The 130,300-nt window shown below is 41.1% G+C and overlaps 3 protein-coding genes across 6 annotated transcripts; 1 reads left to right on the top strand and 2 right to left on the bottom strand.

Annotated features, from left to right (window-relative positions):
* Positions 1-23,484: 23,484 nt before the first annotated feature.
* On the bottom strand, positions 23,485-106,287 carry mast4 (microtubule associated serine/threonine kinase family member 4). The gene is made up of 29 exons (XM_070851056.1): positions 106,048-106,287; positions 89,630-89,783; positions 83,673-83,806; positions 65,824-65,855; positions 47,954-48,042; positions 45,045-45,114; positions 44,244-44,322; positions 42,762-42,916; positions 42,594-42,669; positions 42,292-42,501; positions 41,143-41,244; positions 40,236-40,368; positions 39,140-39,201; positions 38,927-39,018; positions 38,456-38,664; positions 38,207-38,345; positions 37,741-37,873; positions 37,486-37,651; positions 35,541-35,642; positions 34,748-34,870; positions 34,357-34,466; positions 33,492-33,613; positions 32,926-33,140; positions 32,242-32,442; positions 31,544-31,770; positions 31,287-31,409; positions 30,749-30,885; positions 29,844-30,028; positions 23,485-29,747 (listed from the first exon to the last, which is right to left on the bottom strand). The coding sequence occupies exons 1-29, from the start codon at positions 106,198-106,200 to the stop codon at positions 26,026-26,028; spliced, it is 7,455 nt and encodes a 2,484-aa protein (XP_070707157.1). The 5' UTR covers positions 106,201-106,287; the 3' UTR covers positions 23,485-26,025.
* A 160-nt stretch (positions 106,288-106,447) lies between these two features.
* LOC139219249 (interleukin-31 receptor subunit alpha) lies at positions 106,448-119,945 on the top strand. The gene is made up of 17 exons (XM_070851060.1): positions 106,448-106,506; positions 107,569-107,803; positions 114,025-114,085; positions 114,830-114,886; positions 114,978-115,095; positions 115,207-115,361; positions 115,461-115,606; positions 116,182-116,305; positions 116,433-116,521; positions 116,630-116,837; positions 116,958-117,134; positions 117,614-117,745; positions 118,124-118,285; positions 118,450-118,593; positions 118,712-118,793; positions 118,897-118,969; positions 119,153-119,945. Exons 1-17 carry the CDS (start codon positions 106,448-106,450, stop codon positions 119,606-119,608), a joined length of 2,478 nt encoding a protein of 825 aa, XP_070707161.1. The 3' UTR covers positions 119,609-119,945.
* A 770-nt stretch (positions 119,946-120,715) lies between these two features.
* Positions 120,716-130,054, bottom strand: srek1 (splicing regulatory glutamine/lysine-rich protein 1). Of its 4 annotated transcripts, none has more exons than XR_011585681.1 (12): positions 129,804-130,054; positions 129,523-129,656; positions 127,350-127,465; positions 127,098-127,244; positions 126,287-126,465; positions 126,041-126,171; positions 125,829-125,943; positions 125,615-125,725; positions 125,211-125,282; positions 124,950-125,064; positions 122,169-123,787; positions 120,716-122,129 (listed from the first exon to the last, which is right to left on the bottom strand). XR_011585681.1 is itself a non-coding variant. In XM_070850233.1 (12 exons), exons 3-12 carry the CDS (start codon positions 127,848-127,850, stop codon positions 123,620-123,622), a joined length of 1,185 nt encoding a protein of 394 aa, XP_070706334.1. In that variant the 5' UTR covers positions 127,851-128,569; positions 128,730-128,908; positions 129,523-129,656; the 3' UTR covers positions 120,716-123,619. The 4 variants fall into 4 exon arrangements, 3 of the variants coding, with proteins under 3 accessions (XP_070706334.1, XP_070706332.1, XP_070706333.1); XM_070850233.1 differs by lacking the exon at positions 129,804-130,054 and adding exons at positions 127,820-128,569; positions 128,730-128,908 and having other exon boundaries at positions 120,716-123,787; XM_070850231.1 differs by having other exon boundaries at positions 120,716-123,787.
* Between the last annotated feature and the right edge of the window lie 246 nt (positions 130,055-130,300).

Here is a 130,300-nt window from a genome sequence, read left to right as displayed (position 1 = left end):
TGTGGTGCATTGGGAAACGTACACAAGATAATCGTTTGATATCTTAATTTGAGTCACGTAATTGATTTTCCAACCCCCCAAAAAATGCAGAAATGATGGAATTTTCGTCTACCTCATTATCTGCTGACTGCATTTCTTTCTATCTTTACTCCAGTTATGTGCTTGTATCGACAAACACATAACTAGACCCAACTGTATCTAGCAGATAGCCGCTGAATTTTATTGTCAGGGTTTATATTTCTGCTGAACATGATGAAAATTAATATTTAAACCACCAGACCATATAATCCCCGACTCTGCCAGCACCACACCTCACCCCCCTGATTACATAGCCAGGCTCTGGTGACCCATCTGCTGCGCTGCAGATACCCAAACTACACCCCTGGCCTCCCTGTACCACACAACATTTACTGGACTGGACTTTGTTTGTAGTTTCTAACAGACATTTCAGGGTGACACATAAAACAGAAGTATACCATACTTCCCAAAAACTCTGTTTGGCTCCATGAGAAGCAAGTTGGTGAGGTTAAACAAAAGGTTGTTCTGCAATCAGAAAGTTACTCATTAAGTGCTTTCTTCCATAACAGACAAGTGCATGACTAAATTTAGCACCGGTGCTTTCATAAAGTCCTGAACCTAACTTGGAAGCAACTTATTGAACTTTATTTCATTTTCATACGACATGCAGGCGTAAGAATTTTTTAGACTCTGACATTTCCATTTATTCTCAATTATGCTGTTGGTTGTTATCGTGAATTATTTGTCTTTGTACTGCACATGTAGTACATAGAGCTATTATTTATATTCTATTATTAATCAGAAGTTGTTTGCATGTTTTGTGCAGGGCTAAGAAGCTTTCAATGCAAACTAAACCAGCGTCCATCTGTGACATGCTGCACATTCTCCCATACATTCCACGTACTGGGAAGCTGAGCACTGGATTTGTTTATGCTGAGAATATTTTGTGGTCATGCTTCCTTTTGTATTCTTTAGCATAAATTGTGAGAGGAAATGTGCACTTAAGCTAGCAGTATACTATAACTGCATAAGCAAGGACTCTGAAGGCAGTTTCAGCTCTCAGTAAACCTCCAATATACAACTGTCAACTGATGTGCAGCATCATTAAAGGTCCAATCAGAACATTTTTTCACAATTTAAAGTAAAGTTATATTCACAAATTCTATTTATGCTTGAATCGGAGATAAAAGTTTAGTCCTGATCCTGTTCAAAAAAGCAGTTTAGCTGATTTCACTGAATAAAAATGGACCTTAAAGGAAAAGTTTGACACTTTTTGGCTTATTCGCTTTCTTCTGCAACACATGGCTTTTATACAGAACTATTTTGTTTTTAATGTAAGATAAGATAAGATGCACCTTTATTTATCCCCCAAGGGGGAAATTCTCATTACACAACAGCTACATCAGAATCGAAGAAAAAGGAGATAAAAAAAATTGAGAATTAAAAAATAAAAATACAAATATAGAAATGTACAAAATAAAATATAGTGCAATATACAATCTGAAAGAAATATACAAAGTGTCCACAGGTAGTGCAAAGCACTGCACCATGTACTGCAACCTAGAGTGTTTTTCCTTGTAGAAATCTTAATAAATGACTATAAATTACCATAATTTAGTAGGTTACTTGAATAACTCACTAGATAAGCACTTTTAGTTGACATACATGTCATTGAACAGCACTTGAGGTCCACCATACTGCGAGACCACTCCAGCTTTTATCATGGTAATTCTCAAAGTGTGAAGTGTGAAGTGCTCCCAGACCACCTATGATACAGCATTCCAAAACAGAAGTAGGTCAACCTCATGATGCAGAATAACACTGTGGATGTATTTCAAATCTAGCTGGATGATACACTGCATATGTACAGATGTAAATGTCACAGAAATGTAATGTGCTCGTGCTTCATATGGACTAACATGCAGACAGTCTCAAGATTATCTCAGTATATATTCATCTCTCCACTTCTCACCAAGTGTGTGCATGTTCTTTGAAGTATAAGGATTTGTCACATGGTAATAAAAAAAAAAAGATTTCCTCTCATCCAGATTCTGTCAAAATGGTTTTGCTTTGCGGCGTAGAGCGGTGTACAGGCTCTCACAAGCTGAGTTAAAGCTGCAGGTACATGCCAGAAGGTTCCTTTCATGTTGTAGTAGTGGGACCTACTTTAGAAAGAATTAATTCTGTGTGGATTGGGCCCCTTAAACCATTAATCTATGCAGTGTTTTCAGGGTTTTAATAATGGCTAACTTTAGTGTGTAGAGCTCTCAGGCTTCCAGCTTTTTATTCTCCCCCCACCTCTATTCACTGATTCTTTTACTTTTGTGAGCACGCTGAGAAGCCTCACATGGGTACCTCCATAATGCTCACTAACATAAGATGAACTTGTGAAATGCTTCACCCATCAACACCTATTTAAACAAAACCAAAGAAAAAAAGAGGAAAAAAAGATGCTTCCTCCTTATGCTCTGGTTCCCCATCGCCACAGGAATACTCTCTCTCAGACAATAAACACTCCACTATTGGCACATTTGCATGTTCAGTGTTTCATTATATTTTATATTAAAAGGTCCAATTATCCAATGAGAGGATCCCACCTTGAAATTAAAATAAAAAAAAGACTGAAGCATCTCATCTTAACCCAGTGGGCTGAAACACGTATAATAATAAATTACTTATGTATGATGGCATATTTAACCATTCAGACATCAATGAAAGTTGTTCTTACAGCTATTATTAGTATTATTAGTAGTAGTACTGTAGTAGTGGTAAGGGTTGAGATGTGATTTGACTTCATTAACACAGCTAGGTATTAAAATACTTAATTAAGAAAGAACGTAATTGAGAAAAATGTAATCTCATAGTAGTGAATGTAATCTCTCAATCTCATTGTCATTCCATTCCTTCATTCCTGTCCATACCTGTACATTTCTGAACCAAAGTGTAAATATCCCATAGTGTAAATATTTATTTCATCACAGCCATATATTTATATTTATATTTATTTTGCTATTGCTATTTTTTCTTCTACTATTGCTTCTTTTCTCTCTCCCTGTTCTATTGTTGCTGCTGTAACATGAGAATTTCCCCCTATGGGGGATCAAATAAAGAAAAGTCTAAGTCTAAGTCTATAGCTGTGGATATGATGTCCTGGAGTGATTCTAATTGAAAAACATCTTTCTGGCTCTCTGGGTTCAAACCTTATTGTCTGATTTTAAACTTTTCCCTCTACTTGATGACTTTCTGTCACTAATTCCACATCCTGATTTTCAGTCCTCTGCTAACTGTTTTACACAAGGCACAGGCGTGCTCGTGTGCCTGTCAGTTACAGCATTCCTCTGGCATGAAAGAAGACTTCTCTCTACTCAACCATCAATTCATCAAGGCAGCCGTTGACCTTCCTCACTGGACTAGTCCATAAATCATTCACTTTCAGTGTTAACCACAGTTGAAGTGATTTTTAGCATAACAATTCCTCGATGGTTTAAAGGGCATATTAAAGACATGTAGGAATTTGGCTACAACAGAGGTGCCATGTGCCTGTGAAACAGGAAGCATCTCATTCAAATGATCTGACTGCATCTGAGGTTAGCACAAACATGGCACGCCCTAAATATATTAAGGAAGTATGTAATTCTCATCTGTCATTCTCAATCATTATCACTGACATAAAAAAAAATTATTTCCTCATTTTCAAACTTAAACTTGTCACTTTGGCGAAGCAGAAGTTAATACGGGCGAATGTGTTAGAAAACAGTAACAGCAACACTAGCATTCATTGGGATCATGAGAGTGAACCAAAACAATAAGCTGAAAGAAGCTAAAATGCTCTGTTGAGCTGAGGGAACGGAGGCTTCACGTTTTCCACAATATAGTCAGAAAGTACAAGCCATGAAAATAATATTGATTGGAGCAGCCTTAACTTCTCCATATTGGATGAACATAAGCGTCGGAGCGAACTAAAGAGCAAACCCTTTGTCCTGCCCAGTGAATGAGCACATGGTGCTTTTCATAGATGTTCCAGCAAAGCCCCAACATGTATGTTCCAATAGATATCCAGTACAATGTGAGATCAGACAGTGTGGAGAACATAGAGTTAACCATAGTACTAAACAGTGAGCCACATGTGGACACAGGATATTAATATAGAGCTGAGTCTATGTGAGTTTCATTTCAAAACACTCACTTTGGAAGCACAGAGCTGTTGTTTCCTGCGTGTGTGTCTGTAGATGTGAGCAGGTTTGCGTGAGGCTACATGTGCACCTTTTGACCCTGTCACATTATTTTTATGCTGTGAAAGGTCTAACTAATGGAGCACTCGGGATTCAGCGCATGTGATAATATCACACTTTATGTACTGTGACAGTTGTTAAGTGAAGTACTGCATGACAACCTCAGCACACACAGTAAAGTGCTATAATTATTCCAAAGGTTGACACACTGCAGTGATGTCTTATTGTGTAGAGCATTTTCTCATTGTTGCCCTGCTCAAATGAATAGTGCATCAATGGGAAATGTGCTTATTTTTTGTTTTTGCATTTAACAGAAATGTAAATAATAATAATAATATAGTCTTGGAAAAATAAACATTATTCCCAAAAGATTGAACTATTTCTTTAAAACATACAGCACTTAATATTAACGTGAACAATTCACAAAAAAGCTGCTGCAAACCAAAAAGGAGTTCAGAAGTAAACAGAAGGCTCATATGTGGCCACATGTCAGATGAACACTGCTCCAAAAATCCAGTAACTTCTGTCTTGCATTACGAAGACGTCTTGGCACAAAACGCTGCAAGGTGATTAATGAATAATGTTGGCAAGCTCTAGTGGAGACTTCTGGGAAATCAGTGACACAGATAGAAGTGGAGATAGTTTCGACAGCTTTTTCTCTCTTGTTCTATCGTGCATGCCTCTGTCTCTTTTATTAAAGCAGGTTCAGCCTTCTGTTTAAAACTGTTGCTTTTTAACCAGCAGAACAGTTTATTAGTCCACAATTTAGAAAGTGCTGCCGACATTTCATATAGAGACACGTTTAAAACTTCAAGACTTCCTATTTCAGTTCCCCTCTTTTTATTCTTTCCATCTCCTCACACATGTATACACTCACTTCCTCTCTTTCTCTTTTACTCTCTGTTTCTGCCGCTCCCCCTCCCGTGTTAACTCTTCCCTGTCTGGAACACTTGTTAGTTCATGCGCCCCCCCCCGTCTCTACTTCGCTGCATGCTGAGGGAGCAAAGAGGCAGTGACATGTCACATAAACAAAAGGGGGGAAAAATGGGCCACATCATGGAGGTACAGCACAGAAAGTAGCGTTTGATGTGCGTGGAGAACAGAGAACAGTGACCTAGTTTGGCACGGACATGTTTATGGCTGATGAGCACAGGCCAGTGATTTCGCTAGCAGAGATTGCACCCTTGCTCCAGGGCCCTCTCATTTGGAGCACTTGGGCTTGAAATCATTCCAACAGACGAGACATGATTCTTGTTGGGTGGAACCTTGATACTCCTCCTACACGCCGGCCCCTGAGTCTTCTCTCGCTTTCTCTGCCTTTATGTCTCTATCTTTACCTCTCTGCTGTTTTTAGCCACAGCGCGTTAAGATAGTGAAGGCAATGCTGGTCTGCCTGTCTGTCTGTCTGTCTGTCTGTCTGTCAGAAACTAAATACATACATTACATACATTCATGGTCTCCAGAGGATGAACGCTGCTAACTGAAAATTGGGCACAGATTATCCACGTTGCTAAGAGGTTAAATCCTAATGACACCTTTTCCTCAGTGTCCATAATATTATTGACATAAATTCTACTTTTGATTATGAAATTAACCTTCAGATTATTGTCTCTAAGTGAGGCTCATTCCTTGGTGACCACTATATGCAGTTTTTTCACAGTGCTTTGTGGTGAGTGCTCGTACAGGCAAGGCCTCTCCTGGCTTAAATTATTAATCCCCCCTACCCATGTGCAAATGCATTGGGCTGCTTCTCCACATACAATACTTGACCAGTAAACCCTTCGGTTGCTCATATTCTTTTTCCTGTCATAATGTGTTTTCTTTTTGTATTACACAACTGGAAATAATGACATCAATTGCCCCGTTTCTCATTATGTAAAAATTATACTTAATGCTCATTTCACAAGTTCATGGGTTCAAGAGCAATAATGTGTCCCTATTGTTATGGCTGCTATTTCATGGTGTCCAAGGCCATGTATGAGTTGCCACAGGGCCTGTTTGACAGCCTGAGTGTATTCATTCTTCAGATTAAAGCCTCTGATGAAGAGGCCTGTTCTATAATTACAGGCAACTCCACAGCAAGTCTGTGTGAGATTCATGTTACCAGGGCAACAGGCAAATTAAATGTGTCTCTGAGGGGCGTAAATATACCCTTGCTCTATAAGTGTAATCTTGTTTGATGTGTTCGCCACGACGCTCTCCCTGAGAGGGAGGAAATAATTCACACAGATTGGATGGGTAAAGGGCAGAGGAGTGCGAGCCCACTGTGTTACCCTGTCATACCATCAGTCAGAGACTGGGAAAGACATTTTGTCCCAGTATGAGCTTTTCCTTTTGACATTAATAACACAGTAACAAAACCACAACGGATGATAATTTCATATGGTTTACTTGGCCTGAAGATCAATTTCCACTGATATTCTCTCGATTCAGTAGCTTATTTGGCCAACAATGGCAGGGCTGTAATCTGTTCACTGTCATAAAAAAATAGCCAACACAATGAACCCTTCATGGTCAAGACTATTTGATATCAACTGCTATTTTTAGCCACACCAGTGACTCTTGGGATGGAAATATCAGTCACTTGGCCGGGCCACCATTTTGGTTTGGATTGAAATCTCTCATAGACTATTGGATGAAAGTTTGTACAGACATTGATGATCAGAATTACTTTGATATTTACCTAATGTTTTCTGCAGCACCAATATGAAGCAACTAAGATGACGAACAAGGTGTATCAAAGGTGTTAGCATGCTAACATTACCAGTCAGCTCAAAGTCCCACTGTGTCTATGCACAGCCTCACAGCGCCACCAGCACGGCTGTAGACTTGTCTTATTTTCTCAGCTCGACTATAAATATCTTTTACAATAGCTTTACCAGTTTCTGCAATTGCTTGTTAGCCTTGGGACAAAGTGTTAAAAGCATGACAATGCTAGAAACATGTTGTGGGAATTTGACCCTTGCAGTTAAGAAGAATATGACACAGCAAAACCACCAGGTTAAAATGTGGGTGATATGTGCTGCATTTAACATTTCATAGGTAAGAACATCAGTCCTAATAAACTTTGCAATGGATAGTCCCAGGGTGTCCTCACCGCTCAGCACAGAACACACACTGCTCTGTTCTTCCCACTACACTGACACCAACGATCAGTCCAGCTATTTCTCACCTGCATTTCAAATTCGTCATCGACACGCAGCGAGCGTTTCAAAGCGTCAATTTGAATTACATAAGGGGGCTATAAGATCTGGCTGCAAATTGAATTTCCTGGTAGATAGTCATCTATCCCCGTCACTGGCGCTGCAGGTCCGCTGTTACACTTTCAGTCATATTGTATCAAGCCTGGTTGGAAAGACTCTGTGCTTCTGTCTTATTGAGTTATTCTGCAGCTCTCCTCAGGGAATAAATACGTTAAATGTGTTAAGTTCTGTAAATATTCAACTTAGAAATTCTTACGTACCATGAAATCAATATATGCCAGAATAATATCTTCTGCAAAATAGGACTCCTGGTAACAAAAGACAGACCTATATGCAAAAGACAAGCAAATTCAAAGACTAATATTGGCATGGTATTATCTCTAATTTGTACCATCTGTTGACATCTTTATTTAAAAGAGACTAGGATTATTCACTTGTGCTTATTTGTAGTTCATTTCAAAGGTGATCCAAAGGGGATATTTAATAAGCCAGTAGAATCTAATGTTATTAGCTGTAAACCAAATCACACACAACATCTAATTACTATCAAAGTGAAGAAAACTCAGTGACATGATGACAAGAGGAATTAAGGACGGACAAATCTCTCCAGAGCCCAGTAAGCCTTAGCAAAACACTCCTTTATGCACTCCTCCTGCTAAATACTAATTTTACATTTACTGTCAGAGTTTAATCAGAACAAGCTGTGTGACGCAATCAAATTAAAGCACATGTTTGCATGTAATAATTAAAAGATTTAGCATGGAAATAGTTGATAATGATGACATCCATTCAACACGTTAGGTAGGATTTCATGTTCCTGCTTGAGCTTCAGGAAATAAAAAAAACAAAAAACAAAAAACACACACACACACACACACACACACACACACACACACACACACACACACACACACACAATACACTGTGTGCAGACATGCTGTTAGATTCCTGCATGTGGAAACAAGCACAGTGTTGGTTTGAGTCTAAGGTCACAGATAACCTCAGTATCTAACAACTGTACCCATCACATCCTCTGTTTTTAATTTGATAAAAGGAATATAACCTCTTTCACTATTCAGCCCGAGATTTTATGACATGAGGAGGTAAAGTGGGACCTCACCGTGCCTGCTAATATACATTTGTTTGTGACAGCAGATGGCAAGCGGATCAAAACACCTCGAGAAGATGGCAGAAGGAACAGCGACTGAAAAGAGAAGCGAGGCATTGAACGCAGCGCTGAATGAGAGGGTCTGGGCTCTAGAGACCAGTTAAAGCAACAATCTGAGCAATGACCTGCTACTTTCATCTGGGACGTGTAGACATCCAGTTCCCACCAAAAGCTTAGGTATCAGTGTGCAGGACGTGATGGAGAGGGCCCTGCATTGTGTATAAGGCCGACCATCTGGCATCATAATAAAAAGCAGGGAACAGTGAGGCCCCACAGAGTGTCCATCACACCAGACAAACACAAGCTACACTGAATGGTAGTTGTCAAGATTGACTAGTGGATTTGTTTCAACAGCAATTTCTGTGTGAAGAAGTATAAATGCTTGAAATATTTTAGCATTTTATTTCCAGACGTTACCATTTCAAGGACTTATTGGTATGAACAGGGGCATATCTGAAGCAGAACTACTATTTGCATCCTCACTATCCAGCAAAACTTTTATCTGTCCATTAAATAGGAAGCCAGCCAGCATAAAGAGTGGAAACAGAGAGAAACAGCTTGCTTGGTTGTGTCCAAAGATAATAAAATACCTACCAGCCCCTCTGAACATATATTATTATACAACACCTTTGGTTTTATTTGTACGAACAGTGTAAAAATGACAAGTTGCAGGGGATTATGGGCCAGACTATTTCTTGGCCGCGGTGACTTCCTGGAGTCTTATCAAGAGGTGGGACGGCACCCAGACCTACAAACCTACATACCTACCCATTAAGCTTGTTAACAAGTACTGAAACAAGCACTCGATTGTTCGATTGATTGATTGATTGACAGAAAATTATTCACCCTCAAGTTTAATAATCAATTAATCATTCACGCCGTTTATCAAGAGAAATGTTCCAGTTGTCTTGTTCCAGTTCCTGTAACCTGAATATCTTTTTGTTGCATGTTTGTGCAACATGTGAAGACTTCCCCTTCGTATCTGACAAATTGCCATTTTGCCGTGTCGGGGTTAGTTGGAGCCCCAAATGTGATTATCATCAATAATCGTATTATGCCATAATTTCCAATGAGATTAAAACATGACCCACAAAAGTTTAGAAATTCCCTACATTAATGACATTACCATATTTGCAAAGAAGATGGTTTGTTACAGCAAATTATTTCTTTTATTGACCTGTTAAAGAAGTTCATGACCAAAATGATTATTAGAAAAATCTAAGTTTGTGACTTCTGAACTTAAAAACTGAACCAAAATAAATGGACTAGAATCTAATACTAGACAGATCACTTAGTGTGCAGTTTGGCTTCAGCACGCAGGCCGGGACAAGTCTACACGACTGGAGGCTCAGACAGCGTGTGCCCACGGAGCAGACCCATAAAACTGGAGCATTGTTTGACAATATGAATTCCGCAGCGCGGTCCTCTGCCAGGACACGACTGACATTTATGAGCATCGCTCCGGGGCATTTTATCACTCTCGGAAGTGACAAAAATATATTGCAGCTCTTTCTACCTGTCTGATCTTGACACAAATCTCACACCTCCCCAAGAAGAGCGTGGGCCTCTGAGACTGCTGCAGGGCAAGAAATATGAGAATCCCTTGTATGTTTTTGTCCCTACCAAATAATTACAAAGATGTCCATCATTGTCCAGTTGGGAATCTACACTTAGGGGCCACCTCATTAGACACACATGTAAAATCTAATGTAATCCAATATAACAGCAAAGATTAGAATTTTGACTGCCACTGTCAGAAAGGTATTTATTTAACTATATGTGCATTATTGAGGTTTCAGTTTTCAGTGGTGTTGAAATGGACTTCTAGATACTGAGAGGCGTTTCTAATGTTTGGCTTACCCCATTTACAAACACGACAGGGAGCAATACTAATGTATAGAAATGCATTTTCACATAGGTCTGATACACCACATATTTTGCACTGGACATATTCTACCTTTGCAAAAGCAGAATATGTGGCAGAGCTGCTGTATTGGAATGCATCAGATTGTATAGATGTGTGCAACACTGGGCCACTCTTGATAGACCAGGCTACATCAGAGATCTCTTTTCTGCTTGCACCTAATCAAAGATGAACATTCAAATCTGCCTGCACTGCTGGGAATGGTTTTGATACAACTGAAACAAACTAAAATGAAATATACTTTCTCAATATTCTGTGTCAGCCATTCTTTGATGATTAATCCCTGGCCTTCATTTGCCTGAATTTAATTACTTATATTAAAAAAAGATTGAAATTGCAAAGCTTGGGAATTATTTTGTGGGTTTTTTTTGCCTTAAAAGACTCATGACAATGGTGCTGCCTTTGATTTGGTCCTCTTGTGGGACGGCACCATCTGATTTAGTGTGGCGAGTGTATGTTGGAGGGTTCCAGTCCCTGTTTAGAATCAGACATCCTGTCTGTTCAGCCCTCTCCCTGCCAAAGTCATTTAGAAACTCCTTTCTAATATTAGGACCTCCACAACTCAAAATGATTATAACTTCTCTCTCCGCTGGAACTCTTCTCCCTGTCATTTGACCTTAGCACGATATTCAGTACAATATATGATATACTTTTGAACTGCACGGCTTTCGGATGACATGACATACAAACTTGTTATTTTGGAGAGTTACGTGGCCATCAGAGGTATGTATACTCTAAGATATATCTTTAAAGGGTGAACTCACTGAGACTTCACTCTACAGCTCATTGTTTTGCTTTTACGGCCCACAACTTGCAAGTTTTCATTCACTCTTACAGTTCTCAGAAGAGTGATTTCCAAATGTAGTAGTTTTCAGCAAAATACCTCTAAAAAACAATGACATGATAATGTTGCTCTATGTATTAACATGTAACTTAAAAGGTGATATTTTAGATGCACATTTTTCCGTTTGATTATTTAGCTCTTGCATGAAAAGATCTGTAAAAGAAACAGAGGTGACACTGAAACTCACATTCATCTTTGGGGCAGTCCAGGCACTGAAACATCTTGTCTCAATACTAGTTATAACCTAATTTGAACGTGTGGGTAGTTTAGGAGACATTTCCCATGGTATCTGAGAACTCACTATGAGCAACATAAATGAATAATCGTGACCCTGGATGGAGCTGAACTTCAAAAGCGATACCATAAAATCACAGACAGACGCCCTTTGTTGTTAGACACTGAAACAAACTGCTGATACTTTTTTAAAATTTTTTTTTAAAGCCACTGGGTAATCGTAACGCAGCTCAATATAATCAGATAATTGTTACTGACTTCATGCATTCTACAATGTAAAATGATTAAGTATTCTGTCTTTACAGTCTTGCATTTTTCACAGCCGCGTTCCTTACAAGGACTGCCAGTACACCACAGGAAATGTTATTAGCGATAAAATCAGTGCAACACTGAGTGATGTCTCCATGTAAAATCTGATTACCGTAGTTCTGAATGACTTTGGTCTAAAGCCCAAATCAATCTTTATATATTTTTACTGTGCTGCTTCTCAGACAACACAAGGCTGCACACTGTTGCTTTGTCAAATATCTATGTATTGGAAACATAACAAAGAAGATATGTGCCCTGGAAGTTTGGCATTTACCTCATTTGATTACTTGGTCCTTGATTGAACCCTAAAAGGGATAATGTGAGTGGGAGGCTTTTCAGTACAACTCCTCTGGGAACATTGGGCCATGTTCTTGTCAACAAGTAGCAGCATGAGTCATCCATTAAAGAGGAGTGCTTCCTGCGATCTGAGGGAGAGTCTACAATAGACTGTGCCATGACAATCGTTCACTCTGCTATTCATTGAAAGCTTTTAATGCAAGCTTTTCAAATAAATGCTTCAATGCAAGTTCAGATTGTAGATCATAAACATATTTATCTTCTATACATTACTCTTCTCTTTCTAAAGGACTAATGCCTACTGTGCCCCCTCTTGCAAGTTGTGTATTTTGAGGGTGTCTCATTGTCCAGATGCTACACACATCACACTTATGATGAAAGGACTGAAAAATGTCCTGCAGTCTTACCATCCCACATAAAGCCAGCAATTTTCTGCTTTTTCCTGCGCTCCTATGATAGCTCAGGAAGGTGACCCTGCATTAAATATTTAGATATGCTTCCAGCAAGTTTGGGTTATGCAGTCCTCTGTAGCATGACCTCCAACTGTTCTGTGGATGTATTCCAGCGTCACATGCTAATCTTATAATGCTCAGCTGGAACAACCTCACTTTTAGGGGTCAGGTGCTAAAACAGAAACTTTTGTTGGAATCTGCATCGAATAATGTGTCAGAGGAGGTCAGTGTTTATGTGTGTTATGGTTGTCTTCAGTGGTGTCGCACTAGATTGCATTCAGGCTGTGCCCGGCTGAATTACTGAGCTATTGACTTCCATCAAGCCCCAGATATTTCCTGGGAGAGATACTCCAGTACGTGGTACCACAGATGGCCTTTAGTGTCCACAGAATTACCATTTGTCCATTTGGCGCTTGTGACAAGCCTCTGGTGATTCTACAAGACTGGTGTAAGTGATCTATTTGGAAATGGGTGTTTGCTTTTAGCAGCGTTTGCAGAACTGCTCTGGTGCAACACATATTCCTCTAAATTTGTTTCCTTTTTCGCATGAATTTAAAGGACTTGTACAGTTTCCAAAGAATAAGCACAAAGACCTTTGCACCTTTGTCTGTCACACTGGGTCACTTGAAATGAGAGAGTGAACACGTCTCCACCAAGCTGATTATTGCACAAGCCTATAATCTGTGAACATCTGCAGCTTGACTAGTCTGTCGCCACTGGTCTCCACAGTGTGAGAAATCTGCCAGTAGCAGATTTGTCTACTTTCACTTAAGAGAGAATTACCTCAGTTTGAGCTCAAACAGATTCTTGCTCAATTCTCCGTGCAGAGACGCTGTCAGATAGAAAGCTGTATTGGTCAGCTTTAATTCAGAATAATCCCTGACACACTAGTGTGCTAGAATGACTTGGATGTAAAAATATAGTATTTGTACTTATACATACTAAGTGTTCCAACAATCCAGTATTAATGAACATATTGTTCTAAGGGGCCATATTTCTGCATAATTAGAACTTTTGCAGTGGATACTTTAAGTTCATTTTGTGGGAAATACTTTTATTTGAATAAAACACTGGATTTTTCCCCTTAATGGCGTATGTTTATAATGTGATATGGCCACTTCTATTCACATAAAAGATCTGAATACTCTGAATCCGCAGTCAAGCCAACCAAACCTCCACCGGGCTGGTTTGAAAACCTGACATCTGATTGTGCAATTACACCACAGTACGTGACCAATGCAAACACGTGGTGAACACAGTAAAGGTGCTTCATCTGCTGTATTTTTCTGCAGGTTTCTATTCAACAGAAGGTCATTGTTGTGTTGATTCTACATCCTGATTTGATGAAATGAGCAGCTGTAAGCTATGTGCTTCTGTAACTGTTAAGACTGTGCCATGCTGGCAGAGCAAGTGAGGCAAATCCAGTCTATCCCAATTATACAGTGGGGCGCTTTACTCCACTTACTGAAGTAAGTGCATTACTTACTAATCAGTGCCTGGCTGTACTTGTTAGTGCACGACCTTCCCTCATATTCATGCCAAGGTAAGTGCTTCTGGTAAATTAGCACTAATCACAGACAGTTCTCTTATTCATATGCAAAGCAGTATTTACTTATGAAATTGGGAAAATGCTCTCTGGTTTCCTTCTCCAGCAACCAGCACACATTAACATGCTGCAGTAAAACAAACATGCATGAAGAAGCACCCTGGAGTGCTTTTACTCTCTCTCACTGAACAGATTTTTATGTCCACTTTGATTCAAGTATAGATTCAAACCATTCTCTGTGGGTTCATCACTACAGAACTGCAGTGTTTTTATGATCTAACAAACTCGGCAAATGCTTTTTCTGGCCAGAGCCAACAGACGGTTAGCTTAGCTTAGCATAAGGACTGTAAACTCTGTTCTAACTTCTCTATCTGCACCTCTAAAGATCACTCCTATGATCAATTCATTCAAAAACTGAAACGCTAGCAGAAACGTGCATCATGTACACCACAGTGCTCGTACATGTGTTGGTACACCACATGCAAACATGGTGACTCAACAATGCCAGAGGTTTAAAAACCCACAACTACACAACACACCTTATCTTTGATGTTTCTTATAATTGTTCTGTCTGTTTTGACTATAAAAGTATCATTACCCACACTGGCAAATGGAGTAACGCATCATTTCACATACAGTACAGTAGCTCTAATGTACAGTTTTAAATCAAAGACTCTAATAATTAATTTTGCTCTCATTTTTCCGCTCAGAGCCCGAAGACATCAAGGGGAATTCAGCAAAGTTTTAACAGGAAAAAGTTGGCTTAATGTGGATCATATTACAATCCAGTAACCTTTAGGCAACCCCTGAAAAGTTTCATGAATGCTTTTGGAAATCACTCGGGGGAGGAAATTTTCCTTTGATTCTCTAGTTATCTGGGACAACCTCAATCCTGCTCTTATGTTAATCCATCCGTTGCAGTGCCATGCCGCTGGTGCCTGTGACACAGGACTGAACCAAAGCAGATTTCCAGTGATCTACAAACCCGGATGGCATACACAGAGCCGCAGCCAGGGCCTCTTACGCAAGTTCAGCCAGCTGTGGCTGTTTGGGCTGTGCATGCAGGGAATGTGTTTACACAACGCTCATTTGGGCTTTTATCACTTCTCAGAGCAGGTCTTATAGAAAGTCGAAAGCATGCCGTTTCTTTTGATTCTTTTTATTCATGCACGTTTTTACTTATTATTTTAAAATACAAGTCTGATTTTCTCTTTACTGCCCACTATAGAGCAAATCATTTAGTGTCTGTTTCATAGAAACTGGTAAAAGAGTGGTTTCAGACATCGCCTTAGTCCGTTAGCAGCAGTAGTAGAAGTATTCACATCCTTTTATTAAGTAAAAGCACCAATGAAAATACTAAATAAGTCCTGAATTTAAGTGTTATCTGCAAAATGTAATTCAAATCTAAAGTCAAAAGTGAACGTGCTCATTAGAGAGGATGGTCTTCTTTAGAGACATATAGAGATATTTATATATATTAGACAACTGAGGCATTAAAGGGAAACTTTGCTGATTTTCAGTGTGACTCCAACCGTCCTAATGTGGTATGAGGACATGTGTATGAATGACATGGAACTTCCCTCTGGGCTCCCTGTAATCAAACGTCCCTCAGCCTCCAGCTTCGAATCCCACCAGATGACGCAAAACAAAACACAGGAGACCGCTGTTCGCTTCCCGTTTCCAGCTGACAGTCAGCGTTGTTTTTTTTAAAACCAAAGACCATGACCGTTCCCTAAACATAACCTCATATTTATTATCGTAACCATGGTGACGGAGCTCATCTGACCACTAAAAGCTTCTATGTGTCGCTCTACAGAGCGTGGACAAACAGCACATTTTGTCATGTCATTTCAAGGACTTGAGCAGAGCATTCAACTCAATCAAATAATATAATAAAAAGAACTATTTTTAAGAAACTGTCCCTTTTCCAGCTGTAAAATGACTCTTTAATGAATCAGTTGAGGGAGCAGCTAATTTCAAAAACTTCATACTGTTGGGCGGTTCAAACTACATACATCGTATTTTAAAAGTTGAGTTTCTCTCTTAATTGGTGGCCACTAATTACAGCTTTCACAAAGATGTAGAGCAGTAAAAAGTTCAACATTTTACTAGGAGCATAAAATAGAAACACAAGTACCTCAGAATTGTACGTAAGCGCAGCACTAGAGTTAATGTACTTGTCAGATGGGAGGTTGTGGCGTGTAAGAGGCCAGCACAGGTTCACTGAGGCCCAGCCTCTGCTGTGTGGTAGATAATATCCAGCATGCTCGTCTCTCATTGTTTCAGGTGCTGCTTTCGTTCGAGACAACCTTAATGCGAGCCTCCCAGCATGTGCCACTGCCTCCATAATGGCGGCCCAGAGTCCAGTCCCGTTTTCCTAAGGCAGAGAATCAGCGCCTGATCTGTGCTAAGCCCTGGGGCTTAAATCCCTCTCAGACGCTCATTAATTCGCTCGGTGTGGGACCACACCGGGACTGTGACACTCTCCTGAGCCCAGAACCTCGGCCCTGTGTCTGACCGGGGGATCTTCTCCTCCCCCCATCCTCCTCCTCTTCATCCTCTTTCATTTCTGCCTGAACCACTGTCTCTCAGCCTCTTTGACCTCTCACCCCCTCCACAGGTGCGTCTAAATATGACAGCAAGAGGGAGGAATCAAGAGAAGAAGAGGGATAATCATTGAGCTGTTTGTTGAGTGGCCTTCTTTACTCTTAACACAGCTCCTGACAGACTCCTCAGTCTGAACCACAGCAATAATACTTTGGTATTTTTAATCAGCTTCTATTTCTATTTTGTCTTTATCCTTTGTTTTCAACTCAGTTTAATCCCAGAGCCAGTTTGCTCATTTCAGTTCAATTCTTAGTGTTTAAAAATGTTCCGTTTTTTGTTACAGCATTAATTTTAGTTTTTTACAATAACATGGGACTTTTATTCAGCTATAAATAGCGTCCATTAGCTATACATGTGTATCCTTGAGGGTCGCAGGGTGACGGGAGCCAATCCCAGCTGACATTGAGCGGGGTACACCCCGAAGAGGTCGCCAGTCAATCACAGGTCTGACAGACAACCATTCAACGCTCACATTCACACCTACGAGCAGTCAACCTAACCTGTGTGCCTTTTGACTGAGAGAGGAAGAGGAAGAGAGGAAATCCCTGCTGACACACAGAGAACATGCAAACTCCAGACAAAAAAGCCCCAGCAGGTCTGCAGGGTTGAACCCAGAAGCTGTCTTGCTGCGTGGTGACACTGCTAACCACTGCACGTATGTAAAAAGATATTTCACTTTCAACTCGTCACAGTAGTTTGATGTCACAGAAACCTTGACGGTTCAAACTCTACAAAACAGAACCAGCGCATTTCTACCGCGGGCTGTGTGCGCCTCTCTTCTTGCCATTTCAAACAATGATACTGTGACAATGTGTTGTGCAAGAGGCAAAGTTCACATGTTATGATGAATGACTAACACAAATATAGCAGCAAGTGAAGATTGACAGAGTCCAAGCACGATGGGACCTGTGAGCCATATGTCAGTCAAGTCTTAGTGTATTTCTACATGTGACTGCTTATCAAGTCTGATGAACTGTACAGTCAAGTGCCAAGTTCAATTCCCTCAGATCTGATTTTCCAGGGTGGGATATGAAAGTTCATTCTCATATGAGAGAGAATTGTAGTTTGGAAAAATAATCTTAAAGCTGCACTAATCAATATTCTTATATCAACTACAGAGTGTCATGTACAAGGTGTCACTTGTTGCAACGAATCCACAAAGAATCATCAGCAGCTCGGTAGGTCATCACTCATCACTCATTAACTCTATTGAGCTTGTTACTGTCTCTCAGGTCATTGTTTCGGTTTCAGCTTGGACTGCAGCTTGTTTTGATTCTCCCTCAACAATCTCTTCAAACTTTTAATATGCATAAAAGCTGTAAAAGCCCACTGCACACTACCTGCGCAGCACCACACAGGAGTCAGACACAGTTAGCATCTAACAGGTGAACACTGTGGAGCATTTAGCAGCTACATTTGGAGGCAAACATTACCCTGAGGAACTGATGGTCTGCAAAAACAGAGCTAAAATGAGAGTAAATATTGGACTTCAATTCATTCTGGACAGAAACACGACTCCAAATAATTGCTAATGATCCTTGTCTGTAAACAGACAACTGTTTGCTAACACTTGACACAGTTATGTTTACAGTACAGTCACTCATCAAAATGCATTGTATGTTTACGTGAGGCCTGACAGTCATGTGTCTTCGTCCTCGCCTTGATTGGTATTGCTACGTGTATTTGCACGTTATCCACTGACTGTTGATCAGTTGAATAGTTTGAAACGTACAGTGGGAATGTGCATCACCTTCCCCAGCGTGTGCACGATACAAACAGGGAGACACTCATGAAAACCTTGTTTCATGGTGTTGCTAGTGGTTAAAAACTGCACAAGGTACCTTAAATCCTGGCATAACTTAAGGTGCAACTTCTAACAGCATCTCACAGTCTACACCAGCAAATGTAGGTTGGCTGACATTTGAGCCAAATCCAAGACAACTGAACCAACCACAATTCATCAATAACGAGACTTGGCTGAAAGATTTTGAAGTAATCAGACATTAACTCAATGGGCGCTCCACCGATTCTACACAAGGCTGTTCCTGCACCCGCATGTGTGGAAATACTTGTTTACTAGTTGTTGTTCAAGTCTAAAAGGGTGAAGTTAGGGTGAAGTTAAAAAGCCGAGATCTCAGACCTCAGGCCTCTGCTTGAGGTTAGTGGCTCGAGACAACGTGAGCTGCCGCTAGCAAAACACACAAGAATCTCCACCTAAACTGTTGGCAGTCGAGTTGCATTGTAGGTAATGTAGGTGCCTTTTCTTGACAAGGACAAGGATCTCTGGTTCTGCTGCATCAATCAACAGTCCACATTGTGACCATCAGTGTTACAGGAGTGTGATGCTGAATCAGTGAAGAACCCTTTGAAGACTGAGTTGTAAGAGATCAGCAACAATATTATATTAAATATAACATTAAATATTAAAGTTATCTCAGCGTGTTTGACAGGATTGACAGGTTTCTCAGAGGTCTGGCACTGACTGGAAGTATCATCCAAAGAATCCATAAATGAGCAAATCATTTGGATTCATGTGCTTCGCAGTTTCCTCAACCAACTTCAGTTCACACCTGAAAAACAATATCACATGATATGAGGATACAGCTAAGCTAAATAGACTAATACACTGACAAAGCATCAAAGTGTACAGACTATGTGTAGTAACTTTGAAAAGGAGCGTTTGTTGAAGCAGTACTTTTGTGTTTCTGAGCTCACAGTATACACAGCTAGTTAGTGCACCCAACATTTAGCAGCCCCACACAAACACCACAACACCATCCAGTCATACATCAACCTCTTATTTAACTCTAACTATGCAGGCCTCGAGGGTTTTAATCCACGTGTTCTTTGTGCTTTGCCACACATGGAGACTCTGAAGAGGCTTTTCAAGTCCCAGAGTCTATTTCAAACTGAGGATTTCACCACCGCCGCACAAGATTCAGTTATAATTGCGTGTTTATTTATTTTATTGTTGCAACACAAGCCTTTCCATGAATTCTGAAAATAATATTCGTATATTGGTCTTCCAGGCTTGTTCACAATCTCCATATTGTGTACTTCAGCATTCGCTTGCCCACACTCTGCCAGCCGCCACCCACCCACACACAGAAACACACACTCTTCCTTGTGTCTACATTGCATCATTCGTATGACTTTGCAGAAAGGACTTTATCAGCACGGTGAAATATGTCACTGCAGTGAATGCGCGACATGATCGACTGGTTGGCCATGGGGTATGCTTGACTGTTTGAACAGTTACATAATCATCAATGATGTTTTCACTGCTGAACAAAGCAGAAAAGTGGAATTCAGGTTGGGGTAATAGTAGCAGATAGTAAAAGTGACTTGTGGAAAACACAAACGTAACAATACAGACAGTAAAAAACAGAAACCATAAGAAAATGTCCCTACATAGAGGAAGTACTTTTTAATATTTCTGGCACGAGAGTGAACCTTCTCCTACACAATAAGCTTGCTGATCCCCTTGTGCGTGATGGGCTAGTAGCTGAAGACTAAAGCTCGGCCAGATGCCATTAGTTGCAACATGAGATATGAGAGCTGGGCTGGAGTTTTGGCTTCCTCCCAAGTCACAGAATGTACTTGAACAAATTCCAGCAGCAAAAGTTAATACAGGCCAGAGTGGATTTATCTATCTGTGTCTCAGATTGCATGTGTCTGCAGGAACAAGCAATCTTCCCACCACTGTTCACTGTTCTCAACATCTCTACTTCTTTATTTATGACTTTATAAGATTCACTTTTCTCTTCTTGTCGTCAAAAGGAACACAATCTTTTTAAAGACATGCACAAAAGAGAAAATCAGCTAAAGTACATATTGTTAACAAACTGTAGGATCATTTGTTTGAGAATGTTAGTTTTATTTTTAGCCGTGCAACAGCGTGACTGAGTGGATGGTGATGTTGGTTTGTCAGCTGGTTGGTTCACCACTTGGAATGAAACACAATATCTCAACAACTATTTCCTGGATTGCCAAGAAATTTGGTACAGACTCTCACGGTCTCCAGAGCAAAAGTCTGGTCCCACCAAGTGGTCGGCACTGTTCGCTGTACATTCGTACATTCGCTGTACCCAGAAGAGGAGTCTAAAGGGTGATTTCACACCTTTTCGGCCCAGCAGAGGGGCAGTTCGTTTGTGCCACAGGTTTGTGCTACAGAGTGCAGCAGAGCATGCTAACTGTTTCTAGTAGTGGCAGCGAGCCAGAGATACAGATATTTGCACTTGTTCCAGAACACAACCTTCCTTCTGTATTTACTCTCCTGCTCACACCCAAGACACATCCGACCAAAAAGCAGACAGAACATTTTCTTGTGGTTTGTAGTGATGTAGTCATTTCTCTCAATGAACCAAGAGGAAAATGTTCCTTGTTCTCAAACTCATCCAGTGATTCAGACCAGCGTAAATCAACTATGGGTTTGAAAACACCCTTAATTACCTCAGTCATCCCTTTAGTGCCACCAGCTGAACATCTCTTCATCTACAACATGGACTGGCACACATTTTGAAGGACAATCACGGTCCCTGGAGGACGATCCCTCAGCCACAATCTTCATTTCTCCAATGACCAAATTCCTGCAAAATCAATAACATTTGCGTCAGAAACTAAGATGGTGAACATGAACCTCAGCGTTGTGAGCACATTAGCATGAGGTTAGCTCAAATCACTGCTGTGCCTGATACAAACAGCCTGATGGTGCCACTAGTGCTGCTGCAGACCCCTTTTTTAGTCTCTCTCCACAGTGGACATGTGTGTCTGTGTGCACACATACATGCTTTACCCCCCTTTTAACTCCACAGCCTATTGATAACAATGCACCCAGCTGGTCATGCCATTAGTATTGATCAGCCTTTCTAAAATGGATTACAGACCAGCCAGCCTCCACTCTCTGGAAGCAGTCAGATGGACAATGAAGGTACATTTTATTATCTTCCCAATCCATTGAGTAACACACTGTGTGTTTTATTTTTAAGGGAAATTATAGAGGGGGAACGTTCTAGTGGTGGACAAGCTCGGTGCCAGAACTTCCACATGAGACCACGATCCACAGCGGTGTTTGCAGCCCCGTACTAATGGAAGGTGACAACAAAGGGAACAGGGATGGGGGGTGGTTTGTACTGAGGGGAGTTTTGTTTTACTTCTTTGTAACACACAGCAAAATATGTTGACACGCTTTAAAAGCACATGAAAGTGATATGATCTGTATTTTCCAAATGGTATTTCGACACACGGAACAACAATTAGAGAAATGTAGTTAACATTTTGTACATTGCAGCTCTGATCTGGGGATACAGCTGCGATGTAACATGAGACAGACTTTATGTTTTTTTTGTGGGGAGGAAATCGCTCCCTGATGGAAAACAACTCTAAGATAAAGCACATGGCCAATTAATGATAATAAATTAGTTCCCACAGTGCTCTTTCTTTGCCCTGTATGAGCTCGATGCTGCTGCAACACCCACCCCCCCCCACCCCCCCCACCCCCCCCACCTCGAACGGTTAACCCCATTCGCAAGCCCTAAGAGGATTTCCCCCCCCCATTCCTATTTAATATTTTTGCTTAGTAATCAGTCTGTGTGGACACTGATCCATCTGTATCATTATCTGTAAGCACATATGAAAAGACAGTTACTGGGGATCAGCAGGGATTTATTTTCTCTGCGAGGAAGAAGAACTTAATGTGTATTCTCTAAGGCTCATACGATCAACCGAAGATTCTGAAAATACTCAAAAAGTTTCAGTTCTTAGAATTTTACTTTGAAATACATCACACAAATTAAGATTACTGTCCTGCGTTACTGTTTGGAGATAGTAACTAGTAAACTATATAAAAGACAGTTTCAGAATCATTCTACTCTCCATCTCTGCTGAATGGATGTTGTGTAACAGAGGACCTATTTGAGGAGTAACCGGCCCGGCACACACACAGGGAGATACTGCCCCCTGTTGGCACTACACTGCACACAATGCTTTGGTTTGCTCTTTGTGCACCATAACATGCAAACTGACATTTTGAAGACAGAGCAGAAGGCAGCTCCTTTTGCAACTCAGTTCCCAAGATGTAAAATTAATTGAGCATTGAGCTCGCATCTATCGGCCCTGTGGAGCCTTTAGGAAGCTCATTCTGGCTCAGACATCAATGGAAATCCTCCGACTCGTACCTTATACATCTAAAGCTCACGGTGACACTGAAGCTTGAGGACAACAGGATTGTTATTAAGTCTTTAAGTCATGCTTTGTTTTACATGATCATTCTCCAGGATGTTTCCAGAGAAGAAATCAGTATTTTGATACTTATTATAGGAAAAACTATAAAATTTTTTCATATAAACTAAAAATATTGTATTTAATTGTCTATTCATTTGGTGTTGGAAACTTAATTCTTCTCGTATGCTGATTGGTATGTTTGCTGGTAGACAGCTGACTCGCTGTGCACTTACTAAAAAAACTATTGGTGACACCAGTAATTCATTGAACACCAATAGTTCTAATTTTCCATATAATTAGCACCAGATTTTATCATTTTCAGAACCTTTCTTAGGGAATCATTTTGTTATCATTCAGTGTTATCATCGATCTCTGCTATTCAACAGTTAAATGTGTATCTAAAATATATCAAAGGAGGAAAGAAAAGATTAATTTATAATTCCATTTTATTTTCAGTATTACGCAACATTAGAAGTATAAATATCTGTTTAATATACAACATCTATGACATCCATAGAGCTTTCCTTGGGCAAAATACAAAACTCAAAACACTTTTATTGCACATATTCTAAAAGACAAACCATTGTAAGCAAGTTCATCTAATACTAGTTTTGCACAGAGGAAGAAAGAAAAGGAACCCGAAAAGACAAGCAGACAAGGAAGAACCTGACATGTGAAAAGACATTGATTACTGCACGAACAAATGTTCTTTTTAAACATCCTGGTGGCGATGGAGCAAAGTCTCACACTACTATAAACATCATCTGTGACACAGAACATAGATTTGGCAAATCAACAATATACAAAATATACATCCATGATGCTTTGTAAACAAACATTGAATGTGCTTTGAGGATTTAAATGTCAAGAAAGAGCGTGTGTGTGCGTGTGTGTGTGTGGGGGGGGGACACATGTTCATTTGTTCAAATAAAATTGGGTGATTTAATAAATCTCAAGTCAGGACGAGTGGGGAATTCATAAACCATGTTCAGTTCCATCTTTTTCTCTTCTTCTCCACCTCTGAACTGAACACTGGCAAACATTAAGGTGCATTTAATCTCTCATAATACATTAGCGATACATTTACAATATCTAATGCGAGTAAACATCCCATTCTGTTCACATTAAAATCTCTGCGATCACTCTCGTGTTTCAGTTTCAGTCTTGGATACAGTATGTCCTTTAGATAAACTATATTCTGTCTTTTCTGTTCGACTCGTCAACATGGAGTATATGTAGTAGTTTTTAGATTATTGTTTTGACAAAGCCAGCACAACAGAGCAGATACCGCATTACATATTTAGTGTCCTAGAGCTACTTTCTGGTTGTCCTTTAGGGTTTGTGATTAAAAGGCATCTACAGTATAGAAACATGTTTGTTCGTGTGTGTGAGTGAGTGTTTGTGTGAGTAAACTGCAGAAAGTGGATGCAGATATATGACAGCCTATATGTATAGTACCACGTATTTGCACATTAACATCAAATGTATGGCGTGGACACAGACTATGTTCTGCAAATAATCAGGATTCCTCATATAAAATCTTTCCCCAGGTGAAGCTTTAGGTCGGCTGCTGCTCAATATGAAAAGTCCTTTGAGACCCAAACACTTGGACGACCAAAACGAACCCTGACATCAAACCCTGACTGCGTGCTTCACTTCCAGACCTCATCTTACCCATGTGATGGATCTTATATCACTCAGCATGGACGTGGACATGATGCCCAGAGCCTTCAGAAACCTATTGCAGTAGTTATTGGCAAACATACTGTATGCAGAACTGCTGATTCATCTTATTAATCAAGCACAATATTTGATATTCACACACATCTTCACTCTTCAGCCAGCAAATACACCATCGGAAATGAAGACATTCTTGGGAAACGCCGGCAGCCCTCACAGTTTTGTTATATAATGCTACATTTTTACAAATAGCCCAGTTGCCCCCTCAAGCCTTTTCCCCCTCTCTCTTCAAGTTAATTTAGGAACATGTGAAAACATGTGAAAGGTCACAAAGAAGAGGATGCCTCTGACGGGATACATCACAGTAGCTTACTTTAGACCACAGGGATATCAAGCAGGAACGTGGTACTCTTATATTGAGCGTACAAACAAATGACACTGCAAAATCTATACATATAATACAAACGACAATCATGTAAGCCCATGTATCCCAGTTTTACAGTGTTATATTTACACCCTATTGCATAAAAATCAAAAACATATGTACAGATGTCAGAGGAATGTGAATTAACACCACACCTTGCTAAGAACAGCAAGTTTTATTTCCCATAATTCTAAGGCCCCTTCTCTAATTAATGATTTCTAGAACTGTGAGATGATTCTGCATTTTTTCTGCATGTTTTAGATGGAAAGCACAGGACATAGTGCATTCCCTCTGTGTACCACTGCACAAAACCCAACAGAAAAAGAGTCCGATTACAGTGAACAGAAACCATCGTTATACAGCTGCTAAATTGCTGAGCAAAATTGTGTAGTCTACTGCATTAAAAGACTCTGACTACAGGTCCTCCGAGTCCGCAAGTAAGAGTGCAATTCAAAATCATTTATGGCACTGACTCTACAGTACATCTCAACCGTTGTAAGGCTACTCCCTGTCGCCCCGACAACCTGATTGCACAAAAGCATTCTGCGATAAACGGAAACAAAACTTCCAAACATTCACTTGACGTACGAGTAAAACACAAACCTCAGAAAATACCACAAATTATCAGCAAATGATTGCCTACATTCAGACCTAGAAACATGTGCGTGTGTTGTCATGTGTCATCTTATTAAACACACACACACACACACACGCACGCCTACCTGTCTATCAGCATGTAACAGCTTGCCCGGTCCTCAAACAAAAGAAAGAAGGCATGATGATGTTTGCAGAAAACATTTCTAACATTTTATTACATCTGGGTTCTCTGAAGCGATCATGTCGGCTGCTATTTTCATTCCCTCTTTTATTTTTTGTGACTAGAACCACGTGGTGACTCCTTCTGCTGCTTGCACCTGCCAGTGTCTTTGTCTGAGCTGTCTTTCTGTGCGGAGGGAGATGCTCTGGATGCGTCTCTTTTCGGGTTTTTCTGTGCAGCTGCGGCCTCTTGAGCAGCCTCTTTTTTCTTCCTGTCCGGCTCCTTCTTGCCAGAGGACGCCTGCTTGTCAGGGGTGGAGATTCTGATGTCTGGGCTCCTGTGACCGTCTGGTTTGAGCATTTCAGACTTGGGGCCTTCCTTGGATACCTTGATTCCGGTCTCCTGGGGTGTGCAGCTGGAGGTCCTGCCTGAGACTGCCCCGCTGCTCTGCGAATGCGTTTCCTTTTTCGCTGCGGGTTTTGGCAGCACTGGAGGCGGATCAGGCTGCAAGGGATCTGCCGCAAGAGGGGAAGCAGCGCGTTTTGGTTTGGAGTCATGGTGGTTTTTAATAAGTGGGGCTTGGTTTTTGGGCGAGGTGTCTTTATGTTTGGCATCAGGACTTTGCTTAATAACTGGTGGTGCAGCTACAGAAGTTTTTAGGGCTGACGACGAGGGGACAGTTTTAGGAGGGAGACATTTTGGCTTCGAGTCTGTGTTTTCTTTTACTGTATGAGCTGCGGTTGCTACAGAGCTTTTGGGCTGGGCTTCTCTTGGCTTCACGTCAGTGAGAGTGGGAGAATGTGAGAGCTGCACCAATTCCTCCCGCTTTATGTCAACTCCAGCGGATGGCAAAGAGGATTCTTTCCGTTTAGAGTCGTGGGTTACATGAACGTTTGAAGTTGGGAGCGCAGGCTCTTTAGACAGATCTCTCTGCTTTGAATTTGGACTGCCCTTGACTGGGACAGACGGAGCTGTACTGAGAGTTTTCACCTCAAGTGTTTTTGCTTCCTCTGTCTTCACAGCAGCGTGTGCTACGGGTTGCGGGTCAGGCCTCAACCTACTCTTGGGACTCAAAGCATTTTCATTTGCAGTTGCTGTAGCTAAACATTTCTGTCGGCCTGAAGGGATCACAGTGTTTCCTTTCACACTGACGACAGGTTCTTTTGTTTTAGAGGTGCAATATTCTGAATCAGATGATTTGTTTTGTGCTTTTTCAGCTGGACTGTTCTTTGATAGCTGCTCTAAGTCTTTGACATTGCCCTTATTCTTAATCTTTGGTGAGAGGGGATCCTCCTTCTCCTGCAACAATATGCTGCTACTCTCTATTGCACCAGTAGAAACAGTTTTCTCCTTGTTATTTACGCTCAGTGTGGCTTCTTTAACATTATTTAATGAGGTGACCATGTTTACTGTAGAAACTTCTCTCTTCGGCTCCATTTTTGCAGCTGTGACATATGTGTTGGCTTCCTTCGTAGAGCCTGAGCTGCCTGTATCACTGACCACCTGTGTAGCTGCTCTGTTAAACTGTCCACCGTCCTTACTAACAGATCCATCTGAGCAGTCCTGACCCTCAGCTTTTAAGCTGCAGGTTTTCTCCTCATGTGCAGAACCAGATGCTGATGTTGTGACAGAACTTTTCGGCTCTGTACTTGAAGAGCAGATGTTCAACGGCTGCTGTTTTGAGAGCATATTCTCAGGAAGGCGTGCAGATGCAGAGTTGTTCTGTACAGTCGCCGTAGAAACAGCGGTCACGTTTGAGCTCTGTGCAGGAGCTGCTTTTTTCTCCCAGCTCTGACGCTGACCTGTATCCAAACCACTGTCCATACTCTGCTTCAGCAGCACAGGTGATCGTTCACTGGTCTCCACAGTTTTTAGTTCTACCTCCAGCTTTGCCGCAGTCAAAGCCACTGCTGTCTTGGAGCTGTCAGTATTTTGTGACGCAGTGTGTGCTGTGACTTCCTGCTGCTCCACTTCATCCTCCTGATCCTCGTTGCTGACTTCCCGTATGGAAGGTGTTTTTCCACAGGAGGAGAAGTGGGAGCTGTGACGAGGGCCCCTGTGTTCATGAGCCAGTGCTGAACTGGCCTTCATACACGTCCTGCTGTCTTGTTTCACAGTAAAGGTCGACGACTCCACTTTGCTGTTTTGTGCCTTTAATGATTCACTATGTCTGTTCTGTGTTTTATCATTACTTGCACTTTTCATCTCCGTGGCTGCAGTATTTGAGTGATCTTTAGAGCTAACTATGTTATTTAGAGAGGAAACGGCTTCAGGGTTAGGAGAGCAAGTCAGGGGGCTCTTCAGCTTGTCTGTATTTTTCAGCTGAGGGATGGTTATCTGTCTCTCAGTGGGGGACTGCAGCCAAATTGGAGGGCTCACAGAAACAGTGTCGCTTGTGTTCTCTGCCATTTTAGACAAACAGGTTTCTGTTTTGGAGACTCTGGGCCCTGAGAGCAGACCAATATCCAGAGTGCCTTCCAGGGGTCTGAGAGAGGAGACGTGACGCCCTTCAAGTTTATATTCAGATGATGTCTTTCTAAGTGGAGACTCTGCGGAGGAAATGAGCTGGAGTTTTTCCACAGCGCTCTCCCCTCTGCCAGAGAAAAGCTTGGGGGTGAGACCTTCGGGGCTGGAGTGAACACTTCCCAGTCCTGCCTTCATGTGGTCATGACACATGGCCGTGTCCAGCTGGAGGCTCTTAGACCTGGTGGAGCCAAAGTGCAGGGTGTCATGGATGCCGGAAGACAACCGACACATGCAGTCTTCTCGTTCTTCAAACGACAGCCTCTTCCTGGTGAACTCGATGTTGGGAGCTTTGAAGTCCAATCTGTCTGGCTTCATGTTATCTTTACCCTGTCTGGAGTGCTGCCACTCTGAGTGAATAGAGCACAGAGTTGATTTGAGCCCCACGTCACTGTCACCGCTGCCACTGGATGTTTCAGCGATGCCCTCAGAGACACGCGTGGTGAGTTTCTTATACAGCACATCCTTCAGGGTTGTGCTAGCAGCTTTGGCCTCCAGAGGGCCAGAGTCTGGGCTGCTTTTGTTTTGGCCTCTGGCCAGAAAACCTTCCTCCCTGTCGTCACCACACAAGGAGGATGAGTCAGATTCACGCAGGGCATCTTGTTTCTGTAGAGACTCCCTCCTCTCTGACCACTCCTGTCTCTTCACCACCATCTTGGACTTCAGCTTTTCCTTGTCGAGTTCCTCAACAGACTCCTGCCGGCCCATCTTGCGACTGACGGGCCTCTTTAAGCAGCCCTGCTCCACTGGTCGTACACGGGTGATTGCTGGCGGCTCGCAGGCCGTTTCTTCCACACTCTGCAAGACGGTATAATCCCGCTCCCCAGTTCTCGGGTCCTCATCCTGCACCTCCTCTTGCGTCACTTCCAGGCTGTGTTTTCTGGGACACAAGTGCTTCTTGTCTCCTGTGTAAGAGGGGGACAGCTTCTCCTCAGACTGGACACGTTTTAGGAGGGGGGAACGAGGTGGCTCAGCACTTTTGGGGCGCACAATATGGCGTACAATTGTGGGTGGGGAATGTATCTTGGCTGGGAAGGCTTGGGTTGTCTTGGAAATGGCGACAGAATGCCCACTAAGGAGGGGAGAGGGTGAGCGCTGAGGAGATGTTGGCTGGGGGGTAGGTGAAGGTGTGCGAGCCAGAGGAGAAAGGGGGATGCTACTAGCAGACTTGCGGCGCCCCTGACGAAGCCTTTGACCCGGCAGCTTGGGGCCGAGGCCGTGGAGAGTGCTGGGACGAATGTGGCCGGAGCCTGCAGGGGAGTTTGGAGCGCTGGAGCTGGGAGAGCTGCTCTGGGACGAGTTGCCACCTGGAAGTTAAGGGACAAAAAAATGGATATGAGTAATTTATGAAATTAAAATCATCCGTTCTGCTATTAAAGCTATCATCAAATGACAATCTGCACCTGACTGGGTGAAATCTGGTGTGGGGCGGAAGGCGGCGGTAGGGGAACGAGGAGAGAGACTGTGGGTAGGGGAGCCGGGGAGACTCTCACCAGATGACAGTGAGTGGTTGAGAGAGGAGAAACTGCGGCTTGTATGCAGGAGAGGAGAGGGCTGCATGGCAAAACGCCTGAAAAGGGAGCGTCGCCTGGAAAAGTGAGATAAAGAAAAAAGTCCTGATAAAGCAGCACAACAACAACACAGCTATAGATGATAACACTGACTAAAAAAGGTTATTAGGTAGCACTACAGTATAATATAAAATAATAATAATAATAATGTGTTAATGCAAACTGATATAATAGATCTCTATAGCAGCTAAATGTTCCTTAAATCTTCTTTTTATTTTATTGCTTACAGCAGTTTGCAAACATGAACCTTCAATTGTTGACATGCAAAACACATTGTACAGATTTAAACATCATCTCGGACATTTCCACAACATCCTTATATAGTTTTTCAGACACCAAACAACCCTGTGATGCTATAAGCTTATCACTCACGTTCAAATGTTTCCACAGTGTTATCCATCTGCCCTCTAGAGGCCAATAGGAATCATAGTAATGTCTACACAGATTTATCATCTCTTACTACTGACGGTCAGTTTCACAGCAGTGACACAAAGTATGCACTAGTGCTTACAGACAGAAGTAGGAGCACAGGAACTCATATCTGGTCCTCATTAACTTTTAGGTGGGAGCTGCTTTAGTATGAAGCCTGGCTTTAAACCGTCTAGACTGACTGAACTGGTCATTTACCACATTTGTCATTTTCTAACAATTTCCACAATCTATGAAAAAAAAAAATCATTGTGGAAGAGGAAAGAAAGCATTTATATCTGAAGTGAATAAAATGATAGTTTCTGAACCTTTCTGGAGTTTTCTCCTTCTTGGGCTTTTTGGCACATCTGACCATCTTGCTCCTGTAGCTGTTCCTCCTGGCTGGACCAGTTTTTATTGAAGTATTTTCAAACGGAGTTGTGGAGATGGCCACTTTGCTACCACTCTGAAATGGAAATCCAAATCACATTCATTCCTGTGGTTTAAATTCATTGTCAAAGGATAAAAACTAATATTGTACTATTTTATAATACCTTAAAATACTAATATCAATACTATCACTGTAAATGGATGTAAATAGAGTTGAGCTGTAGGTTAAATCTTAGTTGTATAGTAAGTATACATGTTCTTTTCTTCAGAGTTTCTGCTCCAATGGAAACTTCAACTCAGCAGGTTTACCCCACATAACCTTAATTAGCTGCTATTTTTTTGCCAATTTCATCAGCATTGGTTAAACGCTGTGTAGAATGTCATTATCAGCCTGCGCTGCAGTAAATCTGGAAACATAATCATTAAAAACAGAGTAGCTGCAGTTTTATGACAAACATACTGAACATTGTCATTTACCTTGAGCAGGAGCTCCACCACTTCAGTGTGGACAAGACCGTGAACTGCTTCTCCGTTCACATGAGTGATGAGGTCTCCAGCTCGGAGTCCTGCTTTGTGTGCAGGGCCGGCATCCTCTACGTTCTGATTAACAGACACAAGAGGCATTTATTAACATCACCTATGTTTCCTGCACCAGACAGTGTGAAGGGACCCCAACAGTTGACTGACTGAAAGCTGATCACTATTTGCCCACTGCAGGCTGATGGAGACCTTACCCAGACCATATGGTAGACAGTGTAGATGTCACTGTCACAAGCGTACACCCGGATTGCCCTCAGCGTGAAGCCAAACTTCTTCCCTGAGCTGTGGATGACGACAGGCTGCCGAGGGTTGGTGGTACAGAGGGAGGAGTCTCGGCTTGGGGAGGAGTCCCTTGAAGAAGGGTCTGAGGAGAGGGAGTAAGGAGACAGGGGGCTGGCCAGCGGAGACACGCCGAAGATATCTGAAAAAATAAGAGATAATCACCACCTGAGCAGACTCTTATTCAATCAGCCAGACGTTGACTGGTGCCCGGCTCAGTATTGAGGTGTTGCTCTAAAGCTCATGAGCCTGCTTCATTCTGCTCCCGCTGTGGGTGAAACTAATGGGATTTTCTCACTCCCAGCAGTGAAGCCCTCTCCTGCCCTGTCTGCTTACTTTCCTTGTTAGCGGCTTGTACTCGACTACTTGGCCGCAGCCACTCTGTAAAATGGAACTCACAGCAGGTGTCATGCTGGGCCAATTTCGCACAGATCTATAGGGTGCTTTCATCTCTTTCACATTATTTGTTCAAAGTCTGTTGCTCCCATTGTGATTCTTGACACGTTATTGCTCGGACATACTTCGGCCTTGAACAAACTGGTTGCGATCCTATTTTTGTGCCAACGTACGCATATTTTTCTGCATGTCTGCACGTGTGTGTTCTTTGACTTACCCCCAGGGATCATGAGGGACAGGGCACCAGTTGAGACAGACTTTGGGACCTTTGACACAGCTCCGGTCTTCTCTGCTGCACTCTCAGGCCGCAGAGAGTTGGTCTGAGGCCCCTGATCTGTGGAGGTATGACTTGTGCTGTCGGGGCTCTCCACTCCCTCACCTCTGGGTGTCAGCTGGTCCAGATGTTCTGAGAAACTTCCTAATTATCACAAAAGATAAGCGTGGAGTAAGGCACACAACTCCAAATGTACTATCATCTGTCTGTTGAGGATGAAGCCACATCCGGCAGCCTGTTAGCTCAGCTTGGCTATTTCTAAAGTCAGCAAATTTCTCCTACCAACATCTCTAAAGTGCACTAATTAACACGTTATATCTTGAATGTTTTTCTGTACAAAAAAAGTGTACAACTAACAAATAGTGGTTTTACAGGAGACTTTCTAAGTCACTGAACAATTTTAAGGACAATCAGTTTTCACCCTTCTTGACTTATGAATGTGGAACTTGACTGGAAGACTGGAGGTGAACTGCCGACGGGGTCAGTGTGAAGTGTTTTGTTTAGTGAATGTTGGATACGGTAGGTCCATTGTTTCAGGGACCTTACAACTTATTGATTTTTGAAAATGAAAACCAAGTGCACGTATTAGTTGCATAGTGTGAAATTCTAGGCACTCTGATTTCGCACCAGAGAGCGTGGCTCCGCTGTGGGTGCTGCCAGGAGTGGTGGCGTCAGGCTCGTCCTGTGGGAGCTCTCCGATGGAGAAGGAGGCTTTGCTGGGGTCACAGATGCCTGAGGTCTCGTCTCCTTCACTCTCTGCTGAGATGGCAAACTTTGGTAACAAGCTGGGCCGAGGGCCCTGATTCACACTGTCTGTGTCTGTCGAGTGGGACAGCGAGGGCCTGGTTGAAGGACAGAACAGAGTCTTATGAGATTAAAAGATACTCACTCTCTGTTTGACTGAATATCTCAATGTCCTGAATTAAGCTACATGACAGTCATTGACATCAATTGAGTATTTCTACAATAACATATTGGTACTGTAGTACAATGCATATGTCTAGTCACACTCACACTATTTCTGTCTGTTCGTAAGAAGGTCTTTTTATCTGGTGTTTAACACGATCTCTGAATTCAAGCATTATGCACTGAGCTGCATATTTAATCAGTGCTACATACTGTAGCTGTGTTTATGTGCAGCTGTTTAATGAACCCCAGCTATAATCTTGATCTAAAGATGGAGGCGAGCATACATTTCAGCAAAGTCTGGCGTCCAGCTGAGTGAGTCAACAGTCAGTGGGCTCTCGCTCTTCTTCCCCTCCGTCTCTCCCTTCTCCTCCAGGTGCCCACGGGACAAATCCAGGCTGCTGTAAACCTGACAACCACACAGAAACAGGGGGATTCACTTCAGCACATGCAGACTATAAACACAAAAGCCTGTTTTGTAAGCAAATGATTAAAAACACACAGTGTCCTGTTCAGAGTAAGCTACAAATATTGACTAATAAATGCATCTTATTCTGCATAGACAGAAAGTAAAGGTAAATAATCAGTATCTTCAGATCTTACATTATGGCACCAGTGTTTTTAACATTTACAGTTAAGAAGAGACCAGAAACGCTATGCTGTCTGTCTTAATGCAGACTTCATCGTGCCTTACAAGTGCGGAGCTTAGGTGCAGCAGAGGAAAAGGTTCGGTGTAGCTCAACACTTCCTCTGAGACGCCCCGCTGCTTTTGGAGATGCTGTAATGCTTTGTTTTGATGTGAGAGGGGAGCGTACTGCAATGCAGCACAACAATGACTCCAAGCTTGTATGACCGTATTGTGTATTGTGTTCCACATTGCCGAAAAAAAAAACAAACAGATCTGATTTGCAAGCGGAAAATATATGCAAAGCCGAAACCTACGTTTAATACTGTAGGGGTAAAGGGAGAGCGGGGGGCACGCATTTCCATATGAAATACCAATTGCTCATGTTTTCTTTCCCACGAGAAAAGGAGCAGGACTGATGAGGGCATCAACTCATTTACATCACTAACATCTCTGGCAGTAATGATGATGACGCATGTGTGTTAGTGTGAAACTAGAGAAATTTGAGGAAGGAGATTAAGACACACCTTAGAGAATCTGTGAGAACACGAGGAGAACTGCCGCAGCTCCACATTGAAGTCTTCATCATTTGTATCATCTTCCTCCGTCTCCAGGTGATGGTATCTCTCAGAGCGAGCTGGGAAAGATGAAAGGGTTCCATTTCAGATGTTTTTTTTTTATTCTATTCAGTTATTACAGGTTATTGTGAGTGCCTCAAGGTGACTTTATTGTGAGAAAATGGATGGTTGTGTAATGATTTTACAGGTTTATGTTATGGCCACCATTATCTCAACTTTATTTCTGAGAAATAATGTTTTATCATGTGGATCTACGGCCGTTTATGTGGACACATGTAAAAACATGAGTTAAATATTTGTCTCTCTTGGTTTGGGGTTTTCACTGTGTTAGATAACTCACTGTCAAAATAGCTGGTGTCGTCCTCAGACTCCAGCTGAGGAATAAACTCAGCCTTCTGCCTCAGCAGGCTGTTCCAGTCCAGGTTGTGGAAAAACTGATGTTGCTTCACTTCAGCAGCTCCACCTGCAGATGGAATAAATACCAATGAATAACTAGTTTGAATACAATTTCCAGGATAAAATGTGGGACTTATGAGTGAGGAAACCCACAGATAAAACGCTGGACAGTGACAATCAACAATTCAGTTTGACACAGGAGGTAAAGAAACGCTTACACTATGTTTTCCTTTTCCATTGTGGCTGCATGCCCAAGTGATATCGTGACCATAAATTATGCAGTTCAATTTCCAGCCTGTGACCTTTTGTGGAATAGCGGGAACTTTTGTGCCTGGCAGCCTGGCCAGTGAAGATCTAACTGAACAAGGAGGTCCAGCTGTCCTCAGACTGAACCGGGAACCGTGCATCCCTCTCATTAAAAGCCGGCGTCCCAGGTCATGGCCACTGTCATAGTCCAGGGATCTGCACACTCTTAGTGCCTGATCATGCACGGAACTGGATTCATACATCGGCAAGGAAATAATTGCAACTGATCAAAGCGAAGAAGTGAGGAGGCCACAGGATAAATTGCCCTGCTGTTGGATGACCTCAATTTCTTCCCCGGTGACTTGGAATAATGAGCGGTGCTGAGGTGGCACTGATGGTCACATGAGAATTTATGGTGGCCCACCGCGCCTGTCTAGTTCTAACCGGGTTACTGGCTGTGCCACATTGTCTTTGCTCTTTTGTGTTCGTACCTGCGCCCATCCTTTCCAGAGGATTCTGTCTCAGCAGCAAGGTGATGAGCTCCTGAGAGTCAGAAGGTGGAGCATCTTCTCCCTCGGGCCAGTTGATCTCATCTAGAAACACACAATGCAGGCAATCAGTTATATAAGTAAGTTGTGGTTTTGGGGCTCAACTCTGATAAAATATAGTTTCTGAGCATCATAACACAAGGAGTACAAAAACACACCAAAACCAGTTTATGAGGAACTCGACATGAAAAGCTGCAAAAAGTGCAAACTGAATGATCAAGATCCTGCGAAGGAAACATCCCTGTTAGTTCAGAGAACATAATAAACGCTCATCTGGTGAGTTCTCTTTTGAATGATTTGTCATTTCTGCCAGCTACAACGGACCAACGATGATATCAAAACGTGTCATATAGTTATAGTAGTATAGTAGGATGAGTTTAATTTTACTGGTTTAACTCTTGTATGGTGTTCGGGTTTGTGGGACCAGATTTCATCCATTTTCATGTTCTTTATCAAGAGAAGAATGATACGATTAATCATTTTTTCAAACTTAGAGTTTGAAAAAAATAATTAATCGTCTCATTCTTCTCTTGATAAAAAAATGAAAACGGGTCCCACAGACCCGAACACCATACAAGGGTTAAAGCAGGTTGTTCATTTCTAAATACTCAAAGTGTCCATGACACTGTGGCAATGAGCTCTCTACCCCCATTGACAGAAACCTGCCAATAAGAACAATAAGATTATCATAAGGATAAATGTAAACAGTTTTTTTATTCTTCCTCTGAATTTGACATTTTGTTGTGACCCACTAAGGGAGACATTCACAACACTCGTCTCTGAAGTGCTCTTTTCAAAATAGCTTCACCAGCAAAGTCAGACAAAACAAAGTAAGTTTTAAGGTGCAAGCACAACGTTGAACGAGACAATTTACATGTGCTCTTGCTTCCAGTGAAAAGCCTCATGGATAAGCAATGAAAAGAGGAGCAAAGCCTGTCTGCGCCATGCTGATTGTCAGCTCTGTGCACAGTTTGTCCCCCATTTTAATCAAATTTGGGAGGGGAGCTATGAATATGTATGTGCGGCCTGAGGCCACGGTGGCATGCATTCAGCGTGCTCAGGCCCCTTTAATTAACAGTCACTCTCAGAGGCTTGGTACAGTTTGATTGAGAGCATACCAAATCAGTCATGGCATGCCATTCATTTCCATGCCACAGATAGAGGCTGTTATCCAACAACTCCAAATAACACAATTCATCTGAGCCACACCGCTGACAAGATAAAAGGTCTTGTTTTCAAGATTAAGATTTTCTCTGTGCTGCTGTCACCAGGAGACTACAGGAGAATGAAGAAAGAAGCACCAGCATCATCAGAATATCAAAACTTCACTTGTGGTCTAAAGTCAAACAGGCTCCACTTACTGCCATCTGTTTTGCTTCTGGCCCTCAGGGAAATCTCACTCTTCAATAAACTGAGAATTATGCACAGCAACTAATTCCATGTGGTCACTATTTAAATGTTTAATTCATATCTGAATGAGGTTTGGGAATTTCTCCTGATGTGCTCACCAGAATATACCTACCAGATGCTGTGAGACTTTGCTTACATCACCTCTAGCAGCAGAAAATGTGGCTAGTAAAATTTCATATTCGATAAACTGACATAAATAAACAAATGAGTGTAGTCTATTTTCGTCGGAACATCGGAAAAGATTGGAAATGAGGCAGTTAAGGGGTTTTGCAAATGATACATTCATTAAAAAACAATTGATTCCTCAGCGACATTTAATGTTATGCACTCTACTTCAAATACTACATGCATGTACTTAAAATCTACTTGTTTAAATTGGCGAGGAAATCCGTGTTGCTGATAGCATATCCATCAGCAAAAAGAGAGACGTCTTTTTGTTTTTAATTATCATCTGACAAGACAGGGAGGCAGTACTGACCACTGATGACCTGTCCGAACAGCTCCTCTGGTGTGTCTCCAAAAAAAGGCACACAGCCCACGAGGAACTCGTACAGGATGATGCCCATAGCCCACCAGTCCACCGGCTTCCCATAGCCTTGTCTCAGGATCACCTCTGGTGCTATATACTCTGGGGTTCCACATACCTGCACAGAAAAAAAACAAAACAATCTTCTAAACACAATGTGGAAAATGTATTGTCAAAATGGTGCAACTGTAGTTAAATTAGATTTACCTGCTTGTCAAGGAACTCTCTGGCATCTTTCTCTATGTGCCCCTCATACAGGTTTGTGGTCATGTTCATCAGCCCAACTTTGGACAACCCAAAATCTGTCAGCTTAATGTGTCCCATCGACGTAACCAACAAACTACAAGGAAGACGGATGTGGGGAAGGAAAGGAGGACAAAAGCAAGAGAACAGAAAAATTACAGTAAGTAAATGCTTCATTCTATTCACCAGCTAAGTCTGTCTGTGGGCTGTTTGGTGCTGAGCAGGTAGAGTACAGTCGGTTTTTAGAGCTCTTTCTGCTGAACACAGGTGCCTGCTGTGTCTGTGCACTGCAGGAAACCAAAACAACAGGATAAAAAGACTCTGTACAGCTGTAGGGAACTGCAGAATCAGGCGATCTCTGAGGGTTCCTCGCTATAAGCTAGTATTGTTAACAGCGATTATAGCTGATATACAATTTGTGAGGTCTCACTTGTCTGGTTTTAGATCTCGGTGGACGATGCCGTAGTTGTGGAGATACTCCAGAGCCAGTACTGTCTCCGCAAAGTACATCCTGGCCATGTCCACTGGCAGGGGACCCATGTTCTTCAAAAGGGTGGCACAGTCTCCACCTGTAAACATCAATGGAGCGTCGTTACTGATGTGCTTGAGATAACACACAGGAGACATTGTTCACAGTACACTACAGCAATATGCACTAAAAAAAAACCTAGCTGCTGACCTTCAACATATTCCATGACCATGCACAGGTGCCGCCGTGTCTCAAAGGAGCAGTACATGGACACCACAAAAGGGTTCTCAGCAAAGGTAAGGATGTCTCTCTCCACAAAGGCCTGTTGTATCTGATTCCTCAAAATCAGGTTCTGTTTGTTGATCTTTTTCATGGCAAACCGTTGCTTCGTTTCCTTGTGACGAACCAGGTAAACAGCTCTGTGGAATAAATAGTTCAGTCAGCTGAGGAAACGACTGGAAAGTTGTCAAATTTGGGGTTGATCATCAAAACTGTTTTATTGCCAACTGTTCTGAGCACCTAGTGGAAACGGAGGGCAAAAGACAACAGACCAGGGAGGTAACTGAAAACAAGAAAAAAAAAACTGTTCCAATTGGATTTTTTGATGGCTTTCTCGTTGCGGCTGTAACAAACCATCTATAATCAGAGATTAGAGAATCCTTATCCTTAAGATATCCTTACCCATAGGCACCATTGCTGATAAGTTTTGTCATCTCGAAGTCCAGTTCACAGGGTTTACGCCGGGACCGCAAGGCTGTGCTGAGGCTGTGAGACTGAGGGCAAGAAGAGAGATAAATACTAAAACAAATCAAAAAGATAAGATCTGTACTTCGCTGGTGCACCTGCAGTAAAGATGGAGTAGATCAATACAATAATCAATTTCTGAGTGCTTACAGAGTCATCTGTTTCAGGGGTTTCTGCAATCCCGCTGTCGCAGCTGGTCAGCTGAGCAATTTCTACAGAGAAAACAGATAACATAAAGAAGAAAAAAGTAGAGATGCAGAAGTTAAAACATAAAAAAACAATAGCTGAAAGTGAATTAGAAAACTGTAACTCCATGTGAAGCCTGTGGACATGCTCTGCAGTGCAGCTGAAACAAAGGTAACCTAAATGCAGAGAAATCAGGACGTAGAAACTAAACGAAAAACAGCAGATTTCAGCCTTCAGGTTTGAGGTGCTGACTCTGAGATAATCTGAATTGAGAATAAATGGGGTGGAAATCAGATGTGGCAAACAAACACAAAACACATGTCTAACACTCATTTTGAAAATCACTACTCCAGAACAAGAGCTCATTATAAACCACCTTGCATCTCTTATGTTTTTTCTGTGTGTGTGTGTGTGTGCGAGCATGCTTAGGTCCATGTGTGTAATGTCACAGGAGGGTGTTTGTATTGTCCCTAGAGGGCCTGTAAACACATTTCCACTGCTATTTAACATCTGTCCTTCCTTGTAGGTTTGCTTCAGGCACACAAGGCAGTGGGCAAACGAAACACAGGAGACACTCAGGGGAAATGAATGGAGAGATTGGCTGATGAGCCAGCCTGTGTGGATCTGTATAAGGTCTGTGGGGAGGCCATTCCTTTCTAATTAGTCATAATGAATGTTGTTTGTTACTGAATCTGGAGAGACAGAGGGTCATTAGAAAGACAGTCTGTTCAGTACAGGACATTAGTCAAGAGTATCTTTGCCTTTTAGTTCCCTCCACAGCTTAATTCTTTCATTCCTTTACAGCTCGAGCACAACAGCTACCCTGTGTTCAATTTAGTCAGATTTACCGCATCACCGACATATTGAAGAAGCAGAAACTCAGCACTCGAGTTATACAAGATACTTAGCACTTCTTCAAAAATAAACTAGATAACCATGATTTGAAAACTGAAACACATCAATAACTGTCATAATGAATTGATAGAGTCTTATTGGAGAGTACTAGCAGCTGTTTGTACTGTATCACTGATGACGGCCATAAGCTGAGTCCTTCCTGTACCTTCCAGAGGATCTCTTGTGAGTCCCAGCTGGCTGATGATATAACGAGGGATGTCCGTTTTAATGCCCTGGCCCTCTTTCGCGTGTCCTTCAGCCGCCTCCAAAAGGTGGTAAAATTCCTCTGGGTCAAACTCCTGGAGACACAGCAGGAGACAGACTTAAGTACACGCTGGCTTGAGCAATGCTTAAGAGGATCATGCACATTTTAAATGGAGGTTAACAGCAAATCTGTGGTCTCACCTGTCTATTTTCCTCTGGCTCAAACACACTCACAGATTCCTTTTACGTGTCAGTTTGATGAATGGTGGGATTATCGTAGTTTATGTGAATTACAGGATGTGTTTGGGATCAAGTGGAAGCTCTGCTTAAGGCAGGGATATACACATTTACACTGCTCTAACATTGGCTGGCTTCACTACTAGCTTTCCAAGTTACATATCACTGTTAAGGCATCCACAAAAGCGACTACAGGGACATTTTATTCTTCATTAAAACCTGCAATAATTGTTTTTTTGGCCACTTGGGGACAGCAGAAACAAGTTGTGAACACTCGTGCTGAAACCTGCAGGTCTGTTGGTGGATTGGTTAGTCAGACCATCGATTGGTTGAATTCTAGTCTAACAAAATGTCTTCTAATCTAAGCTGATATTGCGAACCTGTTATTTAACAGCTGCCACTTTACAGATCTAGCGGTTATGAAGCGACATCAGCATTCATTTAGAGTCATGTTTCTGGTCACCTGGCAAATCCAGGTCCAATATTCACTGTCTTTTAAATATCAGGCTCTTTAGCTGCTTAATGCTCCACTGCTCTATCATGACTCACAGAGATAGGAATTATATTCTAATATCAAACACAGAAAAATTGCAGGTTTATACATACAGTCTGTTTAGTGATATGAAACGTACCAGACATTCCAGCAGTCGAGCAGGTCGAGCTATGATGATGAGGATCTTCTTCACTAGCTCTCTAATGAAGTTTACCTCCTCACTCTCTGATCTTTCTGTGGACTAAACAGCAGCCAAAAAGAACAGATACAAGATCTCAGTTTTCCACAGGTCAATGTCAGGTAAAGTACAAATGCAGCATGGTTCTCCTTTACACCAGTTTGTGCCTCTCATATATAACCACCACTTTACCAAACATCTGATTTTGATCTTGACAAAACCCAGATGGTGATTTAACAACTATTAAATTAGCGTCACAGAGCTGAGCATCTGATTTTCTGAAAAAATAATTACCCAGAAGGTCGTTTAAAACACACTTCTATCATGAAGGTATCTCCACAATCCTTCTTACCATCTGGATGAAATCATCTTTAGTCTGTTGCACAAGGACAAGAATTTCATTTCTCACAAAAGCTTCACTGTAATTATTGCGCATGTGACAAAAGGGAACTTGAAACTTGAAATTAAAGACATTTTTAAAGACAGTTTCCCAAATTGAGCCTCTTTTTTTCCTAATCCATCAAAGATAGTAGCCAGAAATGACAAGTGTTCAATTTGTACAACATAAACCAAAATTCAACATTTCATTATTAGCTTTAGTGGCATATATTCATTTTTCTTTCACAAAATACAAAATGTTACAATACAACACATTATTATTTGGCTTGTGTATTACAAAAAGAGCACCGACATGTCATTTCTGGCTTCCTGGATTTAAAAAAAATACAGCTACTGCCAGAGAAACACGTTCAAAACCTTTTCATCGTGACACAGACAAAATATGTTTGCATCCAGAAGATTGAAAAACTTGAAGAGTCCTGGAAATACCCTCTAAACAGCAGTGAATGCGGTGTTATACAACTATTTGGGTTTTTCAAAGATCGGCAGGTAAGTTATTTATTTGTTTTCTTTAAATCCGAGGCTTAGCTGTGTCACTCAAATGAAATATAATACATGAAAAGCACAAACTTGAGTGAAGTCCACCTGCTGTAAAGGCCTAAATCACTCATGCTGCACTTATTCCGTGACATTTTCATTAAAGTTAAAAAAAAGGTATTTATTTATGTATTAGTGTCTACGTAAACATCTGATTTCAGGAGCCGCGCTCACTTCCTGAACAAGCCTCTCCAGCTTGTCGGTGAGCTCGCAGAAGTAGCTGGAGGTGATGAGTCCTAGCCGGCTCTTCTCCAGACAGTCGCGGGCCAGTTCAATTATCTGGTGGTGGGCAAAACCGAGCACGCCATCTGCCAAAGGGAGGACGCTCTCCGGAGAGTTGCTGCGGATGATCTCCTGAATCCTTTCCTCCATCTGAGCTGTGGCCTGCGGTAAGAAGGGAAGGTGACAGTTTAGTAATGCATATAATGCAGTTAATGGCCAGACGTGGCTGTAGCAAGCTTACTGTGAGCTCTTACCTTAGGAAACCGCTCCTTGTACACATGATTCATCATAATAATCTCATGGTCATAACATGATGGAGATCTTCCAGGGCTGAAAAATAAATTTGACTTAAATCAGTGGCTCCAATGGTATGCAACAACACGATAAGATCATGTTCATCGTTTGTAAAGGTGAATCAGTACCTGAGACTGCGTGAGCGGGGTCGCATGGCCGTCGCTCTGCGGCATTCATCCCCGGAGATGCTCTCAGTGCAGAAGTGCTTGGAGAGGAAGTGCAGTTCATCGGGTGTAGGCTGGAAGGGCAGCTGGTGCAGCTTCTCCTGTGATGAACAGGATGACTGGAAATGAAACACATTTATATTCAACATGAAAAGAAAAAAAAAAAAAAGAGGTGGCAATTGTTTTGTGTGGATGAAAAAAATACCATGCTAACAGAAAAATCTGTGCTCCAGCAGATTCCCTCAAGTAGCTGCCAAATTTTAACAACTTCTCACAGTTCTGACACTGTGAGAAGTAAGTTTTTTTTCTGATTTTTTGCATCTAGATTTAGTTAGATGAGATGTGTACCACTCTTAAATCTGTGCTTAACACAAAGATATGAAGCAAACAAACAATATAAAGCCCGTTTTCATTAATGAGCTGTAGAGGTTTTTTTCCCACCTTAAGACAGAGCTAGGCAAGCCGCTCTAATTCAACTGTTAATGCTGTGCTAAGTTAGCCAGCTATGACTGTAGCTTTCTATTCGCCATAGAGACATCAGAGAGATATCAATCTTCTCTTGTAAAACTTGGCAAGAAAGCAAACAGTGGATTTCCCAAATGATCACACTATTCTTTTAAAGCATCCTAAATAAGCATGTGCACTGTTTATAGTAACATATGAGACCGATACAGCTCCGACAAATTACACTGAACAAAACTCCTGATGATAAATAGATGTGTTATTAAACAAATCAAACTACTGTGCTGAATAACGTAAAATATGATCGTGATTCTGACCTCAAACCAAAACCTGTAACAGTTTCTAACATGACTTGACTCGCGCCTCTTGTAATAGATGAATAGCAGGAAATTAACTAGTTGACTCAAGACCACACAAAACAAAAACACACAGACAAATACACATTCATTTGTGTATTTGTGATTTGTGTGTGTGTGCAAAACATGTACGGTGGCTCTGCTTGCTATAAATGATTTTTGAATACATATTTGAATACAATTATGTTTTGTCAGAGTGAAAGAGATAAAATAGATGCAGACAGAGGAACTACACACAATAAGAGAGACGTGTGGGAGTGTGTTTTTGTATATATGCGTGTGTGTGTGTGTGTGTGTGTGTGTGTTGGCATATGCCTACTTCTCCAAGTCATGTTTACTCCAGAACAAATCTTTTCAGATCCTCATACAGAGTGTTTGTTCACAAAGGATTGGAGTCGTGTAGCGTACTGAGAGTCAGACATGAGTAAACAGAGCCACGCTGACAAATACTGAATTCCACATTAAAGTAACTTGTATATATATTTGTAATGTATAGAGGTACCACATCTTGTAAACTACCCTGTTATGCTGATATCCGTCGTTCTGTTTGTGTGAAATGGATGAGGTTGATCTGTTTTACATGTTATGATGCCACTTGTGTCAGACTGGCTGAGTACATGATGCTTACAGAGACGGTGGAGCTGGGCGTGTTGGTTCCATATCCAGAGGAGGGAAGGGAGGCCAACGACCAGCGGCGACCATCGGTCCTGTGATGCAGCAGCACAGACGGACAAAGACAGAATGAAGAAGTCTGACACCAAATTCACAAATGAACTATGGATCAAAACATACATTTGCAGGTAGCTGTTCACAGACAAATGAGCAAAATAAGAAATAATAAGAAAATTGCTCAATGCCCATGTTTGTAATCCAAACATGTAAATGAACACCCTACAATCTCATGTTATAGATGAATGGTGACCTTTCTGTTATTGTTCAAAATGAACCCATTTGTCACACTACACAGGAAAGCAGAAACAACAAAGTAACTGAAAGTAAAATTGAAACTGGATGGCAAAGAAAGCGTACTATGAGACAAACTAATGAAGGGGAGTATGAACTGTCAATTCACTTGGGACAAATGGGGTTATGAATGTTGAGGGAAAAATGGAAGCCTAACATGAAGTTACCTGTCTGCTCTGTGGCAATGACTGTGGATTATAATAAAAATACAATATTACATGACATAATGTTGACAAATGGTATAAAATAAATGTGTCATTGATTCTGTTTTTGAAAGCATAAACACAATTAAGAGGCAGAATATTTCGACTTGTGCTGGCAGCGAAAATATGAATGTTTGGCTACAACTCTAAGCATTGCATACTCTCATTTTTTAAAAGAATCTGTGTCTGACAAGTCTCCCTCTGGTCTTAACTGGCTGATTTGTTCAGCTGCAAGTCAAGTAAATATCCACGGTTGTGTATACCTTCGTGCAAAGGAGAAATGAGCAGAGGCACTAGGAGAGAAATTTCTAGGACTGTCTTGGGGGCTTGTTCCTGCAAGAAAAACACAGAGAAACAGAGATAACCTAAATTTGAAAGGAAAACAACCCGCGAGCAAAACAATTCAATATGACTGGATTCCAATTTCAATTTGTAGCCAAAACAAAGACTGACAAACCGCATTATCATAGATCAGAGTCAACACCACAGTCAGATGTTTGACAGAGTATGTTTTAAAATGCCATGCTGCTGCATAAACAAAACACACAAGTGAATCATGTCTGGTCATTTTTATTTCCTCAAAACACTCTAAACATTTCAGATCCTTGTTCAAGATAACAAGAAAGAAATTAGAAAGAAAACCAACTAGGGTTGCTGATTATTTTTACTATCAATAAATCTGCAGACGATTGTCTTGATTAAGCTTTTGTCATTACAATTTCCTACCAAGTAAAGTTAGAGTTTAGCCACACCAACAACACCAAAATATTCAGTTTCGGATCACATACGACAGAGAAAAGACACAAATTCTAAACTTTTAGATGCTGGAACGAGGGAATACTCGGCTCATTTTTCAAGCAAAAAAGGCAAACTATTAACGGATTATCAAAATAGATGATGGTCAATCTTCTGTTGATTGACTGATCAACTAAAACATTTTCAGTGTATATAGACTTGAAAAGCACCCAGCTGGATTAATGCATCTTATCTGGACCCAAAACTGTCTCTTGAAAACCTAAAGTCAACATTATAAACCATCAGTCTACTGACGCAGGTTTAGAGAACAGTTGTTGTCCCGTCCATACTACAGTGCACTGGTTTTGTAAGAGTTAGAAACAAGGTTGGTAACCAGGCAAACTAAATACACCTGCAGCTCATCCCACAGCATCATGTTCACTGAATGCACAGAGCTGTGGATATTTTCCAGATAACCACACAGCCTGTTTGGTTTAATGTCAAAAGTCCTCTCTACCTATCATATCTTAACTTCCACTTTCCAGGGTTAGGGCTAAATTTGCATGGAGAATTCATCCCTAAGAAGGGGAGCATAAGCTTTACCCCCAAAATATTTTGTTTATTTAGAAACAGCTAAATAATCATTGTGAAGAGAGCATAGAGGAGGTGGTGGAGAATACAGGGTAACAAGACCGGAGAGGTTTTGAAGTCAGTCCTGGCTTTTATTGCATTTTATTGCAAAGACATGAGGACAGGTGTTATACAATCAAACATCTTTAAACCTTTCAAGGACTCTGTCGGCTGTGTTTTGGATCATATAAAGACCTCTTGTTGCTGTCGTGGGTCACGGCCAGAGAAAAGTGCATTGCAGTAGTTGATCTTGGATGTTACAAAAGCCTGCACAAGGATCTTGGTGCCTTGGCTATGTTACATAAATGAAAGACTGCAGATTGTTTTACACACTTGAGAAGTTATCTGTGAATGCACTCATTGTAAGTTGAGGTAAAAGCAAACAAGAAAAATAATGTATTACAGGATTATTTTCAAGCACTTTATGGTTTGAGAGGATCACATGCGCCAAAAGAGACAAGTATCTACACTACGTCCTCCAGAGACCATGCAGGTCTCCCTCTCTTCACCTACTTTAACAGTAACATCTCAATACTGAACTGGTTATTGAAGCTTTGGGCCACTGAACACATTGTACTGGACTTTCACAAAGGCACCAATTAGCTGATGTGTGTGTGTTTCCACACCGAGCTAAACACAAACCAATGGTCCAGCGTTAATCAGACATAATTACACCCCTCACTAAGGGAGGGAACAAACAGTTAATTAACCAGAAGCTACAAAGCCACCAGCTCCTGTGAAGATAAAGAGTTCTTCTCCATACTGGGGAACAATCATAGAGTCACTGAATGGTGTTAGTGATGAATGTCACCCATCTAATTGCACAGTAATCTTAATTGCAACCAATTAAAGATGATAAACTCTTCCTTTGGGAGCTACGCTGCACCTGAAGAGACAGATTATCGACTCACAAGAAAATTGCTTGACGGGAGTAACAGGTAATATGGTTCAAGATTGTGTTATTTATAAAACCTTTAATGTTCAAGAATGGAGGTTTGACCTGCTACAACACACCTACAGAGCTAAGAGCACAATTCAGAGGAAAAGCAAAGCTATGCTGAGCCTTGCTTAGTTAATGTGTGTCACCAGTGTCCTGTATTCGCCGGTGGTATACGAGTGCTGTAAATGGAACAGAAAGCATGTTTTTCTTACCTTTGGTACCGATATTACGGCTGAGCCATAGTGTCAGGTCATCCAAGAGCTGAACACAATCATTAGCAAGAAACCTGTGGCTTTCTGGGTCCATCTTAAAGACTGAGCCCCTTTATTATGGTGAAATACAGACCAACAATTGGAGTTGCAGCTCTGCTTTTGCTGACCAATGCCAGGAAATAAAACGCCCTCTGGTGAATGAGGCCTCCCCTCCCTCTGCTCCTGTGGACTTCCTGTCTGCAGGAAATCACTTCCTCACCCAGCACAATCGCTGCACTTCAACTTGCCACCAAACAATTAAATTTCCCCCCAAACACTACAGAGCCTACATGATAAACATTAGTACTGAAAGGATGATAAAAATTTAATGACTACTTTTTTTAGTGATTTGGTTTCTTTATTGCTTTCTTTGGCAGACAAGGTCAGTCTAAAGTATGTGTACATTAACTACACCTTCACCTATTATTAGATAATATCAATATCCTATGAACCAATATCCTTTTTTTGCATTACACAATGGACTGTGTTCCTGTGAGAGAACATTGTGAATTAATGGCTCCTCCTCTGTGCACCAATGGGTACATTTCTAACACCGGGGCGAGGAAACGGTGCGCACACAGTGATGGACATGCACATGTACTGTACAAACGCTTACCTGTAAGAGATGACAGAGGGGAGTGAGGTCGTGGCAAACCTGAAGACTGACCGCTTCCTATCAGGCTTTTTCTGTTGCTCGTTCTGCAGCTGTAAAACCACAGAGTCAAATATTAGGCAGGACACAGGAAATATGCGACAAGGAATTTATTTGTCCAAACTGGCAAGAGGCAAAATCTCAGCTATACACCCATATTATTTTAATTATTCAATTTTTTGAATATGTTACGCTATGTGCTCCTCATTGTAATTTTAATTTCAAACTTGCATCTGTAGGCTGCCAAAGATAATAAAGCTTGAATGGAGACAATCAGACCAAACTCCTATCAGGCTGTCCAAGACAGAAAAGTTCAGATTCTCCGCTGGAAGCACTTTTGTGTTTTTTTATCTGAATTTGTGAGCTAGAAAACATTACAAAAGTGTTTGAAATGTCAAAACTTAGCAGGACTGTGTAGAAAATTCAGATATATAGTTTTCAGAGTTTTAACATTTTCACACTTGGACTTTCTTTGCTTCCATGAATACATATAACATATTTGTGTCAACATAAACTAAATTACATCTATAACTAGAAGAGTGCAGATCTCCGCCAGGCCATCTCTGCTAAGCCTAACTATAACCTAACCTAAATCTAACCTCAGCTGCACACATCTATGGGAAACTATATCAGATGGGGGGGGGACATCGGTGCCCTTACAGTGAAGTTGGCAGCAAAGAAAAAAAGAACCAGGGATTTATTCAAGTTGTATCATGTGGATCTTTATTGGACCATAACATATTAGATGCGACTGTTCAAAACAAGACCAAACTTTTCTAGGGGTGTCCATTTTTGAGCCATGACAAAGGCCAACATGTGCACTGCAACACACTAGGAAGGACCTGCTTTTTAGCCTCGCCGATTTCCTTCTGATGAGTGATTCCGAACTGAAGCATTTTTTGATGACTTGTGGCCCCTGCTGGCTGGTTTAAAGCACTGAGGAGTCAGACCGAACGCATAATCCCCTCCAAGCTTGAGCCTTCCAGAAATACTATTGACATTATCACTTCAGTTTAGCAAAATATACATACACATATGTATATTACATATATTAATAAAGAAATATTATTGACTGCAAAATCTAGGGGATCGTTATTGCAATGTAATGTCAATCTTGAATGTCACTTGTTATTATGGAAACACATTTTTCTTCTGCTGACAGTCAAGTTGTGGCTCTTTCAATGAAGAGAGCCCCATCTGCTGCCACCACCATGAATTTCTGACTTCATACATATCAACTACTATCTTAGTTCAGTCATAAAAAACTGGTCCTGTATAAAGTATCGAGAATATGTTTGTCAGACATGGTAATACAGAACTGTGACACGAGAGGAGACACTGTGATCAACAACATGTGACTCAAAAATGTAGCCCAGTTTTTAACCTTGAGAGAGAAACGAGCCTCTTCAATGTAAAAGCAGCTTCACTGTTCAATGTCCCGTTTAGTCTTGGGTTTATACTTTCAAATTAGAGGCTGTCAGTGGAAGCACATAATGCCTGAAGAACATGAATTCACTTCAAGGTCAGAGACTCATTGGCATCCTGTTATATAACCTCCTCAGAGAGAACTGAACCATTTCCCATTGACTTTAAGATGTTATTCAATAATAATGATAACAGAAAAATGAAATAATTTAAAGCCTGTGCATAACACAATAATGATAATAATAAAAACAAATCTATTCTTCAGTTTTTCTCATATTGAATACTGAAGCTGGTTGAGCCTGTGATTTTACTGCAGACTGTAGCAGCATACCATAGTGCTCTCACTGCAAAGCTTAAACATTATGGTTTTTCACCTTTAGCTCTCGCTTTGATGAACTGTAGCAGAACACAGCAAGATGATTTTAGGCAGTTTTTCTGACAGCATAAAAAATACAGGAGTTACTTGGGTCCATTTTTACTTACAATGCAGTATGTTGTTTTATGCAGATGTGTCAACTTTGTTCTGTGCTTCCCTGACACCATTACTTAATAGTGAGAAGAGTACAAATTAGTGCTAAACATTGCCAAAAGTAAATGTATTGTATTTCGTAGAGGGAATATTCCTGCCACGAAGATCGAATTATTGGGTGTTGAATTACATCATTTCCTTTCTTAATCTTTATCAGATTAATCATATTGTTTCCATAATGAGAAATGGAAATCAAGGAAATGTTCTACAAATGTTCACTGTTCTTTTATGATTAGTTAGCTAATGGAGGATCCACATTAACAATAAAGACGCTTTTGTGAAGAACAAAAACACAATGCTGCATAGCGACAGGATGGAGGCCTTTACTCCAGTGATGGAGATAAAGAACGACATCCATGTTTGGTAGGAGAGAGAGAGAAAGACAAGGGGAGAAGGAGTGTCAGTCCCAGGTGCAGTCACCTGTCGGTGTGTCGCAGCATTGATCGCACACAATGATAGAACGCACATGATCTTCCGCAATGATGCAGACATGCGTGGCCAGGCAACCTTCAGCTCTTTGTAAACATAGCTGAAGAGGCACAGGTGCCACTGCAGAGCCCTCCGAGCTCCAATGTCACATCCGCAATAGTGACAAGCTCGGCAACTTTTCACAAGAGTTGATAATAATGTGCAGAGAGCTCTCAACACTCCATGCTATATAGTTCTCTGTGCTCCTGTTGCTATTCCACCCAAATTCATCTCCCTAAAGAGGGAGGGGGAAACCCTGTTTTCACTGAAATCCCATTCTTCCTTGTTTACTCAAGTGGTTTCCAGGGCTAACCCCTGCAATCAAGAGTGTGGACACATGCCATGAATCATTTATCATGATGGGGAGGGAGTGAATTATATGTGGTACACAGGTGCTCAGTCAAAGAGGATCAGATTTAACGAGATCTATTTATACCCTCTCACTGTGGATTAGGCCAAGAGAATGCCACACTGCTGCCCAATCAACGCTCTTGTTGCTTCACCCTCTCACTCATCCTCCCGGTGTTTGTACCATTATAACCCCTATTAGAGAGTTGAGTGCCACTCATGGAGACATTAAAATGACTGCCGTTGGATTACTTTGCAAAAAAACTGCCACAGGTTATGATGACACACAGGCCATCTTCCTCACATTTGATGCTAAGCTGAGCTTTGGTAAAGGCACCTCTGCGGCCAGAAAGGCTGAGTGAGGGGAAAAAAACGTGTCGGTATAGTGAAGCTTTAAAGGAGGGATAAAGAAGCCCTGGGCGAAGATGATAGGGAGAAAGTAGGCCAGTGTTGTATGCTGTACTGCAGATGTGTGAGATTCCTGGAACGGATCCATATGAGATTTACCAGTCTCGGTTATATGCAAAACCCTCAACCTCATCAACCATTGTTGTACTACACATGAAATCTCTACCAGCATGGCTACAGATGTCTTATGGCTAAAATAACTCTTTAAAAAAAAAAAGGTGATTGCAATTTTAAATATCATGATTAAAATATTCAACATATTTGAAAAAAGTTTACCTTTATTTCATATTCTAAAGTGACCTACATTACTGTAACTTTTTATAATTACAAAGCAATCTGAATCTGTCAAAAACTATTTCCTAGATTTCAGCTAGCTTACTTATTTTAGGTACAGGAAGAGACAAAAATAGATAAAAGCCTTTGATTTGCAGCACTCCGAATTCAGATAAATGTGAATTGTCTGATCCTGACCCATGTCAACAAAAAAGCAACGATTAATCTTTTTACTTCTGCAAGTTTTGCTCCCTTGTCAGAGCTGTCAGGTGAGCTGACAAAGCGCAATGCCACATAAATTGCTGCTCCTCGCTGACAAACCCAAATTCAAAGTCAGACATATGACACACACTGCTCTATTAATAGCATTTAAAAAACGTGAAGCTTGGGCAAAAGCAATGAAGCTCATTTTTTCCAGTCACTGAAGTCATTTTCTACAACAGCCTGTGTACAGTATTACATACATTTTCAGAGACTTGGCTTTGACAAATCTCTTGTTTTTTCACTTTGCCAGGAGCTTAAGCTTTCACATACAGCACATAGCATATTAAACTTAGTAGCTAAAGGTAATATGGTCATTAGTTGCAGCAAAGTCCTCATATCTTAAAAATCATTGCAAATTATTACAGAATACAGTTTATTACACCCTCTTTTCTATTATGAATTTTATTACATTGTGTCAGCTACCTTGTTACTGAATATGTCTTTAGCACAGAACAGTTGTCTCAAATGTTAATCTAATATCAGAATATTCTGATTACAACTGAAGAAGGTGGTCGACATTCAAAGGACTAAAGGCATCCCAGCTGATTTCATTTCAGTTTAATGAATCACTGGTTATTTGTAATGAAACATTTTAACTGTTAAAGGTCAGTATCTGTGTGTCAGATCATCTTTAGCAGTCAATAATCAACTCATTAACAAACACACAGTAAAAAACATGTGATCTCTGAGACTGTGTGTTTACAATGTGAATCTTCACTTTTCCATATCCACTAAATCTGACAGTGGTTTTCAAATGAAAAAAAAAAATGTATGCACTGATGCAAGATGTCCGAAAACAGCCAGTATTTCATGTTAAGCTGTTCCACACTATGAAATGGGTCAGGACAGGGATTAAAAATAAATATCAGTTATATGGGCTTCACCAAACTATACAAAAAAACTGGGATCAAGTGGCTTAGCTATAAATCAGTGTCTACACACTCTAAATCACATAAACCAATGAAATGTTTTCTTAGCTCTGTTAAGAATGTTGTTATAAAGCAAACAAAACACACAGTGTGGTATAGAACCACAACAGTAGTACATTGTCCACACCAAGTTACATTTCTAACATAACCACCAACAGAAACAGAAACAGAAACATAACAGCATTCCTAATTTTCAACGGCTGATGAATGGGGATGGCATATAGGAAAAATACACATCCTGTGAAAGGAACATGATACAGCCTCAACAACAAAAACCCAATTACCATTTGACTCACAAAGCAAATAATACACAATAGGCAATAAGGGAACACCCAGCTTCTTATTCATGATGGCCTCGTAAGAAAGCTCAGCTGACCTACAGTAAATACAAAGAAAGACATCCTTCCTGCCAATCACAGGCCCAGAAACTATACATGTCAAGTTACCTGCTCGTTTTTTTTTTCAGATTCATTTCTGTTGCTGATTGCCAACTTAAAACAAGCCTGTCTGTAAGGTGACACTGCAGCAGAGAAAATACGTCAATACAAACTGCTTTAAAGGTTACCTTTTGGAACGGCGTAAGCGAGCTCCACTGAAGAAATGTGGCATATTAAAGTTAGACAGTACTGTCCACAGACTAGAGTCAGACATTGTGTCCAAGTCATGCCAGAGAGGGAGATGTAAAGGGGGCTTTTGAAGACCAGCTGAGGAGAAGCAACGGTTCTCAGGGTTCAGGTGAATGCGACCCCCATGGCAGTCCTGACAAGTACTCCTACAGCAGCTCTCCTTAGGTCCAAACTTCCTCTGCACAGGCACATCTGCAGCCAGCTGCGGCATAAACACACTGGCAGAGAGGACACCTTGTCCTCCTCTGTCCTCAAATAAAAAAGTAATCCAGGGAGGATCCTGAAAGGCACACACAGTGTGTGATCCAGGTCAGGCGTTGACAGCCTCCAATGTTGCAGGGATATGACACCTAATACAGTACCAGCTGACTTTTTGTTTCACCGTCTCACTGCGACTGTGTTCTGTATCCCAAACACTCACCCTGCTCCCTTCGCTCAACATGCTTCATATCATGTAACAGGCATCTACCACTTCATATCCTGTGAAGGGGGGGTTGTGAGACAGAGGGGTGCTGCATCATCAGCAGATGCTGCTGTGCACTCTGCTTTCACAAACTGGCACCCCTCCAAAAGTTTGGTGGGTCAGTGTATTAAGCTGGACCTATTTGAAATGGAAATGCTGTGCTTTTGCATGGATTTCTTCTGCTGCTGCATAAAATCTTCCCTCAGCTGTTCCCTACATAGACAGTCCTACCTCATTCATACCATGGGAGTGTCACCTTAACTTCATCACCTTTGATCCTTGACTCATGTGTTTGGTCGGCTCTGTAGGCAGACAGTCAGAGCCAAACACAGACGACTGCTGATAAACATGCAGGTCTAACGTTTAATATATCAAAATATTTGTTAAAAATGTGTTTCCACTTTAATTGTAATACAACTGACCTTTCAGAAAGGGAAAACGAGGCAGGAAGAGAACCCAAGCATGCACATGCTTGCATAACACATAAAAACTGGTGTTCTGTCAGTTCAGTGATGAATTTGACTTTCAAGTCCTGCGTGTGTGTGAGAGTTTCTCTGAAGTAGCTGTCAGGGCTATGAACCAAATAATATTCCAGAACATATGAACTATTACCAGCCTATCATAAAGAACCCAGCCTAAGCTATTGATTACTTTTCTCCAATGCCTATTCTCCACAGGAGCGAGCAAAGTTCAGCCCTGCAAACGGACACTTGGCCGTGCTGCAATAACAGAAATCAAGAGCTGTGATTACTGCACCTCTGTTAGTGTGTGTGTGCACAGTCTGAGGCTGCTGTAGTCACATGATGGATGGTAAAGTAAAGATGGTACTTTCACAATCCAGCTTCAAAACATTCATCTTGTCTTCAATAAAACTGGCTAAGGTCTACTGTTTATGGGCCAGTCAATTACTTTATAAACCAATTCTGAAAACTGAATAAAATAAAAATACCAAAAGAAACAATCAATTCCACCTTCTCTATTGTGCTTGTGATTTCAATAGAGTCACATACTTCCAAAAACAATTCTACAAGATGCCAGAATGACATCCTCCTAATTACCTAGGGGTGGTCATGTGACATGCTATCACCACATATATATATATATATATATATATATATATATATATATATATATATATACATACAGTAATACAACATAGCACATGACCACCTAGCTCCAGCTCTATTGTCAGATACTGTTTGACCAGTTATAATCCTAACAGTGAACATGAGAGCAAAGGAAGTGATTCAAAGACTGGCTGAAAGCTTCACTAAGGAAGTGCACAGTCAGACCTGAGGACCATCAGGATGCTGCAGATAAGGCCCATCACTTGCCAAGTGCACTCCCTGGAAGGCATTCAAAACCTCAGGGAGACAGACAGAGAGGGAAATTGACAAAGGCGGAACACTACCATGACTGGCACATAACCACTGGTTCTACTTACATCTACCCCCTCTGTAATAAAGTGTTATCAGAAGCTATTTTGTCCGTACAAAGTCTGTGTGTGTGTGTGTGTGTCTGTGTGTGCATTCGCTCACAGTGGCTCAGTCCGTCTCCCTACGGGCCAGTGTGACAGCCTTCACTCTAATTATGGCTCTGCTCTGTTTCTGTGTTCCACATAAGAAATGATGGTTCAGATGGTTCAAAGTCAAACTTGCATAGAGCAGCATGAACAGGGAGGTCACTGGGAACACTGACATCCCCACTTACTGACTTAAAACCAGTTTCTGCTTGTTCTCGAAAATGAAACAAAAACCAATACCTTAAAAATGACATCAGTTTACAGGATACAGCACAGTATGAGCAGTATGCAAAGTATAAATACAATAAATCTCTGTGCAAGGGATCAAATACTATTGTTACTGTATCAGCAATCTATAGGAACAGTAGTGTTTTCATATATTCAGAAAAAAACCCATCATAATGACACACGCGGTAAAATTTAATACATTACATTCTTTGCAACAAAGTAATCAGCCAAAGCATCAATCTGTTATCATTCATAAATCCTGGGAAAGGTCAGCATATTCTATGTCTATGTACTGTTTACTCTGATAAGTGATATGAAATGTGGGAGGCAAAAACAACAAGTCTTTGGTTGAGGTACTGAATAGTTAAGGTCTGACTAAAGGTGATGAGTGCGCGTTTGCTAATGCAGAGGGGCTCTGGCAAAAAAACAAACATGTAGAGGATCGTCCAGCCGAAACGTTTAACACCATGTGATCCTCAATATGAAAGATACAATGATTTTCTGCATGATAGTTCTCCAGAGAATAATAAACTTTGTCAAAGAATTATACACTTTGGTGCAGAGCTTCGGCATCTGATAAGCCTTCAAACTCATGGATCTGTTATTGTATTTATTAATCTAGTTATTTCAAACATAGGCCTGTTTTCAGTCTGAACACCCACTAGGGCTGGTTCTTGGGGTCTTACTAGAGCTACATCTGAAAATAACAACACACTAACAAGCCCTCTCTTGCATGTAGATATGGTTAAGTGCTGCTGTCTAATGGTCCTACACTGTGGTATATTAATGGCGTCAGATAATGTCCTCTACTGTATAAATAAAAAGTTGTTATAGGTCACTGCATCATTCCATCATCATGGCAAAAAGCACTGCAACACCAAACCCAGTGTATTGGAACGTGATGGTACACGATGGAACAGAAACTGAAATAGTCAATAAATTAAAAAAAATAATAAAAAGCATTTCTTGTATGGAGCTGACTCACTTAAACGGCTGCTCCACTTGACTCTCTATGAAAGCCGAGCAGAACAAGAGGAGATCGGAGGTGACATGGGTGGGTGTTTCATGCTATTCATTGAAAAAGACATTTCTGAAAAATTGAGAGTTTTGAATGAGCTCGGAAATAAAGTTTCATTCCAAGTATTTCTCTTGACAATGTGCATCAGAAGCAACCGGAATAAAGCCAACAAAACCTGATGGAAAGCACAGACTGAGTCTCTTCTTATCAGTAAAAACTATGGATGTGTCTTGTGCAATGAGCTTTTTAAGAGTCTTTTTTCTTCCTTTATGGCTTAAAGAATTGAGTCCACTGAGTTGCACTGTGTTTAACAGAAGCTACAGCAGAAGGTGAAGTTCCTTAAAACTTAAATTAACCATGCAGTTGCAGAAGTGTTTTGCGTCTTTCCATCTTTAACACTAAAGAAATCCACTAACTTTGTGCGTCGTCAACAGAAGTCAGTAGAGACGAGGCAGACAAGACTGTAACCTGTAATGTCATCAAAACGTTCTGAATCCTACGCCATCTTTTTATCTATTTGTCCAACCCACTCATTACATAAACCTGGTGTTTATGTAATGAGTGGGAATAAAGAACCACAACAAGATGGCTTCAACCTTATTGACCTATTTGAAAGTGAAACCCCAAATGAGGCTTGTCCATGTAGACACTCAGACAGAGTTCGAGGAGAGGACGCGCCATCTCAGACATGACCGACGAACATTAACCCCCAAAGAAATAATCTTTGTAGTGATGTTCAGAATAAATCTGAAGCTCTACCAGCACACACAGATTTTTAAATCCTAATCATAAACTCGTTGGGATATAAGCAATAAGCATGGATAGAAAACCATTACTGCAAAATCTAAAACTGGCTTTTACCATTTTAAATACTCTTCGTTCCTAAATGAATCAATCCAGACGGGATGTAGACAGATTGAGACTATTCTTCACTTTGATGTATTGCAAAGGCCACAAATCCTACTTAGCACATGAAAGAGGAGCATAAACCTCAGAACAGAGAGGGGCAAGATGGGGGGAGGGGTGACACTATCAACATTATATAAGCACCGTGTCCTCCTCTTTCAATGTCATTTCAATGGCAGATGATTTTAGGGGGGCAAACTGAATATCCAGTCGCAGCCTTGTGATGCATGAACACAAGACTGACTCAAACATGCCCTAACAGGCTTTTCAAAACAAAACAGCCATGGCTGAAGAACTCTCGCTTACCTCCAAAAATGAAAAGCGTGCAGCGGGCTGCACGGACTGCAGGGGCTAGTGGGAGTGGGGCTCAAGCTTCGGGGAGTGAGGCTGCAAGTTAAATGGAGTGTAGTGAATAGTTGTCTTTTATCACACACAGGACAGAAACACCCCTGTAACAACCCCCTCCCCACAGCTCAGACACGTGCCCAGATGAAGACAGCAGCATCATGATGAGTAATGATCCCTGTCAGATGAATGAAGTCATGTTTAAAGAGCAGGTTCCAGAGGCATTTGTCCGATTCTGAAGTGTTTGTTTTACATTGGGGACGTCTCACCCCATAGATTGTTTCAGTGCAAACTGAAATGAAAGAGGGCAAACAGGCCCGCTAGCCTGCAGCGCTAAAACACTGCAGATTTTAAAGAGAGTTAGAGATTCAAGTTTCACACTCTTCACTGAATTCTTGTGATTAGGTTAGAAACAGCATGTCTCCTGTTATTCAAATCATACAGAGAGACTTTCACTTTACCTATATGATGAATCATGAACCGAGCCCCATTTAAACTGAACAGTGGCACTGCAGAGCATTAGGTCATATAGAGGTGAGGAACTTTTGCTGCAGTGAACACAGTTTTAAAAGGATGAGTCTCATTTCCAATCCTTAACAAATTCCATTAAGAGACCAAAACCAAGTGATGCTACTGACAAGTGCCAAATGTAGCCAAATATATCTTCTTCCCCCTGTGCCACAGAGCTCATTTGCTGTCAAAAAACCATTTAAAGCCACATTGTTGCACTGGGTGACATGTTTTTTCATTAAGATGAACATGGGCACTGTAAATTACTTTGAGTCCAGATCACATACTGCAGTAAATACTCACGAGCACATCAAACATATTTTAATCTGCTAATGAGTTCCTGGCAAACACACGGTTTCTTCCCGTTTGATTACAATTTCCTGAAAACTACAGTGGCCAGATGCGTTAAAAGTGAAAGTATATATTCGTGACCCAGTTTTAAAGGTTTTACGTCTTCAGTTGGGTCCCAATGAGCTTTGGGGTTTAGAGCCACAGACAGGCAGGAAGTTGAAAGTATTGAGACATACACTAAGACATTGTTGGTTTTGGTCTTTCATGGGACGGAAAAATATAGAATGTGTCTCAAAATCTGCTTAAGAAAGAATGTTTTTTAAAGCAAATTCAACAGTCACTCATCAGACCGATTATGTTCTCTCAATTGCAGATTGGTGGGAACCATAACAAATGCCTTGTTGACCTAAATAAAAAAAAAAAAAAACGCATCAAGTAAAATGAATGACTGTGGCTTTGATAAAAGGGGAATGTAAACAGACAGCCTTCCACAATTCACTGCTTTTCACCTTATTGATCACATCCAGCAAACACTGCCACTCATCATTGGTGTGTTATGGGTCTGTGTGTGTTTCCTACGTGTACACTGTGTGAGTGTGTGCGTCACGCCAGCAAATAAAGCATGTTGTGCAGTTATGGCACTCCTTTACGTGACACGTTATCTGTCTGTCCATCACACACACACATGCATGAAAACATAATCGTGTGAACACAAACACACACACGCACACACAAACACACACACACACACACACACACACACACACACACACACACAGACACACAACCTCAAGTAAGCCGCTGTTGCCAAGCTGTGAAGGAGACTTCCTGCTGCAGATGCTGCTGCTGCTAATGCTAACGCTGCACAGAGCTTAAAGCAACAGTGAACAACAGATACACTCATGACACAGAGACAGATGAAGCTACACACTGCAGAGGAGCTGCCTCCCCGGTAGGATAACGGAGGAAAATACTCACTCTAGCGTCAGCCCTGGAATTCTCAGCCTCTCCCGCTGGGCTTTCATGGCTGAACTGTGCTCGTTTGCTCTATTGTGGTCATGATATGCATTCACACTGCCTGCCTGCCTCCCGCCCCCCCTGCACTGACAAAGAGCCAAACCCAGCCACCACAGTGCGATGAGACGGACTGGTTTTCTCTCCCCTCACAAAAAGGGAGGGGGTAAAAAAGGGGGGATACGGTTCTTGTTTTGGTCTTTCCACGTTCCACCTTGAAGCTGTCAAATGAGATCCTCAGTCGCCTGCGGAGGGCATGGAGGCAGGACAATACCCCTTCTCCCCTCCCCTAATACACGCCCCCTGCTCCTTCACAAACGCATGCACATTTGTGCCCCCCCACCACCATCACCACCACAATTCCCCCACCAGCTGGTGACTTGCTACATAGCACAAGTGAATGCAATATATTAAACCTACATTTTATCTGCGACTCTACGAGCAGTCACCTTGGCAGATGCTAACACAAGGCACGCACCACGCGATGCAATGCCACCACAACCACAGGGATGATGTCATCCTCGAAAGACAACATAATGCACCACTACCTGCCAGTCCACATCAGTCAGTGTACAGCAAGACAGAGTGCTCACACACCTGGCTTTACGTCCTTTTATACAATAAAATACAAATAATACAAACAAAAATAAAGAGGAGGGGCTAAAACATGCGTTTTGCAGGGGAATTACTTTATAACATCTAACCTTGCAGGCAAATGGAAGCATGGATTGAGAGTGTGTGCTTGGATGAGAGAAGCATCTGAGTGCTGGGTGTGAGAGTGGAGTCAAAGACTGAAACTCAAAGTAATAAAGCATGATGACGCACCAGAGTGTCTTGGCCGCTGCAGGGATTTAAAAGACCCCAGAGGCTACTGCTTATCAGCCATGATGCATTTTATCCACACTTATTGTTGCAGACACTCTGTTGCCAAACCTTCAAGATCCCAATAAGTCAAAATAAATCAATGACTCACTGGCGGGGAATTGCCCAAAGATGAACTACTGCATGATAAGAGAGATGCCTTGTTCAGATAATTCTACAACACGGTGCAAAAAATGACAGTAGTGAAAATGTGTAGTGTCTGTAATGAGTCAGCTACAATAATGTCACTGAACTACTGGTTTATGGCATTTTTGTTAAACAAGTAATGACGGGAGAAGTATGGAAAGCAGACCAGACAGACAACGCTCAGCTTCTGCGACACTCATCCAGTGTGCCAATGAATTCTTTATTACTGTGAGCATGTTTGAGGAGAAAACAGCCACTGCAGATGACACCAAAAACTGCCACTGCATTAAGCACAGACTGGTAGTTGAGGCAGGCAGGAACTGGAGCATAAGAAGATGCAGAGTTTTCTAGAGTAGAGCAGGTCAAGATGCGGCTAAACACTTGGAGACAACATTGCCTCATATCCTGTCCTGTAATTTTCAGGCATTTGGACATTGATATTTTAATGTCTTACATTTTCTTTTGGCCTGCTACATGTTCCAGCTTGCAGTGTGGGTTCAATAAGATGACCAACATTCATGGAATGCTATAAATGAATGCAGGAGAATAAAAGAGCCAAGCTATCCTATTTAAATCATACAGTGCATAGAGCCTTTGTCTGGCAGAAACTGAAACCTCTGACCCATGACTTCCTGTCAGTAAATGGCACTGGACTCTGTAGGTTGAAGACAATTTTTTCTTCTTTCTGAAAGTCAATGAGACAGCTCCAGCATATTCAGGGTGCTCTGGTATGCCCTCTGCCCTGAAATGTGTCTTGGAATATGCAGCAAAATGAAGAGGATTCAAAAAGAAACTTATAAATACAAAGACATGTCTACATATCGAGATCCTCATGTATCTATAGGTGTATGTGTAAGCAAACAGGATAAACATCTTTGATGTATTTAGGTAGCTTGCTTGTAAGGCCTATTAAAGACAAGCAATGTTTTTTTTGTATTCACTTTAAACTTTCTTGCACGGTCAGTAATGAAAGAAAAGGATCAGGCACCCCTCGGTGTCACCTATCAGATATCTTCCTACAGTCAACCACACATCTCACAGGACTCTCACGTCATTAACACTCATCCAAACTCTCACCATCAGGCAGACAAAATACAGTCTCTCTGATACATGTTGACGGCCTGTATGCATGCTGGGATTTTATAGTTTTATTGTGCATCTAATTCTAATCAAAACTTAAAATATTTATGACTTACTTACTTGAGAGCAAACAGATTTACTTATGGTCTCATACTTTACTGGAATAACTTGACATTTTACATAATATGCTTATTCACTTTCTTGTAAAGAGTCTGTAAACATGTGAAAACAGCTAGCCTGGCTTTGTCCAAAGGTAACAAAATCCGACTACCAGCACCCCTGAAGCTCTCAAATGAATATGTTATAGCTAGTTTTCTTAATCCATACAAAAAACAAGGTGATAAACCAGCACAATGTGGTTTTATATGCTGGACTGTTTCTTGGCAGGGTGCAATAAGTTCCTCAAGGCTATTGTAGAGAGCCAGGCCAGCTGTTTCCACCTGTTTGCTGCTGCCCTTATGCTAAGCTAAGCAAACAATCTACTTACTGACTGTAGCTTAATCTTCACCCTCAGCAAGAAAGAACATTTCCAAAAATGTCAAACTATTTCTTTAATAGTGGCTGTTTTACAGTCTCAATTAGTTTTTCAACTGCTGAATAAAACTAGAATTTGATGTCTTCCATGATATATTTAGGTAAAACTTTGGAAAAACGTGATTCTTTTATGTTAGTAATTTTTAGGTAGGTGATTCTCCAAGGTGTTAATAATAATGTATGACTGCTACTGTACCTGGTTTGAGAAAAGCTTTCACTGACTCACAGCACAATGTGCAGAGGAGCTTCCATTGTACATTGAATTCACTGGAAATCACTTCTACCTTGATCCAAGTGGACCCACATCAGTCTCTGAGAGCTGTCTGCTTTTTAGTTATTCAGAAAGTGTCACAGAAAGCTATTCATTAATGCGCAACTATACACCATCCTTATGTCCCTCAGTTTGAAATTAGTATTACACTGTATACACCTTATTTACAGCCTTTTAATTAATGCCACAGCTCCATGGTGGAGGATTCTTGTCACTCCTTTGCGACCATGTTGGTTAATAGAGGTGACACTTACAGAACACAATACACTGTTTGGCAGAATGTCAGTGGCACTGAATACCAAATTAAGGTTTTCTATGATGCACAATCTTCTTCATACCTTGTAAACATAAATGTGTCTCTGATGTGTCTAAAGAAAAGACGATTCTCTCTCTTTTTTCCTTTTGACCCGACCTGTGGATGTGTTATATGAAGTGGATACCAAAGCGAAGATGGTACCTATTCTAATTTAATGAGAATTGCTCGCCTGGGCATACGCCTGGTTTACTGGTTCAATAAAAAGACTTTCCGGGACTTTGGAAAAGTTTTACAAAGATTAAACTGCCATGTTGTAAATAGAAAGAATAATAATTGACCACTTTTATAGCTGGAGGCATCCTGTCAACCATTTTACTACCTCTTTTCCATTCGTGGTCTATGGGAAAAATGCTTTTTTGGCCCGCAGGGCATTTTTCATTGCAACACTGCGAGTGGCCACTGGGAAAAACAGTAAGCCAGTCTGGTATCCAGTTCTTATAACAAATCTATGAATCCACCTTGCTGCCATTGTTATGTGGCTAACGTTAGCTCAGGTAATAAGATGTCGAAGGCACGAGCAATGCGCACAAATTGTGCTGTTGTTAGCTGCAATCACGCTCACAACAGTCCTCATGTCCTCCCTTCATGTGAGATAGTGAAGGCAGGTTTACACATTTAACTTCAGACTTAGAAGCTGTACGTTTTGGGAGCTGACCAATCAGAGCAGAATGGGCTTTATGACATTTGATTATGATTTATGACATGGCACACTTGTTAGCAAACAGTTTCCCATTAATCCATTAAATAGATACAGAACACCATTAGCATTCACCTCAAGTCACATTTTTGTCACATTGAACAGATGCTTCTGTTCAAGGCTATGTAAAAAATTACTATTCAAGTGGATTAAGGAGGTGATTGAAGGCACAAAGCAGGTCATGGCAAATGATAATTTTTAAAGAGAAGGAGAGACAGCATGTTAGGGGAGCACATACTCTCAGAGGAGGTGACTGATGAGTGATTTCTGAAAGCACCCATTTCACCAATGAGGCAGCAAGCAGGAGTTTGGGTTGAGTTGTCCAACCGCCACTGTGACGGTAGGAAGAGTTATCGTTCACTGCCTCATTCACTCAACAACAACATATGTGCCAGACCTAGGATATATATTATATTCATGAAACAAGACAACACTGTGTATATAAAAACCTCTTGTAGGACTGCTACTGTGAAACTACAACAGAAAAATTAAACTGAACAAAAACACAACTTTATCTGCAGTGATCTAGCTCATGAGGTATGGTTACGACGTCTGTTGAATTGAATTTCATCAGAAAAAGGACGAGGTAACAGCATCTACAGTCAACAGTTCCTCTGGCAAAGCAGCTGATTTAGTTGGGCAGCTAAACAACTTTAGTCCTTCAGAAACTGCAACTGGCTTGTTTTTGTGCTGATGGTGAGAAATAAGAAAAGCATCCAACAAAATGGTCAACAAATCCAAACGAGTGCACCTTGAGCTGCCAACGCATTAATGAATGAGTTTCACTCATTTAATTGGACCCCACAGAAGACTTCCAGTTATTAAGGTCAACCTATTAATAGGTTCCAGTAATCGCTCAACTAGAATGACTCATGTTTAAAACAACTCCACATATGACATCGTCTAGGTATCAATCAATCACTCCTGGAGAGGGAATTACAGCAAATGGCCCCCATGAGATGTAAAGAGTTTGTGGAAAAGGCTAACCTTGGTAATTAACTGGCATGTTGACACCAGCCAGCATGCTAGTGACATCAAGTGTTCAGTAGGTGGCTCTCTGTCACAGGAAAACCACTGAGAGATTTCAGTGCTCTGTATTTGACAAACACGAAGCCAACATGGACTCAGTACAAGCACTTAACAAGAGTTAAGTCCCTTGTCCAGACACTTAGTGTAATGAGAGGATAAGTGGAGTCTGACAGTCCCAGATTACAAATCATATTATCTACATTATTCATGATATCAGCTTCAGCTTATTCCTACTCAGCTGCTACTGCACATATGTCACATGAACATTTTGTCAAAATCAAGCACACGAATGACACAACAGCCAGAGATTACAGCCAGAATACAGACTGAGAGAAAGAAATATATCTCTCTTTAAAAATATGAGTTACTTTATGCTCGCTTTCCTCATTTTCAAGTTGACAAATATAGTCTAAACAACTATTATCATTATAAATAAACAGCAGTTATGATGAATTTCAAAGAGCTATATCACCTTCGTCATATCCAAACACCATTATTATGTTACCAAGGTCGCTAGAGGCTCCAGCACTCTAAATAGAAACTGGTGCGGTTGGCGACCTCACAGCAGCATGTTTGTAATGGCTCACCTCTATTACAGCAGGTGCCCTCTCTGGTGAGGTGCCAGCGAGAGCAGCAAGGTGTCATGGGTAAATCTTTCTCCTCCATAAAATGTATCAAACTAAACCAAAATCAATGTCCTGGATGTCTATTATGCCTGCCTTAAAAGCTGGATCTCATGTGGAACATTGATGGCCAAGTATCATCTTTAATAACCCACTGAATCAAGCCTGCAGCCTGAGGACAGTTTAATTCATTGTACACATCCTCTCTTATTATGTGTGTTTTAGATTTGAAAAAGGGAAAATATATATAACACTGAACCACTGTATAAGAAAACATCCTAAGATGAAGTCTATTAGAAGCAGAAAAAGAAAACATTTACTCAGAAACTCACAAAGTTACAAATCTAAATCTGCAGGCAGGATTTCATTTTTTTGGATCCCTCACATTGTATCCAAGTTTGCAAACTGGTGAAAGCAGACATTTGGAGAGAAATATTTAAATGTGTAAAATAACTACAGGGTTTAGTGCTTCCAGAGAAAATAAGTGATGTGCTGTGATCAATGTTTATTCACATTATTATCGGTGTACAGCTGAGATATTCACATATAAACATTAATATAATTTTTGCTAATTTAAGTATCTGCACTAATAGTATAGGTAGTGATATGGCAGCTGGAGGTTTATTACATTGTTTTCCTATTAACCAAATTATCAAACCACTCAGTTTAAATCAGATAACATGTATGCAACATAAATCTGGGTACTTACAAACTGCCTCTTCTAGGAAGACTCAGCTCCTTCTGAAAATGAAAAGAAAAGAGTTATAGGCACATAAAAATAAAATTTGAGGAAGTTAGAGAGAAAAGGGGAAGGTGCTGCAGCCTCACAAACAGCTACCATATGGAAAGAGGTCACACAGCAGGTGTGAAACTGGGCGAGAAGTTTAAAGAAAGCATCTGGATTTAAAAGTGTTCACTTAAAATCATATAACAGCTGAACCAAGTGAACATGAAGGCCATGGAAGGACACGGCTCACCCAAACCCATTTATATCAATATTATTAAACTAGATGTAAATTTATAAGGCAGATAAAAACACAGATATGAAAACATTTCACATTCTGTTCTGTGAAAATGAAGCATGACAGTATATGTTTATTGCATTTTAATGTATCTATTAATAGACAATCCTGTATACATGCTGCTGAAGCCAACTGTAGAAAGCTGCGTTACAAAGAGGTCGAGGTTTAATCGCACAGAAAAAGCCCCAACAATGCCCTCATTGATTTCTTGAGGGATTAGATGTTCTCACAGGCTTGTTACTTGAAGGACTGGATGAATGAATTCAGTGAATTTTAGGAAACCACATAATTTAACTTGTGCTGTTTCCATTTGGTAAATCTACATTAATGACTGAGTACATATAGATGAGGGAGAACAAAGCTCAAGAGAACACCCTGGAAAGTGTTACTAAACTCTTCGCCAAAATCAAACGACACATTTCACTAAAAAAGCTGCCAGGAATGAATGAGTAAAACACATCAGAGCACAAATGAGCAGTGTGCAGCAGCAGCAGCATCTGTTGATGAGCCGGTCCCACCTGGAGAGCCACGCAAGCCAAGGACTACCATCAGCCACAATGACAAACAAGCACACCACGTACAGATCATTGTATCCTCTTTAGGCTTAACACAAATGTTTGTTTAATTACAGCAGATTCTTGTAAAGAAGCAGGTTACTTTTAATCACCCTCACAACATTCCCCTGTGCTATTTCATATCAGGAGTGTGAAACAACTACAAGCTTTCCAGCTCCAATTATTTCAAATCTCTCCCTGCTGTATCCGTCCTCCTGCTGTAAAAGAGCACTGATAAGTGACCGCTGGATCTGTTTTGGTTTGTGATTACAAATCCCACTGATTTGATCATTAGACATTCCATTGTCTTATAACAACCTGATAAGGGTCCTTTGTCTCAGACAGTGCAGGACACTGAGTTGATGTGTATTGGCTGCTCCCGTCAGCAGAAAAAGAGCAAAGCCCCACTCTCCCTTTGCTATCAATTAGGGCTTAATGTCTGGCTTCCCCTGCTGCCTTCAGAAGACCAAGGGCAGAGAGTTTCCTTGGGAGACATGACCGCAGCTCACACACCAGCAGGGAATGACTAACACTGATGGGATATCCACCAATCGCAACACACCAAATAACAGTGTGAAGTCTATAATAATGTGAAGACAATTTGAGCGCCAAAAACGCACTAATAACAAACTAATTTAGAGAAATATACATGTATTCATTTGAAATCAATTCATGGCTCAGTAAAATATGTACATAAAGTCAAATTAAATATCCTCTAATGACTGTCTTATTTATGCTTTTGATGCTTGACACTTTTGACAGCTTTCTGAGTAAGCAAAGCTTGTGTAGAGAAAGAGGTCTACTAACAGCAAGCATATTCAAAGCGCACTGCGTGACATGGTTTTAATGAAAACCAAGTGGTGAGACGCATCCAAAGTCTAGCTCTCCCTCTGACTAAGGTTTGGATTTATCTTCCTAGTATAGCTAAAGTAGCCCTGATTGAACAGACTTCGGGAAACTAAATGAATGCACGTTCCAGTAAAACAAGACCACAAACAGAGGTCCATTTGAAAGGATTAGAAAAAACCATAATGCTGCTACTGCTGCTACTTCACATTAAAAGCATTCAACTGGAAGAATGCAAAATGAAGCGGTCACAGAAATGCCAGGATTTTGTCACCAAGTTTACCACCGGCAGCCGTTTTTTCCATCAAAATGAATCTATGAAACAAGATGTGGTCATTTTGTGCAGGTGCCAGGCTGAACACGTCCAACTCCTCCGCAAAGTAACCCACCCTGTGTCCTGCTGCTGTGTAGAAAACTACGCTCGTCTCTTGTATTTCTGAAAAAGTAGCTGCTCAATTACTGAATTCTGGGAGTGGTAGTATAAAATCACACTTGGTTACCATCAGTAGCCATGGGCGTCGCCAAATAAACCATGTCTAAACTCACACAAGGAGGATTTAAAGGCTGTGGTATTTCTCTACCACGGTTAATCTCAGTAGCAGAAGCAGAGATCATGGAAACATTTTTTTCTTGTCTCCCTTCATCAGTCAGTGGTCTTCACCTCTTGCTTCATTATCCCTTAGAGACATTTCCCTTGATGTGCTCAGGGAAAGAGTGGAGCCTGAGCTGTGTGCCAATGTCATGGTCACAACGCTGTACTATTAACAACACTAAGACTATGCAGGAGAAATGAATTGAACGTCATGGGATAAATGTTTTACATACTTTTTATGTATGTTTACAAAACTTTCTTATACAGATCTGTAAAATGGCAATTATAAGATCTTGTTAACCTTATTTGATAGTAATACATGCTGCGTAATATACAATTTACAATGTGATGAATACATTTATGAGAAACACCCCTTACTAAAGCTCTGGGAGATGCATTTCTCTTTTCAACTAAATTATTCAATTGGGTTGTTGTTGGTTTAGCATATTCTGAAAGAATTCCATCTGTGATACTCGATGCCAATTTAAAACAAGGTGCACTGCAATCTGCATTATATTCTGGTTTAAGGGTTATTTTTACTGTACAGGTGATATCTAGCGAGCCTAGAGGCATGACTTCTATGTGCAAATGATAAAATGAAAAGTGGACAAATGAAAAGCTTTACATTTGATACTTTAAGTCAACATGTGGATTGACATAAATGCAAATATTGCCATTAAATGTTATGATCATTAAGAGGTTGAAAAGCTGTAAGAGAGGCAATTCAAGCTGAGAGTAACTGCAAGAAAAGCTTTCATCTTTGAAAGTTGTCCGTCAGGGAAACAAATCTGTGATGGAAATACACCTTGCACGTTTAATCAGTTGTTTATCCAGTAATCTTCTCGGTGTTTCAGATAACAATACCCACATGATGAACCTGAAATAGTTTATTGTTCCACGAGGTAAATGTCTTCTAGCAACAACGTTTCATCTCCAAGCCACCACATCAGAGCTGTGGTATTGCTCTTGTAAAAAGGCCTATGTGTAATGGTTCATTAATAATTCCCCTTGATTTATTTAGGACTTTCCTACATCTCAAGATCAAAAGCGCACTTTACTGTGGTTTGCTGCTGACTGGCAGGAAAATTCCTGTTCCCATATTGAGTCATAATGTCATCAAATAAACACCTTGAGTGGCATCAAGGTGAAGAAGGTTAAAACCCCCTAATCTTTCCTAATGCAGCTGGACGCTAGATGAGTTTGTCAGTAATTATGACGTATGCCAGAGTGATCACTTAGGATCGCTGACCAGATCTATTTGACCACCTTGTAATCAGAGGCTATACTGATCCAGTATTGGCAGCCCTCGTCAGACACTCTGCTGCCTTGGGCTACAGAGTTTTTGACGGTGAAACAGACACAAGTGTAGCTGACAAATGTAGATGCAAAAGTGGAAGAGCCCATATATCAATTATTTAGTCTCAATAACATTAGGAAACCAGTAATAATGAAGGCTGATGCACCAACAAAGGTAAGCGGTCATTTTCAATGACTAGATTGAAGTCCACATATCAGGATGCAGTAGTAGGATCCTTTAAGTTATTACAGTTCAAGGGAGACATAAATATCTGTACCAAACTTCAGTCCATCTAGTAGCTGTTGAGACATTTTATATTTCAAACCACAGCTGTGAGCCTCAGGGTTATGAATCATTACAGGATGATCCACAATAGAATGACAATTAGTCTTATTCCTATTGTCAACACAATAGTTGCTGTTATTATTTTGGTTGCTGTTTGTTTTGTCTCTCTCTCTCTGTGTCCAACCTCCACCCAACACGGACCCTGACAGAAAGCCGCCCACATCTGAGCCTGGTTCTGTTCGAGGTTTCTTCCAGTTAAAGGGGAGTTCTTCCTGCCACTGTTGCCTAATATAACATCTGATGCTGCTCATGTGGGGATTCTTGAATCCTTAATTTTGAATTCCTGAATCGTTGGGTCTCTCTCTAATTAAAGAGTTTGGTCTAGACCTGCTCTTTATGGAAAGCGTCTTGAGATAACGCTGTTATGAATTGGCACTATATAAATAAAGATTGATTGATGAAGCACATATTCATGACATGTATAGGAACAACTCCTGCTTGATTTGAGGTTTAATCAGACTTACTCTAATTTTGTGCATCTATTAGATGAGCGCTGCTCAGCGGTTTCATGCGTTAGATGACTGAAGACATCTATTGATCTGTAGAATGATCGTGGGAATAAGAAAAGGGTCCTAATTAAGGACTTTGCTCAAAATTAAATCCGAGCTTCATCTAACTTAAATGCCGTTTCAAAGTCAGAAACCTCAAGTGTATCTGGAGATTAGGAGAGGTCAAAGGGATCAATAAAGCTAGTTATCTGCTCCCAGCACATGTGTAGTACAGGAAGAAGACGGACTAGAGCTGATTGAAGATTGTCTCAAAGTGAATGCATCGGCTCTAAGTAGCAAAGAAACAATCGGGACATTTATAAACGGTCAGTGACTTGAATTTTGATCATTTAGAAACTAAATGTAAGCAGCTGACTTTTATTAACCATGACAACTACATCAGTAAACCCAAACCCCTTGTCTTAAATAATATTTTCCACCATTGTGCTCAGCAAGATCTGAACGTTATTGATTTTTCTTGCCAGCAGGGGGAGATTCAACAGCAAAGCATGCAGACACTGCTAGAAAGCTTTGTTGATTAAATCTGTTGGCATCCTCACATTCCTCCTTGTAGCAGGATGTTAACTGTCATAAATACTTAATCCAATGTTGTCAGAAGGAAACAATTCATTTTAAGACATAATTTGATATTTGTATGATCTTTTTTTTTTTTTTTTCTTCAATGAACACATTCACTACTGCAGCCAGTGTAACGTCTTCTGATACTTACGAGTTTGAAAGGCATTTCTTTTTAAATTTCTGTTGTATGTGGCACTGGCCACACAGTTTGTTTGTTGATTTTCATTCTGAAAAAACTCAGTAAAAATATCTGAATAATTCACCACTGTTGCAGAATTGAACATAGGAAATTATGGGCTGACATTTTTAATGTGATGAGTCCATATTTAAGAGGATTAATATTAAAAACAGTTTTAGTGAGTGAAGAAAGCAGCAGCAGGTTTCTAATGTTAAGTGTTAACTTTCACTGCTTAGCTAAAATTAAACCTTTATGCAAATTGAATGCTGAATCAACGTGATGCAACATATTTGATCAACAGTTTGTATCCTCAGCTGCTGATCAGGTTATGAACATTCATCAGGGTACCACTAAAGACTGCAGTGTTTCACTGTTAGTCCTTGTAGGTATTGAATGGAATTTAATTGAATCTTTGAGTTTTAGGCATTTATAGTTCAGATTTTAGTACTTCCATTCACCGCAAGCATAAAATGGCTGATTAGTGGTCAATTTACAAAAAAGGATTTCAAAACATTCATGTAAAATGTGCCCATTATGAGTTGACAATAACATACATCTTGCTAAATGTAAATGTGTTGTTTAATACTGTTGGATTTAACAGCATTTACAGCTGTTTGGTGATGTATCACATCATTGCTGTTGCACATTGTCTTCTCGTTTGGTAATTGCCACTGGTTGTTAATGAGGTTCTGTTTGTCAAATGTATACAGTTGATGTTGCAGCATATTAGTAACTGGCTTTTGCATCTAACTGAAGTCTTCACTGCGCTGCTTAATGTGGACTGGCGTCTGTTGATGTTTGACAGGAGCGAATGCAAATGACAGAAGAGATGAACAAACTCAGACGACAGAAGGGATGAGCAGCTGGAGATGACAGTGGACTGGAAACCACTAAAGACATCCCTCCACTTGGAACAGAAGGTACTATAAGGACATCAGAAAGACGTAAGCCTACAGTGAGAGGTAAAACTGTGAAGTCACTAAGAAGTTGTATGAAGTAACATTAATGGAAAAACAAGATTAATCAACTTTTAAAACTATTAAAACCATTAACGGTACAAACAACATTATCTGGCACTAAAGCAACCTGATGGTTTGACTCTCCCTCGTTACTCCACATCAAATATAGATGAATTAATAGTCTTTATACAACTTTTATCAGCTAGGAGAGCTAACTATGTAGCTCCTGGGATCCACACCAGAGGCTGCTATTGTACACAATTTTTCACACTATTACCAACAGCTTTGTGTACACCATTTCTTTTTCTGTGAAAAATTTCAATCTTTCAATGTTAATATTGAATAAGAAATATACTGAAATCTTTATTTTGTGTCTGTTCTTTTGGAAGTGTGGTGGAAAAAGCAGGAGGCACAAAGAAAAATCCAAAATCAAATATATTTTGGGTACTCCTCTGTGTTTGGCTACACAAAGCATCTGGTGTTACACCCTATCCAATTTGGTTTCCCAGTGCTGGCCGACATTTTCTTTTGTGATTATTCTTCCTCAAGGACTTTATCTTTTAATTTGACCCCTTTCACAGCGGCTGGAGCAGCTGAACTCACCTCTTTGCACAAGGACACTTCAGAAGAGAGGCTGCTTACCTCCTGCAGCTAAAGAAAGGTTGTCCTATTCACTTCTCCTTCTCAAACGAGAGCTTTTCCTTGGTGCTTCAGTGAAGTAGTTGTTTGTCGTCAAATTAGTACAAAAACAATATGCTGCGGCTGCCTGTGGGAATATCATTGTTTATCCACTGTAATGATAATGTGACTAGGATTCATGGGTCAGCACCAAAATCGTGCCCAAAATGGTGCGAATAGATGGCCTTTCTGGTGCTGCATCATCATGTGTTGTCAGCCAGCCTGCATCTCGCTGGCTGGCTCACACCACTTCACACAAATGGCTCTATGGAGGCACACAATGTCACTGCGCTCGTCTGGATAGCTAGCTTTTGTTATGAGGCAGTTTTAGATGTCAGAAGTACAGTAAAGCTCACAAGGCAATGCAGTGGCACCTGACAGGCTGCTCCTAATTAAGATGAAGGACATGTGTAGCTGCTATAGGCATCATTAAAATCTATATAAATCCCACAAATTTTATATAATGAGGGAACATGGCAGCTATACGCCCCCAAAAAGCAGACTACAAAGCTAGAGAGACCAGACATCCACAAGAGCTAAACTATAGGAAATCACCTTGGAGGTGCTTTTACACTTGAAAATCAAACACCTTCATGCACGGCAGCATCATTACAGACATCCTGCTACAGATCTACCGGCATGTTTGTAAGTTTAAGCGATCTTAAAAAAAAGCATCGGTAAGCATACATGTTCGGATGATTATTACCAGATAGTAGAGATAACATCACAGTCAGCAAAACCTCAGCAACAACACACACAAGCATACAAGTGCACTGATATGCAAACATGGGAGCATTCTTCTACAGAGAAAGTAATTCCTCTTCACTCTTATCTATGACTACTACAAAATGAAAGTAAATCTTGTGAAATGCTCACAGAATCAATCACAGTATTTATTGACACAGCAGGAATATAATTTACACATAACTTCACCTCAATCTGCTCAGTGTCAGATCATCATGCTTCTTTAACCGTCTCCTGACAAGCAAACACGAGCTACTGACAATGCTGACAGACATTCATCCTGAGCTGAGCTGAACAACACACTCATTAATGGTTCTGATGCTGGGAAACACTGATTCTCCTGCGTATTGTTGGTTAGTCTGCGGCTGTTTTCCACGTGTCTAAAAATAAATTCTGCTCACTATCACATTCATTAAGCGTCGACGTGAGCATTAAAGCTTTTCTATCCTTGTTCTTTATAATCGAAGATCAAGTCACAGTTTTGACATTTTCCTTGCTTCAGCGTACCAAATTCATTTTCACAAACAGCGTTTTCCCTTTTTTTTTGTTTTTTTATTTTTGTAAATAGTGCTGCTTAGCTTTACTGGATCTCATAATGAAATGAAACCTAAATCAGTAATGCAGAGGAGTAAACACACTCTGAAGATAAATATTTTAGGATGTCGTGATATGCCATTAAAGGGCTCGTTCGACACTGTGGGAAATAAGCTTATTCACTTTACTGCAGACAGTTTGAGGAGCAGATCAATACCACTCTCATATTTGATAAATAACAGCCATCAGTCAATTAGCGTAGCACAGCATGACCACAGGAAGAAATGCTTCTGGCCCAGAGATCGCTCAGCACATAAAAAAAAGATGGTTTTATATGGATGAAACATGAGTGATAAGTGCGTTTGAGATTCTTTATGCTAAGCTAAGCTAAGCTAACCAGTAGCTTCATGTTCAACAGATCGATGAGAATGATATGAATCTTATTCAACCAACTCTCTCCAAGAAAGCAAATAAGGGCATTTCCCAAAATGTCACACTATTGATCAGACAGACAGATAGATTAAGTCCTAATATTCATTTGCACTGGTTGAGACAACAGAGCATATTTATTTTATATCATGGTAGAAAAGGTTAGCAGCCTTACCTAAGACTTGTGTCATTTTGTAATACATGTAAACATTTTCCCCTCGAGGCCAAAGGCACAGTTCTTACCATTCACTCAACATAAACAAGGTCTGAGTGGAGTGATGTCATCCCTTCCTGGCCTGGGAATGAATGGGAGACTGTGGAGCGGTGCCAGCTATATTCATTTGCCTAACAAACTTTACTTCCGTGTTTCCTTTTGAATGTGAAAGTTTGAGCAGCCGTTGTGTGCGGTTTAGCTGATGCGTGTTAGGGCATATAAAGAAGTCTTGTGTGGAGGAAAAAGAGCAAGGGAGGTGGTGGTGCCCAACAAAGGGATAGAGAGATTTGGGCAACTGTGCACAAGATTACTGTTTGGAAGCCTTTGATAACGCAATTACAAAAAATTTTATTGGTTTCTCTGGAGAAATCCATTAAGACCATCAAACAAAATTCAAAGAGCGTAAATGAAATGTCAGGATTTCAGCTGTAATTTTCAGACAGATTCACAATCACAAAGGAACACATTGACACTAAATTTGTGTTTCATTCTAAATTTTTACTGAACAGCTACACAAATAAGAACATTAGAGGAAAAAAAAATGTTCTCAAACAATTAAAGCATACCTTTATTATGAAATTAATTTTGAAGCAGTTTTAGTAGTTTGATTCATCAGCCATTGTGCTGCCCAATTAAAACAAATGACACAATGGAGTTTGTGATTCAAAACACATGCAGTAGTTTGAGCTGAATAATAAAAAGGCTTCCGTTTAAACACACTTATCAATTACTCTGTAAGTGGCCCAAACTTGAGTAAGCAAAATTATGCATCAAGTCCAATTTCCACTTTACTATTAGTTTGTCAGCTCGTCTGGAGGAAATGAATAATGTCTGAGAGGTCTTGGATTGAAAATTGATTGAAAATGACATGACGTGGTGTAAAATATAGACAATTTCATCTTTCAGAACACTCTGTCCCCCCCCGTCCACCTGCATTTATGTCTCATGTTATGGCACAGTAACAGCAGCAATAATTTGATTAAGTGCACCATTTGTTATGACTGTTGTCCTGAACTCAGCTTACACCTCAATCAGGATTTTTGACAGAGAGGCAAATGCTTCAGTGTAGGTTCCATTATCATAAAATGTCAATACAGCAAAAGAAAGCCCTTCACACAATATAATCAATCCAGCTCCATGAGTACACATCTCTAATTCCCCCTGCCGGCAGCTGACACAAATGAAATGTGACACATGATTTGAGGCGGTTAAAAAAGTAACAAATCCACCACAAACTGTAATTTCCAAAGCTGTAGTGAGGATTGTTTTCAGTCAAATATCCTAATTACCCTCTTCCTTACACCAACTGAAAAATGTCTCCACAGTTCTGCCAAGAGATTCTCTCACATGCAGGACACAAGCACACATCAACAGCAGAGCCAAAGTGCCGCTCACTTTGTGCTGCCAAGTGTTGACACAAAAAGGTCTCAAAGTCCTAACTGTGTTCTGTCAAAAGAGCAACACAGGAGCTTCAAACGCCACGCATACATACAGTACAGCACAAAGTCACCCTGCAGCTCAAACCCACACTGACACAGCTCCACACAGCCGCGGCAACATTTGCCTGCCTACCTGTAGCCCTCGTCTCCTCAGAATGCTGGACTCATCCATGGTACGGAGCCCCGACTGATCATGCCTCCCGACCAGTGTGTAGCCACGCTGCACTGCCTGGCTCCAGCCTCCTGCTCCCTCCCTCCCTCAGGCTAAATCTGATCTTAGCAGCTGCTAAACACTTCCATTAGAACTTATCTGATTGGAGGGGGGCAGTCAGCTGACACCTCCTCTTGTTCCTCTGTAACTTCAGGAGTGAAGGAGAGCGATGGAGCGAAAGATGGAGCGACAGAGAGAGAGAGAGAGAGAGAGGAGGGGGAGAGAATGAGGGAGAAAGGGGAAGATAGGCAGTTCTAATTTAGCGTAGTAACGGGAGGGGGTGAGTGGGTGGGGTGCGGTGGGGGACAAGTGGGAGCCCCAAGACTCATTTCTCTTAGCAGCCACGCTTTTTGGGCACCCTAGGTGACCATGAAAATGAGAGGATATCCTTTCCAGCATTGCTCTGCTCCAACCTCAACAATGAATCTGGCATCCTGTCTGCGGCAGGCAGGCTAACCGACCTCACCGGGCTCATTGCAGTCAAAGAGTCACATTAGTAGTACAAAGTACACACCTGAAGGTTAGACTGGTGAAGGAAACATGATGGCTGAGACTACAGCTAACATTAAATGTAGAAGAGAAGCGGGGAGAAAGAGTGTATCATGTGGTAGAGGAGGAAAATTATAGAGAGGCTCACTGTTAAAGTAAGAAATGCTGCTGGAAGACCTTTCAAACCTGCTGTGAAAATGTCACACAAACTGCTGTGGGCCAATTTGTACATAGGGAATGCTTCCTCCATTCCAAACAACCCAATACTGAGTCATTATCATGCAGAAATCAACCGCACTTCCCTGCACGACCTGTTATGTATAAAACTGCATATCCTGTGTCAATTTCTAACAATTTCATGGGTGGCTTCTGTCTCTTCCAGCTCCATGCTGAGATGAGTTTTGAGGCAGTCAGCAAGTGACCACAGATCTTCACACTCACTAACTCAATGTCCCCACACCCTCCTGAATTATTAGCATTTGGAAAATAAGTCGTTTCTAATGCCATGCTGCCAATTCTATCCTGTAATTTCGCATTCTGTTTCAGTCCGTGTTTTTCTTTGCCCCCCCCTTCTCTCTTTTTTCACCCTCTCTCACTCATTTCCATTCACTATGGTAGTGCTCTGTGAATATTAAGTGGGCCCCTTCCATTCTCCACATCCCCAGCCAAGCTCAAATGATTTCTCTTAGAGAGCATACGCTGGCATGACAGCTACCCGATACCACGGCTGGTGGAGGAGGTGCACAGGATTGTCAGACAGGTGACCACTACATCAACTTTTCCCATTTTGAAACCTGTACAACAGAAAGCTGATGGAGTGTTGCAGTGGCTGGGGCGACAGTCATTTGTGCTGCTGCGCTGATAAGGAAGTCGAGAGTAGAAAGCCCAGGTCTGTGCTCAGGCTGTTTTTGAATAAACCCCTTAAAACCTCAGAGGATGAGGATTACAGTAGTCAACTTTTTCAGCTTGAACAATGCCCTCCAGATTACCTGAGGGAATTAAAGAATCCTCTTCTGTTTAACTGACTAGTCTCGAATCATTGCTCTGTCTGTGGCTGCTTAAAGGAACAATTAAGAAACATGCACATTAGACTAATAATGAAGATGAGAAGCTGCAGGACCACAGGGGAGGCTTCATTTGTCTTATTCAATACAAAAGGTGCTTATTTCCCTATTGAGCATACAGCATTGGCTGTGACTATAGCGCTGGTACTTCTAGTCCCATTGTGAAACACAAATACTCTAAAAAAGATAGCAGTAAAAAATAAAATAAAAATAAAACCTTTGAGCCAGGTTTCAGGGCAGCTAACAGAGCAGACGGTTTGTGCCAGTGGCCTTGGAGCACGGCCACAGAATAGCCACTGGGAAAAGTCCAGGGGTTGTCCGTGACTCATTTCCTCCTGGCGGGTGGGCAGCAGAGGTTGTTTCCTCGGCCTTTGGAGAAAAAAGGGAGAGCTGGAACTGAAAGCATGCAGAGAGTGCTGATTGAGTGACCCACAGCCTCTCCTCTGCCTGAGCTTATCAGACCAAGAGGCAACCTGCAGATGTAAGGCAGGCAGAGGAGGGACATTGCCTGTGAAGAAGCGCTAAGGAAAGAAGGAGTCGATTCCCTCCATACAAAGCAGTGCAAAGGATCCGTCTGTCCAAAGCCAAAGGAGGGAGAATATGATAAAACCCTGTAGAGCCTAGCTCCGAATAGATGAGGCAAGTCTTTAACCTTGACAACAAGCGCAAAGATAGTAACCAAGAAGAACCACCAGCTGAAATGCATCACTTTCAATTCCTAAATTTGAATACATCAGAAAAGACATGTAAATGTATGCATTCATGAGATGAATACGGTGTCAGCTAGAGTCCACTTGAAAAATTCAATATATTTTTTCTCAAGTCATTTTCAGGTCACACTGTGTGTAACTCACAGTCACATTTGAATCTCAGAACAGAGAAAATTGTATCTCAAACAGAGCAGATGACGGGGGCTGAATGTCTCCACTGCAACTACTTTTTATCTAGAGTGACAGTTCCATTTATATCCCACTCGTATGTTTACACTAACATACACCATTGGTTTGTTTGGGATGTGCAAAGCAAATATATTTCCAAAGCTATTCTGCGGAACGGAAGAGGCCAGGTGAAAAGCACCACATGACCGTGACACTAGATGTTTTTGTGTCACTATTAGTTAATGTTGCAGAAATACCAACACACACTGTCTTGTAATCAAACAACAGTGTTCGCCATTTGGTTTTAACTTTGGTTAAAGAGTTGATTCAGTGTGTGTTGAGCTAATCTTGGACATATTGTCTTATTCAGTTATTAAAGCATAAATATAAAATAGTACAACATATACTGTGTATATGTTCCATATACACAATGGGTCAAATTTACACAACACTGCCATACACAAAGACAGGGGCCACAGACAAAAGGATCAATAAAGTGCGTCTGGGTAACTTATTTCACACTATGGCTATTTGGTGGCTGCTCAGGCTGGATAATAGTATTTCTATATTGGATGTAGGCTCATAACAAAATAAAAAAAACCAGGCAGGCTGTTCAGTGTTGACTGAAAAAAAAACACATGATATTTATTACTGACCAGACACCACAGCAGCGTATGTTTGTACACATAAACTGCAGTTCCTTCCTTTCCAATAATAAACTGCAACAACAATGGTATCAGTAAAGGACATCGCTGACTACAATTATGGGGGAGAATGAGGGTCCACAAAGGCACAACACCAGGATTATGACAGTCTTATCTCCATATCACACCAGAGGTGAAGTATTGATTTTCTGCCAAACAGCATCACAGTCAAGAGGGATGTGCAACGCTTGTCAAAGAGCCATGCACACCCAGGGGCATGAAGGAAGAGCATAAAGGAGGAAAAGAGGCAAAAAGCAATAACGGGAGTCCTGTGAGGCAAGAGGGGGCAAAGCATGACTGACAAACCAAAAGGAGTCTTAAACCCACAACGAAGGTGAAGGCAGGACGCAAGGAGGTAAATAAAGTGACATTCCTGTGGTTTGTCTATGACATTCCCTCCTGTGTTGATACCGGATCGTTCTTCAAGTCAATTTCTAGCAAAAAAGTAAATATTTGCTGTTTTCACAGAAAAAGTCAGAAAATAATCTCCAGCCAACTAATTAACTGTCAACTGACCTGACAGACTGAGAAAGTGTCCATTTTATCATCATAGGACAGGAAGTAAAGACGCAGGGACATTACTTTTCACTGACACACAAAAATATGCCAACTTACAGAGTACTAATATTTACTTTTTTTAGTTTTTTAGATCTGTAAAAAACTGAAAACTGTCTCTAACTGCTCTTCTTCATCCGACATCTCACAGTAAAGTAAGTTTTTCTGGGTTTTGAACTTTCAGATGAACAAGACAAGACAGTGACGACACCTTTGGGCTCTAAGATATCACTGTGTCCTCTGATGGTTTCCAGAACCGAAAGAATCCTCAGTGATGAAAATAATCGATCGTTGCAGCTCCAAACAAATTCATGTCAAGTCAGTAAGGCCATCTACAATTATGGTCGTGGCCAAAGATGCTCACACAACCTTTGTCCCATTTTGGTTGGGAATAAAAGCATCTGTCTGCTTTGTGGAACAGTTCGTTCTACACTGAGATTGTAACTACAGGGACCCTTTGGTTTCTTCTTTAGCGACTCTGGAGAGCTGTGAAGCAACATAAAGTCAATTATTAACGCCGTCAAGTATTTCTGGTTAAAAACAGTAATACAGCCTGAACCTAAAGCAACCATATTTCAGATTTTGAGTGAAGAGTAATGAAAAGCTTACAGCTAATTAAATCTCTTGAGACATGGACATATCTGTCAAATCTGAGCTGTAGATGCAGCAACACACTGTGTGTGTGTGTGTGTGTGTGTGTGTGTGTGTGTGTGTGTGTGTGTGTGTACTCCATACATTCTTTGTCACTGAGGCCAGGGACTAATGTGCTTCCCAGTCATATAACATTAACGTCATTATTACAAATGCCTGTCTGCCTGTATCACTAACAGACATCTTTGCTAGCTTTAAGTACACCGTTAGGATCCAGTTTATATTATGCAACAGTCCCTCCAAGACAGCAAAGACAGCACAAACTCACAATTAACAACATTTTCTGCCAATTTAAAAGTCTAAGATGAACCTCTCATTCAGAGGCTTGTAACTGATGTTTCCCAAGGTCGACCAATTCACCATGTTTTCTGAGCTTGTTCAGACGGGAGGATAACACATTGGCTGTAGATGAACCCCTGAGGTGTCAGTGGATGTACCGACACAAAATATACTGTTTACTAACACATCAGCCATTCAGCGTGTGTCTACACATGAGGATATCTGAGCAGCAGTCACCAGCATCTAATTTTCTCGTGGAGCCAACCACTGAGTCACCGGGGGCACGCAAACACTGTTAAGAATAAGGATGAGACAACATTTGAGCTGCAGACTACAGACACATAAAGATGATCCGCTAAGATATTCCACTACATACTGCATCTATTCAGATGACTGCGGGAAGAGTGTGGGAGGATTTTAAAGCAGAATCATTAGTCATTAGTTTCAACCAGTACCATCACTGGAGGAAACGCATCCGATGGGCCCATTCAGTTTATTTTTTTAAAAATAGTTATATAAACAGCAGTCTGAGGTGGTAATATTTAGCCTCAAGCGTTTATCATATTTGCTTGGACATAATTAAGGCATGAATTGAAGGAATTGCTTCATTAAATTTTGGTGAGAGGCTGCGGCATCTGTTGCATTATCACTGCAGAGCAAGATTCACTATATCTGTTCAATACGATGTTCTTGCTAAACCAATTCATGCATTCACTACACTACATTTATTCACTAAAACTACCAAGTCACAGTAGCACTATGTCCCAGTTTTACACAAAAGACTTTCATAATGCCATCCTGAAAGTCTGCAGCAGGTAGACTACTGGACTCACCCACAGCAGAGCAGAGGGCGTGTTCCTAAAAGCATTTTTTGGAGGTGGAGGGTTGCAGCGTGGCACGTAGTGCAGAGGGAAGACTATCCACCATGCCTGTGCACTGCACCCCAATGCCCTTCCTTAGCAACAGGCCCAATTTCAAACATCTATCTGTGGCCCCATTTGCTGAATCAGGTCTGATGAACAAAGTGTGTCAGGCTCCTGGGTCCCCGTGACCTTAAAGTCTCAGCTGAGAGTCGAGAGAAGAGTCCTCTCCATTAACTTTCAGCTGATTCAGGGCTCACAGTCTTCCAAGTACAATTCTATCAAACACTCCTCGTGTTCACTCTGACCTGGTTATTGTGATACAGGGAAAGTCTGGATGGATCCACGCAGATCTGTCTAGACAGAATTAGTATTTTTGGGTGAAGGAATGCTAGAGACAAGACGTCTACCAGCTCACGTCATGTTCATGCTCTGACCTTCCTGTGATGGTTCGCAAGTAATAAAATGTCTATTGGGATCAGTGAACATTGTTATAGAACACAAACATCCTAAAATAAAACATTTTATGACCTGATGAATGTGCCTTTAACAACTTTGACTTTGGTGAAGATGTTAAAGACTCACTCATGAGGTCGTAAAACTTAAATTGAATCAACACAAGGACTGGAGGACTGATGCACTGGGGAACAATTATGTCACAGGAAATCATATATTCATTCACTCTGCAGGGCACAACGACCAAAGGGATTCATTTGTGGCTTTAACAAGCACAAGGATACATGTGTTTTACTTCTAAACAGCAGAAATGCACTAGCGCCCCCCAGTGTACAGAAGAAGTTCAGATATTTGTACTTAAGCCAGTGATTAGATTCAATTAAACTCTACGTCTCAGAAGCAGTCATCAGGATCACACACTGCATTAGTGGTGTTGTGTTATTAGTGTAAACAGGGTCACCATGATGTCATGAGCCATCCGAGAAGTAAATAGACCTCTTCTAGTTCAGGTTACAGTACACTTTTTCTGGGTCGACACACTCAGATCACCAATGGTGCAAGTGTCAGTGACCAAAATATACTGTCACAGCAACTCTAAAAGCACCCACGCAATTTATGCACACACAAGCGCATGCCTTTTATTACATTAACCTTTTCTCCAGCTGATAGCGAGCACACTCTGGGGATGACTCATAGCTTAACAGCATTGGATTAGCCTCTGCTTTTGATTGTATCTCACTCCTGAGACAACAAGATCACGATATAGCACATCACAGTATCAGTCGGCGTCATCTGGAGGAACAGAGAGGACCCACGCTGAAGGTCACCTCTGTCTTCGGGACTTCACTCAGTTCAAACTAAGATACACTTGAACCTCTTAAAAATGTGTTTTTATTGTCACATTATTTTATTATATTCATGAGTGTTTGCATTTTTTTAAGAATTTAAGAAACACGTCACCTATCCTCATTCCTTTTTAGGTGGGTTGCGTGTAAGTGAGTTCATATGTTTTTTTTTCCTGATTGATTGTAGTTGGTTTATCTACATTGAATCTATCAATATAGATCTGCAGACGTGTCCAGGAGCTGTGAGTGATGTCGTGTTGCAAAATTGTGCTTCCATATCACTGATGAAGTCACAATTCAATAATTCAACCTCTAGTTTAGCTTTTCCTTCACTTGACTCACATTTGAAGACAAAAAACAAGCATTGGGTATTATAACAACTTTAATTATATTAATATATATTGTCTCAATTCACTGAAGCAATTTTACACTGTATATGAGATGTGCATGCACTTTGTTAGAAGTGTACTATGCTTATACACTTTGATGTTTGAATTCTGTTTCCAAGACTAGCATATCTATAGCAACCTCTAGCTATCTATTTCTACTAAGCAGAGAGCAGCTTTTGTTTTCACCAAACTGTGTTCAAAGGACGAGGTAATGGGAGCCTTGTGCCTACATCAGGATGCAGGATATAATGACAGGGTCATCATTTAGGAAGTACTCACCATGCTGGAGGTGAGGGAGGGGTCAGACTTTCCGAGGTTCAGGGAACACATACGGACCAGGTTAGAGATCTCCGATGACGGCTGCCATGCTGTCGATGCCTGCTGGGGGTTGGTGGGGAGCAGAAGGTACTTTCCTGCAGAGCAACAACAGGACGAGTTTCAGTTAGTTTCATGTTTTTAGGCAGTTTCTCCGGTGAGTGATTTCCTCTCCACTAAACTTCTCACAGGGTTTTATTCAAATAATGTTTTGAGCTTAAATTAAAAGGTGAAATCATCCATTAATGCACAAAATATTCTTGGGAACCACCAAACTAAAATACCTATCTACACACAAAGTAGTTAAAACAAGCTCAACCTTGACCAGCTTGACTAGCAACGGGACTTTTACTGGTAGTGGAGCATTTTTTTCATTAACGTATTGGCACTTTTTCACAAGCTTTGTTCTGTTGCTGTGAATTCAAACTGCTGTCGTAAGTGTCGCACTCCTCCACACCTGAACCATGAAAAGATGGAGTAAATGGGCAGGAAGAGCAGGTCAAATGAGACACCAGGAACATAAGATAATCCTAGCTGACTGCTCTTGTTATGAGTATAAAGCTTAAGCCCCTGGCTGTCAGTCAAAGGGTTAAATTAGACCACGGGGGGAAAGCCCATTAAGAGATCACTGACAATCCCAACATTACGTAATCAAAGCACCAACACAACCACAAAATGTGATGAGGGCGAGATAATGGATCCACCTATAAGTTGTATTAACAACAGGAGTTCCATTTAAGAACAGTATTTGTAAAACTGAAAAATCTCCACCTTCAGCTAGATGGCACTAAATGCTGCTTTCTAATGTTCATCCACTTTCATTTGCCTTCTTTAATCCTAAAACCGAAGTACACCGAGGCAGGACAAAGATTAAAACGTAACAGAAGCAGCCTCAGCGTCTGAATTAGCAGATCTCATTGCACCACTGGCATGAAAAATGATTTGTAGGAGTGTTGTCGTCTTTTACCCACATGTGTATATTTCCATTTCCTGTTCAAGTAAACACTCGAGGATTAGAAATCTTGGCACAGTGAAGGAAAGGGAGAGAAGTCTGCTGTGACTTTAAACATAAAGGGAATAGCTCAAGTTTCTATGAGTTTATATGGCCTCAGCAGGTATCGCTTTTAATCAGGTGAGTTGAAGGAAACCTGAGCTCCATTTTTACATATTTTGTGTTTGAAATTCCTGGATTTGGAAACGGTCCAGCTGATTGTCTCTACTGGCAGTCGAGAACAGGCAGCAAACAGGCTGTAATGGCTGCAATATAATTGTTTGGGGCAATTGTGCCAGATCAAAGTACATCCACTAAATGTGGTTGTTTTTTTCCACAGACAGGATCAGAATGTTATTTGAAGTGTCTGACAACATTACAGAAAGGATCCATACAGAGATAGGCCTAAAAGATCCTTTGTGTTTAAACTGAAATGAATTTAATCGCTAGGATCAAGGCCACCCAACTTCAGTGACAATAACAGTAATTTCACCTTGCAGAACACAGGAGTGGCTAGTCAACTCCTGCTTCTATCAGTTAGTTTGTTTCTGTTATGGTGTGTTACACACTAAAGTCACAGGATAACACAAGCAAACTAACTGATCAAGACAGCGGTAGAACAGCAACTACCGTGGAAAATTACTGCTTTTGTCAGTATCAGCGTAGGTGGTCTACCAGACCAATTCCAAAAGTTTTTGTACCTGCCTGTCATTTTGAGCCCAAAATCTGTAAAAATGGAACCCAGGTTTGAAAATACTGGGATTCCTTTGAGATTTTATAAACTGGAGGAGGCAGACTTATTCATTTATATTGTGCAGTGCAGCTACATTTACCCTCCAAGACTTATCAAAGTAATTCAAAGTTCCAATATGCTTATGCTTATACAATAAAGTTTTAAAAAAGCAAAACACAGTTTAGGGATGCTCTGGTGGCTACTTCCTCAGTTTGAGTCTGGCAGGAGATCCTTCTTGCATTTCATTCTCTCTCTTTCCTTTTTCTCCCTCCCCTCATTTCCTGTCATCTCTCTACTGTCAACTCTCAACTAAGGGCATGAAATGCTGACTAAATAAACAGCTTAAATCTGCAGTAGCTTGTCTTTCTTCTTTCGAAACAAAAAGAAAGATAATTTAACAAATTAGCTATGAAACACCACACATTGTAGATATTTTGTTCTAATGCGCTGCAAATGTGGCTTAAGGTTTATTTAAGCCTATGAATTTCTAAAGCTGACATTTAAGCAGGCCCACAGCTTTCTGTTTCAGTTATTCTCAAGCAGCTATCAGCTGGTTTCATGCCTGGATGGTAGATCTGTATCCACACAACATGGTAGTATTTTGCATATACAAGGTTAATTTTGGTATTTGCCAATTTTCTCACTTTGACTTAACACTGCCCTTGTCTTCTTTGTAACTCCTATAAAAGATGACACAAATTATGAAAAGATAATTAAATCTCATGAACATTTTCTGGTTTTCCCCTGCAGACAAAACTGTGAGCAATAAGACCTCTTCATATTAAATACAGTAAGTAGATCCAAATATACTGTGCGACACTTAACCTCTCAGTTACACTGTGATCACACTAGTAAAATAAAGAGAATTGAAGGGAGACCAAACAGGATGAGGAGGGAAAACTGAGGTCCTTCCTTCCTTACCAGCAAATGTTTCCCTCACTAGAGCCCATCACATCCCGGCATGAAGGAAATGTCTCTTCAGGCATTAGTCAACACTTCTAGAAAGGGGTGTGGATGAGGAGATATGAGTAGAGGGGTTAAGTTGTTGTTTTTTGCTTTTTTTTTTTTTTTAATTCAATGCTGGTATTTGCAAGGTCAGATCACTCTGTTCCCAACCATGTGCAGATGCGTCTGTTTCGAACACACCTCATCTGCATGAATCATGATGTGAATTATAAGCAAACAAATAGAAAATCTCTGCACACGCTGTCACTGTTCTGCTGGGTTTCAGTCAGTTAGATTTATAAAAAAAAAAGAAGCATCTCAGCCAAGGAGATCTAAACTCACTCATCTGGTCAGATTCTCAACCGAAGGGTAAACAAGGTTCTTGTTTTCTGAGGCTAGTTATGCTGACTCAAAGTTATAAACCACTAAATCAATATCTTCCACATTACCATCCCCTAACAGAGAGAAAGACAACTCCTCATTCCTTCGGAGGAACAGAAACACAAGCACTCTTGTGTTCAATATGGAGCACAGAAATTATTTTAGTCCAACATAAAGATTTGATTGTATGAGTCCTGTAACTGAATGTATGACCACATTTTTGAAAGGAATAGCACTTGATGTCCTGACCAGAACTTTTGTACAGACAGTGGATGCACCTTACTTTCCTGCATAGACCGGAGGATGCGTGCCTGTCCTTATGTGACCATTTAAGCTTCATCTTCTGAGTTTGAGCTTTCAATAATAAGTTATTGTCTGGTATTCATAGTGTTAAAGCATGCCTAAACCAAAAACAGTATGTGCCCTCAGGTGCTGCATAGGCTGCAAGCACAAACTAGCTACATTGCAACAACAAGTTAAATTAAGTTAAAATCAGTACCATCAAATCCTGTCATCTCAAATTAGAAAGAAAGACATCAAGCTTGTCTCCACAATCAAGTCAATAGAAGTTGACTTGGTTCAGGTTAATGTTTGTTTAATCCATCTTCTTTTTATGTAGAGCAATTAGTAAAGGGCAAAGCATTCATTCAAAGGTGCACCTGATGAAACCACAGTCTTTTATTGACTGTGAAAAGGTCAGCGTTCTAATCAGCGAGGTGAAAGTTCCCCATCTACAACTCACAAGGAAAATAAAGCTGTTCAAAGCCCTGTAACAGAGAGAAAATCATCCTGAGGTTGCCCAGTTTTCTGAGAGGAAGCAAAAAAGGCTGCAGTGTGTCTGTCAAGTTCCAGAGAGAAGACTGTATGTACCCATGTAGGAGACACCCACTCCTCTATCCAGAGGCAGAATGAAACTATGTAGTGAACTATTTATTATATTTTCATACCAGCAACGTTCTTCTCTTTCCCAATTTGTCTGTTAGAGATCCCTTGTTAGCGGAAACTGGATATAAATTGGGTGACTGCTGGATGTTCTCGAGAGACCGTATAGTAATCCCGACTAGAAACACTAAATCTGGTCAGGTAGTTTGTATTCTCCAAGTCTACTCAGCAGGATTTGTTTCCGAACAACCAACTTAAATCACAAATCCTCACACACTGAATCTAACAATTCCATGGGGACAGCTCTCTGCTGACTTTACACGTTCCCCATCACAGGAACACAGGCTGCTTTATTATGGGAGCACGAACCAAATGCAGTCCTACAGACAGTGAACCACCAAAGCATCAAGCTTGTTAGCTCAAGTATTCTTCCTTATCTGCAGAGATTAAATGCGGTCGCAGAAATTCAAAACCTTATGGACATTTTCAACCACAGTCCACACTTGAGCCATTCCTGTATGAACACTGAAAGCTGAGAGGACTCTCAAAAAGCACATCGGGGAGGCATGTGCTAGCACCAATTAAGCTTTGCTGAGAGACTTAATATCAAGTATTTCTATATAATTTTTCATTAACTTTAAATATTCATGTCGAAATGAGCCACAGCCATGTTTAGTTATCATTTATAAAGAGTTAGACCCACAAAACTAGAACACATTTTTATGCTCAAGCCCCTAAACTGTCACCATATTTTGATTCAAATGATTGTTTATAGGTCTGGAGGACAACCAGCTTTGTAACATTTGGGTCACATCTTTGGGATGTTCACAGATGATGATGATGTAATCTCACTGGCTTTCTCAAACTTTTCTCTGATGCACTTTTGAGTTGTGTCCCGCCAAGTGTGACACAGTCATTGTTGCACCAATCCTCTTCTCAGAGCCAAGTTTAAGTGACAGATGGTGCGTGTTGCTGCAACTGAAAAACAGCCACACGTTTGAAGTGAAGTTTTTACTTCGAAGCATGTCTTAGGGAAATATTCTCTCCCCAACAATTAGGAGACACTGAAAACTGTTCACAGCACGGTCTGTGGATTATCCCGATTATTCTAAGTAACCAAAGCAGCTTCTGGAAACACATTTTTCAAGTCATTTTTCATTGCTTTGAACTCCACAAATGAAATTCCACTCACCTCCATTGTACTGGGATGGTGGCATAAATCTGTGAGATCTCAAAACCACAGCAAATAACAGTAAAACTCCATGGCTGGATATCACTAAGGGTAACAGGGAAGCATGTTTTTGATTTGGGTGAAATTACTCTTTAGAGCAATTAAGGGCTATTCATTTTCCACCTTGAGGAGCATCCATTTATGCTAAAAGTGATAGCTGGCCAGTGGTTTGTGGCCTTTAATATGATGAGGATTAACATAAACTGTTTTTCTACCTCTGGACACCATTACAAATAAATCTTCTAGCTCAAACAGTGGAAACAACACGTGAAGGTGAGTGAGTTTCAGGAGGGAGGGGAGAATAATTAAGTGATCTGATGAGGGACTTGTGTGTTTGGATACTGCCTATGTTTTCTTAATGTATGGTTACCTACAGAGAGATTAACAGTTAAGATAAATCAGCTCAGGAGTTCCACTGTAAACAACAGGCTGATATATTTAACCTGCACAAACTGTCCTCCCAAATGGAGTTAAGGACTAAATCAATCAATACACATAAATCTAACCAAGCATGTGAACTGTGGCCATTTAAGGCCATATATATTACAACTCTTATTTCCTATAATTTATCATGTGTATGCCAAGTTTGGAGACTATGTTTTACAACTGGATGGTAAACTAAGAAGCCATGGATCAACGGAAAAAGACATTGGTGAGGCATCACTGGTTACTTATAAATACACCCATCTGACACTCTAGACCAAAGTATAAATGCTTCTGAGAGTCTAAAACGGGAAGACCGTACATGAAATGATTACCTGTGAGGCCACCCCCCAGGCTCCTTCTCCGAACATGTTTTCCATCCTCACTGAGATGTCGCTTAAATTTGAGCGCAGGACTTAATCCATGAGTCAACTCGGGGTTACTGGACTTCCTGAGGGATGTGGAGGGAGGGTAGAGGATGTTGTCCAACTGGAGGAACAGATGAAAAAAAAGCATTTAAAAAAAAAGCAGTGGGTCAAAAACACATTTATTTTACTAGAGGTTTCATTCAAAGACTCAAGAAAGTTAATGCTGATGCTGCTTCACTCGGCGAACTGGCAGGATGCTTTTATTGTGAAAAAAGCATAGGAAATGCAGTGTGTTTTTCATAGAGTTAGCAGAGCTTCATTAGATTTTCTTAAATAAAACACATCTACCCAGTCAGACATGGACATATTCTGCACTATTTGGTTGGCGGATCAGTTTGAAATGCTGAGGGGAGGAGTAGTACAAACAGACACGGTTTGTGACTGGGACACCTCCAACACGTCATCAAGGTGTGATTACCTCCCAAACCCTAGAACCTGACGGCACATTAAGAGGCCACAGCAGCTCAGCTGTGCTCAGACTCCATTGCATTGACATTTTACACTCTTTCATTAATTTTTCCAGTAAATTCTCTGCAACTTAGTCCAAGTTAAGGTTGTCAGAATTGAGACGTCTATCTGAAGTCTGTTGGTTTGATCAAAATCTAGGGGCACAGAGATGCACAAGAGTGAATGGGGCATTGATGTGCAGAACTATGAGACATAAAACTGCAAAACCTATAAACCTCAGGCTAAGGGGATAACTCAACTTCTCATAATAATCTAGGAGGGGGATTCCCACGGTGTTCTCCAAATAATGTTCAGCTCATAGCTTAGCAGAAAATGTGCTATGAGTCAGTTTTTCAACAGAAGACTTGTAAAGTTGCCACACTCATGGATGTTCTGGCTTTTCAATGAAAAACAGGACAATCTGTGGCCCAGTATCCCAAATGTTTCACGACTATCCTCTGACACTATACCGCTCTGCTATAACAGACATATCGTCAGAGACAGCAGTAGGAAACCAGATGGTAAAAAGTAAACCATGTATACAACTGGAATACGGATGGTTAGAAATACATTACAAAAACACACAGCCCAAGTTGTACCACACTATTGTATTCTCAAGAGATAATGACCTTGTAAGAAGCTCAGACCACATAACAATGCCCGGTGGTGAGGAAGAGGCCCTCCCTGAAAATACAAAGACTCAGAGGAGTCCGTGGAAGGAAATACCCTCTGCTTCTCTGTGGGATGATTCATGATCCCTCTACTATTAAGACGACTAAGACCAATTCTTTGTAGGGTGGCTTGACCTCAGTGAAGCAGAAATCCAGAGCAAGAGTCATGAAGTGCAGAGCATTATAATTATCATGGTTCTAACTATAGAAACAGGATTCATGCAACAAAGTCACACATCAGTTCTAAAAACAATAACTTTAGATCTAATAGTTGTGGGCGATTGATCAGATGCAGCGCTGCCTTAAGCAAAAATACATATAGTAACACAAGATCTCATGACCCTGACATGCCAGACTTCTACAACAGTGTTGTTCATTGTTTCTGTGAACCACATACTACCATTGCCAGCAGACATATTATTACATATACCGAACTTCATGTATTGTATCTATTGACAAGAAGACATTTGTTTTATTATATAACATCATGAGGTGTTGAGCCTCCAATAGAAAAAGAAGACTGAATGAAAATGTTCTATCTGTGCGGAATAATTTAAGATCAGACCAACGACAAAAATGTTAAAAGTGGCAAAGAAGTGAAATTAGCATTTTTAAATCTTTTCCTCAGAACTAGATCTCTTGAATAGAGGAATTCACACAACATTGCGAGATGCTTACTGATTTTGTTTAAACTGTATTCTCAATATAATAAATTCATTGTCTGAGCAATGAAGGCTCAATCAAAAACAAACTGAGTCATACACCCACCATCTAATGTTTAGCCAATAACCACAGTTGAGGCGGATATGAAGAGCTGTGATAGCCAAATGTTCATTTGTACTTTTGTTTCAAATTATTTGGCTGGGCTGCAGCTGTCACAAAAACACCAAACTGCCTTGACAGGAAACCAACTCCACCTATTTTTAGTCAGAGGTGCAACTGTATGACGAAACAGTAATTTAGTCATTTTCAACTGAATATCACCCTCTGGAATACAATGACTGTCATGTTGTGCAAAAGCTTGCAGCTAATCGGTGTTGTAACCACTGGCTTCCTGTCTTAATGCTCTCCCAAAGAATAACAACAGAGGCTCAGTCATACATTAAGCTCTTTATTAATCTGTTGAATGCGTTAAAAACCCAAGCTGACATATTCCGCTGTCCTGTTTTATCTGACCATTAGTCCAAACATGAAACTGAATATTTGGCATTTTGCTTTAAAAAAACCTCTTAAAAATGAATCAATTAACAAAATATTTGGATTAAATCAATTAATTGACAAATTGCTTCAGCTCCAGCTAATACTGCTAACGTTATTAGCTGAACACTTGTAGTTTGAGATATATTGTGTTGATGTGAATTATAATCTCAAAACTTCCCAATTTATGCCACTTTTAAACAGAAATGTGATGAAATGTTAAGCTAGATGCCTCAGCAGGTCACATATTAGCTAATCTTAGTTTTTTTAAGTTGGTACGTTTAGCGCCTGGCCGTTAATGTGTAAATATTCAGTAGTATCTACATAGAAACTGGTTTGTGAAGTGCAAGACAAACACAACACTAATTCAGTGAGGTATAAAGCTCCACTTACAAAACACTCATGTGGTAACTAAACAAAGCTTGAAGTTAGGAACAGCTGGTCCAACTGTGTCCAGGTATTTAAAGACAAATATATACAGATTAATCACAGTGACATAAGGAATGGCCAGACTGTTATGTCATTTTAAAGCAAACAGATAATAATCAACCGCTGCCTCCATAAGCAGCTTAGAGTGATGCTGTGAAACAATCAGGGGAGATATCCTGTATCATGCAGTAGCGTTGTTCAGAGCCAGAAACATGTTTCTCAGGCCCGTTCAGTTAAGACTTTAACACTTTAACTGTAATGACACATGGTGCATGACCTGATGGAGAACGGTAGCTCTGCTAAGTGGCTGCAGGGCCACCATGGGGTTCGACTAATTCTAAACCAGCGCTGCGTTTCTCAGTATATTTCAGCTTCCACTGCCTTTCACCGTGTTCTTTCTTTCATGGCTGTTTAAGAGAGACTATTTGCAGTTTTTTCACTAAGGCCTTTGTGTTTGCACCTGAAACGACAACAACAGAGATGTATGTCATGTTTCTGTTTTGCTAGTGTGGTTGTTTTCCAGGCACGTCAGCCCATATTAAGTTTTACTGGCAACTCATAAAAGGAAGTAAGATAATCACCCATCACTATCTTGCTCTGTGCATTGGGTTAAAGTCTGAAGTTTAGGGGCGTGCAATATATTTTGTCTGACATTTGCTCTTCACTTGACTGTACAAACTAAATCAATTAATCAGTATTTTAAAAAGATAAAAATCCTTCAGCCTTCATCCTCCTGACTCGGCTGCAGTACCAAAACAGACATCTGAGCCAGTGAAAACTGTCGAGGCCTGCCAAAGCTGGCCACAGTTTAATCTGATTTTTTGGTCGGCTGAGCTAATCAGCCAATTGTAAATGATCATCTGGGTAAATCAGTAAACTCATATTTCCTGTTCCATGGACATCTGAATTTATGCAAGATATAAAACACACAGTAAGCTGTTATTTGAGAAAATTAGTCAAATGTCTGCTCATACGACACGTGTATTTGTTTGACAGTGGTTGCTGCAGTGAGCCATTTGCAGTTTTCTCACTGCGCGCACAGCGGGCAGCACATACGCTGCAGTTTTGGCAGCTGCCAGTGCCCTTTCACCTACCATTCCTCTCTCCCTGCAGCAGAGAGCCACGCAGAGCTTCTGAGAGCAAGATCAAACCTGACCCGCCCCTCCTTCCTCCATCCTCTTTTCCACCCTCAGCCTCACACACAGTGGACAGTACCAACAATCCTCTGTTGTCAAAGCAAAGAACAGACAGCAAGCAAGTGAAACAAAGAAGGTGGGCTGCACAACACACAAAGTCGGTTGTGTTTACCAACTGAGAGATGAAGCAGCCTTAGCCCGAATGGAGTGAGTGTCAACCATAGACTTTATTCCTATGTTAGGATATGACTTTTGTTTATTTACTGTTACTCTGTCACAGATTTTATTGAGAATGTTAAGCCTGTTATTCAACAAACACCCGTCACTTTGATTATACATAAGATCAGCACAACCCAGCTTCCTGATGCCCCTGTGGTCTGAAATACCACATTCACCAAAATATCCATTTAGCTTTAAACTGAACACCCACTTCCTTTAAATATTTCCAGTCACTTAAAATTCATGCAGTTGATGTATTAAACTAATCACTAATACAGTAAACCTGCAACACAAAATATCAAAATCCTTAAATCCCTGATATGCAAACTTCTATTTACACATGGACCAGTGTTAGCATTCACTCGGAGTCGTGTTTCTGGCCACTTCATGAATGTAAGTCCAATGTTCACTCTTTTAGCTGTTTATGATCTTTACCTGCTCCTGAGGGAAATATCTGGCTCTTTAGCTGCTAAATGCTCTACTTTATTCACCAGCTGGTTGTCAACGGTGTCTGGTAGCAGACAGTGGGTTTTTATAGCTTTTTCGCTTAAAAAGCTACCTGCTATAGTAAAAAACAACACTACGAGAGCAGGGACAATGAACCAAAACAGTTGGGAGTCGGACAGCTTAACAATGAGCTGAAACTCATTCTAAGATAAGATAAAATAAGATATTCCTTTATTAGTCCTACGGCGGGGAAATTCACAAGGTTACAGCAGCAAGTAAGCAAAAGTAAAAGAAAAGCAGAAATAGAACTTCAATAAAACAATGAATAATAAACTAGCGGACAGAGATGTACACAAGGTGAAGTATAAAAATAGGTACAATTTACACAGGGAGGAATATAAAAAGTGCAGATTTGGGTGATAACTCCTTTCAAGTTCAAGTTACAAGCAACAACTTTCACATTATCATTAAATACATGATTAGAAAAATGTTGCTGACTTCAGATAACAGTAGGCTGCCAGTTACCCTTTAAATGTTGCAATAAAAAAAAAACCTTTAAAAATCAGTGGAAACAAGGTAAAAGGAAAGAGCCAAGCATAGAAAAAAAAAATCAGATAATGTGCGAGAGAAAGTACGAGAAAACAGAGAATAAAGGGAATATGCCAAGAGTCACAAAACCGCCAACCACCACAGATGCTGGAACGCTTCCAGCACACTGTGGATAAGGCAGCACAAGGCAGAACAAACACTAGGCTGAAGTGTTACTCCTGCTGACGACCTTTACCAGCCACGACACACCGGAGGCCAGGAAAGACACTCAGCTACAGAGCAGAGATATGTTTTCTATACCGGTATACACACAAGCATACGCAGCTAGCCAAACAAATGGACTAACAAAAGGACAGAGCCGCAGGAAGAGTTGTATAGCCTACACAGGCAAATGCAAGGATGAAAGAGCAGGAGAAACAAGGCTGTTGTCCCCAAGGTCGAGTCATAAATACTCCAAAAGTTCAAACCAAGGAAAACTTTGTGGTATTCACATAATTGTATGTGGTCAATGTAACTCAACCACTATCCTTGGCTATGAAAACTCCACAAATACATGCACATAAACACCAATTTCAATGTTTTCCCTGCTACTTTTGTCAACAATACATTGAGCATATTATGGTATACTTAACTAACTAGCATGGTTCTGCATTACAAAAGGAAAACAGAGCTGAGTCATTATATCCACATTAAAAAAATAACTCTCCAGCAGCTGTACAAAGGGAGAATTAGCAAATATATTCACACCCCAGGATATTAATTCCCTTTGAAGGATTTGTGGGGAAGTGTTGTTTATCATTTCACTGAGATGGATGAAAGGAACCTTTTACAAGTGGGAACAAATTGTTACTGCGGTCTTTCATTGGTTGCTAAGACACAACGAGTGCACGTTTACAGTAAAACAGGAAGAAAGAGACCCCATACATCAAGCGGCATTACACCGTACTGCTTCCCCGTCATCGCCGTCCTTTGTTTCACTCATTGCTCTCCCTGCCATTGTTTCTGCATCTTATCATTTCTACCCGACAACGGAGAATACTAATCCATTCACACTTCACACTTGCTTACACAAGCATCTAAAATCATAAACACCTTTCAGCTGATGCTACGAATATGATATTGTGCTAAAATACTGTGTAGAGGACAATAATGATCTGACAAATGAGATCAGACAGTTAACCTTGTTTGGCTGCATCCAATTTGTATTTTATACGATATATTCTGACTTTTAGTGTTACATGAGAAAACGTAATGACACGTTGGGTATTGAGAGTTTGGCTGGACTTGCTGGAGTGTTCATTTCCCCAAATCCAATAACTATCAGAGCTTCTGAATGTAATGTTAGCTTTAACTCTCATAGCACCCAGGATTGACTTCCACACAGTGATAATACACAATGGATATCATGAAAAACGCCTCTTTTCTTTTTTCAAAATCACTCTGTAACCCCACAAACTACTGCAGTGAGCATGCATACGATCCTTTGTGTTGGAAGTCTAACTCCGTCACTACTGTAAGGTAGTTGACCAGACATTCCAACGGCTGCAGCTAAAGTTAGAGCACATAAACACACTTTTCAATCCATTTCTTAAACTTTTGCTCGTGTGTTTTTGGTTTTGGAGGCTAAATAAAAACAAGCCTCCCTCCAAACTGCAGGACTGCAGTGCCTAGTTACGGTTGCTATGCTATGATTGGACAATCTCTGTATAGGGGAGGGGTTTAGCGAATGATCAGTTGATTGAAGATATGCATGAGGGGAGGGTTGTTGTTGCCATTTCTATAAACACAAGATATTTTTTCACATTTCCTTTTTTAGCAGCCCACATGACTCCTGACAAACATATGGCGTGATTATATAATGCAGTAGTCATTTCATGCACCGCTTACATCTTTGTGAACTGTGCTCAATGAACTCTTGAAATAGGGAACACGTTCATCGCTCTTTTTCTCAGGGTCGACTGCAGTAGAGCAAACTATGCTCTGGCCGACCTTGTCACCCAACATCTGTCTTCTTAAACTCTCCCCGAATTCCGATCTGGCCTGAATCCCTCTTCCCTTGCTCTCTGCGCCGCGGATCTCAGTGTTTACTCATGAGTAAAACAGAACACTTAAAAGTCTCACGGCTCAAATCCAAATAACTCTCCACAGGGCGCTCCACATTTCAGCCACCCAATGGACGCGTTATTTTTCTCTTTACACCGCAACTGTCCCATCATTAGCTGAAGAAAATCTGTGTATTTGAACTCTGTGTATTCTCACAGGGGAATTCAATTTCCTGTGTTGACAGGATCTAAAGTTAAGAAAATGCAGCAGCTCTTTCCTTCTCCAATTCCATATGACTGACTTTGTTAAGACTCATTATCTTCAGTATGTTAAGAATTAAAGCATGCATTACTTTCTCCACCGGGGAAGTCATGTTTTTCTGCACCGAGTGCCTCAGAGACATAATTTATGCATTTCATAAAATCTGATGTGCTGACAGGCCTCAGGCCAGGGAACGACTGACTGACTACATTTCGGTCATGATGTACATCTGGGATTTCCGCCTTGAAAAACACTGGAAGAGTTCAAGTAATAAAATGAACCAAAACAAGTGTCTGAAGAGCTGTGTGACAGCGTGGCCACTCGGGTTGTTTTTGTATCTCTGATTTAACCACATTACAGCAGCTTAAATTTGCAAGATAAACTTCTCCAGATTCAGCTGAGAAAGAGGGAATAATCTTCTTACAATCTCTATTTCTTGACTGCAGGCTGAATTTTAATTACAGCATACAGAGAGCTAACATTCCTACACAATGCTAACCATGCAGAACTTCATTTTAACCCCCCCATTTAGCATTTATATATACTACATAAACATTAACACTATAAAGTAATCATAAGTCGATGTAAGGATATTCTAAGTACTTTCTTTAGTTCGATTCTAAGTACAACAATTATAACTTTTCATATGAGGACAGTCTATAATATTTCAACTGTCTCACATTATTGTCATATACTAATTTAAAACACCAGCCTCCACTTATGGATGTCCACAGACAGAAGAAGCTGTTGATAAACACATTAATAAGCATGTATATCTGCATTAATATCTACAAATATATATTAGATTATATATGAATCATTTAGAAAATGATTAAGCTCCACTGATAAGAAGCTCCCTTTGCCTGGATTGATGTGACAATTCAACATCACTTACCATACAAAGTAAGATAATCACATACAGAATATATCACAGGAACTTTGCATTCACCCCACTTGCCATTCCTACCAGCTGAGGCGACTGTTGGAGTGCCTTACCTTGCTTCCCTGCGATGATGTATGATGACCTACAGGTACATTTCGACCCAGAGACATTTTGTATCACTTCACTGTATCACTTCACTATATCACTTCAAACGCTCGGCCATCACAGACGGTGTAGATTAAACCCAGACGCATACAGAGGACATGAGAGAAGAGTCAAAAATCAGAGATGGATCCTGGAAAGACAGAGTGGACCGTAGGAGTGAAAAGAGTCTTAACCAGATTGTGTTAATCCTCTTAGGCACAGAGCGTACACTGACACTGTATGTCCCTCTAATCACCCTGACCGGCGGCCTGCTTAAATAAATGGCTGCTTATTTAGGGGCTCAACACAGGAATAAACCCACTGCATAAGGGGAGAGTTAAACATTGTCAAACAGAAGCAAATACTGAGACTCAAGCAAGCACTGATGCAATGCGTGGCAGTTGCCCTTCCAACTGCAGGGAGCAGACCCTCATAGAATAAACCAAAGGATTACGTCAGACTGAGACAAACAGTAGAAAGGGAGACATAGACTGCCAACAGCTGGACTTTTTTTCTCTTTGTTTTTTTAATGCCCACTGAAATTTGTCCAGTAGAATCATGAATCACAGTCTAATCACCAAGTTGTCAGCTGAGCCAATGCCCCACCCAGCAGCAAGCACAGCTCATCTAAATAGTTGGCTTAAGGCTTTAAAATTCTACATGTCTATTCTTGTCCCCCAAATACTCTCAAAAAGTCCTTAGTTTGGATGCACTCTAAGTATCATTAACGCAAATCATAGAAACATCTTAGCAAAGCAAGATGATGAAACTGATGAATGCGCATTTTCCAATGTTAGAATAACAGTAATGCATAAAGAACAACCTCCAGGGACATGAAACCTTCTGCGTCAAGCGTAGCCCCAAACTGTACAAGTCGTACTGGTCAATCCATTGCGTCGCACATGAACAAACAAAACCAAGATCATTGGCCAAATGTGACCCAAATACTGTTTACAGTGTTCAGCGAGGCTCTTTGTGACGGCAGGACAACCGATCTGATCTTAAAAGGGAACTGAAACAAACAGATTTAAAAAGAAAGGGTTAAAGTTGAAGCAGGTGATGTCGAGGTATCTCGACTTTTAGCTCCTGGTATAAGTTATGCCTCAAATGCCCCTGGATCCTACCCTTCACAGTGCAACTTAACAGATCCCCCACTGATTGACTGAAGTGCCCACATCTTTTGAACATCCGTTAAAGAGCAAACCGGAGGCGATAAGTCTTAATCCCTAGCAGAGAAACCCTGAATGACATCATCAGGATTATTTTCTCACTCTTTGAAAAGCTCCTCCAGAGCCACAAGATGTGCTAAACAATGATGAGTAAACTGAACTTCATGTGTACCATTGGTGAGTGCCCCTTTAGTTGATACACAAATGTCTTGAAAACACTCACTTCTACTGGTGTAAACTGGAAAAAAAAGAAAATGTGGTATGCAGCCATTACTCAAACACAAAACCACACACACACACACACACACACACACACACACATTTGCTCTTTAACAGTATCCTTGGATGAAAACCTGATCAGATGTATGTTCCAAACAACAGACGCCTTTGTCCAAAACCACATAACAATCCACATCAGATCAAGGAGAAGCCTTGAACAATAGGAAAGAGCATTGCATTCATCAGTCTACCAAATGGTATCCTCCTCTAACTTTGAAGACGGAGTGGATGTTAGATGTTCAACTGTTGGCCTGCTGCTGCCTTGAAACCAGTTCTGGAAAGAATCGCCTCCCTTCAAGCTGCTACATTCATCCCAAAAGTGACACATATTGGAGTTTGGTGCAGCGGATCTATCCTGTGATGCTTTGAAACAAATCTGTGGTGAGCTCATGTCAAGTCTATAACGTCTGATGGAACAGATATGCTTCTACAGCTGCCTATATAGGCTGCATAACAGCTCAGGCTGTACTCACACTATTCCCACATAATGCTTCAAGTTTATTTTCTTCTTCCCGTCTTCTTGGTTTTATGTTTCTAACTACAGTCAGTGAGTTGAGCTCTGAGCATTGCCAAAACACAGGTGGCCTACGCTCAGTGCTGCGCCTGAATGCATCCGATAAAAGACACAAAACGAGGCCCTGAAGCTGCTGCTGCTCTTCTATGTGCTGCTGTAGCCACGCAGGAGTGTAGAGGTTATTCAGCGTTCATGCAGAAGAAGACTGGACAGGTGGAGGCAGGTTACGTTTGTAGGCGGAGGTGTTAGTGTTGCAATAGACTACTTTTATTATTGATTAATCTTTTTTTTTTTTATCTATAGTGTAATCATTTGCTCTTCAACATGTCCAATGAAGGTCTGAAATGACCATAAATTCCCAGAGAGCAGGGTGACAACTGTGAACTGCTTGTCCAACAGTCCAAAACCCAAAGAAACTCAATTTGCAAAGATATTAACAACTGAAAAGCTGCAAATTATCACATTTCTGAAGCTAAAACCAGTAAATGTATGGCGTTCATTTTCTGTTGATCAACTGCTCAATTGATTTGCTAACACTGCTCGATGTGTCTCAGCCAGACCAGACCATCTTTGAAGTGATTAATGGGTGTCCTGCTAACCTACTGTAAACAGAGCCGCTCCGTTTCAACAAACATTTCCAGTTGTTTTAATCCTCCGGTTAATGCAGTTTGCTGAGTGCCAAGTGTCACACATGGTTAGTTCCCATTTGAACAAACTCATTACTCACTGCAGAGGAGTGTGCTGCTTTATTCAGACCAAACTGCTCCACAGGAAAATGCTGAGAAAGATATTTCATTTCAGTAGGACAATTTTCTGTTTTTTCTCTGTGTGTGTGGGCTGTTTGTTGTTTTAAAGCCATCTAACGTCATTGATTTTGCTTTTAGGGCAGTAATTTATTATTTGGCCTGTGCAATCCTGATCTGACTGCTCCATACAGTACACTCTCATGTGTAACACACACTGCATCTATCAGCTGACAGCAGCTGCCTACTGGGAGACGGATTAAGATGAATGAATGTAAAGCCAAAGTAATAAATTCAGTGTCACAGAAAGGACACAAAGGACAGGGAAACAGGGTTAGAAGCAAACCTTGTTAAAGACACATTTATAGAAAAACTGCAGCACTTCTTGGACTCCTTCATAGCCTGCGCTCATGTTTAAACTTTGAGACAGCAGAGACAGGTTGGAAAAACACATCATCACCTTTTGCTCTCATATGTCAAACAGTCTGTATTTACATTTACAAAGAGCAACACTGTCATTGATTTGGAGTCGTGTTTCTGGCCACATGACGAATGCAAGTCCAATGTTCACTCTCTTTTGGCCCCATTTATGATCTCTACCAGCTCCTGAGGCAAATATCTGGCATTTCAGCTGCCAAACGGTCCACGCTGTTCACTGCTAGGTGCTGAGCAGGTAGTGTATGTAGTGTAGTGCAGGTAGTGTACAGCTGGTTTTTAGAGCTTTCCTATTGGATTCAGCTGCCTGCTGTAGCTGAAAACGATGCTCAGTGAGGTTGTCGACCAGGCAGCCGAACAGTGAGTCAAATTCATGGGAGCGATACGAGCGACCCTTTCCACATGGTCTCATTGTTTTCACATCATCATTTGATACATTGTTATTTTAAAATCTCTCTTGTGGCTGCTGTAAGATTACTATGCTTAAAAAGCTGTGGTGGTTAATAGTGTGCCATGGGACGTGCATGACGCAGTCCATTTTCCATCCAACCGCTTCAGTGAGGAAGCTGCTGAGTTTATGTTGGTGCTCACTCTGTCTACTGAAGATAATCCGATTGTCTGATTGTCAAGTAACTACTATATAAACATCTGCAGTCATTATCAAGACAAAGAGTAAACCTGGCACGTGGGAAGAATAGGAAAAGGTATTCTCTTGAGAGTAATCTGTCATTGTTGTAGCCAAAATGACCGGCCAACCTTGAGTTTTTATTAGTTATCATAACAGTGGGAGGATTCATTTCAGTGTGGTATTTAAGGCAGAAATATATGGGATAAGACAAACTTTAAGTAATCCCCTGTGGGAAAAGCAGCAAATATAAAAGCAAGAAAACCAAACAGGAAATGATGGGATTGTGCGTATCACAACTGGCAATTCCCGTACTGCTGCTATCACTGCATGAGCAGTAGAGATGGGAAGATATGGACCACAGGATTTATGATTGTGAGGCGATATAAAAGCAGCAGGACATATAAAGACAAGGCATACAATGATTTACACACAGAGATTGTGTACCTTGGCAAACAGTGTGTCAGCATAGAGTCATGCTCAAACGTGGACCAAACAGTGCTTTTGTTAAGCTTATATTGACAAAATCATATATAAGAACTTAGATTAAAGCCCTGATAACAAACTTAGCTGTAAATAATCAGACTGTGGCTGCAACATTTAGTCAATTAAATCAATTAGTCCATTAATTTCAATTAATCGGCAACTACTTTTTAATGGATTCACTGTTTCAGTCAAAAATGCCAAATATTGTGGGCGGGACCTACTGTACATTGAAAAATGTCTTGTAGATTCAAAACGTTTGGATTTTTGCAGTAAAATAGTTTCACTCTCAAAACTATTCTGTTCAGTATGATGAAGACACAAAAGTCACCTCATACAGTTGCAGCCTTGCCTGTCACAATATCCTAAAGTCTAAGGTGACGTCCTCAAATTGCTCGTTTGTCCGACAAACAGTCCAAAACCCATATTTGATTTACAATGAAAGCAGAAAATTAGTGTAACTAAGAAGCTGGAAGCAGAGAACGCTTGGCATTTCTGCTGATCCGATTAACCCAACGAATTAAAACGAATTAAATGATTAATTGAACAATTATTCATTTAATTGTTTTAAGCTACTTTAAATGTGATGTCATTATTGATTTGGAAAGTGGACAGCAAGCAGCCCTGCTACTGACGTTAGTCTCAAACCTGTAAAGCACCACAATGGACTGTAGTAATTAAGTAAATAAGTCTGGTCTGTATGCTCCCTGTTTTGATCCATTTCTGTTATCTTATCTTGTGCATGTTAGAAAGGATGATGTGTGGGACTGTAGATGATGTTCTGTCACTGCCCACGATACTGGACTGATATAGATGTCTGCGATGGATAAAGGTGCAAAAGCACAGAGATTTAGCGGAGATAGATATCAAATTAACACGATGTAAAACTCCATGAAGCACCACCATAGGAAGGATCTCGCTCCTTGAAACACTGCACGGGGCTAAGTCTGGAAAGGTGACGTCATGTCAGTTCTCAGAAGACTTTCCTTCTTTAACTCCTGCAGCAAGACAAAGGTCGAAGTTCAGGGTTCCCTGATTAACCCTGTAGTAATACCACTGGCAGGTCATCTGGCCTGCTCTGTGGTGCTTTGGCCAGCGACATGTCTATTTAGTTCAGTATAACAGGTCAAGTTGCATCTCTTCTTCTGTTGCCAGTGCAGGTCACTGGTTTTAAATTAACTTCAAACTGGCATTTCAAAGGAGGGATCGCGGGAAAAGGGCGCAGGGTTCATCCAATACATTTAATCTGGTTTAAAATTAGGGTCGACTTGCTTTTGAGGTCTGTTTAAATTTGGTTTCATTTTTGTAAAACGACGTTTGGGGGGAAAATACTATGCGGTCAAACTTACTGTTTGCATTTTAATGGTATAGTATAATTCACTATGAGTGAGAGTGAAACAGGAGACATCTGTGATGGCTCAGCTCTATTAAGCTAATGGACTGTCCAAACCAAATTAGTTAAGCAGTGTTAGCAAACATGACACCACCCCGGGGGTATGTTGGTGCCTGCTGGAGAGACTGATGCACTTACAAATCAATGATTGAGCCATCATAGACTGGAAAACAAAGGAACGACTATAAAGGAAGTCAGGTGTCCATTTTCGGTTTAAACTTGTATGATCATGTCTGTGTGCTGCAAACTTCCATGACAAAGAAATTACTCCGTTTTTTGACTCATGATACATGATGACACGTGTCATGCCAAAAAGTTTGTCACCTGTTGCTGCTTCCAAGGAAAAATACGGCACCATGTTGCACATTTTTCTGTATTCTGCCATTGTTTATGTTGGACGTAAAGGGGGATAAGAGACAGGCACACCTACAGCATGAAGTCATGTTGCATGATATTATGGATTGGAAAAAGTTTATAGGTCACCAAGCGCTGTAAATTTCAAACACATCCTTACACGCCTGTATTGTGGTCATCCGAGCCCGTCAAACCAGTCTGCAGAAGCATTCATGTCAAGTGTAAATTAAAAGGCTGAGACATGACTTTTGTCTTCCTCATTTTCTCCATCTGTTTCCTGCATAAACACCACAATAACTGCACGCTGCTCTGAAAGAGGAGTTTGACTGAGCCCAGTTTATGCCTCACATGTATTACCATCACATTCAAGTCACAGAGATGCATCAAAACTTTCAGACGGATAAATACCTGCCAGTTTCTGAAAAACCCTCATTATGACTGGGGGTAACCCAGAGGTACACACACTCACACACACACACACACACACACACACACACACACACTCACTCACTCACAGGCGCTTTATTCCATCATTCCAATCTTCACTTTGCCAGTCAGCTTCTTCCTAATGACTTCAAATCATTGTTTTCTGTTCTGTTTTGCTTTGGGTGCTTTTTAAAAATACCAATGCAGAAGACCCTGGGGGCCAGAAGTCAAACGCAGCCCATCCCACCTGTGCAGTTTTAATAGATGGAACTGTTTATTGAGTTCATGTTTGCCGTTGGGTGAAGTATCACACAGGGAGACAGGACCTGATTCAGTAAAGTATATATTTTAAACAACATGCAAATTAACTGTAACTTTCCTGAAATAATAATCAGCTGTTTTTTTCCCAAATGGAATTAATTACATAACTAAAAATGCTTTGAAGAGAAGTAAGTTAACATTTTGCATCAGCTCAGCCTGCTGTTATGAAGGTGTTTCCAGAATCCATAATTATTATTCTAACCATGTGGATGAAAAAACATTGTTTGTTGCACGATAAAATAAAAAAAGACTTTAACCCATTTCTCTCGAGTTGGGACTGTATTTCCATCCAAATCCAGGTAGCCAGAGATGACATACATCCTTGACTTTTTTGTAAGAACAGAAGCCAAAATATGGAAAGAGGCACCAATATACTGTTCATAAGGTAAACATGCTGCTAATACAAGAGTCCTGCAATAAATCCTGCTTTCATATAGAACTTCATGGTGAGTTTGGAGGCTGAGGTTTGTGGTGCTGTTGAATTGTAATGCGTCAATACATAATCGACCCTCACAGATATAAAACAGGCAGGACAAAACATTAGAAATACCTCTCAATAAAATACAAAGTACTTCAGCCTCCAAACTAACCATAAAGGTGATTCAGCACCTCTCCAAAACAGTACAAACAAAAAGCCACACATAGATCTCATTTCACACCACCGCCTTTGTTTGGATCATGAGAAAGAGGCACAACTTGGGAAACTGTTTTTCATCCAGATGGTTAGAGGAGTGTTGTGGAAAAACACCTTCAGCACAGCGGCAAGTGTTGTTAAACTACCCAAGGCATTGCCAGGTATTTATTTTGTCGGGGAATGAAATGTTTGGCTCTGTGCTGGTGAGCTGCACCCATATGGCAAAACACCCACTGAGATGCAGAGCAGTGCAGCAGGCTGCATGATGAGCATGACTGGTAAATGGAGTGGATGGAGTCAAAGAGGCACTCGGGGTGAATCCCACTCAGACTGGGTGCTGCCTGCTGACTTCTTGATATGTGCAACCAACCAAACGTGAGCTGAGGCCAGAAGCTGCAAATATTTTGACAGCAGAAGCAAAATGAAGGAGCTCAGGGGTGTTTCTGCTGCTGCTCAGCTTCACTGTGCAGGACTCAAACCACATTTCACTGTTCACAGCACTTCAAGTACTTTGGATGTTTACCTTTTCGTCTTCATCTTCTTCCTCACTTTCTGGTGTCTCCTTCTCTGTGTCCCCCTCTTCCTCTTCCTCTTCCTCTTCCTCCTCCTCGTTGACACTTTCAAAGTCCACCCTGTGAGCATCCTCTCCGTCTCCGGAAACTTTGATGTCCACCATCCCAGCAGTCGCTTCTTCTCCCTCGGACAAGGTGTGCGAGCCTGACGACGACCCACTTTCGCCGCTTCCACGCGCCAACAAACGCTCGTGCTCCATCACAGCAGCAAATACGGCCCAAGTCTAGGCGACACGCAGACGCAGCTATTAATTAACCTGTCAGCGCACCTGTCCGCGCGGCTCATTTTCCCCCACGAGCCCAAACAAGGACACCACTTCCCACCCGAGACAAACAAAGTCCGTCACACTGATGTCAGACCGCGTGTCGACGCCGCTTTGCACCGAGGGGAGGCTTCAGTCAAAAGTTGCGTGTGTTTGGGTTTAGTGGCTCTCTGCTCCGCGGGCAGCGTGACTCCATGCTGTCACTCACTTCTGGCCTGCACGAGCGCTGCCCGCAGTCCCAAAATAAACCCCGCCCACAGCGTGCAGGGCTGGACCAATCAGATCACTGCTGCCAAACCCGACACTGACGCTTCCGCACGGTTTTAAATGTGCAGGAAGGTCCCAGTGTCCCTGCAGCACTTTCCAACATCTCCCACTTGTTTACTATACTGTTTCTTTTTTTTTTTAATACTTCCTCTAACGCAGCTGTACACATTTTTTATTGCTCTTCGTGTCTGCTGTGGCACTGTAAATTTCCCCTAATAATAATGGGACTAATAGAGGAATATCTTATCTTATCAAGCAAATATTCCAAAAAATATGATGTTCCAGTCTCTCAAATATGAATCAGCAGCTTTTTGTGGTTTTGTATCATAACAAATTAAATATTTTTTGGGTTTGGACTATTTGACAAGCAAACTGAAGCATCTGATGACCTCACCTTGGGCTCTAGGATAGTTTGATTTTTGATTTTTCTTTGTTTCTTAATGTTTTATTGACCAAACTATTGATAGATTGATCTGAACCAAAAAGAATCGTTAGATGCAGCCCTGTTGATAATTTTGAATTTTTCCATAAAAATCATTGTCTTCCTTTCTGAGTATGAAAATGTTGCTACTTCTTAAGCTAAATAAACAATTTAACCTTAAACATCTAGCCATAAAGTGCAACATACACATTTATGCAACAGTAAAAATGATGCAAAACATCTTATATGCTACTCAAACACTGACACTGACTGAATGAGTAAATTAAATGATTTTAAATAGATTTTACCAACATACTTTTACTAAGTAAGGTTTGGCTGCTGGACCTGCAGTGTGGTGTTCCCACTTTTACTAGTAAGTAAAGGATGTACATATCCTTTACATATGTAACTGTGTTCAGCAGCACTCCTTCAGATTACATGGTTTTATCTTCTAAGAGATTATTTGTCTTAACTTGGCTGTGCCTCCCAGGAAAGCCTCTCCATCCCTTACTGTAAACCAGGACGACCACAGCAGTATCATCTCATGCAGCAGATCTGGAGCAGGCTCAGGCTCAGGCTCAGGCTCAGGCTCAGGCTCAGGCTCAGGCTCAGGCTCAGGCTCAGGCCCAGGCTCAGGCCCAGGCTCAGGCTCAGGCTCAGGCTCAGGCTCAGGCTCAGGCCCAGGCCCAGGCCCAGGCTCAGGCTCAGGCTCGGCACACAGAGGGGCCACTAGAGGGCCCACTTGCCCAAATTACTGTAAATCACACAAAGGATATTATACTTCAATGATGGCACTTACTTTGACTATTATTTCAATGTAGCCTGTTTTGTCAAACATGCTCTCAATGTGCAGGGTCCTAACGAGCCAAACATTCAGTCATGGCTTGTACGGAAACACCCACAACCAGGAGGGAATGTTTTACTGCATCACTATTCAAATCAGATTGATTTCGTCTCTCTCCAAGGTCATAAACACATTCAATTACAACACCCAGGGGGAGTTATTGAGAGAGACATGTTATTTGTAGCTTTCATCCCTTTGGTCGTTTCCTATTAACCACATTGGAAACACTTTTGCAAGAGTTAGGCTATGGAGGATCCCAGGCCAGCAGTGAATGTATCATGACCGACTTTTGTTGGTACAGTGCCACACCCATGTATGATATCAGTGGCTACGCCCGGAGAACATCTTTTCATTTGCCAAAGTTTGCTCAAGATCTCACACCACATTAATCACATCACACCATCAGGGATCATAAACAAGGGCATCTTTTCCACTCGGGATGGAGGAAGACTGCTTAACTGTTTGTCCTCTTCTAAAAAGACACAATAATTGAACATCAATCACAGATAATTTATTTACTGGTTTATAGTGCACACTAATAAACAATGCTCTATTTTTTCATCTGTAGCCCCTTGACAGATGTTACAAAGTCACCCTGAAAACAGAATATAATGCGGTAAAAGACGTTTCTAATAAAGAAGCAAATACAACACCATCAAGCCGCTATATTATGTGAAATAAACATATTCTTGAAGTTGGTCAGTGCTTTGTAGTCATTGTGACCTCCTTACTTCTGAAACTAAACCTACCTTCTTGTTCAAAAGAGTTTAAAATCTAACATTGTTGTATATACACACATATGCACACACACCTAGTGCATAAATTGATTTAACACGTTCACCTGAACCACATTCATTCAGAACAGGTTTACAGTCAACAGCACACTGCCCTCTAGCCTCACTGTTAATCCCGAGCTCCACAGGCAGTGAACCTAAAACAACTTTCTCCTTTTATAATCCTTATCTGCCACATTATGTCCAGGTACACTGAGCTCCACAGAGCAAACAGACCGCAGGGCCATCAGACCCAGACAGTTCTTCACCTAGAGTCCACGGTCTGACGTGCCAACAGCTGAGGAAGTGTTGACATTCAGACAGATCAACACCCAGCCTCAACGCTGCTGTCAGAATCACACTTGCTGCTGTTTCTGATAACATCTGCCTACATTTTTCTGTGTCCTGACACCTAAATAAGTCTGCTGGCATCCTTGACAAATGGGTATCTCCACAGCTATTGGATGGATTTCTGTGGAATTCAGTACAGAAGTTCATGTTTCCCTCCTGGTTCATCTCATTTCCTCTGTCTAGTGTCACCGTGAGGCTGGTATTTGTGATTTTGAGTGAAATGGAAAACAGAATACACTGAAATAAATGTTAATCTAGCACCACCATCAGGTCATAATTAGAATTTGTCCTTGGTCTCTGACCAAATGCATGAAAAACTAATGACACTCATTTGTGTTCAGTGCTCATAGTGAAAGTTAGTGAAAATGGTGAACATCATACCTGCTAAACAGTGTGAATCTGTTGGGTGAGGGGCGTTTCCAGTGGACGTACAGTAATTACTTTGCAGATACGTGTTCTGTGTCAGTGACCCTCCCTGCACCTGGTTACATGAAACACAGCGAGACTCCCTGAGCTCTCATTAGCCTTTCATTTGGCTTTAATTTGTCCAGAATAAATTGGAGACCATCCAGTCGCTGAATCACACTCATTTGAATGTGAAATACGTGTTTGTCTTTGTCATTTAAACCGCTCAACACATAGTGATCGGTCCAAGCTGCCCAAATCACTTCTTTCTCAGTGGATGTTTTCTGGCGGTTTTAGGCCGACTTTGAAAGGCTGAAACTGTTTGGTGCAAATGTCATTCGGCCGGCGTGATGCCCGCAGGTCACCTCCCCTCTCACCCCTGCCTTTCTTCTCTTGGGTACAAAAACCCCCTCTTCAAATGGCAAATCAAAACATGTTTTATTCACATCCTAAATGACACCGAAAAGACCAAACAACGGAAATGCTAAGAAAGAACAAAAAGAATGGAACAGAGGATGAATAAACATTTTTAGATTCAAAACATGAGCGTTTAGGCCAAAGCAGCACAGTCCAGCATCACAGAGCTGCTGCCATGACTATAAATCAAATAAAAAATAAAAGCATCTTCAGTTTAATCTCGTTCTTTTTCAGTTTTACTAACCTGCTTCAGTTACATTAACTAACTCTCTGTCAGCATTGGGTTTTTGTTGTTGACATTTTTACAACATTTCTGTCTTGTTTGTCTTGACTGTGGCTATTAGTCACAAAAGAGTCTTCAAGGAAAATACACATGAAACAAAAAGACCTGAGAACTTCAGATATGAACTGTTAATCCTGGTATGACTGTTTGGGTCGTTTTTCGGCGAAGATCTTTGCTTCTTACTAAATGCTTCGAATGTCTTTATGGATTAAAATGCTTAAGTTGAAATGTATTGAGATAAAATAAACAGTGCTACTTCTCTTGATGCTCATTGTGGTGGTTAAGCAGGATGTGACTCCCTTACACACAGACTCTCCACAGGAGGGGGCTGTTTGCTGGTGTTGATGAAAAGAGGTCACAGGTAGCAACTGACCTCAGGACGTGTTGCAGGCGTGGGCTCTGGACGGCATCCCTACTGAGGGAGCAAACCTTGAAAACATGCAATCATAGAGAAGTTGTTGCAAAAGATGATTTCACTTTGATGCAGTTTGTTTTTTGTAATTTGATTAGGACATAATCAACATGGAAATGCATAAATAGATACACAAACAGAACAACCTGAAGCCATATAAAATAATAGAAAGCCTCACATCACATCCAGGGGTATCTGACAGTGGGTGTAGGGAGGCAGAAGTGGGAGAGTGTAGAATAAAGAGGAAAACATGCTCATGGGGTGACAAGTAGGCCCACAGTGGAAACCAGGTCACATAAAAACATTCAGGTTTTCCACGGGAGCTGAATTTCTGAATTCCTGAGTTGTTGAGTTTCTCCAGTTTCCTCCTGCTACTGTATCAGATCGGCCACATGATACAGACAGCACACGGGAGAATCCCAAAGATCAAAGTCAAATCCAAAAACATCCGAAAAATAGATCCCCAGAAATGTGACGCAGTTCAAACCATCAGGAAGTTACTCAGATTTTAGTTTCGGGAACACCACTTGTCATAGAATGCAAATAGATTTTAGTCATGAAGGCTTGTGTGTAAAAGTGGTGGGTCTGTAATTAGAAGTGTACAGTTTACATGTAAATGTCTGTGTGTGCCACTGAAAACTTGAAAAATGTATTTAATTTCTTACATATTGACATTTAATGATACTTTACCTAAATAGCTCACCTTGAACTTTTTGTCTAGAAAGTTAGAATCGTTGTTTTATTGTGCAGATGCATTTCTAAAGCCGAATATTTCATTCATTCATCATGTTACAGTAAACGCAGAAGGAGTGACGAATACCAGTTTACTGTAGAAATGATTACTACCTCCTGTGCTCTCTGGTAGGGCCCTCAACATAAAACTCTAACAACATGAAACGGTTCTGATCAAAGCAAAACACCCAGAGAGGAGCCCACATCATTTTTCAACTCTCCGAGCGCACAAGTGAGCACGTCGCTGATCTCAGGGATGATAAGGGTAAATGTGGGGAAACTTACATATGAGAAAAAGACAGAGTGAGTGGGCAGACATCGACTTGTTTAGCGGAAATTCATTTCCTGTGGCAAAGATCTTTGAAATGCGCTTTTCTAATTTTAATCACTGCTTTTAATTTGAAACATTTGCTTCCCCATAATTTCAACACCTCTCGCAAAATAATTTCTGATTGGTCTGATTATCAAACGGTCATAAAAACGCAGCCAGTGAGCTCACTAAGATGAAGATAACACGCAACAACAACACAACAACAGAGGTTCAAACTTCGCTCCACAGCTGGTATAGGGTTCAAGCACAAACGGCATTAATGATGTCCTTTAGGCCTGAAGTCAGTGAGGTGAGAACTGAACTTCCTGTGTGATTGCAGTTCAGCACCAAGGGAGAAACATGCCGCTAAAAGCACACGTGTTTCTCCTTCTCTGGTTCTCCATCTTAAAATTAACACACAACAACACCTAAAAACACACGTACGCCCTTGTAGTATGTTGTTGTTGTTACGGCAGCTCGTGTCCCTCTCCTATTAGACCTCCATAAGCAAGTGCAGGTGGCCCAAACCAGGGGGTTAGGGCTCACACATCCAATATAAATACACCCTCGTGTGACTGTGGGAATCAAATAGATTTCCTTGGAACTATGATGAAAAACATTTCTTAGATCATCATGAAAATCTCATGTAAAACGAGGAACTTGCGATCACTCATGCATTGGGTTTGAATAGAGGAACTAATGACTGTACACAATGACGTATTTTGAGGTTATTAAAAGCTGAGGTTCAAAGTTCATCTTTTGACCAGCAGCTAAGAAAACTGGCTCACCCTAAGGTCCATTTAGTAGCTGCTCTGGAGCTTTTGATCATGAGTTATGAATGTTTTCTGTGAAGATTTGAGCAAGTTTTTCATAATTATAAAGAACAATGTATGATGTGTTTTCCATTGAAAAGAGTTCATTTAGTTTAAACTTCTTAAATTACACCAGCTCCAGTGAAAAATCCACAATCTGTGAATACACCAACATTTTTCACTTTAAGTTAAACTGCTGCACGACCTGTGTCTTCTACTTCTTGCTGTTCGTGCAGATGAAGTTTTCTCATCACACTTACATATTGGATCACGTTTGGTTTCCAGACTAGTCGTGATGTCACAAATCATGTTTGTATGTACATGCTTTGGACTCATTTTGTATTCAATGTGATACATTTAATGCAATATTTGGTTTAACGTGTTTTTATTTGGGGCTTCAAACAATAATCTGCATTTTCCAGCAAGCTCACGAGAGCATGTGGACTATTTGAGGATGTGTTCACTTTAGGTAAAAGTGCACATTTCTGTTCTATGAATTCATTTGTCACTGCAGTGAGACCTTTAAAGTGACCTTTAAAGTTACCAGGACGAGTAATTATGTGAGTCAACAGTGGTCTCACGCTGTGTGTACCACTCACACACACACACACACACACAAATGGGCATAATGTGCTCACATATATGGGATGATTATCACACAGAAATCTGCATTCTTTCTTTCTTTTTTTTTTATAGAACAAACAAAGCACACGACTTGAAACAATCAAGTCTGAAAACTGTTTTGCATATTGTTACTGCAGTTGCATGTTTGACTTTAACTGTGCAGACTGACTCCTCCATGAGGGGAATGGAGAAGATGTCATCTTAAGGTTACTGAAGCAAAATAAGAAATGTTATTTAAAGTATTTTATATGCATTAAAACATGTCTGGAGGATGTGTTGAACTTTAACATGGATTATTTCTCACAATTCTGAAAAACAATAATAGCATTTCTGCATTAACGCGTTGGGATATGAGAGATGTGTAGCAAACCTGATCTTTAGACTTATACTGTAAATGTATATGGTCATTATCTGTTGTTAGGCTGTTTTGATGTCTATTGTGGCTTCTCTTTTAACAAAACAGAGTAAATTATTAATCCGAGAAAATTAAAATGTTACGATTGCAGGAAAACCCATCAGTGTGTGTCTTTTCATTCTCCTTTAGCTTCCCAAAGCCTTTCGTTTATAGAAATTGATAGCAGAAACTCTTATTAGAAAACCAAATGAGCCCATCACTGATTCATAACGAAATGTTTGCCAAACTCAGCATAATTTGTGACTCTAAAAATGACAATTAATTCTTTGAAAGCAAAATAACGGAAAGGATGATTGTCACACTACCTCATGCTTTCAGTCACGGTGAACCTATAAGAGATGTTTTCAGTATCAGCTCTGGGGAAAGTCAAACAACCATGTGCGTAGTTGCTTCTCAGTCATTTCACTGAGTTTGTGAGGCACCTCCTGCACTTCTCAGTGGCTTTGTTTGAAGAACCTTTTTGTGACCGAGCGACTCTATTTGTGGAAAAAGGATGCACAAAGAAGATGACTCATCAGTTATCTGAAAATATCAGTTTATTGTCAGTCTATGAATCTTATGAACTGTGACAAAGTGTGTCTCCGCCCCTCCTCACTCAGCGTTTAAAGATATTTCCTTCTGGTTCCGTCTCAGTGAGCGGCGGCCACATGCTTTGTGCCTGTGAGTGGTGGCAGATCGTGGGTGTGTGATAGCCTCGGCCCCACTCTCTTTGTTTCTTGGTTTCAGTGTGTCAGTCAGCCCCTGCCGACATGGTCGGCCGTGGATTTCACTTTGATTTTTTAGACCCAAAATGTGCTTCCTGTGGGAGACACTCACATTTTTTCATCCTTGGTAAGTGGTCTAGAACATCTGCTTTTGTTATATCTGTTTTCTGTTATTATTAAATGACTATTTTGAGGTATTTGTAGAAAGAAAAGTGATTCATTGCCAAGTCCTGGCCTATATATTCTTTGTAATGAATGAAATCCACTAGCAAATTTGTCTCAAGCGCTGTTGAGGATTGTAATACTATAAATATTAGTATTCAAAGCAGATTTTTGCCTAAAACTTCCTTCCACTGCTGTTCACATTCAAGGCCTGCTCCTTATTTACTACACTACACTCTCCTGTCACGTTCAAGCATCTTCAGGTAGGTTTATTTTACTTTTTGTCATGAATTTTCAGCTTGTTAATCATCATGCTGATTGTGAAATATCAGTGATTTCTTCACATTATCTGTAATGAAGATTTCCTCGACAAATAGTCTCATTTTCCCCAAAAATAAGTGAGCTACACATGTCATTAAATCATCCTACCATAGGACAGAAAGTGGCATCACAGTTACACTTATGATTTTCCATTGTGAGACATATCACTTTTCATGATTATGATCTAGTTTCACAGCATGTTCATAATATGTTCCAGTGAGTTGCAAATCAGAGGACATTTCTTCTAAATATCAGCACTGTGGGACTCACCCAGGTAATGAAAACACATTTGATTCATCTGCTGTAAAATCAGATTAGAGACAGGAAAAATGGTTATTTCTTACTGTTCTTACCATCTCTTTCAGATGGAGTACGCAATTTAGATTGTTTTGGTAAATATAATTCATTTGGCAGAAAAAAATGTGTGTGGACACCTGGAAAGAATGCATCAGGACAGACCTACACACTCATCATACAACAACAGTAAGTAGCTCGAGATTTTGTCTTTACTGAGATTTTCCTTGTCTATCTTATAAACAAATGCAGTTACACATATTGTTTACTAAAAACACACTTTTTAAATTGTCCATCTAGGGGCAGACTATATTGCAAAGCTCACAACAACATCACTAAACTCTCGGAGAAGATTTACGTATATGTAAATCACAACATGACTGCTGAGGTTTTTGAAAACAGCGAGTCAACAAATTGCACAAAAGCCGTTTTCAAAGGTTCACCAAAGAGCTTGTGTAAGTCCAGATAAACATATTTTTTATGATTTTATGATATTTCTCTCCATTGATGACACATCTCTGAAGGATCTGAAGGTGGATTTTTTGATATTTCAGTACGATGTGATCCTCCGTATAAAGTGTCCTTCAGCCGCCACTCAGGAAGACTAGCTGTGAATGTGAGCTGGCAAAAGGTGGACATAAAGGCCATTAAGAATTTCTCTGTGAGATATAAAGCATTGGGCAACCTGTCGTGGATCAAGGTCAGTATTAAACACCTGCTAGCACGAAACAGTTGTATGTGTGGTTTTTAGTTAAGTTAATAACTGAATTTTCAACTGGTGTCAAATTTGTAATTTTAAATGTCTCTGAGAGGAAGCTGGTGGTAATCCATCCAGTCGAGTAGATGAGGTATTTCATGTGACAGGAAAATGCATTAGGATTCATCCTCAGGGAACCATGAATGTCTGTACAAAATTTCATGGCTATCCATCGAATACTTTTCTAATATTTGAAGTCTCAACTCAAGATACTGTCACTTTCACAAACTCTTTCTAGCGACCTTTATGTGTAAAATCAGTGGAATGTCCCTTTAATCTTTAACTTCGTGGGGGTTTCAAAGGAGCCTGTGAAAGTTTCTGTTGCTGTTGTTTTGTGCCTTCTCTCTGTACCAGTTTCTTCTGATGTACTCAGCTGATTAAATAAAAGTTATGACGATTTCTATGAATCAAAATCTATTTTGAGAGAAAAAAACAAAACAAGTGACTTCATGTTTCAGATAATTCCTCCTGGCGTTCATTTATTTCTATGTTGTTCACAGTCACCTGTTCAATCCCAGAATGGACAGAAATGTACGGTGGAAAATCTCAACTCCTCACTGGTTTACACTGTGCAGATTCAGTGTGTCACTAATGATAAATGCTCCCAGTGTGTTTGGAGTGAGGCCTACACTGTCCCATCAGGTAAATATAGCTGCAGAAAGAAGCCATTCCTGTGTGTTGTGTAAATTATGATGAGATAAATAATCATACTTATCATTCCATTGAAATATTGTTTCTCATTTCACAAGAAACAAATGTCCTCTTTCAGAACTGACAACACAGCCAGTGGTTGTCGACGTTGAAGACACTGACATCGCAGAGAGAAAAGGCAGCCGACTGCTGTATTTAACTTGGAAGGTAATTTTTTATTGTATTAAAAAAACTTATTTTTCTTAAATCCCACAAGAAATAAAATGAGGAATACGGCTGATGTTATTATGATAATAAAATGTCTCTGTTTGTTAGTTTTTAATTAAAGGACCACATGATGGCTACAGTGTGACCATTGGGAAAGCTTCAGGAGAGGCTCCACTTGAGCAGATCAGCACCACTCAGCCTGAGATCAGACTGATTCTCTCCTATTCAGCTTATCATGTTAACATCAGTGCTGTGAACAGCGTCAGCACGTCCCCCGCTGCAAGCCAGCCAATACCACAGCGACAAGACGTGCCCAGTGAGTGCTCACTTGGATGGTGCTGCAGCACTGTTATCTGACAGGGTGTCACTTTCAGAGGTTTGAGGGTGTACAGAAGCAAAAAAAATGAATATTAATTTGTTCTCACTGGTGTGGCAGCTGGGAAGGTGAACGTGACGGTGCACAGCAATACATCTTTTACTATCTATTGGAAAGACAATCTCATCGAACAGTACGTCTGCTATTCTGTGGAGTGGATGAAGAGGGGACATAAAGCAGCGTACATGTCCTTTAATGTGGATAAAAACAACTATAGGACCTTATCTCCTTTAACAGGTGCGTATAAAATATCATTCATTATAATGGTGAACTAGCCCCCTTGAAATTCTGTGAAGAAAGTGAGGGAAGGTCTCTGTACGAAGCAGAAGACCCTGTTGCCATGTTTAGGCAACCAAAGCACTTACGGTTAAGGTTAGGGAAAGATTTTGGCTTCAGTTAAACGTCTTGTGCTTTGTGGACCACAGTAATTCATGTAACCCTAACTAAGTGCTTTAAGTGCCTCAAAATGACCAAGACAAACACAAATCATGCTTTAGTTGCTGTGAGCTGATACATTATATTCTTTAAAAATGTTTCCTCATGTTAACGATGAAAGAAATGTGTGATAGTCGTGATCATGTGTCTCACAAATGGGATTTGATGATGTAAATACATGATATGCAAACAGATTTCTGCAAGACGGGGTTGATTTTGGTAGGTGATGAAATATATTTGGTTTCCTGCCTCTGAGATAATCCGTTCAGTTACATCCACAGAGCCTTTGGAGCCTTATAAGAGATACAGCATCACTCTGCACACTCGTCCAAACAAGGATACCTGCAACATGAAGTATATCAACAACAGCGAGAGCACCTACGGGAGCACACACTTCTACTACACAGAAGGATGTGAGTCTTTATTTTCAATATGTCTGTGTATAATAGCATAAAGTTATTGTATTAACAGGACGTACATCTACCTTTGTTTTATTATTCTCTATTCTGGGTCTTTGTAATGCTAATTGTAGAGAAAACATCCTGTAGATGTTGGGACATTTCACTTGATAAGAGGAAATTTTAATCTGCCGGTGACTCTGGAAGAAAAGACAGGAGATCACTGAGGTTATTATTAGAATTCATCCTCTTGGGAACATGAATGTCTGCACAAAATGTGATGGAAATCCACACTGGACCAAGATGGTGGTTTGACCGCCTGTTATTGCCATGCAGCTTCTTCTTATCCGCCCCACAAAAACAGTCTGACGTCTTAATATTTTGCTCCTGAAGCTCCCGTCAGTGCTCCCACAAACATCAGCAGCTACGATGTGACGCTGACTTCAGTGGTGCTGCAGTGGTCGTCCATCCCGGAGGAGGACATCAGAGGCTTCCTACTGGGTTACATAATCCACTACACTGAGTACCACCACAGTGGGGCAGGTGCAGAGAGAAGTAAGTGTTATCCACCTTAAACTAAGTCACCACTCCCACATGAACTCCATAAATACAGACAAAAAAATACAACTAACTTGATTCAGCAGTAACGTCATTGACTTGACAGCCATCATCTGCGTGCAGCCTATTATTTGCCGAAAACTGTCACTCTTTGATTGCAGATATATCAGTGGGTCCAGAGTTAAACAGCTATGAACTGAAAGCTCTCAAAAGCAGCACAGCGTACGAAGTCCAGATATCCGGTTTCACCCAGGCGGGAGAAGGAGTACGAAGCACAGCGAGCTTCTTCAAAACAAACTATCGAGGTTCCACCCATCAGACAACTTTTTAACCATTAATCACTCATGAAATGTAATTTCTGATTCCTACTGTATATCTGTCCATACTCATTGTGTATTTTCTGCCTATTTTTCCTTTCCATAGCGTATTTTAACTTCAGTGGTGTAATCATATCGTTTGCAGTTGTGGCCACTGTGCTGATATTTGCACCACCGATAATAAAAAGGTATAGTACGCTGCCTTACAAGTACGTTGAACAAGCTGTCACTAATCTTTAGTACGAGTAAATATCTATCTACTATATATCTACGCTTCACTGTCTACTTTAGAGCAAAAATCATGCTGTGGCCAAGCATACCTGACCCCGGGAACAGCAACGCAATGCAGAAAATAGAAGAGCAGGTGAGTGTGTACCAATGTTAGCAGTGTGGAGGCCAAACAAGAGCTCAGTTAAATGAAGTTATTAAGGAAATACAGAATGCTGCAAACTCCTACAAACAACAGAAGAATTCAACTTGCATCACACAGCCAGTTGTCCATCATGTGTGAAATGGGTGTAACTCATACTGTTTCTACGTCACTCAGGAACTACTAAAGTCCGTCAACACCCTGAAGGTGGAAGAATGGGACACTAACAGTCTTCAGATAATCGAGAAAGAAGATGTGATACCATCAGTGTCACCGCTTCTCCATGCCTCAGAGGACGAAGAAGACTCACCAGAAATTACTTGTAACTGGACCCCAACAGAGACAGAGGATGCAACTGGAGACATCCTGCCTGACATTACTGCAGAAACACTATCGGCCGCCCAGCAGACAGCCCCCCAGAGTTCTCCTTTTGCCTTTTCCAGCGGATATACAACAATGGAAGTGTTCCAGCAGGTGATGCCTCAGGCTGCGCCACCGAACACATCAGCTACTCAAGCCATGGAGAGCGAACCAGTGGACACACACTCGACGGTGTTAAGATCAGGATTGGACTATATGAGGCAATTTAGCAGCAGTCGCACCTTGGACAGCGAGATGTCTGTGAATTTGTGAAGATAGTTTGAAAACAGGCGTGCAGATCACGGAGGACCACTAGAACCACAGTGCATGAACGCTCGACTTAAATAAATCCTCAGGGTCCAGAGGTGCACAAGTGAGGGCTGCCATATTGTTTTCTTGTTGACGGAGGTCAATAGCGTGGATGTAGTTTTAAACAACAAATATCAATATTGCAAATACAGTATTTAGCTACATGCTAATGTCAACTGCCAAAACTACTGTTAGAATAAACCAGGTAAAACATGCAATGTATCCATAATAAGAGAGAAGGCCACTGGAGGTGCCTCTTCCTACCTGACCTCACTCTATGTACCTGTACAGTAAAAACACATTACTTGAACAACCCTTTCTGCTCATGTACATGATCTCTGCTCATTTCTCTCCACACTGTATCCGTACATGACTTGATATATTAGAGATGTATTCCTTAACGTACTTCCATCTGTAAAATGTCATTATGATGCTGCAGTAGTTACAGAGTCAGGTGATCACTAGTTAATACAGTTCATCCTCAGGGGGACGTGAATGTTCTGTACCACATTCAGGGCAATGGGCCTTTTTCACAGCCATCACAGACATTTTGAAATGACAGGAAAACAACGGGCATCACTTTATATCAGGTGTTTAAGTGAGCGTGTGAACCAGCAAACACAATACAAGGACCTGGAACCCCAATTTCTATTACTCACACCAGTTTCCTACTGTGACATGTTAAAAAGACTATCCACTGTGGACACATTCTACTAAAAACCAAAAATGTCAACCTCACACTGGAGATCAGTTAAGTAGGATTCATCCTCTGAGGATCATGAACATCTGCGGCAAGCCATCCATTAGTGGAGATATTTTAAGACCAAAGTGGTGGACTGACCGACCAAAACTGATATCCATTTACACAGAGATAAATATTGGCCTTTTAGAGCCGATCTAGCAAAGTCTTGGACCCAGATCTGATCTTGATGACAGAAGTCCAAAGTGAAACACTTTTTGGTCAGATTGCAGCAAGTGCAATAAGAAGCAGATGAGGAAAACAGAGGCTGACTGAGAATCACTGCAATCATACTTGGCAGTCTGACAGAAAATGAGGGCAGTGAAGCAAAATAACTGAATGAAAAGTCTCTTTATTTAGTTTTGTTTGGAAACGGCTGAGATATAATGTCAGATTCAAAACAAAGAGGACCACATACATCCAAGCTCTTCAAATACAGCGTCACCAAACCTTTACATCAGGCGCCCAGTCCCCCCAGGAGCAAACCGTGCATCGCCTCTACAGAACATACTGTACACAGTGGATACATGGATATAAAAAATAAAATTCTTCACGCTCTCTTAGTTGTGTTGGAAATGCTTCTTACTAAACTTTGTCACAAGTTCACCACCTCAAACTGAAGCTTTGGGTACATTAAAAAAAAAAGCAGGAAAAGAAAAAAGTTAAATTAGGTTAGTAAAAGCCGTAGAAGTGGAATTTGGCAAAAGTCTCCTTTTAAAAGTAACGCTTTTAAAATAGAACAAGCTTTCATAGAAACTTAAAAAAACACGAACCAACGCTGATCTCAATCTGGGCCAAGTTTGCGTGTACATTTTCGACACAATCACAATACTGCAAACTGCAACACCAAAGATGAAAAAGAAAAAGAACTAAAACAAAAAAAAAACAGATCCACAAAAGTCCCATCAGTGTTTAATCTATTCTGCTATTAATTACTAAAGACAACTGACAATACTTTAATATAACATCTCAATAGTTTCAGCTATTAAACATCATAAACAATAAATTCAGGTTGCATCTATCAATAAGTCTCCATATTTTATTACAATACTCTGTACAATCTTTGTCTAGGCACTTTTTGACCCTTCTGTGCTTTCAAGCAATTTGTTGAGCCGTGACTCGTCTTGTTCAGCCTCACCTGGGCTGCAGCCACCGCGAGCTTCGTTTGCATCTCACTCTCTCCTCTGAGCAATATGGGCCAACAGACATTTTGCACACCACCACCGTTTTACAGTATAGGCCTGTATTGTATCCATAAGACAGTAAATATTCTTCTTTTTTTTTATCTCACAGCATTACGACAATAACAGGAAAAGGAACATGACACATTGTGATCTTGTCGTGACTACTCGTAATCAGAAATATAGAAAAAAACAAACAAGTAAATGTACACCAGTAAAACAAAAACAGGAAGTAAAACGATGGATCTGCGTTGACCAAATGTTAAATCTACCTTTTCACTAAATCATTAGCAACAGGTTCACAGAAACAGTAGAATACGATTCTGCATTCTCATAATTACAGCACTAAACGTGATAAAATCAACAGCATCCATTTCTCAGGACGCTCCAGTTCCAAGAAGATGGAGAAAAGTGGCGCAAAATAGGGAATAAATAAAAAAAAGGACACTTCATGGACCTGTTAGTTCAAACTGTTCGTTAACAACACACAAAGAGCAAATGAGCATTTTAGCATCAGCAGAAATCCTGTTTTTATTTCCTCCGCACACAGAGAACGGCCCCTCATCTTCTCAGAGGAAGCAGGCGAAGCACAAGAACTCAACACGTCACCAACCGTTCGTTTCACTCAGTAAATAAGAATATGGGAAGTTGCCGTCACGGCCGCACCGAGGCCGGAGAACACCCATGAGACCTCCGTCAGAGAGGCAAGTTTAATTTTACCTCACAGGGTGTCAATCATGATATACACATCATCTCATCTGGCTGATAGAAGTGTCTGCTTTAGATGGCACGCAAAGGACGTAGTTTTGATCGATGCTTCCTTTTTGTGAGCAGAACGCTAAATCTAAACACACCTGACATGATTCTGACCTGGACTGTGCTACAATCATCATTTCCCAATAGGTACTTTTAGTTTATGTACTGACAGAAGGCAAATAATGCAAAATACAGTTTGGACCACATCTGTGTCAGCTGCTCAACACGTTCGACAGAAAGTACTGAAGTCAGTGGCTACATGATGGATTAAGTATAAGAATTTACTGCAGTATTTTCCCAAGATTTTTAATACTTTGCATTAAACGCTGCCTGAGGCCACACAACTCCGCTCCTTTACTCCTTTGTGTGCTACTGACTCATTTCCAAACACCACAGACAGGTTGTTTGTGCAGCGGTAAAAGGCAAATGTCAAGAATGTCTCTCGTGAGCTCGGCATGATGTAAGACACAAACATTTTATTACCGTTAATGCAGATTTGTTGCTGCCTATTGCCATTTGCAATATTAAGACAAAACCAGTTTAAGGAACCGGCGAACAGACTATAGTTTGACCTAAATACTGATCATCTTCGAGGCACAAAAATGATCAAGATGTCACTAAAGGGATGGAGAGAAAATATGGGTCTTTTTTCATCAGGTAATGTAACAAGGGACAACACTACAGTTAAAGCCTGGCTTCAGCTTCCTGGAGTAACAAGTACAACATGTGTTCTTCCTGTGGGATCTCTGGGATCCTGGGACTGTTTGTCTGAAGCTGTTCTTTATTTTCCCATCATGCTCACCTGGGTGCAGAACGCTTTAGTGTCTACCCAGAAAGACTAATAGGTAATTTGGGTAATGAATACATAGAGAGGGTGGACAGTGTCGGCATCACTGTAATATTACGTCATCCGATATGACAGCTTTGCCACAAACACTGTGTTCTGGAAGCTTCTAGTATCCAGGTATTGTTGAGGTGCTGACTCAACCTGATGCTAGTTTCTGACTCTGTAGTATTGGGCGTTGTAGTCTTACAGCACATCGTGTACTAAAAACAGGAAAGTTAGAGCTCTCTGCTGTACCAAGTGCTCACTTTGCTTTTAGGTGGGGTAACAGGATCCATGTTCTACTGAGAATGTACAATAAAAACCAGCTTGTACAGCAGGAGATGATGATGACGATGACGATGATGGGGAAACCACGCCGTTGTGACTGGTCATCCAGTGTTCAGGTAAATATACGCACGCGAAGGACGCAGCTGCTTTGTGGAACAAGGTTAGTTTCCATGGTGTTGTAATAGTCACTTGGTGCCGTCGGCACCCGCGGAGACGTCCTCCTCAGTGTGAGTCTTGTAGCTGCCGTTGTGATGGACGCGGGGTGGTGACATCATGTCCTCACTACGTGGGGCTGAGTCTTCTCTGTCGCTCTCGTACTCTTCCTTTTCTTCTCTGTCGTAGTCCCTTTCCACCTGTAATTCCAATCGGGTGACAATCAAACCTGGTCAGCCAACGTGTGACGGACTCAGAGTGAAAACGAAAAAGTTACTAAAGATGAGACGGTAGACGGTTTGATCACAGCGGTTATTCATTAGTAGCAGAGCTGGAAAAAAATAAAATACTTTGCACTGTTACAGCAGCCAAAACACACGAGAATCACAAAACCAACAACACAAGGACACGACGAGATGGATCAGAAATAACAGACAGACAGTCAAAGTCTCGATTATTTGTTTGGACTATAAAATGTCTATTTCCCAAAGATATTTAATTTGCAATTTACAGATCTTTTGGCGTTTCTACCTGAGGATAAATCAAACAATAACAACAGCTGCTGTGCAAAAAAAAAGGGCCGGGTGTTTGTGCTTCTGGGTGTTTTATGGGCGCTGTTGAGAATCGGTGCACGAGAAGACAAACTCTGCTGTGCAACTGTGAGAGCGAGCGTTTTCTGACTGCAGTTACTGATCGTTATCAACGGAGATGTTGAGTGATAAGTTTAAAATGTGTCACCTTTGATCTGTATAGCAAACCGTCAAAAGTAGGTCAGTGTTACTGTGACACTCGAAAACATTCACCGAAGAATCAGAGTTACTGGGGAGCATTGGGGGGGGATTTAATCAAAGACTTGCAGACATACAGTGAGTTATTTCTCCCCCACACTCACTCACTGATGTATTTTACATGAAATTGCAGTGGGACACTTTGAAAAAAACAAAAACCCTTAGCTTACAGTACATTTACACCAGCGTTATTGTTCATATCCATAATAAAAACTTGAGTAGACAATGAGATTAAGGAAATTGCTTATGAAACGAATCCCCATCAGCTGGCAAGTATTCATTGAGCGCTTCTGCCGACCACAAAGAGCTCGCTGGGGAGGAAACAAGGTCACCAATAATGTCTTCCTCCCACCATAGTGGGGCCGAGACCGCTGAGCTCATTCTGCTCCTCTACTGACAGACTCCTCATCTTCCCCTCACGCCTGAGAAGTCTTTATGTGCGACAAAGCCTCAAAGGCTCATTAAATTATCAGCAGCGTGGCAGCTTTATCTGCCTGCTCCACTGGCAGAAATTGATCGGCGGAGTCTGGTACAAGCGGGTGTCATTTCAGTGAGGAAGTGTCAGCTTTATTACCTTCGCTGGCTTGGCCTTGCTCTTTATCCTGTCCTCGTCCTTGCGGCTCCTCTTCCTGGACGTGGAGCGCTCCTTTCTGTCCCTGCTGCGCTCCCTCCTCCTGTCTTTCTTACCTCTGGAAGAAGCCAATGAAAAACAGATTGTCACGGAGAAACCGATTACAATCTTGCAGGCACAAAATCACTGATAAATATGTGCACACATGGTTGGAAATCCACCTAGAAAACAGGAAGGACGTGACGTGAGAGGCGGTGGACTTACCTTTTAGGGGAGGGGGTTCTGGCTTTCCTTCGTGGGCTCCTGGATCGATCCTTACTCTTCCTCTTGTGGCCCCTGATAACACATTAAAGTGATTACATACAAATATTTAAACATTGTGGGGGCAATATGAGCGACGTACAGAGAAAGCAGCGCATGTATTAAAGGCACAAGCAGCAGAGTCAGATTCATGATGTGACACCACAGCAGATCAGATCAGATCAGATCTTCTGGATAACACATTGTGTGATTCAATTCCAGGACTGTAATATCTCAAATTAAACTACAGCAGCAGATGGTGCTGAACATCCAGCTGGACTCCAGGTCAGTGAACAGCATTTAGAGTTTCAAAGTAAAAGAGATCATTGGGAGATTCATTCTTTATATTATGGTATTTGTTCCTGTACCTTGAGCGACTGCGGCTGTGCCTCCTGTCTCTGGAGCGAGAGCGCCTCTTGTGGCTATTCCGGGAACTGTGGGAGTCGTTCCTGGGCCATATCTTCTGAGGCAGCCTGATACTGAAGGAGGAAACAAAACGTCACTGGCGGGACACAATCACGTTCACATGACGTCGGCATCAAGCGAGTGAAACCTGAAGAACTTCAAGAAGGAGTCGGGCACCTGTGTTTCGAACGGGACCTTTTCCTGCGCGTCCTTGAGTGTGAGCGGGAGCGGGAGCGGGAACGGGAGCGGCGGGACCTCTGAGACCGACTGGGGGAACGCTTCTTTATGTCCGCTAGAGCGAGAGCAGCAGCGTCAGCACCAGAATGCGACACAACTTAAGCGTTTTATGACTAAAACCTCGACACGTGCAGCAAATCAAAATGTTGTACCTGGATCTATAGCAGCAGCGATGGTGGACTGAGCTTCTCTCACCCTCTTCATCACACTTTCTAGCTCCTTAGCAGCAGCCTGTGGCGTCAGCTCTGGGGGTTTTACTATAGCGTTGTTGGAATGATTAACCCTGAAAGAAAGAACAGTATCACCTGACACAAAGCACTACAGGGTTATGTGCTCACGATGACATGAATCATGAGGAAATCAATTACAGATTTATTGATCTACAAAGCAATACGTACTTCAGGGGTCTGTCTCCAAACATGACTCCGTTGAAGGTCAGGGCTCTGGCGACCGACTCTTGCTCGACAAACTCCACGAAGGCGAAACGCGTCGGCTGCGTCTCATCTCCAGCCATTCGCACGAATTTAACATCTCCCACCTGCTTGAAGAACTCCAACAGCTGCTCTGCAGTGGTGGTCTGTGGAGGGAAAGATGAGCTTCGGTTAAAGACGAGAGTAAAGTAAAGCTGTGATTGTGATCACGGCTGGTTCCTGTCCTCATCTCTCTCAACAGAAGTGAGACTTAACTCCCGCAAGGAAAAAGTTTATTCAAGTGAGCAAGTCATGCAGCACTTGAGGGCTTTATCTGTCTAACCCCTTGGCTGTGAATCTTATTAGTGGAGACTGTAATTTATCAACGTCTGTCATGAGTGATGGCAGAGGACAGGAGAAGAGAATGAGGGAAATGAAAGCTGGTAAATAAAGGTAATGGTTGCTACTTAATGGAGAAGTCTGGATGTATTCTATATTTTTTTGTTATTGCCAACAAACCCCATGAAGGGACACAAACCGACAATGAACTGATTTAGCTAATAAGCTTATTCCTCAGTGTCACAGAGCAGAGAACTACATGGATGCTGCTTAGGATTTATTGGCACCTGAGTGTTTGTGGTGTTTATGCTCGGAGTTAGTTTGAGGTGCTCAGTCAAACTGAACTCTGCAGTCCTCTGATTGGATGACAGCTCTGGTATCTAGGGAAGTGAGACAGTGTGCAGGAAGATCTCCGCATTGTTTTCAAATTGCACCTGATGTACATCTGACATCACGTTACCTGTGAGTTCAGGTTGCCGACATAGACGGTCCTCCTGATCTCATCAATTTTCGAGGGATCCACGTTTCCCATGAGGGGCGGCTGCGAGAGCGCCGATGCTGCGGTGTCCAGGCTAGCTGACATCCGGTTCACTATGGGAAGGTTCAGCTGCAGGCGCACAACACACACACACACACACACATGGTTTTACCTTCATGACAGACAGACAAGGCAAGACAAGACAACTAAGTGGACTACAAAATGCTGACTCACATTCTGAAGTGGGGCTGGAGCAGGAATTGGGAGCAGACCCCCACCAGGAATCAGACTAGGTACTGGAGTGGCGGGTGCCAAAAGTGACAAGGCCTTGGCCTCCTCTGGGATTTTCCCTGCAGGACAGAAGCAGATATTAGTGAAGGAAATCGAGCGACTCTTCTCTCTGTCTCTTCTATGTCTGCACAATTAGCCCACTGTATTCTAGAGAGAAAGAGAGCATACACTTCCCCATACAGCCTACAAGTGTTCTACTGTCTACTCATGGTATACTGGAGACCGAGCGTCCTTACTTTGCTTCTATTCAATTATTCTTCTCAATCTGAATCATTATTTAAATTGAGAAAATTCTAACTTTTATCACAAACAAAAAAAACCACTGATTTTGTCCTTGGTCTCTTTTCATAGATCAAAAAAGAAAAAGAAAACAAAATGCAGAGAATGAGTCAACACTTTGATGCATGGGTCACCTGTACTGGAAACATATTGGTCATGAACCATACGATATCAAGCATGGGCGCTTTTCCGTGGGGCGATCGTTTCGCAGTGTTGGAAAGGTGTGCAACACAAGACAACCCCAATGGCTGCATCACTAATAGCACACAGAACATCAGATACAGAAAAGAACAACAATTTTAAGAACTGTAGGAAATGTTAGCCAAGACTTAGCTATAAAAAATAACCAATTAGGAGTTGTGTTCATTCCACTCTGGATTAAAATCTGCTGCTTCTACAGGTGGAGAAGAGGGCTACGTTAAGACTAATGAGAGACAGAATAACTACAAATTCAGTTCATTAAAGCTGGAGGCACTGAGCATGAATTACCATTTGTCGAAAAGTTCCTCTACTGCTAGGAAAACTTTTTCAAAGCAAATAACGACGCAAAGCATTAATGCATGTGTCACGAAATTTCCAAGTTAAAAGAGAAAAATGATGAACAGAGAATGTCTGTGTTGTTATTAAATACTAAACATCCACATCAAAGCTGTAATGTAGTAATGTGAGAGAAAACTCCTACGTGTCGCCTTTTAGAACAGTGAAAATTGAAGGTTTCATTACTGGGTCTCACTTTTAGAAAGTCTAGCCCCTTCACTATGTCAACAGGAGTAGGTGACAAGAGAGTTAAGTGTTAGTGATCCTCCTAGCATCCCATGTGTGATACACATCCCACCGGTATGCCGTAGCAACCTGGACAGAATTCAATCACACACAAGCTGCAGCTGTAGCAGAAAGAGAGAGGGGGGTGGGGGTTGGACAATAATCAAAACAACAAACCAAAATAACAAATATAAACACAACGCTAGAGATAAGCAATACTGTAGTTTCTAGATAGAGACAGTAGAAAGTGGACAACATGGGAAAGTATGAAAGGAAACAAACCAAAAGAAAAGAAAAATAAATAAAAAGAGACAAGGTGTCCATCTCGGAAGGTTCAGCAGGCTATTCTCCTGGTCACATTCCCCCCTTGAAGGCTGCGTTGGCCCGATCGGGGATAGTGGCTTGGAAAACAATGCCTGACTCAGGCTAGTGTAGTGTAACAGCTGGGCCAGTCTAGTCATCTGATATGCACACATAATCACACAGAAAAAACATACAAAACCAAATTAATAAACTCAGTAGCCATCCAGCACCAAGTCACGTGGACAACAAGCATCAAGTTAGAGGTGATAGCATTTTTTTTTTTTTTTTTTTGACTGTAACACAAGGGAACAACAGTGGCACCAAAGGGGAGGGAAACTTAAAGAAAGGGAGCACCAAAAGTGAGAGAGAGAGAAAGAGGATTAAGTTAGCTGTGATGCCATGGACTTATTTTGTCATTTCCATGGAGCAAGTAACATTAATGGTATTTTTTTTTTTTTTTTTTTTTTGAATGCAAATACACAGGATACTTGTTCCAGAGAATCCAGTGATTACAGACACCAAACAGAAACCTTGGCTACCTAAGATTTTAGTGGGGTGATACAACCAGTCACCTGTGGCAAATACTTTGGACAAAAGTGGCTAAAATCAGAACTAGCCAATGGCACAACTTGCCAAATTTCCATGTGAGGAAAAAAACAACAACCCAGAATTAAAAAAAAAACGGTATCAAGAAGGAGGAGTCCACAGCAAATCCACTGAGACAACTCAGACATTTCATTTTGGTTTCTTTGGACGAAAAGGCTGCACTCACCTTCCGCACATGGCACTACTATCAAAGCTCTGTCAACAAAAACAGTATTGGTGAGATGTTGCGCCACTCCAACACTGGAGGGGTCTCGGTACTTTATATAACACACTTTGGAGGAGAAAGACAGAGGGGCATTGCTGTGAAGGGAAAGACAAACAGAAAAAAGGCGGGTTAGTTGTTTAACACGTCCGTAACTTGTCAATTTTTAGCTCTGACTAGGCCGCGCAGAGGTCGCACATCCGCGGTGTTGCCTGGCGGGCCATGCCGGGGCAGGTTGCGCTTACTCGGGCGGGTAGAGCCGCAGCTCCTCGATGTCTCCCAGGAAACCGAACAGAGTGCGCATCTGCTCGCTGCTCACGGCCGAGGACAGGTTGGTGACCTGGACGACAGCGGTCCCTGGTATCCCACTCATTGTGCACACTGATAAACGCGATGAAAATCCCTAAACGAAGTATTTAATACAATATTTATTTCTTGTAAAACAGAATACATCCAGGCCACAGAATAATGATCCAGGCGGGCGGAGCGACAGGTTTCTCTGGTTTCCTCTGGAGTTTTAATAAAGGTTGACAATAAGCTTTGAGGTGCACTACCGCCCTCTACAGTGTTGGTCAGCACATTACGACCCCCACAATTAAACGTACTGATCCAGACTTGGATGCGTCTTTACGCACGGTTGAACGTGCGTAAAGACGCACCACTGCACCATCAGTGCCTGGTGTCAGAGCCACCTGTTCACACCGATGCACCATTATCTCCTTTTCTTTTTTCTGATGCAGTG

This window comes from Pempheris klunzingeri, chromosome 19, assembly GCF_042242105.1.
Source record: "Pempheris klunzingeri isolate RE-2024b chromosome 19, fPemKlu1.hap1, whole genome shotgun sequence".
NCBI classification, from domain to species: Eukaryota; Metazoa; Chordata; class Actinopteri; order Acropomatiformes; family Pempheridae; genus Pempheris; species Pempheris klunzingeri.
This window is presented reverse-complemented; position numbering and strand designations above follow the sequence as displayed.

Excerpts from the sequence above, each read along its gene's own strand:
- srek1 (XM_070850231.1), bottom strand. The coding sequence starts at position 129,931 with ATGAGTGGGATACCAGGGACCGCTGTCGTCCAGGTCACCAACCTGTCC. Across the intron at positions 125,944-126,040 it reads CGCTGCTGCTATAGATCCAG|CGGACATAAAGAAGCGTTCC; the intron begins GTACAACATTTT and ends CTCTCGCTCTAG. Across the intron at positions 123,788-124,949 it reads GCAAGGCCAAGCCAGCGAAG|GTGGAAAGGGACTACGACAG; the intron begins GTAATAAAGCTG and ends TTGGAATTACAG.
- mast4 (XM_070851056.1), bottom strand. The coding sequence starts at position 106,200 with ATGGTGGACATCAAAGTTTCCGGAGACGGAGAGGATGCTCACAGGGTG. Across the intron at positions 89,784-106,047 it reads AAGAAGATGAAGACGAAAAG|TTGGACAACATCCTCTACCC; the intron begins GTAAACATCCAA and ends CTGTTCCTCCAG. Across the intron at positions 42,670-42,761 it reads CCCCGCTCACGCAGTCTCAG|CCCTGGAAGATCTCCATCAT; the intron begins GTACTGATTCAC and ends TTTATTTTTCAG.
- LOC139219249 (XM_070851060.1), top strand. The coding sequence starts at position 106,448 with ATGTCAGACCGCGTGTCGACGCCGCTTTGCACCGAGGGGAGGCTTCAG. Across the intron at positions 116,522-116,629 it reads TGCTGTATTTAACTTGGAAG|TTTTTAATTAAAGGACCACA; the intron begins GTAATTTTTTAT and ends TCTGTTTGTTAG. Across the intron at positions 117,135-117,613 it reads GACCTTATCTCCTTTAACAG|AGCCTTTGGAGCCTTATAAG; the intron begins GTGCGTATAAAA and ends TTACATCCACAG.